This window comes from Sceloporus occidentalis, unplaced genomic scaffold, assembly GCF_023333645.1.
Source record: "Sceloporus occidentalis isolate IW3139 unplaced genomic scaffold, rSceOcc1.0.p SCAF_5, whole genome shotgun sequence".
NCBI lineage: Eukaryota > Metazoa > Chordata > Lepidosauria > Squamata > Phrynosomatidae > Sceloporus > Sceloporus occidentalis.
In genome coordinates, this window is record NW_028316985.1 from 155,634,311 (window position 1) to 155,769,036 (window position 134,726).

Consider the following 134,726-nt stretch of genomic DNA (forward strand, 5'->3'; position numbering starts at 1 on the left):
AATCCAAATTTATGTTCTAACTGCAGAAGGGAAAGAAATCGAAAGATTCTGTGCCTGAGCCCAAGAAGAAATTGACCACACAGCAAAACAGGAGATGTTGGTAATCATAGATGACTGAACACAAAATTAGGAAACAGAGCAAAACCATCATAGGAATTTGGCCCAGGATCAAGAAATGGAGCAGGAGAGTGACTGACTTTTGCAAAGCCACCTGTTTGTTATGAACACATTCTTCAGGCAACCAAAGATGCAACTGTATAGATGGACATCACCTGATGGCCAATATGGAAATCAGACAGTCTGCGTAATTTGAAACAGAAGATAGAAAAACCCAATCTCTTTGCAAAAACAAGACCAGAAGCAGATTGTGGCACAGATCAAGAAATACTAACATCAAAATACAACCTGAATAGCATCCCTTTAGAATGTAAAGATAATATATATAAAAAAGAGATTTGCACTATTAAGCCTAATTGACTGGGAGCCAGAAGAATTCTGGACTAAAGACAGACAAATATGCGAAAAGACAACTTCTCAAGCCAAAAAGAAAGAAAAGCTGATCTTTGTTTACACAATAAATAAATGTATTTTAAAAAGAGTTGTAATTAAATCTTAAACCTGTACAGGCTTGAAGTGTATATTCATTTTAAAGCTAGCTCTCCTCCATTTCCTGTCTCACATTGCCAAAATTGATGTGTGCATGCAAATAAAATCTTAGAAGCTCAAAGATGCTTTTAGCAGGTCCCTTATAAAAATGTACTTAACTTTAAGCCTGAGATCTTTAAACATCTTTTCTAATGACCTACATATTAGCTCATACACCCCAGAAGCTTTTATTATTATTACCTAGCTGAGTGGTGAAAATCACAAGAGACATGTGGCATTTTAAAGTGTAACATGGGCACGGCCGTCCCATCACTAAATTCTCTCATAGTTGCCTTGGAAAGCACCACAATCTCTCTTTCACCCACAGCAGCCAAGCTGGACCTTTCAGAGTCCCCTGTATATTAGCAGCACCTGGCTGAGGATCTAAAACAACCCAGCTTTGCCCAGCTGCAAGTGTGTATCTTTGCAGTATGTATTTGCAGGTAGGAGAGAGAAAGAAGAGAGCCCCTGCGGTGAAGAGGCCTTCTGGTTTTTGGATCCTGGCTCAGCCATGGAAACCCACTGGGTGACTTTGGGGCAAGTCACACTCTCAGCCTCAGAGGATGGTCATGACAAACCTCCTCTGAACAAACCTTGCCAGGAAAACCCCATGATAGGTTCCCCTCAGGGTATCTACAAGTCGGAAATGACTTGAAAGTGCACAGTAGCAATGACTCTGGAGGCTAGAGTTTGAATCTTGCCTCGGCCATGGAAACCCACTGGATGACCTTGGGGCAAGTCACACTCTCTCAGCCTCAGAGGATGGCCATGGCAAATCCTCTCTGAACAAGCCTTGCCAAGAAAACCCCATGCTAGGTTCCCCTTACTTAGGAAACAACTTGAAGGCACACACAACAATAAATGGCTCTAGACACCAGAGTTGGACTCCCAGCTTGGCCATGAATCCTTTGAGTGACCTTGGGCAAGTCACACTCTCTCAGCCTCCTCAGGGGAAGGCAGTGGCAAAACCTTTTTGAACAAAACTTGCCAAGAACAAAACCCCAGGATAGGTGCACCACCTTAGGCTTGCCATAAGTCAGAAAACGAAGGCACACAACACACACACATACACAAAGAGAGAAAGGTTTTCTCTCAGGTTATTTTCCCTCTGTGGTCCAAAACACACTGCAGAAATAATTCACTTTTAGACCGCTTTAACAGTTGTGGCTCAATGCTAGGTAAATCTGGGAACTGTCATTTTGTGAGACATTTAGCCGCCTTTCTGTCAGAGAGAGAGCAGTGGTGCGAGACAAACTAAAACAAAGGACAGTACTTGCCCATAGAGAATCATTGGGGAATACTTGCCCATAGAGAATCATTGGGGAATACTTGCCCATAGAGAATCATTGGGGAATACTTGCCCATAGAGAATGGGCAAGCATTCCCCATGATCCTCTATGGGCAAGTATTCCCCAATGGTTCTCTATGAGCAAGTGATCCCCATGATTCTCTATGGACAAGTGATCCCCATGATCCTTTATGGGCAAGCATTCCCCATGATCCTCTATGGGCAAGTATTCCCCAATGGTTCTTTATGGGCAAGTAATCCCCATGACTCTTTATATGGGCAAGGATTCTCCAAGGATTGTCTCTGGGGCAAGTATGGTTTTCCCTGTGGGCAAGTACTGTCCTGGTTTTAGTACGTCCCTTCTGGTGCCACAATCCCCAGGATTCCCTAGCACTGAGCCAAAGGCAGCCTCAGACTGGATGGTTTCTGCAGTGTGTTTCACCACATGCAACCAGGGTACTTAAACCGGATCCTTTCTACAGTGTGTGAATGATCCTTTCTGCGATGTGTGGTTTGGGCTGGTTGTGGTGGTGGCTGCCCACTCCCCCCCTCCACACACACACACCCATCTCCCTCTCCCTCCCTCTTGCTCTCTGTGGGAAATGAGCCTCTCTTTAGCAAAGGAGAGATGCTGAGAAGGACAGAGAGGAGGGAGGCAGCAGCAGCAGCAGCAAGAGCAGCAGCAGCGATGCCTTTCCCTCCCTCGCCTCCCCTTCTTTGAGAGGACCCTCCAGTGGGCACCTTCCCCTTTCCTCTGGGATTGGGGGGCACCAGATGCCATCCCCATCCCCACCCGCTGGCAAAGGCAGAGGAGCTGGCTCAGCCGCCATCCTTTCCTAGAGGAGGAGGAGGAGGAGGAGGAGGAGGGCAGCCAGCTCCTGGCCATTCAAGGGGTCAGTCTGAGGGGACTTCTCCACCAAGATGTCCAGCAAGGGCAGGAAAAGGAGCCAGGGGCAGCAAGGCAGAGTGACCTTCCCTCCTCAGCTCCAGAAGCAGAAGGGAGCCCAGCAAGAAGAGGAAGAAGGAGAGGAGGAAGAGGAGGAGGAGGAGGAGGAGGAGGAGGAGGAAGGTGATGGCCAAGGGCAGCCCCAGCCCCACTGGGGTTGGAGGGGGGTCAATGGCGGGCTGGAGCCCCCTCAGCCCCAGGCAGTGAGGACCCACCGGGAGCTGTCTGGCTGCTACCCGCCTTCGCCCATCTTAGGCACCATGTAAGTCTCTCCTGGAGGGATGGATGGGGGACCCTCCTGCCTTGGAGCTGGCCTTGAGGGGCTTCCTGGGCACCAAGGCTTTGGGGGGCTTCTCTGGAGGGAGTTTTGTGGGAAGGGAGCTGGGAAAGTTTTGGGGCTTCTTCCCCCCCCCCCCCTTGGAGTGTGGGGGATGCTTAGCTTTCCTTTGGGGGAAAGTGAGGACCTGCTTTTACATCCCTCTAAAAGGAGATGTGTGGAAGGCATCTCCTCAGGCTGCATCCACACTGCAGGAATGTCCCGCTTTGACACCTGGGTTTTTTACATGCTATGGAATTCTGGGAACTAGATTCGTTTGTTGTGGCACCACAAAAGGTTTGGGGATTCCAAAATGGACATTCCAGAATGGAGGACGATTCCTGGGGAAAGAAAGAAAAGTGGGCATCTGGTCACCCTGCTTGGCACAGTGTGATGGGAATATTTCTGGGAATTGTAGTTCAAACGACCCACAAACGACACTTCCCAGAATTCCATGGCACTGAGTCTGGACAGTGAAAGCAGTGTCAAACCCAGGGTGGCCAGATGGCATCACTGCAAAGGAGGACAAGGCAGCGGGACTGACTCAGTCATGCATGATGTGGTTCTTGGACCAAATCAAAGTATCAATTTAAAGATAGCTTTAAAATGCATGCTCCAGAGTCATGCTCAAAATGGAGGACGTTTTGGAATTCCTCCTGGACAGAAGGGTGAAATGGAGGACATGTTCTGGGGGGTGGGGTGGGTGGGCATCTGGTTACCCTGCTTGGTTCACTGCTATGGATTCTGGGAATTGTAGTTCAAATGACCGTTCCCAGGATTCCATAGCATTGAGCCAGGGGAGTTAAAGCGGTGTCAAACCGGAGTATTTCTGCAGTGCAGATGCAGTCTTACTAGCAGGGTGGAGATTCACACTGAGGTACACACACACACACACACACACACTAATAAGCAAGAGAGAGAATAGGTCAGTGGACTTTTTCTTTTTAAAGGAGCAGTCAGAAATCAAAAGTGTTACTTTTTAATTTCATAATTGGGTGTCATTGGTTCTAAAAGCCATAATCCCTAGTCAGTTTGCTGGAGTAGAAATTGGTAGGAATCAGTCAACAGAATTATTATTATTATTATTATTATTATTATTATTGTATTTGTATCTCGCTCTCCCCAATTAGGACCAAAAGTGGCGTACAATTTAAAAGCACAGTACAGTTAAAAATGTACAAAAGTGACCATTCAAGTAAAATTAAACTATTACAGCATTAAAACTGATCACTTGATAAATGAAAGAGAATAATTAAAAAAGACTTTGGCTATTAACTTGAACCATATGTGTGTGTGTGTGTGTGTGTGTGTGTGTGTATATATATATTGGTTCTCCCACTTTGCACAAACAGGGTGTGTCTGTACTAGCAGCACTTCTGTTCCACATTGGTTTTCTTCTGTATTTCCTGTAGATGTATGCTTTTCTTCTTGTACCAGAATTTCTGACTTCTTTTAATTATATTCATAATTGGCAGCCAGTTCAGCTCTCTTTCACCTCTCCCCCTCGGCCACCCCAGTTTGCTGCATTGTAAGTATGTTCATAAAGGGTGGATCACACAGTAGCTGGCCTTAGGGATTAGAAGGTGAAATTGGCAACATGTTCTGATGAATGGGTTCAGATGCACTGCAGGAAGATAAAAGGAGGAAAAAGTCTTGATCACGAAGGAGAAAATGTGGGGCAAACACCATTCATAAGGAGAGTGCAAGGTTTAAGGTGCTTCCAAATGGTCTTTCTCCATGGTAAGCTGGCAAAAGGAGCACCAAATAACTCTCTCAAAAGAAAGAATGTTGTTAAAAGTGAAGTTCCACCATCCCACCCTGAACACACCTGATCTTGTCTAATTTTCTAAGGTAAGGAGGGCCAGGCCTGGTTAGGATTGGTTTCTCAGTGGGAATATGATATCACAGGCTGCATCTACACTGCAGAAATAATCCACTTTGACACCACTTTAACTGCCATGGCTCAGTGCTATGGAATCGTGGGAATTATAGTTTGGTGAGACATTCAGCCTTCCCTGTCAAGGGTGCACTGGTGCGCCACCAAACTACTGGAAGTTAAAGTGGTGTCAAACGATTATTTCTGCAGTGCGGATGCTACTTTTGTTGGGTTAGGAAAGAAACCTCCCTAAAATACTGGGAGACTGAGATGACAGTACTGGGTGAGATGAAGTAAAGGTCTGATTCAGTGTAAGGCAGCTTCCTACATTCCTAGAATATACAGTTATAAAACAAATACTGTAAAAAGATGGACGTAACTGTGTTGGTTATTTTAGTGCTATGGACCTTCTGATTCATCTGGTCAAGCTCTACTAAGCAGGGATCCAGAGAAGGACTGCCATGTTCTTTGGACTAGCTCTGATTGATGGCTTGGCTCTCTCACTGACACCATTCTCTACCAGGGCTGCTGGACTAAAGGAAGGCATGTCTCTTATTAATGAATGACAACAAGGATATTTGGGAAATGGAACACTGAACAGGAACAAAGAGTTGCAGAGGTGTGATTTCCTATAAATAATAGTGAATAGTGAAAAATTGTTGGTCTGATCTGGAGGCAGTCTCATAAACACAGATGTAAGCAATGAGAAAAGTGAAGGGTGTAACTAAGGGAATTGTGAATGCAGAAAATGAGAGCTGAAATGAGGTGGTTGGAAGAGGTTGTTTGGTGTGGTAAAAACTGGATTTGTGTTTCACCAAAGTTGATGTGAAGCTGGAAAAATATTGAGGTCACAGCTGGCTGGCATGTAGTAAAAGCAGGTGGCAGGCTTAATTAGAGTCAGGGCTTACTGAAGCTTGGGACTCAATAATGGGAAAGACACAATGCCTTTCTTTTCACTGCTGTGTAACCACAACTAGATCCCATATATCTTGAATTTCATGTCAGAAGAAGCGACTTTTGGGGGAGTTGTAAGAAATTAGCTACTGGTAGTCTTTTCTTAATGGACAAGGTGGGAACTATGCATCTCTACTCCGAAGTAAGTTTTACTCTCAGGTAATTGGGTAAAGTTCTGCAGGCTAACTTTGTGGAACATTCCTTACTTTTTTTTAGTTTGTCTTCATTTTGCCAAGCAGAAATTACAAGGCAGTGTGTTTTTTTTTGTTTTTTTTAAAAAAAGCTTCATGTACCATTTTTAAAAACCCTACAATTTCCCCAGGGATAACAGGGAGAAGGATTCTCTAGCACCCCCTGCTGCATGTCCTTCATTGTTTCATAAAACATTTTCCCCAAATCAATCATTTATGCTTCTTTGCCTATTGAAAAAATTCAGAGGTCGGACTTAGACCTGGGAGCATTTTGGGTAATTTCTTTGTGGTGCCAGGAGCTCAGTTCCATAGCTGAGCTTTTTTTAAAAAAAACCTTAAGTGTGTTTCATGTTTTGTTTTATTTTTTATTCTTTTTTTAAAAAAATATTCTAATTAGAGGTTTTACTCATACTTGCATTAAATAAACATAAAATCATAATAAAAATGTGGCAAGTAAGAAGATTCTCCCTTTTTTCCCATTCAGTTTTGATACAGTTTATTGAAATGTGAGTCAGTGGCTCTGTCTAGCATGTTTTAATATCCTGCTGAATACATTTAATTGACATTGAAAACATTTATTTAATAGAAACAGATGAGTCAGGGGTGTTTCTTTCAGACCACCAGAATAGATGCTGAGAAGCTCCAGTTTCTGAGTCAGTTCAGGTCTTGAGAGTGAATACATTAAGGTTGTTCTTTTGCCAGCAAAAAAATAAATGGGTTAGTTTTCTTCCAGACCTATTTTGCGTTTTCATGTGGCCAGATGCATTTGTCAAAGTCAAGAATGTCAGTTTCACAAAGAAAAGGTGAAGAGACGGGATCTAAAAGTGGATTCTAATTTATAAGCTTAACTGTTGCCAATGGAACAGTGCTTCTTATTTTTATTTTTTTAAACTAGCAGTCTCTTCATAGCTTTTATCAGTCCTAAGAATAGGTAGAAAGGTAGCTAGATGTTTATGTTTTTAGATCTTTGTCATCTCCTACCCAAAAGATTGACAGGACTTACAATTATTTAGAGGCTTTTCATATGGCAAGTCCCTCTCCCTCCATCATGAAAATGACACTCCTTTGAATCACTGAGTACAATATTCAAGTCCATCATATTGTGCCATATTGAAGCACAGTATCAGTAGGCTTTCCCTTTTGCTATGAGGATGTATGTGATATTTATCACCTTTCCTCTACTACTTGCATGTATGAAGTGATCAGAATATTATTCTTAAATTATGCCAATACAAAATTACTTGTATTACTTTCAACATTTATTTCCTTCTTGCTTTCATCCATTTATTTCAAATGTATTTTAAAAACCTATGGAATGCCCATAGGTAGTATAGATAAGTGAGAGAAGGTTTTCTACATGCTCACAATCCTTTTCTACCTTGCTGCTGTTCTGTAAGAGAGGGGAAGTACCCACAATGTACCTAATTCCTTTTAATGCTTCTCCCTCCAGCATTATTTATCTATATCCTTCCTTTTTCTCAGCCCCAATATTCAAGATGGCTTACTAACATTAAAACAGATAGAAGTTAAAATGTGTATAACTTAAAACCATACAAAAGTTAAAGAATAATTAAACCATCAGTAGAACTGAACACTTTTAAAAAAGGTTATCCATACTAATACTGCATATTAGTAAAAGCCCTTTCCCCATTGGACTGCATGATAGGCTCAATTCCAGAAGGCGAGGCAAGTCCATTTTACTATCTATTATAGGAGTCTGATACTCCAGTGAGAAGAAAAGGCAATGCAATTGTGTGGGTAATTATTAGCCTATTAGCCTCCAACTCACACAAACATTTCTTGCTTTGTGTGCTGGTAACACTGGAACACAGCTAGCTTGTAAAAATTATATCAGTTATACCCACTGTAGCATCAGTGTTGACTGATCATTAACTTGGTGGCACACACAACCATCATTTACTGCCTGGTTGTCACCCAGGATGGTATTGTTGATCTCATTTCCATTTTTTTCTGATTTGGTACAGGTTTGCCTAAATTCTGATATACTAGGGATGTAGCTATTGTGGGGCGTGGCGGGTATAAAAATGAGGTTGTTGTCCCTCTGAATTAGAATACTCTTCCCCATCATTCACAGTCCCCAGGTTTCTAGCATTGCAGAGAGATTCCAGTTTATCACATGGGACAAATCCCGTACAGAAACTAAATTTAAAGGGAAAACAACCCACATTTACATGTTGTTTTTCAGATGACATTTGGGGTTAACCCAGACAGAAAGTTGAAAAAATCCACATTTGTGGTATGTTTTTCAGACAACGTTTGCGTGAAAGAGAAATAAAACGAAAATAACATGAATGCAGAGGCATCAAAACCAGCTCCTTTTTATTTTCACTAAATTCTGAAAGTACAAAGGAGCTTTCCGTTCTGATCATTTTCTTGTTATTTCTCTTTCATGCCAATATATCTGACAAACAACACCCGGATTTTAAAATCCCGTTTCTGCACGGGATTTTACCAATTCACCCTCCGTGTGACAAACTCCATTGACACTGAAAATTGTTCACACACCTAGAGCATTTATATTTGCTGTCTTCCAATTCCCTTGGTAACTTTGCCTGGCCCTTTTCTTTGGATGCCTAAACTGTATTTCTATATGTTCAACTGAAGTTCTAAGTTATTATAATGCTAGAAATTGGAAGACTGAAGGAAAATTTCATTGTGAGGGCAGAATTCTTATTTGCGAGAGCAGCGCTCTCATTTTGTACCCCCCACCCATAACTACACTGTTGTGGTCCAGGGATTCAATATGATTTTAAAGTTTTAAATTGTTTCAAAGTTTTATACTTTAAATTGCTTTGGGGCTATTTCTATTCTGAAAGATGATTTGGAAACAATTACATTTTTATTAAGGCTAGATACTAACGATATATTTAAAACATGTTGTCTCATATGGGAAGATACAGATTTTATTGGAAGACTTTTCCATTTGTCATAGTTGTATGTAGATCGGTATCATGCTTTCTTGAAGCTCTCAGGATCTGGGTGCAGTGATTCAGTCAACCAATTATAGGTTTCTAACACTGTACCTTTAATGTTTGCTTGGGAATTTTGTATTAATATTTCACACTTAGAGGATGGTGAACCGGTGTTTTTTATATCCGCTCAGGAGAGAAAGTGAGGCACTTAATGTATTCTCAGGGGATGGAAAATATTGATGTACAGTATGTGCGTGTGTACGGAGACATTGAGATTGGGATATGTGTGTGTTGTGTGTGTGTGTAGTTCAAGATGATGTAACACGGTGGGATAAAGAATGTGTTAGGCCATGTGGGGGGGACCCATGAGGCAGTAAAACAGAGTAAATATTCTGATAAATATGTGTAAGGTTGTAGTCTGAGTCAGAAAGACATCCAGCTTGTATACTCAGAAACTTGGCAATAGTAGTTGTACAGCTAAGCCTGGTGGTGCTTTTTATCAGGTCAAAGTATTTGTTCATATAGCCCAGTGTTGTCCATTCTGACTGGTAGCAACTCTCCATAGTCTCAGATGACAGCTACCTAATCATTTCAGCTAGAAATGCCAGGGATTAAATCTAGGATGTTCTGCATACTAAATATGCAGTGAGCTGTGGTCTGTCCTTACTTTATCTGGTCATTTTATAACCCTAGAACCCTGAATATCCTCTCCATGTAGTGTCTGCATGTTTTCTGTACACAGTGAAATACTGAATATTTGAATCCATTTATATCCTTTAATACAGTGGCACCTTTACTGATTTAACCACATTAATTATGGTCCATTTTAGAGACCAATAATACTATGTAGTTTTACAAGAACTGCACTGGCTTTCAAGCCCAATTTGACATGCTGGTTTTGACTAATAAAACTAAACTGATTGGGACAAGGTTATTTGAAAGATTACCTGCTGCCTGAAATCTAAGATCAACTAAAATCATCAGCTGAGGCCATGTTACGTATCACAGGACTTTCTCTGTAGCAGCACCATGACTTTTGAACTCCCTCCTATGGTTGGTCAGGCTGGCTCCATCCCTTCTGGGTTTCCAGCTAGCACTAAAGACATGTCGTTTTTGTTTTTGTTGTTGTTGTTGTTCTTGAAATTAGGCATGTCTGCTGTGGTTGCTTTTTAAAACTATTTGCTTAGTTTAGAATTATTCTTAAAGAGGAGTTTGGACTTTTTATTGAGTTTTTGATTGGTAGCTTAATGTTTTTAAAGTGTTTTTTTTAATTATGCAAGGCAAATGCAATGAATGAATGAATGAATGAATGGTAAATACTCATGTGAACCCAAAAACTGAAGTAGGAAGGTTGTTAGCCAAATCTCAGTTGTTTGACATACCATACATCAGAGCTCGGAAACATCAGTTTTAGGCTACCAATTCTAGTTAACATGGACACTGGGTGTTGTATTCCAAAAAGTAATTTTTCCAGGCTTTGCTTTGTATATGGGGTTGTGGGTTTAATTACTAGCATTTTCAATTAAAACGCTCTTACACAGCAGGTGATGGTACTCATGGTTATGGTACTTGCCTGAAGAGATTAGATTATTGAATTTCTCTACTTCCAGAGAGAAATTGGTTCTATACACTTTAGTGCAATGGTTCTCAAACTTTTTCAGGATACCGACCCCTTTCCTCTTGGATGACAATGCTAGTGCCCCCCACTCCATGCCTATTTCTTGGTATTAGGTCCACTGTTCTACTGGAGGGGAGGGGAGAAGTGAGAAAGTATCCTAAGCAAGAGAAGCGGCTGCTTTTCGGTAATTTTGCAAATAAAGTAAATGAAATTCTGCTTGCCATGCAACCCCACTGGGTAACCCTGGGCAGGTCACACTCTCCCAGTCACAGGGGAAGGCAATGGCAAACTCCCTCTGAAGAAAATTTTTCAAGAAAACTCCTTGGGGTCACTATGAGCCAAAACAACTTGAAAGCACACAACAATTGCTGCTAGCAAGCCCAAGTTCCAAAGGGAACCTGGAACCCCACAAGTTTGTATTTGGGGGAAGGAAGGTGAGGCTGGGGAGTGGCCTGGGAAAGAGGGAGGTCCCTGTAGAGAAGGAACAGAACACTATTGTCCAAATGCGGTGCCTGGACAAGAGGGCAAGCAGGCTGGCAAGCTCAGCAGGATTTCCACCTGAGGAAGGAAGGGCTGCCTGGATAGCCCATGCCAAGAAATGTCCCTGCAGCTGCCCTCCTCCTCCATCTCCTCCAGGTGTTCCATGTAAAAATTTGCTATCATGGAGCTCAGAGGGCTTCCCATGACTACCCCATCTCTTTGCTCATAGAATCCATTGTCCCACTGGAAGTAGCTTATGGTGAGGCAGTGTTCAAAGACTTCAGCCTGAGACTTTCACAGTTTTTCAGCAGCAATGGCAACTCTACTTGCAACTCCCATCCCCGCAATTCCCTGCCACCCCCTTTACCCTCCTTAGCACCCCTGCTGCTCTTTTTCCCCTCAGTGCCCCCGGGCTTTCCAACACCCCCAGGGAACACAACTGCTCACTTTGGGAACCACTGCTTTAGTGCATGGGGCAGATAAGCACAGCCACTTCATGAAGTGATGGCAGTTGTGCCGTACAATTTCATATTGGATGCAGTGATCATTGTGTGTTGGCTCCATGCCCATTCAGTGTTGTGGGATCTGCACTACACTCCAGCTCTCAGCTATGGGATCCAAATAGAATTACCAATTAGTTCAGTTGCTCTCCTGGGATCTGCATGCTTCCTGAGCTATGTTTATGTTGGGTCATTCTGCCACACTTTGCTGATGCTTTTAGAGATACTGAGGAACTAGTAAATAATAACTTATTCTCTGTGCTGGAGCAGCCAGAAGGGAGCATGTAAAACCTGTTTAAGAATTAACTATTAATGTGGTGATGTAGAATAGTATAGGTGCCAAAAGCCTGATGTGCAGCTAGAAATCCTCAATGAAAATTTGGTCCTCTTGCAATCATGCATCTGTCTCTAAACCCTAATATTCCATCTGTGGCATGATAATACTGATGTGCTTGACAAAAGTTGTTGTAAATCTTTCTGAGATAATTATGTGAAGTTTTTACATAGAGTTTGTTGCATAGATTCTAGAGAATTATATATATTAATTGTGCCAGGGGTGTATTTTTTTTAAACTGTGTGTTTAATAGAATCATAGAGCTCATTCACACTTACATTTTTGCACTGAAGATATTCCAATAATAACAACAACAACAACAACAACAACAACTTTATTATGGCCATTTGGCCAGCACAGATATTCCAATTGTGTCATCAATGCGACACCGAATAGAAGTTCCAACTATGTTTGCCACGATTGAAGCTGCCCGTGGCAATTTAACCCAATTCATGTTCACATTTCCCTTTGGATCGATTCAAAATGAATTCTCCATCTCAAATGTGCTCAACTGTTGCCAGTTTTTTTTAAATGTCAATCAAATGACGTGCATATTCGTCACTCTGTTTTGGTGACGCAATCCCCAGTTGCAGCCACACAAAAGCAACAGTGTGCAGAAACTGTCAGATTATTTAAAAAACAAATCCACGTGTCATCATGTTCCCAAAAGAACCCCATCCCTGACTTTGTTCAACATTAAACTGCATTCCCCTGTTGTATTCCCTGGGAAGCAGCCTGGGATCTTTAATTTTTAAAGGGCTGAGGGAAGCTGTCTGGGATCTTTAAACCCCATGCTAGAGTGGCTATAGGGTCACCATAACGTCTGCCCCTCCTGTGCATATAACTCCTCCCTCCTGAGTGTTCTAAATGGCATTGACAGCATGTTCCTGTTGGTGGCTCCCTAAACAAAAGATGCTTTTGAAACGAAGCGGTAAGTGCCTTGGATTCAAAAGCACTGGTTCAAATGGGTCTTGCACCAGCCACCCTGGAAATCAAATCGGAGACAATTGGAGCGAGTACGAATGACCCCCCCTTAAAACCAATTTCCAGACCAGTTTATATTGTACTGTGAATGAGGCCATAGAATTATAGAGTTGGAAGAGACCTCAAGGGCCACCAAGTCCAATCCCCTGCCATGCAGGAATACACAATCAAAGCATCCCCGACAGATGGCCATATAACATGTACATTTTACACATATTGATCACAGCAATCTGAATGGATCAGAATATGAATCTAATGTGAATTACGTAGAGGGGTCCTAAGAGTCCTGTGGGATGAATAGTGCCAGGATCTTATTAAGTCTGAATCTTTCTGTAAGGGACCTCTGCATGTTGGAGACTGCTTACTACAGTGTTTCCCCCTCTCTTTTTTTACAGGCTATCTCATTTTGGCAACCTTTGCTAAACAACAGCGTATGTGATGTTGGCAAGTGTGTTCCTGGTGCTCAGTTAAATGAGCCTAACGGGACGAGCTAAACCAATAAGGCAATGGTTTTCAACCTTCCTAATGCCACGACCTTTAATACAATTTCTCATGTTGTGGTGACCCCCAACCATAAAATTGCAGTGTCTCAGTTCCTAAGACCATAGTAAATAATGTGTTTTCCAATGGTCTTAGGCGACCCCTGTGAAAGGGTTGTTCGACCCCGAAAGGAGTCACGACCTACAGGTTGAGAACCACTGCAATAGGGCATTAGAGACCATGGGACTGTGATCATGTATGGTTTGAATTATTGGAATGTTCTCTGCCCTTCTGGGCACGACTATAAAGTATCATTCTATGAAACCTATGTGAATCTCCCCAAGAAAAAGTTAAGGAGATTCATATGAGCAGTCTTCATCATGTAGTACATTGCCTTTGCTATGCCTTGGGACCAATAACCATACCTTTGTTACAAAGTAAGTGCTTTCCTCTTGAATTGGTTTTAATTTTCAGCTTAAACACTCAGTAGTTTGCATCACTTACTGACAAAGTACGTGTGGCAAAAGGTACTACTAAATCCTGTACTAATTAACTTGTGATTAAAGCCCTGCTGATTATAATGTATGGTGATATCCTTGCATGTTTAGAAAAGTGATAGTGGCAGTGCTGGGCTGTAAATGAACTATTGCCAGACTGGAAACATTTTATAGAAAGTTGACTGGAAAAAATTACTTATTTGTTTTATTAGAATGCTAAACGGCAATGAGAATTCTACAGCATAGTCCTGTGCAGTAAGACTATAACCTGGCATCAGTCCCAGCGAGACCTCACTTGCCAGCATTATGATGGTTTTATTAATTTATTAATTTAAATAAAAGGTTTCTAGGCCATCTTTCAGCTGAACTAGAAAGTGGTTTCCCCAAAGGCTTCTTATGAGTGATTAATTATCCTGCAATGACAAGTCTTTTAACTTGTTTTCAGAATTACATGTATTTGCATCATCAGGGTATGAATCTGTCACTGGAACAAGTTTAAATAGTAATAAATGCCTGTGAATCTGGGGCTTTTCGGTATTCACCTGCCATCTCATGGTTATGCTGTTCACTGGGAAAGTAGGGAGATAATATAAGGTCTGATACTAGAGCTTGGAAGTTCTGCTTTTTTGGACTGCTGCTCCAAAAACTCTCCAGCAAGGTTGTGAGTTGTAATTAAAAAAAAAAAAAAAAAGGGGGGGGGAGTTTCCAAGATCTGAATGATACGTATTTCCTGTTTTGCCCATCATTGGTCCCCCCCATGTGTATGTTTGTAACAAATCAACAATATACAACAGAACTGAAGCAAAGACGTGTTGAGTCAGACTAATGGTAGATCATTCTTCTGACTTCATAAAAGGCAACTTTTTATGTTCTTAAAATTGTATCTAGCACTTTATCCTGCTTACTGGTGGCCAGATATCTGTGGGAAACCTGTGTGCCATGGATGAGCACAGTACAGTGGACCCTTGTTATACGCTGGGGTTTGGTTCCAAGATTCCTCCATGTATAACAAAAACCATGGATGCTCAAGTCCCGTTGAATATAATGACATAGCAAAATGGTGTCCCTTATAAAAAATGGAAAATCAAGGTTTGATATTTGAAATTTATACTTTTGTATAACCATGTATGCTTGAATCTCTGTATAAAAATCCATGTATAAGAAGGGCTGACTGTAGTACTCTCCTACTGTTGTTCTCCAGTGACCGGCATTCAAAAATATCCTGCCTATTATTTTGGAGGAAGCAGTCATTGATTTTCACTGCCAATACAGTAGCTGGTAGCACTGGAAGGCCAAAGATAGTTTATACCCCTATTAGTATTAAAGGGCTAGATAAATTGAGGAGCAGGTGGTATAAGTGGGGAATAAAGGATTTTGCTATATCTTTCATCTGATGAGCAAGAATAAACATTGTCTTAGGAAAGTCTTCAATAGAAAGACAGTTATCAGATAAACATATTCTCTGTAATTTATATCTGACCTTAGACCATTGGCTAATGCAATTGTAACCTGATTGAGGTCTTGCAAGTAAAGGTATTAGACAGTATCTTAGTGCCCACCACCAAGTTGTACATTCCACTGATAAAACACCAGCAGCAAGCAGCAAAACTGTTGATGATATGCAACTTGTCACACAGAGCAGTTATAGAAAAATTATTTGTTCTGGGGCTGGAGAGAAGACCAGAATCCAAACTAGAACACCAGACAATAGTTTTGGCCATACCTTGACCTGGAATACCCTGAGTGCAGCATAAATAAACTGTCCTCTTTTAGTGTAAAAGAAAGAGACTATAGCTTTAGCACTTTAGCAACATCTTTCAACCAACCTAAATGAAATCAGGGGTGGCCCAAGATATTGTTCTGCCTGAAGAAAAGGATATAATATACAGAAGTTGATTGGACTGACTGTTTAATAATACATCAATGGTGCTGACAGGATAACATCTCCACTGTAAGTGGCAAGCCAGTGTAGAAGCCCTGGGGCTCTTTCACACTATATGGTTATAGCATTATATTCATGGCTGAATCCTGAGATTTGCAGTTTATAGAGGGGCATTTAGAATTCTCTTCCAGAGAGCTCTAGTGCCTAACCAAGCTACAAATTCCATAGCATAAAGCTATAGTAGTTAGTGGAATCATAGAGCTATAATTGCGTAGTATGAAAGTGCCCTAGGGCACGCTCTGCAGCAGACACAGCTCTATCCTTCAAAAGCAGGTGTTGGCTCAGGAGAAACTACTGTTGCTGCTGCCCCCTATATCTGTTGCCAGGGGTGATTGCCTCACTCTTTATGTTAGGTTTGTCCTTGTTAGACACCTCTGAAAGATGTGCTATTCAGCCTACTACAGATGGGAACATTCAGGAAGTATTTTTCAGTGAAATCTGTCAAATAAGTGTATTAGATCCTTTCTTTTGACAGAGAGCTTTGGATACTCAAAACTTAATTATTTTAAAGCATATTTGCAAGAAATGTTCTTCCAACGTTTGTAATCTGCACTCTTTTTTCGTCTTTTAAAAAAATTGTTGAACAGAAATGTCATTGTGGTAAACCGTGCCAGCCATGATTCTCATAGCAGAATATCTTATGCTATACATGAATCTGTTAGTGTTTGCAACCATACCTTCGTTTGCTTATCTGTTGATTTTTGACTTGACAATATATGACAGCTTCAGAATTGTTTTTGTTGCAGATGCCCTAAGGTGATGGCTTTCCATGCTCTCACTTTAAAATGGCAAAGAAGAACTGGGAAAATAATTAATAAGCATTTAGCTCCCTAAAACAATGGGAACGGAGGACTGTATCCAATAAATAAATGCATCAAACATCATGGCACCATTTTAGTTCTCTTGATTATAGTAGGAAAGTGAAGTGTTCCCCTTTTGAAATAAATAGTGTTGGTTAGATGATGTCCCTTCCCTGCTGCACCCTAATCTGCCCATTCAACAAGGTCTTCAACCCTTTGCATAGCAGTTTCAGAGTAGGCGGGTGCTGTCATGGACAGAGGAAATGCGGAAGTCTCCCTTAATCAAAGTAAGCATGCTTAAGTATATTTAAAAGGATGGTGTCTTTTAAATTTTGAGTTTTGCATGCTCTTCCTTTTAAAAGCTTAATCCATTTCTTCTACTTCAACATGTAAGGTAGAAATGAAAGCCTGTGGCTTGCAAAAGTTTTCTGCAAGGTCTTATACATAGGTCATACTGTTCTCCTCTTCTGCACTAGACATGGACCCTTGGAGTAAACCCCATCATCATCATCATTTGACAGCCACAGGCTAGCAGAAAATGCTTTCAAATCTGTTAAAAACTGGAGTGGCTAAAGTAAAAGTAACTCATAATTAAGATTAACTGTTTAGTATATAGCCTCCTCACCAATATTTCCTTATGGATAAAATTTGGTTTTTATTCTATAATGTGGGTGGACAGTTGTATCCCCCAGATGTCTTTGATCTACAACTTTTGATCCACAGTTGCTCACCCCTGTATTTAGAAATTTTGGTTGAAAGGAAGATCCTGTTACATGAAAATATTTTAAACATGTGTGCATATGTGGTGTGTCTGTGTGCATCATGTTTCCAGTATTTCATGTTTGTTTCATAATAACTGATTAAATATATGCTAATACAACAAATAGGTGCAACAAATATTGGAAGCTAGACAACTTGCAGGCTTGGTATGCTGTGTATGCTTGATATGCCGTATAGTGTGTATGCTGATCTTCTGGAAAATGATACTACTTTTGATTAAAAATAGGATTTCTTTTGGTTCAAGATAATAAAGTAATTTTGTTAGTCTACTCTTTAAATGCTGTTGATGAAATAAATCTAGAGCTTATATTTTATTGAAAATGTAGTGGAAGATTTTTTTCAGAAAAGTTTATTAGAATCTGAACGTGCACTAAAACAAGAATGAAAGCACTGCTGCTTGCAGAAGGAGGCTGTTCAATTTTATTCATCCCCCCATTCTGTTAGAATGAGCCATCTATCTCATATTATTCTGGGGGGTCTTTCAGATCTCTGAAACAGACTTATGTAGGATGTAGGGAAGAAGAGGGAAGTAATGGAACTATTGCAGAAACTAAGACCCAAAGCATTCTTTACTTTAACTCATGTGGCGATGGTGTAAAAATCAGACAGACACTGAAATCTGTGGGCCTCAGGTTGGATCACACAAAGTACATAATTGCACCTATTCAAGAAGACACAGGAAAAGGAAAGAATTTCAGCAGTGATGTGGGAACATTCGGTGTTATAGGCAGATCATATGCCTGATTAATTTCCTGATATTTTAGGCAATGGCTTTATCCAGCTTTACTTCCTTTACTAGGCATCAGAGCATAAGCATTTTAAGTATATTCTCTGGGGATCCTTCAAGATAGGGCATATTGACAGCACTAAAGGGCTTGTGCATTAAACTGGCAAAGTGGGAAATGGAAGAAGTGACCTTTCACAAACTAAGCATATAGAAAACTGTAGTGGATATTGCTATGGTGGGTGTATAATCTGCCTGATTTTGTAACAGAATCATTATGGTGTTGATATATGGCAGGGGAAGAGCTTGGAAAATGCACTTCTTTGACTGCAGCTTCTAGAATTCCAAGTTGGTGTCTGTGCTGGCTGGAGATTCTGGAGTTATAATACCAAAGTAAAGGGGGATAGTAAACTTCTTGCCCTTCATATATTTTGAACTATAACACATTAGACATGCTTGTTTGTTATTCTGGGATCTGAAATCCAAAACGCTTGGAGTGCCAAAGGCTCTACAAGGTATGAAAGCACTGAAATCTCTTTCAGTGAAAATACTCTTTCAGTTGAAAATATTCCAGTTTGGTTGTTTCTCTTCATTAGGTCCATTGATGGAAGTCCTTCTTTGAGACGTATGACTGTGATGAGAGAAAAAGGGAGACGACAAGCAATTAGAGGCCCAGCCTTTATGTTTAACGAGAGGGGCACAAGCCTCACAGCAGAGGAAGAGCGCTTCCTGGATGCAGCAGAGTATGGGAACATCCCTGTGGTGCGCAAAATGTTGGAGGAGTCAAAAACATTGAATGTAAACTGTGTTGACTACATGGGTCAAAATGCCTTGCAGCTTGCAGTGGGCAATGAACATTTGGAAGTGACAGAACTTCTGTTAAAGAAGGAGAATTTGGCACGGATTGGAGATGCCCTGCTGCTTGCCATCAGCAAAGGGTATGTCCGAATAGTGGAAGCAATCTTGAATCACCCTGGATTTGCAGCAAGCAAGCGGCTGACTTTGAGCCCCTGCGAGCAGGAACTTCAGGATGATGATTTCTATTCTTATGATGAAGATGGCACCCGCTTCTCCCCAGACATCACCCCCATCATTTTAGCTGCTCATTGTCAAAAGTATGAGGTGGTGCATATGCTCTTAATGAAAGGTGCGAGGATAGAAAGACCTCATGATTATTTTTGCAAATGCAACGATTGCACTGAGAAACAAAAGGTTGATTCTTTTAGTCATTCCAGGTCAAGGATAAATGCATATAAGGGATTGGCAAGTCCTGCCTACCTGTCCTTATCTAGCGAAGATCCTGTTCTCACTGCTCTAGAACTTAGTAATGAGCTTGCTAAACTGGCTAATATTGAAAAAGAATTCAAGGTAAGATTTCTCTTTTCATACCTATTCTGTCTGTTGTATCTTTGGCTTTTGTGGATTCAGCCACAATAATTGCCCTGCACTTTTATCTGTTCTTGTTGATTTTGCTGCTGCGATGCCTGGATCTTATAACAAGTACTAATTTTAAAAAAATGAAAATACTTCAGTACTTAAAAAGTATGGGGTATAATCAGAAAAATGCATTATCTCCCTGGAATAGATAAAAACAGGCTCATTCACTCTATGAGAAAATAATGGTTTTTACTGAAGCGCATTCAATTGAAATAATGTTATCTGAGTCATTAGAAAAATCATTCAGTTTTTGAGCTCTAGGTCTTAAATGAACATTCTTGTTTCTATTCACACCTTCTGAATGCTGTTGTTTACAGGTTATGAAGGCTGCATGCATTTGTCCTTTTTGTATCAGAAGAACACTTTGCTCATTCATCTTCCAGAAATTTACTGGCAGCCAGCTGTTAAAATCTGCACTGATGTTCTCTTCCTTTGTGTTTCTTGATTATTGGCATTATAATGTTACAGAATGGTGGGGTTGCTTTTTTGTTTTGTTTTCCCCAGATTTTTCACTAGCCAGGCTCTGAAAAACTTTACTCAGTTCTGCCCATCTATGCTGTTTAAATTCTGTATAGTACCACGTAAAAGTTACAAAGACTAGACCTATCCTGGTAAGAATTTCTATATGAAAGAAACTGGGTCAGAGGAAACAGGTGTTAAACAAAATCAGTTCTACGATGGCACTTTTATCAAGCTGTAGCAAACATTTTAATGGGGTCTTTCTGGGTCAATGTTGGCTTCTGCTTCTTTAATTAAGTTTTCCCAAAATTATGGTGAAGAAGCAGAAACTACATTAATCCATGAAGCTTGTTCGAAGACTGAAGAGCAGCAAAGAAAGATTAATGTGTCGGTACATGTGGGAATGGGGACGGGGACGGGTTAATGGTGATGGTGCATGGCAGGGATGGGATCCATGTGACCCAACAGATGATGTTGGAGTGAATTTCTTGTCATTGGTTATGCTGACTTGGGTTGATGGGAGCAGCTGTCTTACAACATCTGGAGTACCTCATGTTTCCTTTCACAGATGCATATAGCAAAGGATTACTGTAGTACTTAGAGTCAATCAGTGGTGTTATGGAGGGAAAGGTCACAAGGTTGAAGAATTAAGACCATTTGATAGTAGGGATTATTATATTATCTGACATTCGCCCTCTAGTTCTCTGTTCCATTTGTGCAATTGTGAAATTGAAATAGTTCAAGATTTTCCATACCATGATTCAGTCATTAATCAGAATGGAGACTGCAATCAAGAAATCAGAAAAAGACTAGGACATCAAAGAGCAGCTGTAAAGGGACTAAATAAAATCCTGAAATGTAAAGATATATAATAGAATACTGAACTTACGGTTGTCCATGCTGTCATATTTCCCACTACAATGTATGGTTGTGAAAGCTGGACAGTGAAGAAAGCTGGTAGAAAGAAAATCAACTCATTTGAAATGTGGTGCTGGAGAGGAGTTTTACGGATCCCATGGACTGCTAAAAAGACCCAAAAAAGGGGTTGGGGTTTGGGATTGGGGTCGAAGAGCAAATCAAGCCCGAACTCTTCCTAGAAGCCAAATTTGTTAGTGCTGGGGAAAAACCGAGTCCACACGCAGAAGACTGCCAGCTAGGAAGACAAACACTACTGCTGAGTCTGGAAGTATCACATCTCCTGAGGTTCTTCCGAAGAGGCTTTTAATCTTAGTTGCAGCAAATATTTACAGTCACAGTACAGCAATATTTACACAAACCCGCATAATGTTCCACCATCAACCAACATCCACACCACAACATTGTGTACGGGAACAGGAACATTCACCCTTATATCCACAAACACAGCTAGGATTCTGATCCAAATCCCTGCTAGTGTTTGATCAGCTTTTTGTCATGTAGCCACAATGACAGTGCCGTTCGGAACTGCTACAACTCATCTCCATGCTTAAGTCGCATCAGCTTCCTCTGAGTCAGCATTTCCTCTTTAACCCATTGCATGCACCTGAGACACTTTACACAGCCTGAGGAAAAAATATATTGATGATGATGAAACAGAGCCTGTTGTACTTTGGCCATATCATGAGAAAACATGACTCAAGTCACTTGAAAAAACAATAATGCTTGCTAAGGTGGAAGGCAGTTTAAAAAAAAGAGGAAAAGTGCATTCCAGATGGATAGACTCGATCAAGTAGCCATTCCCTTGAGTATGCAGTGTTGTTGGTGACTTGGAGGTCTCTCATTCATGGGGCTGTCATAAGTTGAAGTTGACTTGAGAACAGTTAACAACAACAATATATTATTGTGTGCTATTCTTCTTGTAATGCAAAGTATTTGACAGTGGCTTAGTCTTGAACTGACAGTCAAAGTCCATTAATACAGGGGGCCCTGGTATTTGCTGGGGGTTTGTTCTAACACCTTTCAAGGTTATCAAAATCCATGGATGCTCAAGTCTCATATACAATGGTGTAGTAAAATGGTGTCCCTTATGTATAGTGGCAAAATCAAGGTTTGCTTTTTGGAATTAATTTTGTTTTCAAGCCTTGGCTAGTTGAATATATGGATACAGAATCCTGGATGCAGGATACAAACGATCTGCTCTTGATGGAGCAAAAAACTGGATTAACACAACTGCCTGTTTTTCTGGACTCACTTTGAGAGCATGGCTTTGAGCTGTCATGAAGAGGATTAGCACTTCAAAATTTGTAACCACTCCACTAGATGTAATGTAAAGTCTAAGTGTTGAATATTTTGGAAGTTGGTTCCCCTGTTAAAAACAGTTTTTTTCAGGTGAAAAAATGTCCACTTTGAGTGGAGCTGTGCATTAAAACAACCCCACAACCTTGCCCCCCTACCCTCCAATTTTAAATGAGAAAAGCAAAGTGAAAACCCACAGAGATATAACCACAAGTGACACATCGTCACATTTTGTCTGAAAATGCACAACTGCTGTCTGCTGCTGGAGCAAAAATTGTTCTTTGCTACAGTTCGACCCACCTGTTTTAATCTGGTGTCAAACTGAAGCCAACTTTGGTACCACTCAGACCTCCCCTTTTTTTGCTCCTATTTGTAGGACAATCCTTCAAATATAGAGGTCTCAACTTTTAGGCCCTTGAATGTTATCACCAGCACCTTGAACACAGACAGGCATATATTAGGAGCAATTTAGAACAAAGCCATGTGTTTCCTATTAGGGAGGTATGGACAACTGCAGTAGGATGCAATTCCACCTCCCATTCCTGTGGGCAATAGGTGGCTAAAATATGAGACAGGGAGTTTCTTCTGATTTTCATTCCCTGTATTTCCTGTTTGTTTTCAGTTGGATTTTTAGGGTAAGATGGGTTGTAAATAAAGTCTAAACTGCTATGTTCTGGGGTGTTTTGAGGGCTTTGGGGTGGTTTTAATGCCTTCTAAATGGGTGCTTTTGGACTTCAGAAGGGTTGTAAAACCTGAGTGGGGAGGGCTACATAAAGCCTCCTAGTTGCACTTGCCCTGTTCTTGCTTCAAGGTGTCCCTGCCAGCTATCTAGCTGCCCCATACACACCCTTCGTTGTTAACTGCCCTCAAGTCGGCTTCAACTCATGGTGACCCTGTGAATGAGACATCTCCATTCCTTCCTATCATCAGCCACTCTGCTTAGGTCCTGCAGGCTCAGACCTGTGGCTTCCCTGATTGAGTCTGCCCATCTGACATATGGTCTTCCTCTCTTTCTGCTTCCCTCTACCTTGCCTAGCATTGTAGTCTTCTCTTAGCAGTTATGTCTTCTCATGATGTGACCAAAGTATGACAGCCTCAGTTTTATCATCCTTGCTTCCAGAGAGAGTTCAGGTTTGATCTGTTCTAACAACATCCAGTTGTTTGTCTTTTTGGACATACATGGCATCATCAGCACTTTTCTCCAACGCCACATTTCAAATGAGTTTATTTTCTTTCTGTCATCTTTCTTCACTGTCCAGCTCTCTCATCTGTACATGGTTATTGGGAATACAGTGTATTGGATGATTTTAACTTTAGTGATCAGTTGTATATCTTTACACTTTAGGCTCTTGTCCAGTTCCTCCATTGCTTCCCATTCTTATTCGTCTTCTTATTTCTTCACTGCAGTCTCAATTTGAACAATGTTTGATACTAGGTACGGAAAGTTTTTAGCTGTTTCAATTTTCTCATTATCTAGGTTAAATTTATGTAGATCCTCTGTGGTCATTATAATTGTTTTCTTTATGTTCAGCAGTAATCCTGCTTTAGCACTTTCCTCTTGACCTTCCTGAGTAATTGTTCCAACTCTATGTTTCCCCCCCCCCCTGCTAGTAGTATTGTACACCATTCTGCAGTGTTAATTTCTTGGCCTTCTCCTGCAGCCCTTACTATAGAATGGCTTCAGGCCCAACCCATTTTTTCAGCTCCCTGAGTGCCCCCCCAAACCCTATCCCCTCGTTTTTACGAGTGAAACTTTTTCCTCTTGATGCTCAAAAAATGTTTCCTGGAGTGGTGGTTATACTTAAAACATTTTCAAATCCCTCAAAATACTTATAGTCTGAAAGTACAAATCAGAAGACTGGTTTTGGACCAAGAAGCAAAAGGTTCAGGCTGCTGTGGGATGTAAAATTGGCTGCCAGTGCTGTTGCAATTGTACGCCTCTGCATTTCAGCATCCAGGCACCAGTTCAGAATCTTCATGATCTCATTCAGATGAAGCAAGTCAGGTGAATGTCATCCAGTAGTGTCACTGGGGGGGAGGGGACATTTCAGAAGGGGGGTGACACCTTTCCAGGCCACCCAGACCCCACAAGGAGGCACCCCAGGTGCTGTGCCTGCTCTCTGGGGGTGCACAGGGTATTTCCAACCATGTGCCAGAAGTCCCATCCCCATAATTCCTGTCCCTCCATGAGTGACCACACCAGGTGACACCAACCCTAAGGATACCACTGATGTCATCTATATATTTGTGGTACCCAACTCTAAAACAACCCGTGAGGACATCATCTGGTGGCTTCTTATACATGTTAAATTGCATGAGAGATAGAATGGAACCCTTTGGTGCATCAAGCTTAAAAACCAAGGGCCTGATAGATATCCCCCAAGGCCACACTCTGTAGCTGGTTCTGCAGGTAGGAATGGAACCATGTAATACTACTAATTAGGGGTAGTGTGAAGAAAAGTGCAGTCAGTTGCCTTAGAGCCAGGAGAAGCGCTGAAATGTGAAATTGGTTGTGGCAGTCAGAGATCCTGTGTCATGCATCCATCAGCCAGATGATAGGCAAGTGAGTTGAAGAAAATGAATTAAAAGACCATGGTACAATTTACCCTTGGCTGTCATTTGGAACAATGTCTGGGAACACTGAACTGAGTCAGAGTGTGCAGTAAAAATGGACTTGGATTAAGTAGAAGCAAGGTGAGGAAGCTTGCCTGCTGACTCTCATACCCTAAGAAGAGAATCAAATATGAGAATATTAATTATTCATAGGTTTGTAGTAGAAATAACATATTTGGAACATTGAAACTTTGAACATGATTGCTAATGATACTAACCATTTTAATAGCAGAAGAAGAGTGAGAGCAGTATGCAATCAAGAGTTTTAACTGATGGTTTTGGTTTATTTGATGGCCCAGGCGGTTGCGTTCCTCATCAGGTCTGTGACCTAAAATATGGAGGATTCAAGACTCTAGTCAGGAACTTGTTTGGTCCTTGAGCCATGCAGTCACTCATCAGCATTTGAGCCAGAGCAAGCATAATATGTCTTTCAGTCAGTCCCTGCAAGTTTTGAATAGATGTATTGCAGTGTTCTTAACTAGCACTTGGCAACCATGAGGACATGCTCATTCTATTAAGGTTATTGCTACTCTGCAGAAATGTAAATTCCCTAATAACTTTAAAAGAACAGTGGCTGCTGTTCATTGGATTATCTCTTGTCAAGGAGATATAGCTGCCATTATGTGGGGTTTCTTTTATAAAAGCTTTAGCATGATTAGGTGGGAAAGAGTAATGCTGAGAGAAGCTTGAGTGATTAAACAGCAAAGAATCTTCTGGTGTCTCAAAGACTAAAACATTTATTGTGACACAGGTTTTAATGAAGTTTAGTCTACTTAATCAGATACATGATGTGCTATGTTAAGTTACAAGTGTATGCTTGTAACTTGCCATAACACTTCATACTTTTTATGAAAGTTTGTGTCATAATAAATTTACTAGCCTTTAAGATGCCACAAGGCTCTCTTCTAGTTAATCATTCAAGATTTTCTCAGCATCATCTAATTTTGGAAAGTGTACACACTTACACACACACACACACACAGAGAGAGAGAGAGAGCAAGTTGGATTTTAAATCCTGAGATCAGAGTCATAATCCTGTTACCATCATTTATATTCAACCTAACATTTGATGCATCTGATGAAGCAAGCTAAACTCCATAGAAGCTTGTACAGAGATAAATTTGATAGACTTTACCATACCACAAGACCTTAAAAGGCCTTTCTCCCCCATAACCTGCAACAGAATAACATTCCTATTTGTACTGGAAATGAAATGACTAAGAGGCGTTGCGACTGGGTTGTGCATTTTTCATGGCTAGTACCAATCCTATTCTTTGAAAACCCCTTTTCAGTACTGTACAAAGTATCTTGTTCAAAAAAAGCTTTCACATGTACAATGACTTTAAAGCAATAATAAAATCTACAAGCTGTGTTGGAAGGCTTTTGGTGGTTCCCTCTCTCCCAGACATTTCTGTGATAGGTAGAACACTCATTTCTTCTCCTATATTCATTTCTTTTTCTCTTTCAAGAATGAGTGCAGTTAAAATTTGCTTTTGCTGTCATTGTTGAACTATCCAATTTACCTCTTTTTTTCCCATGAAAAAATGGACTTTACTGGATAGACGCTGCTGTCAAAATATTAGTGAAATTAGAATTATTTAAAATATCAGTTCAGTATAAAGAGTGCCAATTATTTAAATGCAGAAAAATGGTCAGCAACCCTGTCTGGTACATGAACTGAGTATGTGAGCTGTTGCAGAACAGGAAAATACAATAACAGAAGTGATTCGTGGTCTCAGTTTGTGCAGCTTTGATATACCTGTAGACAATTTTGCAGAAACAGGCATAGCAAATAAAACCTGTGTGTGTTTGTGCAATGGGAGGGTAAAAAGAGTGTGTGTAGTTCACAATTGCAGAAAGAGGTCAAGGTCACATACTGAGGTGCTGTAACAAAAGTATTCTGTGAAGATAAGCAGAGAGGTGAACTGGAAAATAACATGAAAGATGTTGTTGTGCATGAGCAGGCAAGTACAAAGAATATAAAAGCTAGTATTGTGACTAAGGGCAACATTAACATGATTAGAAATTCAGTGTAGAGAACAGTTTGGTGATAAATGTGATTTGCTCTGATATTGTACAGCTGAGATATCTATCACTGGAAGGAAAGGATCTCTGGATACTTACATGACTATTAGCCTTCCCCATATTGATGGTTCCTGTTGTTTTTTAAATCAGGGTTGGGAGGGGGGGGGACAGGTTTTTTTTTTTTAAAAAAATCAGGTTTTTGATTTAATTTTTTTTGTTTAAACCTGTTTTTTTTGCATGAATGTTTTAATGGAAAAAATGAATCTTGCTTATTATATTAATACTGTGAATTTTTTTAACAACCACGTTTTAATGCTTTCTGACATTAACAATGCAAAATTAATAGGCTTTTATGTGATTTAAATCTTTCAATAAAACCTTCCAAATTACATTGACAAGCTGGTAGCCTTCATATAGGAGTATAAGACTACATGAATGTAGGACTAAATCAGAACATTAAGTAGCAAAATTCAGTTCAGCTATGGCTGATATCTTAAAGCAAGTGATCTGGGTTGAACTTACATTAATTGAAGGATTTGCAATGCATTTCTTGCACTATAAAATAAAGTGATTTAAAAGTAAAGTACCTGTCACTTGATCCTGGTCTAATAATGAACGACTGTCAATCAACTGGTAAAGTTAAAATGTTTAAATTCAAACAGTCACTGTAGTAAGTACAAAAAAAGTATTATTAATAATAAATTTTTGAAAAAGATTTTTTTAAAAGTCATTTGCATCTCCTACTGGATTTCCAAGGTCATTTATTAATTAAAATATTTATATTCCATCCAATATGGAAATAGCTCAGGGTGCAATACAGGCAGCAAAACATTTTAAAACAATAAAACAACGATCCCTAGGCTACAAAGTCTTTGGTTTTACCCACAGTGAGGAGGGAAGACCCTCCACCACATTTATGCATAATATATTTCTTCCATTGCTGAGGCACACGAATGACTCTGCCCAGCAAATCTAGGTGGTGCTGAAGCATGTGTGTGTGTTTGTGTGTGTACACAATGAGAGATAGAATGAGATATTTCTTTAAGCATTGAGCCAAGTCATTTAGGACTTTAAATAGCAGCAGCAGCATCTTGAATTCAGACCAGAATTATGTTCGGCAACAGCTTGATTTGCTTAGTCTGCTTTTGCCAGATTTGTGGAGATCTGGGTTGAACTAATACAGTATGGTGAGTTTCATTGCACTCCATTTGTATCTATGAAAAAGTAAATTAAATGGTAAATTACAGGTAAGTACAGGAAATATAAAATTGGAGCCATAAGAACTTTTAAATTTTATTTATTTATTTAGCTTAGCCACCTTGAGTTCCGTTATTGGGATCAAGGAGGGATATAAATAAATAAAATGAAACAACAACAACATCAACAACAGGTTTGCTCCAAATATTCAGAACTTTGCAAGGATACTCACCCAATATTTTTACCATTCAATTTATTTCATATTATCAGTTTGAAAATCGAATTGGCCCTCCATATGTATGGATTTTTTATCCATGGATTCAACTATCCACGGCTTGAAAATATTCTAAAAATATATACATCCCAGAAAGCAAATGTTGATTTTGTTATTGTACATAAAGGACGCTGTTTTACTCTGCCATTGTATTTAATGGGATGTGAGCATCCACGGATTTTGGTACACACAGGGAGAACTGGAACCAAACCCCAGCCAGATACCAAGGGGCCACTGTATTACTTTCAAGAGCTAAGGGAACAGGAAAACAAATTAAATTAGCTCCTTCATTTGTAGTTTTAATGATCATTGAACTGAAAATTAGGAAATAGATTATGGCTTAGACATATGGATAATGCAACAATAAAATGCTTTTCTGAAATAAGGAAATGAGAGTAAGTCAGTTGTGGCAAGTGGCAACATATCTTTTAACAGTACAGCTTTGAAATGTTGATAGGGATGAGATGTTTTCAGTACTATTCAACCTAGTTTAATCGAAATCTACCAGGTTCAGCAAGTACTGTTTAGGCATGAGAATAAAATGCTAAACAGTTCCTAAACAGAAGAGAATGTTTGAAAGACAACTGACAGTAACAACAGATGTATAGTGAACTATGGAAGGTAAGAGGAAGAGATGCCTGACAACTGTAGTAACAGGCAAGACAGATTCTTTGTAAACTTAGACAGGTTTACAAAGTGACTAGCTTTTATCCAACACAGAGAATGGTGTAGTTTGCCATGTTATGTACCACTCTACATCAGGGTTCAGATTTCTTAGCTAATACAGAAAGTTTACTTTGCTGGTGTTATTTGCCTTCAACTCTTTTCTGACTTCTGGCAACTCTAAGACAATCTTATTGTGGGGCTTTCTTGGAAAGATTTGTCCAGAGGTGTAAGTATAGTATCCATGTGATGTGTTACTAAATTCAGTACTTTATGCATTTAATTTCCATCTGATTTCACTGTCAATAGTACCATTTCTACTATATCTGGAATTCTGGCTAAGACATTGCGCATCTAATGAAGTGGACTGATCCAAATTGCCACCTTGCCACACCCTTCCTGTTCATTACAAAAAAAGCTGCTTTGCTATAAATGGGAGCTTTCTTTTTAGTGCACATAACAGGTGTCTCTTCCTCCACCCCAGATTTGGTTTGAGGCAACAGCAGCAGGAATTTTTAATTAATGGTACGATGTCACATCCATACTGGCCCTTGAAAACCCTTCAGAACCATGGGAAAAGAAGAGAAGATAGCAAACCAAGAACAAGATGAAAAATGTGAAAGAGACTAAAGAGTATTAGTACAATCACTGACACTGAGCTTTAAAAAAGCAGAAAATTTAGCTTTTATAGTCCAAATGATATATTGGAAACTGTGTTTGCATTGTGGCAAAAATTAAGTAGCTAAGATTACTAATTTTATGAATTAGAATATATTTTAATTCAAGCAATAACATTTTATTTATGTGTACTTTCATGGTTATTTTCAAAGGGCCAGCTTTGTTGGTCTGTTCCATCATTAAAAAATGGTGGTACCTTTAAGGCTAATTGATTTATTTTAGCATAACTTTCCTGGTTATTGTTGTGGATGTTAGGGTTCTCTTGCCTTCCATTCCTACCATGTTTATTGGTATTCATTGTCAGGCATTATCTGAATGCCATTAAAGTTGGAAAGCAAATTGCTGCACAGTCTAAGCTCACTGAGGGAATGTACATGTGCTAAATAAATGTGTATAATCCTAATACTAAATTGCTACAGCTATGCCTTTGAACTGTACTTTGATGTGAACAAAGGGCCATGCTCTTTACGTTTCACTTTTTAGAATGACTACCGCAAGCTGTCTATGCAATGCAAGGATTTTGTCGTTGGCGTCCTTGATCTGTGCCGAGACTCTGAAGAGGTAGAAGCCATTCTAAATGGAGATTTGGAAGCGGAACCAGTAGAAACTCAGAGACACAGAGCTTCACTGAGTCGTGTCAAACTAGCAATTAAGTATGAAGTCAAAAAGGCAAGTATCTGACTCTTTCAAAAGTATGATATTTGATGCATTGTGTCATAAACTGCCTGTGTTAATAACCTCAACTGCTACAGCAGGACTGTAGTGGAAGTACTTTATGGGGTTTATCTTCTCCAGGAATAATTCATTGTTGTCAAACGGATGCCAAAGTCTGACAACTGAGAAACTGGTCTTTTTAAATGAAAAGATAATAGGGACCACACTACATCATCAGTTAATACAACTGTGAAGGGAAGTGGCAGAACTCACATGCTGTGCATACAGAAGGACCCAGTTTCAATCCATGGTGTCTCCAGGTAGGACTGGAACAATTCCTGCCTGAAACCCTGGAGAACTAGTACCAATCAGTTATTCCACTGAGCTAGATGGACCAGTGGCTACAGATGCTCTAAGGCAACTTCAGATGGTGTGGGTTCCTTTCTCAGTTAATCACTTGAAAAACAAATTAAGGCAGCTTCTCTTCCTTGACACTGCCTTTGACATGAATAAGAAGACTGAACAAATCATTCTTCCGTAAATACTCCATGATGCTTTTGACAGTGCTACATCAGTCAGTCCTCCTGAGTGGAAACAATACAGCCAGAGTTATGCACTTGTATGACCCATTGAGTTCAGTCTGAGAAAGCAATGTATTTATGCAAGTTTTCTGTTTAATTCAGGGGTAGATGCTGTCTAACTCTCTAGGGATTCGAATCATAGAATTGGAAGAGACAACAGGGAACATTCAGTCCAGCTTCCTTGTGTGCAAGAAGACACAATCTGCAGTCATTCACACTTAGTTTTTTGTCCTGCAGAGATCCAGATCTCCATGGTGTTGCAATACAGGATCGATGTTTCCACTACATTTAATGTGACCAAATCTCTCTGAGGCATTTAAATCCTTAGTTTTTGTGGGTTTTTCAGGCTATGTGGCCATGTTCTAGAAGAGTTTATTCCTGATGTTTCAACTGAATCTGTGGCTGGCATCTTCAGAGAATGTTGGCATGGAAAAGCATTGGGTATACACACACACACACACACACACACTGTGACCCTGGGTAGGGAGGAGTGATTTCCATGTTAATCTATGTATTGTTCTGTTGTTGATGGCAGGGCCTCAGGGTGGGAGGATATGTAAAGAGTGTTAGTGTCTGTTTAATTGGTGATCATTGTCTGCTGGGAAAACCCCTGACCCTGGGTGGTTTCTCATTTGCGTTTGCTGACTCCTGATTTTGGTGTGTTTCAGGACTGGTAACCAAATTTTGTTCACTTTAAGGGTTTCTTCTTTCCTGTTGAAGTTATCTGGGTGTTTGTGGATTTCAATGGCTTCCCTATGCATTCTGACCTGATAGTTGTTGGCATGGTCCAGGATTTCAGTGCTTTCAAACAGCATTTTATGCCCAGGATGGTTTATAACGTGTTCTACTGCTGATTTTTCTTGCTGACTCAGTCTGCAGTGTCTCTAGTGTTCCTTGATTCATGTCTGTACACTGCGTTTGGTGGTCCCTATGTAAGCTTGTCCACAGCTACATGGTATGCGATCAACTCCTACAGCCGTGAGACGGTCCCTCTTGTCCTTAGCATAGCACAGCATTTGCTGAATTTTCTAGGTCGGTTTGTAAAATATTTGGAAGTTGTGCTTCCTCACCAGTTTCCTTATTCTGTCCTTGACTCCTTTGATATATGGTAAAAATACTTTCCCTTTGGGTGGCTCCACCACACTCTGACACACAGTATTCCACTGTTGAACAGCTCTTACTGTCAGAAATTTCTTCCTAATGATTAGATGGAATCTCTTTGCCTCTAGTTTAAATCCATTGCTCCATGTACAGTGCATCGGTGTGCTCAGTGACATGTTGGCAAAGTGCTGTTTCACTCAGTCCTTTTGAGTGGATCATGGATGCCCCCCATACATGCCCCTTTCCCTCCCTTCTCCCCATGCCCCCTGTTGGACTGTCTGGTTTGTGGATGTTGTAATTACATCCACTCACACCATGCTGTTTTTGTATGCCAATGTGATGGTGCATATTTTTTGTGTTAAATCAGAGTGTCCGATATTCTTTTTGCTCCGGTTTTTAGCCCTAGATGTTGCTTCATGGTGATTTCATCCCACTTTTGCCTTGTACATCATCTAAACTGTCTGGCTTCAAAGTGGTTTGAAGCCACTTTATTAGGCCAGTGCCGACAACTCCTGTGTCTACTCCAGATACATCCATACATCTGTTGAAGTAAATTCAGTCTACAAAAGTTTATGTTACGGCCTTATTTTTCTCAGTTAGTCTCAAAGGTGCTACAATATCTTTTTGCATATTGATTCAGGCTAACACAGCTATGTCTTTGAATTAATTTTTCCTTCTTTGTGTATTGTCAGTGAGGTTTAGAATAAACAGATGAGCATTTATGTTGGTAACAGTTATGTGCTATTACCGGGAGTCTGCTAGTTGTAGCCCTGTGACATCTGGGAACTCGCAGATTAAGAACTATTTTACTACTAGCTTGGAAAAATTACTTTTCAGAATTGCCTTCTCAGCATGACAATTCTGGCTGGAAATTCTGGGAATTCTCTGGCTATGATGTATTAAGATGTACTGAATACTTCTGGAGGGTTCTGTTGACAAAGTTCTTTAACAGAAGCCAATAACTAAAATTGGAGCAGTAGTCTAACAACAACAGTGCTCATGCTAGTATTTTCTGAATGTTATTGTTATGGAAGATCATCTTGGATCAGCATTTTTGATAAAACACTTCAGTGGTTTATGACTACAGAAGGACAAACAGTGGCATTTTCATTTATTTACATATGAATGGATCTAGATTCATGGCCATGTCATCAGACAGCAAGCTTTTTCACAGCTTCCTTTGCAGATTACATTGTGTTATAGTCAGCTACCAGTTCAAGTGGACCTACTGAACTGCACTGCTGTGCCTTAATTAACAGTGTTCAGTATGGAGTCAGGTTGTTCAGGCTCATCACTATTTAACGCATACTCCATTCTGTTTAAAGTTTGTCAGTATATTTAAAATTAGAGTTTGAAAAAATGACCATTGTAGCTGGGGGACTCTGGCAATTTTAGTCCAAAATAACTTCACCAAGCTCTTGTTTGTAAGCTTATATATGTATTTTATGACAATGTTGTGTTTTATATTAGGTGCCTTGATACAGTGTTTCTGATTCCTGCACTGCACATAATTTAGAACATCATCCCATGCTACTTCTGTTCCAATCTATAACGTCAAGGGGTAAATTTAATTTATGGGATGAGGCATGCTCTATGTAGCGGGTATGCTTGGCTTCCTAGTAGTGTTGTGGCATTTCCCAGGGACATGCCTTTGTGACCCTAATTGTGCAGAAGGGGATCAAATGAACAGTATAGGAGGCTGCTGTGCAGATGGCCCATACCATGCCATGGAATCAGTGTGAAGAACAGCCGTAGGTAATTTGGAAAGACAGAGATGCTTTTTCCCCCTTCTGCAATACAAAAACAAAACCTGCTTCTCTAGCCGTGTGAGCTTTTTGAACGCGACTCAACTAATTAGGTCCTGCTGGGTTTTTAAAACTGTTTTATCTTCAAGGGCCTGCTGTTTTTGTAACCTTTTAGGACTTTGGAATTTATTAGCACTGGGCACTACATATTGTTATGCTGCAATAATGCATGCTAGAGTCTCTCTTAAAACACATTGTATGACAAATAAAGTGTTCCAGTGTTATACTGTTAAGAATCAGCTGCCTCTATATCAGTGGGTTCTGTGAAAGTGTAGGTATCTTAAGTCTGGAAAGCTTTTAGCACTAACACTTTGCTTTAGGGCTGGGGAGCCTGTGACCTTGGAGATGTTGATGAATTCCTACTCCTTTCATCCTTTACCATTGTTCAGGCTGCTCAAGACTGATAGGAATTGGAATCCAGCAACATTGGAGGCCACTGGTTCTCCATCTTTCCTTAGCTTCATCATTTCAAAACACTATTGCTTGCAATACCAAATTTTAGTGTTTCATTGCTTCTTGCCCAGAGTTGTCAACAAAACTACAGAAACTCGCTCAATGAAATGTTTTCTCTTGTCTTTCTTTTCCAAGCAGATAACCCAGCCAGAAATTAGGTTTTCAGTTGTAAGTACTTGAGGATTTGATTTATTTGTATGTGTCAGAAAGAAAATACAGATAATACTCAAGTAATATGCTAATATCCTTCTTACAGTATTTATAACATGCCAGGATCTTTCATGTTTAGGATTTAAATAACTTAAAATTGTGTCATTTATTTCCCTTTGGCCATAAAAATAAATAAAATGAAATTACTTTATTGCCTGAGTTTTAAGATTGTGAGACTGAAGGAAAGAGGAATACTTTGGACAGGAAATGTGGTTGTTTATTATTAATCTATATAATGTTGAGGTCTGCTACACTTTGAAAGAGTCTATAGAAAACCCAATTTCATCATTGAATGGATCTTCTTTCTGTTCACATGCTGAATTAAATGCAAGTTGGTTTAAGCCTCAGGGCAGATGTGACTAGCATGCTGAATGATAAGAAACAGTAGTTAAAGCCATCTTTTGTGAGAGGTTGTTCAACAGATTTTCTGAAGGTGAAACTGAGAATAGATGGTGGGTATGGGAGATATTGGGCTTGTCAGTACTGGTGAAAACTGACATACTCACCTCTGAATTCTGGTGCTTCCTGGAAACCCTGGAGTGTTCTGAGGGTCTTTTGGCATGTACACAGCTGGATTGGGTTGGATTTCACCTACTCCATCCCCCTACCCTGGGCTAAGCAAGGCAGTGAAAGAGGATGGCCTGTTGAAGTTGCTGCCATCTCCTTGCAGGCAGGAGCTTTGTGTAAAGGCTGCCCAGCACGGCACCAGTGGTGTCACTAAGGTTGGTGTCACCTGGTGCGGTATCTCATGGTGTCACCCTCGATTGACCTCCTCCTATACCACGTCATGCAGAAGCCTTGATAAAAAATTTTGTACTAGTGTTACTCATAAATAGTAATTCCCATATATCCCTGAATGTACAGTAATGATAATAGCTGTGTCAAAAAGAACTAGCAAAATTAAGTTTATACTTTTAAATTACAATATCATATGCACAGCCTAAATTATTTAAATATGCATAGTTTCATGTAGCTAAGGTGAACATTGGTAAAATGTGATGTTTTTAAAGAAAATTTTAAAAGAATAAAAACTTTTGAAACTTTTGAAATTTTAATTTAAAAAAAACGTGGAGCCTCTCCTTTTTCTTCTCACTGAGTCTCAGCCCACTTACGCCATCTCTTACAGCATTTTAGACAGAAACAGGTGAATGCCACAGCCTGTTCCTGCCAAAATGCAGATATTTGAGAAGCAGTGGTGTCACACACCCCTTTAGGGTGTCACCTGGTACAGTCTGCACCCCTCGAGTGATGCCACTGCATGGAGCTGCTTTTTCTCAGAACAGAAACAGGCACCTGGACTCCTTGTTGATCACATTCTTGGGCAGCTGTTTCTGTCCTCAATAGAAGCAGTGGTATGCCAAGCAGGCTTTACAAGGAGCTCCTGCTCATGGAGAAGTAGTGGCACCAGCTCTGAAAACAAGGGACAGGCCAGCAGAGCTGATGCTGTGTCAACATAGCTTGCTCATATGCACAACGAGGTGTCATACTGGTTTCAGTTTGGTATGTGTGGTCACCATTGTGGTTGGTCCACAGCCAGTTTGGGGCATAATGGTCTAGACTGGTCTTGGATTAAGCTATCAGTTTAGAAGCACCCATTGAGGATAAAAAAGGCCCAGCCCACAGTAACTGAAGCTGGTGGTGCTACTTAGAGATACTGTAATGTTTTTAAAAGTACTGATTTGGTGCATCAGTGAGATGAAAGAAAATACAGCTACAATTATTAGTAGCAGCTCTAACATGTTTCAGATGTTCATTTAATTGATCTTGAAAGATAGCTTGAATATTCATTCATTGGCTGATCACCCTTGTCTTTTTTATAATCTCTCACACCAATTTGGCTGTGTTTCACAGCTGTTGAAATTATTTTGAGGGTAAAGTTAGACCCATCTAGAGAAGACTCATTGAGTCAATGGAACTTAACAAATGTATTGATTTATTATGTCTCCATTAGTTTAGTGGTCTGAACGATCCTTTTCACACTATACAATTACAGCCGCGTGACTGATGTTTACTCACATTAATAGCAGATTCAGCAGGACATAGATTTATCTTGGGCCCTTTCACATTACACAGTTGTAGTGCAATCATTCCACTTTAACTGTCATAGTTGCACCCTATGGAATCCTGGAATTTGCAGTTTAGGAAAAAATGTTTAGAATTCTATACCAAACAGCTCCAGTGCCTCACTGAACTACAAACCCCAGAATTCCATGGGATGTAGCCAGGGCAGTTAAAGAGCCTTGTTGCATGAAAAAAGAAAGCCAAAACAGAACCAGAGAGAAACAGCTTTCTCCTTGCCTCTCCAAATGCTGTCGTAGCACTTCCACTCTCCTTCCCAAGGTTGTAAAAGTGTGCCTTTTGGCAAACAAATATTTCCAACACGACAAAAGATATGCTTTTATGATTTTCTCCACTGGGAAGAGAATGGAAGTCCTTCAGTGGCATGCGGAGAGGCACTGAGAAAACTGCTTCTCTTTGGTTCCATTTTGGCTTTCTTTTCTCATGTGATAAGGCCCAAAATGGAATTATAGTGCTATAATTGTGTAGTGTGAAAGGGTCCTGAATCTAGGCTCTTGAAGAAAACTGAAAACACAAACTCCTAGTTTCTCTCACAGTGTCTTTTAAACCTTTATTCCCCCCCGCCTGCCATTTTAAGTTTATCTATGGCCTGTTACAGACAGCCAAAATAACCTTAGGGCTGGAGCGTGGCTTTGGTGCGACTTCTGGACTCTTAGGACGCATGCATCATTGAAATACCATACCTCCACTGTGACTCGAAGCAGCTTTATTTTGGCTAGCAGTTAAGTGTGGTGGAATGTTGTGCATTCTGTTGCATTTTGTTCTTGATAGGTTTTCAGGTTTTCCCAATTCACCCTTCCCCATGCAACTTTATTACCTTCTCTAGCAAATTTTCCTTCGAGATATGAAAAGTACTAAATAGGCAATAGAGCATCATACTCAAAACGAACAAAAAAGAGGGCCATGAATCTGAGGTGATTAGCCTTTACAGTGAGCTATGATTTGTGTTTTAAGAGCCTGTAAATGGAAATCAGCCTATACTGATCCTCAATCTTAAATGCACATTTAGCTGACAAGTAATTATTATGACTTTTTAATATTACCTTCTAGCTTTTTTCAAGCCCAAAGTGAATTAATAAGTGATTTGGTAAAGTAACACACACACTAGCATATTTAGATAAATTATTTTAGCATGGAATAATTAAAAGGTGAAGAACACATTCTTTTTTTTAAAAAAATCAGAATAACAAATTAAAACCTTTCTGGCTGAACACTGAAAATTTCCTATCTCTGTTGTCTACTGCAGGATGTATTCTTTTTTTTTTTCAAGGTGGTTTAACAAATGTCTGCAAAATTCCATTTTAGTTAGTGACAATAGAAAGTACATTATTCTACATGGATTTAAATACATGATGATGAGTCTAAGCTTAAATGAGTATTTATGTTTGTACTGGAATAATACTTTGAATAAGTAGCTTCAAATGGATAAGTCACTGTAAGACTTCCTTTTGTGTTGAAGGGTCATTCTTCTGTTAAATTTTCTAATAATAGTCTCACATGCCCTGTGTGTACATGAAAAAATGGAATTCTTACTAAAATAAATTTACTTTCACACCTAGTATTTATTGCATTTATTGTTTTCTTACATGTAAGTATAGTGTTTCCTTAGGACTTGTCTGCACTGGTGAAAACAAACACAAAGCAGTATGATTCAGAGATCAAAAAAGCCAATTAAATTCTAGGCTGTATCACTGCACATACCATTTTTATTTTCATGTTTATCTTGTGATCTGCTAAGACCCCAGACCCTTTTCACATGTTGTGTTTTCAGGTAAGTGTTAACCATCCAGTATTTGGGCATTTCATTTTTACTACTTAGGTGTGGTGCCTTACCTTTATCTCTATTGAAATTCATTGTGCTAGTTTTGGTCCAGGTCTCTAGCCTGTCAAGGTTATTTTGAATTCTAATCCTGTCCTCTGGATCCCTGTTTGGTGTTATCAGAAAATTTTATATTCATGCCTTCTATTCCATCATCTAAATAATTTATAAAGATGTTGAACAACACCAGGCCCAGGATAGAACCCTGAGGCACCTCCCAAACACCAGACCTTTCTGCAGGAGCAGTTTTCTCCAGGAGACCTCTGTGTGTATGGCAAAAAGTAGGTGAGGGAGGAAATGGAGTATCTTGGAAGGGGGATTCATTAGCCTGTGGGCAAGAGGGAATACTGGTCAGGAGTTTCCCACTCTGCAAGATTTTGTTGCAGGTGAGGAAACCATTTGCTTGTGAGGAAACCATTTGCTTCAGTTCTTTATTGTACACAGGGCTACCAACCTTGGAGTTTGGTGCCTTTATGTACAGTACTGGAGTTTAAATATAAAAGCAGAAATTGCATCTGTGAAAGATGTTTAAAATAAAATCCTCATTTGCACAAAAAAGAGCAACTGTTAATATTTTTAGTTTCTGAAGTTTCATATCTCCAATTTCCTTTGAGCCTGTGGAGGTGTTACTGTGATGTTAGCAACTCTGTAACATGTCAAATAAACAAACCTAATAATAGCATAACATTGTATGGTGGTAACAATCAGTACATTCAGAAGCCTTCAGAAGCTTAAAATAGCCCATTTCTGGAAACATGTAATTTAATATTAGTTTTGAGAGAAATTCATTAGTTTTGAGAACAGTGGCAACATGGAAATAGGTTGCTACAATATAATTGTAGAAGCTGATCGTGAAGTTATAAAACATTTAGTGGAGGTATATTGGCAATTTCAAAATCAAATGGAATATTTTTGATATCTTTAATGAAGCCCAGCAAGACGTCCAATGTGATTTAATATATATCAAGTCTATAAATATAGATATTGCTATTCACAAGTCTAATTTATGTAATTTACCAGTTGACGTGTACCCAGTGCTGCCCAAATGTGTACCTAATTTCCTTAAAGAGACCCATGGAGTTTGCTGTTTCTCTATTCTCTACCTCCCCCCATTCCAACTTTCTTTTTAAAAAAATCCCAGGCCTCATAGCAGCAGAAAATCATCTCCTGTTTCCAGTCCCCTGTCTTTTTGAATCAACTCTGTATCGCTTCCTAGGCCTGAAACAACTGAGACAAACATGAAAAAAAAAAATCCCCTTCTACTTATCCCAAGGGTGTTGGGAGGCATTTGTCGCAAAAAACCCAGCAATTTTTGGCAAGGATGCAACTCTTTAAGCTCCCCTAGAAGGGCAGTGAGACCCCAACAGTTACCCTCCCTTGATCTACACAGTCTGTCAGTGATGCTCCAGCATCATTTTCAGCACTATCTGGCAATATGACAGATTGAATCTGGGATCTTACACATATATGGCATGATTTTTTTCACTGAGCTGTGGCCCTTTGAAGGTATTCTGCAGCAGACAGAAGGGTTATTCTACACATAGAGAAAGGCTGGGCAACCATTGGTCTTCGAAATGTTTTAGATTGCAGCTTCTCCAGTCTCGTAACATTGGGCATGATGGGTAAAGTAGGTGGGAAATTGAAGGGCTAAATACTCCCATCCCTGAACTAGAGTTTTGTTCCAAAAAAGTAGAACTAAATCCAAAGTTTTTATTATTTTTATTCAACACCCATGTAAACATTGCTACAAGAAGCTTGAGAATGGCTATTTAATCTGTTTAGATCTGTGTGAACAAACTGTTAAACACCTTCCATCATCGTTTTTGCATTCTAATTAATTCAGTCAGTAGTGAGTAAAGGGGTTTCCAAAGTAAAATCACTAGTGCCTGATGAAGTTGCTACCTAAGGAAATCCTCTCCATGTAAATCCACTTGCTTCTTTCTCTGCTTCGTTTTGCAAGCCCTGGCTTCCTATCAAAAAAACTCTCCATTTAAAACCATCTCTCCAGTCCCTTTTGCAAGACCCTGCTTCCTATGGAAAAAATCTCTCCGTTTAAAACCACTTGCTTCTGTCTCCTATTCATTATGCAGTACCTTGCTTCCTATGGAAGTAGATTAATTACATGTGTTAAGACGTCTGTTTAACTTCATTTTCTTGTTTTCCCCACAGTTTGTGGCCCATCCAAACTGTCAGCAACAGCTGTTGACTATCTGGTATGAAAATCTCTCAGGATTACGGGAACAGGCCATCGCAATCAAGTGTCTTGTTGTGCTGGTGGTTGCACTCGGCCTTCCATTTCTTGCCATTGGGTACTGGATTGCACCATGCAGCAGGGTACAACGTTTTTGAACTGTTCTCTTTGTGGTGGGGAGATGTAAATAAATTACACTTGGAAAACCTTTTGTTAGTCTAAGTGCCTCTTTTTAGAGGAGAGGCACAATAATGTTGATTCTTTGCTCAAAACAAATTACAGTTGCCCCTCTGTTTTCATGGGTTGGAATCTCTGTCCCTTGCCTGTTTGTGGGTGGCAAACAGAGAGGGACAAAATGGGGCACACCCCCGCAGATACCTGCAGGTGGGTGTCACCATTCAAGCCAATGGGAGAAAGAGAGACAAAAGCACTATACAGAAGCAGAGTCAGGATTGTATCACACCACCTCTTTTCTCGCCACAATTGTATTAATGAAGGGAAGTGTATACATACTGGTTTGGGAGCATTCCCCATTGCATGTCCTTTCATTAGCATGACTGGGCTGTTTCTGGGCCCTTGTGCTCTCTTCTGCTCTCAGACTTAAACCTGCCTCCTACAGAATGCCTTTCATTTTTGTGTGTATAATGGATTTTAAATGCGGTTCTGGAGTTACATGAATGTGACCAAAAAAGAAAAAAAAGAAAAAAAGAGTAAAAACAAAACATGGCTCTTCTAGAATAGCGAAGGGAAGAAGGGATGGAGGAGAGGAGGAGACACTGACTCCATGGGACCCCACAGTCCCTGAACTCCCATGGGATGACTTACCGCACCTAAGGATTAGCGCTGTTTTATTTATAGTATTTGCAATATTTTGATACTACACTTCATCAAAACATTATTACAGTGTGAATTTAAAAAGAACAAAGATATACAACAGCCATGTTTAGGAGTGATCCTACTACAGTATATGGCTACTAGTACATAAGGTGGAGAAGTATTCTAATGTGGCATTAGTTGTATGTGTTTTTACCTTCTGGAATATTTCTTGAACATGGGAAGCTTCATTATAAACAAATAATGTTTTTCTTTGTTTTGTCAGCTTGGAAAAGTTCTCCGAAGCCCATTCATGAAATTTGTGGCACATGCAGCATCTTTCATCATTTTCTTGGGGTTGCTGGTATTCAATGCGTCAGACAGATTTGAAGGCATCTCTGTATTACCAAATGAGACGGTTATTGATTACCCTAAACAGATCTTCAGGGTTAAGACTACACAGTTCACTTGGACGGAGATGCTGATAATGGTATGGGTGCTTGGTATGTATGTCGCCTCACTTTGGCATTGTCTAATTTATTTTTACTTAACTTATAGATAGAACATGAGTTGTGGATAAAAACTGGTTTCTACCACAGCTGCTGCATATTTTTCTAGTTGTATATCTAAGCAGAGATTGGACAGACATAACTAAAAATCAACAGCCTTATGGTTCAGAAAACAGACAGTAAAATATAAATTTTAGGAGAGGAAGGGTACATGTATGCCTCGTGCATTGAATATAAATTACAACATTGGCATTGAACACCCAGGGCATCTGGGAAAACACTTTCCTTAACCCCCACTTTCATCATAACTTAAAAAGAGGCAAAGGAAACATATAGGGAACAAGGTTGGCTAATTAAATGTTCCTTTGTTTATTTACTTTGGCTGGTTTATTTTCCAGCATTTACTTGAACAAGCTCTGGTGATCCCACAGCTTCTTTTCACCAAAACCTGGGAGTATATTTAGCCCTTTAAAATCCCTTTGGTTTTTCTTCTTCTCTAGCTGTATCTGCATTGCAGAAATAATCCAGTTTGACATCACTTTTATTTGCAATGGCTCAATGCTATGGAATTTTGGTAATTGTAGTTTTGTGAGACATTTAGCCTTCTCTGTCAGAGAGCTCTGGTGCCACAACAAACTACAATTCCCAGAGTCCCATAGCTTTGAGACATGGCAAGTGGAGCCAAAGTGGATTATTTCTGCATTGTCGATGCAGCCTCTTATGATCATAGTGTTTTATGCTTTCTGCCTCACTTTCCTGTAAGAAAGAGAGGAGGTGTGTATGTTCATCAGCTACTATTTCATGGTGGTGAGATCAGTCTTGCTGAATAGTGTTTGCTGTCCACATGTTTAATGTGGAGTAAGGCAGAGCCCAGAAAAGTTCCTTTTTTAAACTACAGGTTCAATAAACTCCCAGCCAATATGGCCACAGGCTGTCCTGTTCTCCTGGAATCTTTTTCTGTTGAAAAACGTCCTAGCTTCATGAATATATCTGAGACTGAATACATAGTGGAGCATAAATGGTGGCCCACTGCAGCATTGTCTGTGAGTATTGGCAGCTATTCAACTTTGCCAGCATGCCTGTGCCTAATTTTTTTCTGTGATTTATGGTTTCTGCTGGCACGCACACGCACACATGCATGCATGTCACTGTGCTGCTGCAGTCTTCAGTATTTTGTATTAACTCACATTGTTTTTCATACTGGGAGAAAGACAGGATATTAAATAAATACATAAATCAATTCTGCACATGTATGTGCAAATTATCGTTAAGAATCAGATTCTGATTCAGTCAGTTATTTTTCAGAGGATCTTTTACAAATCATAAGGCACTCCTTTCATTTTCTTTGTGTGAAATATGGAAAAGCTCTTAGGATTGTGTACTCACTCTTCTGGCTAGTTCTCACTGTATGTAGAAAATAATATTGCCTTCAAGCAATCCTATGTTTATCTAAAGGTTATATCCTCCTTGCTTTGTGATTTAGTGTTTGCTTTATAATCCCTCTCTGTATATTTGGCTCTGAACTTTTAGCAGAGTGATTCCAAGGAGATTTCAGTCCAGCACCTCATTTTTCCAGGGTAGAATGGTATGGTTGCAACCTCCCTATTTTGAGTAGTTATAATAGCAGAGTATAATGGTTGTGCTAAGCTTTTCTGTTTTTTTAAATCATAATTGTTAGCAGCTATTTGCAAGGTGACCTAAAATATGCATGTCCTTCATATGTGGTAACTTCCTGGTTGGGACTATTGTGAGGTCCATAAAATTTTCCTCACAAAATTTGCTTTCATGCATACAGTATTTTGTATTATGTGACATACTGCAGTCTGACAGAGATCTCAATTATTCTTGCTTATACAGTACTTTAGTTACCTGTCTGACAATTGGGCACATACAGACAGGCCAAAATAAAGCTGCTTCAGGTCACTTTTTGAGGTATGCTGTATAAACGACACACACATCTTAAGAGGTCAGAAGCTGCACCAAAGCTGTGGCTTCTGACCTCTTAGGATGCATGCATCATTTAAACAGCATATCTCCAAAGTGACCTGAAGCAGTTTTATTTTGACCTGTCTGTACGGGCTCTTACTCCTGTGTAAATGCTTATTATACTGTATTCCCAACAGTAGTGTTGTGGTATCTTAAAGACTAACCAGTTTTATTTGGCATAAGGTATTGTGGACTGTTACCTGCTTCATCAGATGCTCAGTCAATATTCCCACTTCATTCATATGAAGAAGGGGGCTGTAGCTGATGAAAGTTTACACCTAGTAAAACCTGTTAATTTTCAAGGTGTCACAAGAGTCTTTCTTGTGACATCTTTTTGCTGCAACAGTCTAACATGGCTACCACCTTGGAAATTACTTCTGTCTTAATAATATTTTTACTGTGTTTTTATTGTACTTCTTTTTTCCAGGTATGATGTGGTCTGAGTGCAAGGAGCTCTGGCTAGAAGGACCTCGGGAATATATTTTGCAGCTGTGGAATGTTCTCGATTTTGGGATGTTATCTATTTTCATTGCAGCTTTCACAGCCAGGCTATTAGCATTCCTGCAGGCTACAAAAGCACAGCAGTATGTGGACAACAACATTCAAGAATCAAGCCTCTCTGTAGTCACACTTCCACCAGACATAGAATATTTTACTTACGGTAAGTTCAAAGAAGCTGCATTGTTTCTTTTTTTTTAATTGTTTACTCTTCTTGTGCCTGAAGTTTTGGCACAGTGTTGTTTTTCATTACACCATTGTAATGTACAGAAGGCAGTGTGATCTTTAAATATGTGAAAAAATACTGAAAGCAATGCATTTTTATACCAAGTATTAATTGGTGTAACTGGAGTCTGCAAAGGAGACAACTAACAGTTAGTTCAGTGGTGTGTAGAAAACATTGCTCAGAATATAGGTGAAGATGAGTTACTAAAAAAAGCCAACCTATTTAGTTACCTAATTATTTGTCTTCATAAAGATATATACACATCTAACTGCCATTTTGTTTTTTTAAAGCACAGTGAAAAATGGGCTTTTAAAAAAGGAGTTTCTCATTAATGTCATTTCTTCCAGCTCGAGATAAATGGCTTCCATCTGATCCACAGATCATATCAGAAGGCCTTTATGCAATAGCTGTTGTGCTTAGCTTCTCTCGAATTGCTTATATCCTGCCTGCAAATGAGAGTTTTGGTCCACTGCAGATTTCACTTGGAAGGACTGTGAAAGACATTTTCAAGTTTATGGTCCTTTTTATTATGGTGTTTCTTGCATTTATGATTGGGATGTTCATACTCTACTCCTACTATCTTGGAGCCAAAGTAAATGCTGCTTTTACTACGTAAGTAACAAGTTATGTTTATGCAATAAGAAGAGCATAACCCTGAACTCCATTATTTGATGCAGTCAGCTGGAGGTTTGCAGCAAACATTGGTTTACACCTGCTTGCACATCTTGGTGAGAGATCACTTAGTTCTTTGGGACTGATTTAGACCATAGTGCATTACACATTTACATTAGGAAAAAAACAAAAAACAAAACAAAAACGGGCTGGTGCCCATGGAGATTACAGTTCACCTGTTGTCTCTTTCAGTGGCAACTATCAACTAACTCTACTGTAAAGGTAGTTGTATCAGATCAGCCTTTTCTAAACTTTTGTTCTCCACATTTTGAACATGTAAGAACTAAGTTGGACAGTAGCCATGCTGGCTAAAGATGGTGAGAATTGAGGTGCCAGTATTTCTGGAGAGCACCAGGTTGGGGAAGGCTTCTTAAGTGAGATGTGAGTACATAAAACCTTAGGCATCAGTTTTGCTTTGTAATGGCTGCTTCACACACACAGCATATCATTAGCTGATATGGTATGTATTGAGTGATGAACGTGTATCATTTGATAACACATTTGTTCACACTACAGGGATCTTTTTTTGGGTCCAGAAAGTTTGCAGACTCTTAGGAGATTATTGCTAACTGTATTAGCTGCGCTGCCGGGATAGACCTGGGATGTAACTTTAAGGAGGATTATATAACATTCACCCATCGCCGGGCAGTTTGCAGCCCGGGCTTCTCTTGCATATTTTCCTGTTCTTGAAAAGATTCAGGACAAGTCTGGAGAAGCCCAGGTTACATACATCCCAGATCTATTCCGGCAGCGAAGCTAATCCAATAATTTCCTTAATGTCACTTCTGAATTACAGATTAGCTTGCTTTTATCTACTATTTAGCATTGGATTTGTGGTCATCTACATGTTCCATTGCTTCAACATGTAAGGATACATGCTGTTTCCATACAATACTTGGATGATGTCCTTAGGATGATGTTCACATAATTTAGTCTTCATAGGTGATGCTACTTTCTATTCCTCCTTTTTAAAAGTTCTATGCTTCTATGGCAGCTTGTTAGTAAGCATCACATTTGTTTCCTGTTTTTATTATTATTTGTTTGGGATTTTTATAAACTGTTTAGGACAGAAAATGACTCTTGTGAGAAATGTGATTCAGTATACAAAATTAGCAATGCAAACAACATAAATATATCGGCCCATCATTTTTTTTAATAACAGAGGCCAACAGGATTTATACTGTTCCACAGCTGTACAAAGAACAATAAAGTCAACCTTTTTTTTAAATGTATAGACCCATAGAAAATAACATCGATGTTAGGACTTTATGACAAGACCTCCATTCTCGCCATGACTGCATTAATGAAAGGAAGTGCATACATACCAGTTTGGGAGCACTCCCTATCACATCTCTGTTTGATAGTGTGACTGGGCCATTGCTAGCCCCTCATTCTTTCTTCCACCCTTGTCCTTAACACTGCCTTCCTACGTGCCTTTCATTTGTATGTGTATGTGAGGTTTTTTAAATGCAGTTTCAGAGTTATAGTGATGCAGTTTAACAAAGAGAAAAGCAAAAAAAAAAAAAAGAAAAAAGAAAAAAGAAAAAAGAAAAAAAAAGTAAACAACAACAACAGGCAGTTCTGGAATAGCAAAAGGAAAGGGCAGGGAAGGGAGGACACTGACTCACATGGCTGCCCAATCCTGGAGCTACCACAGGAGTAATCTGCCAAACTTGAGGAGTAGTGTTATACCAGTGTGACTGGGAATTTATTGATGGGTTTTCCCCATCAGTGGCAAAGGTGAAAGCTAGTCACTCTTGGAGGACAGGGCAGTGATAAGAAGGAGACAGTGTTGTGTGATAGGTATCGCCAAAGGCACTATGCCTCAACTTTATGATGCTTTAAAAACGGACTCCTCTTAGACTCCTCTTCCATCAAGTTAGCTGCAACAAAGCTAAATCTGCAAGGAAAGATTTTTATAAACAGTAAGCCAGTATTACAACCTGGGATATAAACAGTGGAAGAGAGCAATACAAGGGTTTAGTATCCATAACTCCAAGAATGAAGAAGCAATCCATAGTGCTTGTTGGTTGCGTTCTCTTTTCGTTTAACCTGAGGAGAGTACATCTGCATTCTCTTTGTTCTTGTCTTCCTTCTTTCTCACTTTTCCCTTCTTTTCTTTGTGTTCTGATTTTATTTTCATTTCCAAGCCATTTGGGCTCCCATTTTGATTTCCATCTTCTTGAATCATCTCCATTTTGGCTTGATGAGTTGTATTCATAATGAAGAACTTATGCAAATATCATCAACAACAGCAATGACAATAGTATGACTAGCTTTTCTTTGAGATGACAATGTCATCTAGTGTGTTCCAGTCCCTTACTATTTTTCAAGCACACTGGCAGAGTTATGCACAATTTAAGCCCATCAAAATTAATGGACTCTTGAGCCCTCGTCATTCTGAATTGGATCTAAGCTCTGCCTTTCATGGATTGAAGAGCTCTTCTCTTTGCAAGACTTCTAATCCAGCAAAACATTTTTGGTGGTAGAATATGGAAGAGGCACATCATTGTGGATTCACCCCTCCTCTTGCAGTTTTCTAATCTCCCTACCAAAGCTAGATCTTCTTCAGAGGATTGGAAGACCGTTTGAAACATCATAGGAGATCATTCTAGGAGGCCATAAAAGAAGATGGGAATCAGCAAAAATCCCTTCCCTCTGCTTTCCCTTGGCTGGAGCATTATAAATGGAAATTTGGTCAGAGTGTGAACCCTGTATGGCTTCTGTATGGTCCCATAGCCATTCAGTTGGGGCTGTACATGCTCATTTCTTGTAAAGTAATAGCTGTGTTTCTTATAAAGCAATAGCAGGAAAATTGCTAGAAGAAAGAAAACATCCATACATTCTAGTAAATAGCTCTTGAGATGTTGCCTTTTTTCTCAGTAAATTTAAGCTACAAGTGGCATATAAGGACACAAGAATGGCAATATATATATAACTTTCTCAAATGTAATTCTGTTAATGCAGTTTGCTATATACAAACATAATTGACAATATGCAAAAAGGCACAGGGGAATAAATCTCTCTGTGAAAACATGTTATGTCGTGCTCATCTTGTTTTGATTTTCAAATAATCTAATTACCATAGAAAACATTTGTATTTGAATTCATTAATGCTTTATTCTTCTATGCAGAGTTGAAGAAAGTTTTAAGACCTTATTTTGGTCAATATTTGGTTTATCGGAGGTCACATCAGTTGTCCTCAAATATGATCATAAATTCATCGAGAATATTGGCTATGTGTTGTATGGAATATACAATGTAACAATGGTTGTGGTTTTACTCAACATGTTGATTGCCATGATCAACAGTTCATACCAAGAAATTGAGGTAGGTCTCAATATGTTCAACTTTATTTTGGCCCTTTAAAAAGTTCTACTTTCTTTATGGTTGTACATCTTATCATAAAATAATAGGTTGGATCATTGAAGAAATTCAGAGACAAATTAGACAAACCTCTGTCTGATTTCATCTTCTGAACTGTGTTTGAACCTGAATATATATTATTTGCTGTGGTTGTGACAATCTATTTGTACAAACTATTGCAAAATTGTATAAACTAAATTTAAGACACCACAACTTGATTAATAATTATGGCTCTTTTCAGTCTTTGTAATTACTCTGTTAATCAAAATTGTCATAGCATATAGCACTTTATTATATAGTACTCATAAACTCAGCACAATAATTGTCACATTTAAAGTTTAAAAATATATTCTAATTTTTGTTTTCCTTTTTTATTCTTGCTGTGTGAATTTTGTAGCTTTAAATATTTAATTCTTTTTATCAATTGCACTTAGTGTGATATAAAATAAAAGTCCCATTAAAACCTTCATATCATAAAACTATAAGCCCAAAAAGATAATCATAAATAAAATCCAGGTGGTAGAGTTAAAATACAGTTAAAACTAGCAACCAGTGAAGTTGATCCAGGATTGGAGTAATATGGTGTTCATATGTACTCCTGGCAAACACTGAGTTACCACATTTTGCAGTAGCTGACATTTTGGAGTACTTTGATGGGATTATTAAACTATGTCTGTTCTGCAACCATTTAATATATGGCAATCTAATTCTTGCTGTTTTGTAGACATAGTTAAAAATGATTTATGGCTCAGACACTCTCTACGTGACCTAGCTGGAGAAAAGTGGAGTGCATAGGACAACGCAGGCAATCAATCTGGACAGATTATACATGCATGCTAATTGCTTTATAGATATTAAAGGAGTGTTCCATTAAGATGCTGTGGCAGAGCTGATGTGCTTTTTGCAGAAAGAACTAAATTTTGCTGTGTTGATCTAGACTGGAGTGGGCTGTTGAAGCTGTCCGGATGTTGGAAATGGAATGCAAGTCCATTAGCCCTAGACAGTGTTGCTAATACTGAGGGATGCAGGGAGTTATAGCTGAAGGGCTTCAGTTTTCCACTCCAGTCTAGGTCAGTGGTGAGGGGCTAGATTGGGTTACCCCCTCTCTGTTCCTCTCTCCTTGTTTTTACTCCTTTTACTTTTCCCCACACCCTAGTCTCCCCAACCACCCAATCAGCATTGCACCCTCTTTGTTTTTATTTCAGTGAATAGAGCATGTGCATTCGCTCTCCCCACAATCATTCACTCTCGCATTTGTGCAGAGATCTGCAATGGGGGATTGGAGGAGACAGTTTGTGAGCTACACTGGGAAAATTGGCTGGTTAGGCCTGATGTCACCTTGCTATGTTTGCTAGTATATGATATTAATGGGTTGCTGTGGGGGTTGTTGCGAGCCAGGAAACTATGAGGTGAGGTCAATCTTTTGGTCAATGTAAACAACTCCATAGTCATAAAGTCAGAATGGGAAGACATATTGGGAACTGTGTGTATAGCACTGGAGTGAGTGCAGGAGCACACCAGAGTTTAGAAAGGTGTTTGTTGCTGAAGTAAGGCTCAGTTGGAGATTTTGGAATTGGAGGTTTTCTTATTCTTCTGCTCAGGAAAATTCAATAATTAAACTGGTTGGGCAGTGAGAAAAATCCCTGAAATTAGCAACACGGTTTGTGACTGACCAAAGCAGCTTTACAAGTTGGCTGCATGAGCTTTCCTAGTCTAAACAGCAAGGCAATAAAATATAAAAAAATAAAAATAAAAGAATTTTAATCATCTCTCAGTATACAAATAAGTAGAGAGATCTTGTGGCCCCTTTGAGACTAACTGAAAGAAAGAAGCTGGCAGCAGGAGCTTTCATAGACTAAAGTCTACTTCCTCAGGTGCATTTGGATATCCATCATCATCATCATCATCATGTAGAGAGATATTGTAGCACCTTGGAGACTATCTGAAAAAATGAAGTTGGCAGCATGAGCTTTCATATGTTGTAACAGAAATTTCAGGAAACTTAAATTTCTAGGACTGACAGAGCAAGGATTGGCAAGAGGACCTAGTAATTGAAAATCCATAAGTTTATTTCCAATTGTCGACAAAGGAAAACAATGAACTCAGTGGAATTCAAGTTCCAAAAGCTGAGAACCCCGAACAAGACAAAATGGCTCTTTTTATATTATTCAAGACAAAGAAGCTTCTTCAATACACCTGATTGGCTAATTACAATTTAAACATACAGAATTCTTACAATCAGAACAGAAATACATGCATACATTAAAACTGCATCATCACTCCTTACCCCCTCCTGTAGGAATTCAGTGGCTTTCCTCCTAACCTTGCTTCTGAATGTCCTTATCTCAGTAGTTTATGTTATGTCTTTTTACTGGTGCCAGCTTCCATCCAGGTCAAGACGCACTCCTTATTCCTTTGCTCTAGTTTTCTAAACTCCAAGCCTTTATTTCAAAAACCATCTCTCTGGCTGACAAAGGTGACTCCATCTTTCTATAGTTTTTTTATTTCAACAAGGAATATTTCCACCACAATGTGAGTAGACTAGGCCACAGCCACAGTGGCAGACAGAGTTGTGCTGTCAACTGCTGATTGCACAGGAACTGTGCTGAGACTGAGCTGTACAAAAGCCTGCACCCACTGTCCATCTGGGTCCCTGTTCAGGCACCCATCCCTCCAGGACTAGAGGGTCCTTTTCTGCACTCTTATTTACACTTCCAGAAACGCTAGAGACTTACTTTTTAAAAATGAAAATTTGGACTATAAGTCAGCCAATAGCCCTAACAGGTTCCAGGTAGAATGCCTAGAATCTGGATTTAATCTGACCAGGATGGATTGGTCACATAGGAATCCTGCTATATATGGGACTTGGATAAGACGCACCGTTCCTCTAGAAGAAAAGATACTGAAGAAGGAAAACTATAACTCAGTCATACATGAGGATGATTGAAAATGAAAGGTGGGAGGGATAAGAGGAGCTATCATCTCATCACTTTATCTTTTGTACTCGGGAGCGAGGTTCACCCCTGCATTATGGTCTGCCAGTGTCTAATAGACAGAAACAGTGGCATTAATTTCAGTGCCTTGATGCAATCTCTGTATTAAAAAATAATACTCAGATCAACCATCTGATCTTTTCACTTTTTAAAAAAATAACTAATAAATGTGCAAAACTGAATAGATGTCATGAAATATAATTTTGTCTGAACTGAGTAAGTAATTGTGAACTGAGCCCTAACAATTGGGAAATTTGTTGCACTGATATAGACTCTTCAACCCTATGTACCAGTAATTAATTCTGTGATTGTTCTAAATAATCATACCATATTCCATAGATACACTAGTCTTTGGTATGTCACCAGGGCTCTGCGCCCTCATTACATTAATATGAAAAACAATGAGGTACTAAAAACAAGAACAAAGTATTTTGTCAGCCCCTTAAAGTCTAGTTTTTCTAGATACCTGATATAATTTTATTTAATAATTTATGTCTTGTATAAAATGATTTCTTAGCAGAATGTAGACAATAAAACAACATTAGTCAATTTAAAACAATCTAGGCAAGTTAATTTTCTCTCTTTTTTCACAGATACATTTTACGATACCATAATTTATTCTTGTATGTTATCTGTGATATCTGGAGGATCAAATTGACATAACTGATGCCTTAAATCAGGGTTGGGGACTTCAGAACTGAATCTAGCTTTTGTGGCCCTCTTCAGATGCTATCCCTTTCCATGTTACCATTGTTTGATGGTTTCTCAGCTTTTGTACATGGTTTTCTGTCCTGTCCCACCTCCCCTGCATTTCTAAAAGGATAGAATAATTCTCGCCGGATTTCATTAATGTCAGTAAGCGCTTTGACCTAAAATATACTGGGTTTTTTTTTTAATCACAAATATTTTTTTACCTTTGGCTTTTAACACTGCTAGAATGGATGCAAGATTCTGGGAGTTATAAAAAAATAATAACTTTTCCAAGTTCTGCTCCCTGAGCACTATCTTCCTAAGTTCCTACTTAGATTGATGTTTGGTAAGAGTGACAAAAAGTAGAGTTTGAGAGTGTTGTAATAACTAAACTGCATGGCAAAACTGTGTTATCAAGATTACAAAAATTAATTGTTGAGAATGCCATATAATCATTTCCCCCCTTCTTACCTTATACATCTTGAACCTAAATTTAGATACATATTAGGAACGCTAGTATTTGTACTAAAGTATCCAAGACTGCACTTAACATCAGTACAGTAGGAGTGGCAGATAATCAAAATGGGCTAGTGCCTAGAACTTTAACATATATATATATATATATATATATATATATATTCAAATTACCACATTTCATCTACTAGAAAGCTTTTTATTCTGGATTTGACAGGCCTGCAAACCATGGCATTAAAGAATCGAATCAGTTAATTCTGTATGTTTACATTCAAAGCACAGTCTAATAAAAAATAGCATTTTTTGCATGTAAAGAAGCTGCGGGAATGTTTGATCCTTACAAACACTTCAGAGCTTTCATTGGTAAGACTCAGAACATTAAAAATGTTATATATGCACAAGGGAAATATACTGGGAGATTCTGAAAAGTTTTAACAAAGATTAAGTCTACTCTGAAATATTCCCTACTGAATTTAATGGCATTTGCTCCCAGGTAAATTAATATATGAGGCTTCTATCCCCACTTTATCCTTACAACAAACCTGTGAGGTAGGTTAAGAGGGCAGAGAGATTGACTGTTCTATAGCTTTCTATTTGAGATTCATGAATGATGGGGAATTTGAACCTGAGGGTCCCCAGGCCTAATTAACAGTCTTACAGCTAAGTACTGTGCTCATAAATTTCAAACAGTGAAGTTTTCTAGTGCTGAACTTGATACTATCCCCAGTTTAGGTTCCTCTGATTTCTGTGAATATGGGAACATACTGAAATGTGAAATATTGACCATGCTACATTTTTGAGATAGCAGGAACTTTCAGAAGCAGTTTGTATAATTGCATGGATGCAGGTTGTTCAAAGGAAAGGTGTAACATACCCCTCTGGAACTGCTAAATTCATAGGTGTGCATTAAGAAATCATGGGATGCCAGCCATAAACTGCTTTCTCCTATTGGAAATACAAAACAAAAAACAGATTTAAAAAGAGTAATTGAAAAGCAGAAAAGTAATACGAGGACAGTAGAAAAAAAAACAGTTTACAATCCTATACAGACTGATTTCTAAACTCTGGGAGTTGAAATCCTCAAGCCATTATTTTCATTTTAGAAGTGTCCATGGATATTTTAACAGTGCTAAGACTGTTGAAGACAGCAAATAGTAGAATGCAGATTGTAAAAAAAGACTTCAACATTTCATTTAAAAATAATTATGACTGGACTTATGTGAATCATGGTGGGGAGTGAATTCTACAAATATGGAGCCTCTGTGGATCATGCTGTTATTTGAAAGTAAATACCATTATTTTCAGTGCATCTCTGTAAAGATCTTTATATCTTGGCTGACAGATTTATGACATGTTGGCAGAAAACAAATATTTAATACCAAGAGTATTCCCCATGTTTTGGTTATAGAAAAGACAAGCAGTACATAGTCTGGATCTCTGAAAGAAGAATGGACCTTTCTCTGTTTCTTACCCAGGATGATAGTGATGTGGAATGGAAATTTGCTCGCTCTAAGCTCTGGTTGTCATACTTCGATGATGGAAAAACCTTGCCACCTCCATTTAGTCTTGTACCAAGTCCCAAGTCTTTTATTTATTTCTTCATGAGAATCATTAAATTATTTACATGCAGGAGGAAAAGGCTCCAAAAAGATATGGAAATGGGAATAAGCAATTCAAAATCCAGGGTAAGTAAAAAAGAGACTCTATATGTTTCATTAAAATTTCCCTTTTCAATCTTAGATTATTATTACTATTATTATTATTGAAAGTGAAGTAATTGTTTGTATTCATGAAATATGTGTTGTTCATCAGGTTGTGTGATAATATAGTGCTGGAATATTAAGATAACCAAAACATTTACATCTATCAAATTTCATTTAGGTCAGTAGTTCCCAAACTTTGGTCTTCCAAGTGTTTTGGACTTCAATTCCCATAAGCCCCAACAAGTTTAGCTGACAGTCAGGAATTTTGGGAGATGAAGTCCAAAACACCTGGAAGACCACAGTTTGGGAACCACTGATTTTAGGTGGATGAATGATGTGTAGAAACCCGAAATATACACATAATTCTATTTTCCAATAAACTCTAAATTGGAAGGGGGAACTTCCAGCCCATGGATCTAATCCCACTGGAAGAGGGCCAGAATCTGGTTTGCAGAGGTTCCCACATCCCTTCTCAGGCCTACAGGGACTGTGGCAAGAGGACCCTCTATAATTCCTTAAACTGCATTCTGCATATAAAGAGGGTAAGGAGTTGCATGTTCCCATCCAACCCACTTCCTATCATCATAACTGTCCATGAAATGGAATGTGTGCAGCAGAGAGCCAGATTTGTAAATTGCATGGGAAATCTACACATGTGGCTTCTTGATTAGAGTGGCCACTTTTACATTAACAAAAGAAAGGCAAATCAGGACACTGATTTGCATTGGTACAGATGAAAAATTGGAAATGTTTTTTTTAATAATTTAAGTAATATTTTTATAATTTAAACAGGATTATAATGCATCTCATCCAAATAGGTAATACTGTAGCCAGGTGAACTCTGTGTCTGCAGAATCTGCTGTCCAGGTGCTAACTGTTGATGGGAAATTTCAGGGTTTCGGAGCTCTCTCTTTATGGTATCTTTAAAGCAGCTTGGACTGGTCAGCCTTTCAAACAGAGGACACTTTCAATAGAAGACTGTCCTATGGCAGCCCTACAAAGAGAGGTCTCTCCTCTATAACAGAGGACCTGCGGTCACGTTTTCCCTGATGTAGCCCCTTTATGTCGGGAGGAGAATCAGGATGATGGAGGTGAAGCTAGCACATTTATTTCTGTTTTCTCTCACATGATTCTAATTATGTGAGAGATTAATATATGACCAGGGCTTTTCTCAGGCAGTGTTATGACTTTATTATATGAAGTAGGCAGGGCTGGCCTTACCATTTGCCAAAGTGAGGCATATGTCCCAGGTGGCAGAGACTAGTGATAAATAGGGGCAATCCCTAGACATTCCTCCTGGATTCCTTGACCATTCCTCTCTTGTGAAGTACGCAGCTAACAGGTGAGTATGAACCAACTGCCAGTTCTAGAATGAAGAGGAAACTCTCTTTTTTGTCACTTGTGTCAAGAGCAAAATGTCATGGGTTGACCCTGCAGGTAGGTTGGACAGGCTTCTCTACTGCTGGTGTACTTCATTGTGGGTGAAGCTATGGACAGGCTGCCATAATATTACTTCAGCCAACTATTTTTGGAAAAAGAAAGACATAAAACATTGCTATAGTAGTAAGCCCAATTGGGGGGGGGGGGATATCCCCACTAAGTTCAAATATATATATATTTGAGATGTATGCTCTAATAAAACCAATTTTCCAGTCTCTGTAAATATGTTGCACTGTTAAAAATCTTCCTTAAAATTAAGACAATGAACAAATAATTGTACAGATGGCACTTAAAAAAAAAACCTGGTGAGTCCATATGGTAGATGGAGGAGGCAAAACTCATATGTGAATTAGCATTAGATGCTCAGGTATGCTTGGGCCTTTTCTATCATTTCCCTCTAGAATGAATATATGCAGAGGATGTTGACAACTATGGTTGTGTGCCTTCAAGTCATTTCTGACCTACGGCGACACTAAGGAAAACCTATCATAGGGTTTTCTTGGCAAGATTTATGCAGAGGGGATTTGCCATTGCCATCTCCTGAAGCTAAGAGAGTGTGACTTGCCCAGAGTCACCCAGTGGTTTTCCATGGTCAAGCAGGGATTTGAGCCCTGTTCTTGAGAGTCATAGTCCAGTGCTCAAACCATTACACCATGTTGGCTCTTGGGTTGGCAGTACATTCCCCGATGTTCACATGTTGAACATGTGTACAATCTCATTTTATATGTTCAGCTGAATATTCAAAGTTGGGAGTGATGGCTTTGAATACTACTCCATGTATTTGATATATGGGTGAGCAACTTTCATGCCTGCTAATTAAGTAGTAAATGTTTGAACACACAGCTCATAAAAATGATGAAAAATTGAAACCAACAGTAAGACGTAACAACACAAAAGGCATCAGCTGCATAGGTTGGTCTTTATTCTAAACACATTTTTGCATATATTTTTCAAGGGAAAATGTTCCTCGTTTACTTCTTAGCAATGTTTGGCCTTTTTGCTGGAAAAAGAGAAATATTAAACCATCATGTGAGTGAGAATAAAAACGTGTGTGCGTGTGTGTTTGTGTGTATTACAGGCCTACATACACACATATATCTGTTCCCTTTTTGTATAAGAAAAGGGCTGAGGAATGTGTCACAAGTTCTCTTATTATGTTATATTTGTCTTTAGTCTTTTATATTGTGTCTGTTTTCATCCTTTGTTGCAGTGTCATCTTTGCCCTTTGTGAGCTCCTCACATCTGTTGACCTCTTTCCATATTAAGGAGTTGAATATATACATTAATACCAAGGAGCTTTTCTGCTTTTGTGGAGGAGTGACAGCAACAAGCTCTTCTGACAATCTAGTTTCACTTTTTTGCAATATTCATTTATTTCAATACTGTATTATAAATACTACTTACTTCCACAGTCCTTTAGCCTGTCACAAATTCTGCATATGGGAATTGTTGGACAGTGCAAGCTAGTCTTCAATTTGCTGAAATGTTAACTGATTATGCTTCATAATTCTGGTTCAGGAATAGCTAAAACATACATATTCTTTCCCTCCTTCAAATTGAGAGTGAAGTATATTCATAAGTAGTTGTAAAATCAAAGCTGAACTTGTTTCTTCCAGAATTTTATACTGAAAACATACATTCAAGTGATGGCAGATTATAGTTGCAAATTCCATGGAAGATATTCTAATTTAGATTTATTCTTTCTTAGCTAAACCTCTTTTCTCAATCCAACTCAAGAGTTTTTGAATCACACAGCTTTAATAGCATTCTCAATCAGCCAACACGCTATCAGGTAAGTAGTTACCTGAGCAGCTCATGCATTTCTGATTATATGAATACACTCTGAGTTTTCATGCTATTACTATATAGGGCTGTCACAGTATGCAAAAAGAAGTTTTTGTGACATCTGTTAATTTTTGAGTATAGGGGTTGCAGGAAGGAAAAGCTATTCCTGTGTTAATTTTCCCTATTTGTTTGTGATTGTTCCTTTTGTGCAAATTTCTAAACTACAGTTGTCCCTCCATATTTGCAAGGGTTAGGGGAACAAGACCCCCGTGAATATGGAAAAACTGCAAATAACAAAAACACTGTTTTTATCTGAGAGGACACCTCTCTAGGAATCTCTAGGTCCTTCAGTGCAACTCTGTGGTCAATGTCCAACATACACTGACCATAGAATGGCACTGGAGCAGCTACAAATGGTCTTTCAGTGCAACTTTTAGTTAAAGTTGACCACAGAGTTGCACTGGAGGACCTAGACAGTCTTAGAGAGAACATATTAATTAAATCCGTGAATAATCAAATCCGCAAATATCAAAGCCATAAATATGGAGGGATGACTGTAGTTTCAATTCGGGACAGTTTCAAGATTATGTTTCATTCGTTTATGAATGTTTAATCAATTCATTAAATGATTTAATCTGGTTCATAAGTAGGTTTGTTTAGGATCACGTTTTATAAATTTTTAGAACTACAGAAATACCAAATGCATCATGGAATGAATTCAACAACAAAACCTTATGTGCTTTTGACCTTCTTTAGAAACAGTACAATACTATAACTTTAAAGAATCGTTGGTTCTAGCAACAAAATGAAACATTTTTGTTGCTGTTGTTGTTTTGTAGTTTTTGTTTAAAACACCAGTTAGTGCTGAACTACTGAAAAATATTCAGACAAAAGGTCAGAATATGATACAGTAGATCTCAAGAAAGTCAGCGAGAAAAAGATGAAGCATGAATAATGTAAATACCAATCTGCATAAATAAACACAAGCACATTATTCTGATACAGGGATATAAAAAATGTTCCCATGCCTTCTGTCTCCCTCTCATTCTCTCTTCTCCATTTTACTCTTGCTGCAAGACTGACCTTGAGACATATTATATATGAGAGAGAGGAGCAAAATAATTGTACCTGTTCGTGAACCTGCAGATTAGGAAATAACTGAAGACTATTCTTTCTTGTCACTGAGTTTACCTGTTTAAGCCATGGTTTCTGTTGACCCCCAACAGAAGTTTTAGCTTAGAAAATAAGGAAAAAAATACAAGTGAAAAGCAAAACCAACATTTAAGAAACAGCTGTTTTAGAAGCAGTAGATCACATCATAAAAACACCACGAAATGAAATACTGCTACTCTCCTTTGGCTCGGATTTCTTCTACTAGTCTTTGTCTGGGGTTCTTCTTAACGTAGATATAAAACCCAAATTTGACACTGTTTTCATAATTAAGAGGGATCCTGATTTGCTTTAACTTTGGTTGAGGTTGGCGCTGAAATAACACAAAACCTTAGGGCTGGTGGTGCATGGGAATCTCTTTAGAGGGGAAGGACTGAGGAGAAGAAGTGAGCAATCCCCACCTATATAACAAGGTTTAAAATATTGGGAGTGTTATATATGAACTGTGGTTCTATATGCCCTATCCTTGTGCTTCACACAATTTGTTATATGAGTTAGTTCACACACACTCCTGTGCCATTGCTGAACCTCATCATCTGGCTTTTTCAGAGTTATTGTTCTGTTGCAGTTCCATAACTCTTGCCTTGCCTTGCAAAGCCCTGCCAGGCCAGGTCAAAACTGGGTGCGTTTTCACCAACACACACTGTCTTTCTCTGTGATCATGCTGATATCTTTGTTTTTACCCTTTAGTGTTTCATTTTTCTCTTGACAGAGGGGTCTTTTGTAATTAGAGGGAATGATTTTATTTGAAGTAGGAACTTCTCTCACTTTTTATAAATAACAAAGTGGAATTCTTTAAAAAAAACACTTTGCTGACATCTTGTGGTGAAGGGGGCTTATCTTGCTAACCCTCATTTCTTATTGCACATATGAAAGTCTTGAGGGAATGCTTAGACAAGCATTCTGCTTCCATTTCCTGCAATGGTCAGCCATGTGGCCATGGAAAGTCTATATGCAGGACTTGAACACACAAACACCCTCTGATTCACCTTTTGCAGAAACTGGAATTCTGAGCAGAGGTAGGAAGTGTTACTTCTGGGGACTAGAAAACTGAGAATTCACCAAGCAGTCTGGCTTTGGGTGGGGAATTCTTGGTGTTTTAGTTGCCATGATGACTAAAGCCATTTATTACCTTCTTCTCCAAGAATTTGTCTCATGCAATTTAAGAAGGCAATAAATAAATATGGTGAGGAAATATTTATGTTGACATGAATGGTTGCTTCCAAGGGAATCATTGCTGGAAGGTACATTTTGATTATCTTTACACTGAAGTAGTTGCTGCCACATGTTAAGAGATTGTACCCATGGGTTGTCAGAGCGATCAACTAATGAGCCAGTGTTTTTGTATCCAACAGCAAATTATGAAGAGACTTATAAAACGTTATGTTCTGAAAGCACAAGTGGACAAAGAAAATGATGAAGTCAATGAGGGTAAGAACTGCTGTAGATTTAGCAATTTATTGGTACAACAGATTCTAAATGCTACCATAGTACGAGTACATTAATACAAAGGGATATTGTAGCACTAAGTATTGATGAAGGGGAGGGCTCCATCTTGTCATTTGACATGGCAGATTATGGCCCTCTTACACAGTTCAAGTCCAGTGGGCACAACCAAAAAATGTGGTTTATTGAGATTGCAAATAGAGAGTCGTATCTAGTTGTAAAACAGTATCAATTTATTTGATTGCAAATCTTTTCAGAAAGTTGAAACCATTATGGTACACACCTGTATAGGTAGATACACAACCACCAAACAGTGTGCAAACACAAATCAAGGAACATGAGAGACACTGCAGACTGGGTCATCCAGAAAAATCAACTGTAGCAGAACATGTTACAAACCATCTTGAGCATAAAATCACTTAGTTAGGCATGTCTATGCGTATGTATAAAATCCTATGAACTACATTAAAATTATGAAGGATAATAGTTGCTTGTGAATGCTGACAACTATCTGTATAGAGCTAAACATAGATCTGCTATATTTTTTAATTAGAGACAAAACCATTTTCAGTAACCTTTAGAAACATCAATATGAATTGAAATCACTTATAAAACTAGCTGATAGTAAGAAATGTAATGACCTAAATATACCAAGGTGACTTGCTATAAGGTATGGAAAATTTGTGCAAATAAAGGAAATAAAGTGATCAATTATTTTTCTCTTTTTCTCATTTATTTTTAATTAAATTTTAAAATCCATTCAAGGTAACATTTCATAACACCGGCATAGTACAATAAAAGAACAAGAACAAAACAAAAGAAAACTTAAGGATGTAGCATTGGTATATGCTGTTGCTAAGCCTAGAAAACTATAAACATTTTATATTTCATTTTTTTAAAAAGGTTTGTTTTGGCACACATTTTGTGAAATCCACAAAAAGTCCTTTCTAAATATGAAACTTGTCAAAAATTGGCCAATTACATTAGTTTCAATCAATTCTGAAATGCCTCATTAGCCATTGCTATATATGAAAACTGACCAGAAGGTGAGACGCTTGAATTTTGATCTTCTTTTATTTGTGTAACCCTGCATTTCTTCATCTTTTCCATGTCACACAGGAGATTATCGCACTGCGTTCTGAGAACGTTCCTATCATCACGTGATGAGAACATTCCTAAAACAGATATTACTGCATTAGTAAACTAGAACATGATCAGAACGTGATCAGAACTGCATTTTACCGCACAGCGAAACCGTTCTCAGAACGGTTTGCTGTATTACGTTTTGTGGGCTGTGTTCTGATGACGTCGCCACTCAGAGGTTGGACGGCTCGGGAGAGGCGCTGCTCCCAGGAAAGAGGAAAAAGGGAGGCTTGGCTTACTGAAATCCCTCACCTCCCTTCCCCATAGGAATCAATCCAAAAACGGAGGTTAAAAAAGAGCAGAGAGCCCTATGGGTCTTCATCTGAGGAGGCAGAGGTTGCTTGGCTATGGGGATGTCCTGCCATCTCTCCCTCTCCCCTCTTTCCCCATAGGAATCAATCCAAAAACGGAGCTTAAAGAGCAGTGAGCCCTATGGGTCTTCATCTGAGGAGGCAGAGGTTGCTTGGCTATGGGGATGTCCTGCCATCTCTCCCTCTCCCCTCTTTCCCCATAGGAATCAATCCAAAAACGGAGCTTAAAGAGCAGTGAGCCCTATGGGTCTTCATCTGAGGAGGCAGAGCTTGCTTGGCTATGGGGATGTCCTGCCATCTCTCCCTCTCCCCTCTTTCCCCATAGAAATCAATCCAAAAACGGAGCTTAAAGAGCAGAGAGCCCTATGGGTCTTCATCTGAGGAGGCAGAGCTTGCTTGGCTATGGGGATGTCCTGCCATCTCTCCCTCTCCCCTCTTTCCCCATAGAAATCAATCCAAAAACGGAGCTTAAAGAGCAGTGAGCCCTATGGGTCTTCATCTGAGGAGGCAGAGCTTGCTTGGCTATGGGGATGTCCTGCCATCTCTCCCTCTCCCCTCTTTCCCCATAGAAATCAATCCAAAAACGGAGCTTAAAGAGCAGAGAGCCCTATGGGTCTTCATCTGAGGAGGCAGAGCTTGCTTGGCTATGGGGATGTCCTGCCATCTCTCCCTCTCCCCTCTTTCCCCATAGAAATCAATCCAAAAACGGAGCTTAAAGAGCAGAGAGCCCTATGGGTCTTCATCTGAGGAGGCAGAGCTTGCTTGGCTATGGGGATGTCCTGCCATCTCTCCCTCTCCCCTCTTTCCCCATAGAAATCAATCCAAAAACGGAGCTTAAAGAGCAGTGAGCCCTATGGGTCTTCATCTGAGGAGGCAGAGGTTGCTTGGCTATGGGGATGTCCTGCCATCTCTCCCTCTCCCCTCTTTCCCCATAGAAATCAATCCAAAAACGGAGCTTAAAGAGCAGTGAGCCCTATGGGTCTTCATCTGAGGAGGCAGAGCTTGCTTGGCTATGGGGATGTCCTGCCATCTCTCCCTCTCCCCTCTTTCCCCATAGAAATCAATCCAAAAACGGAGCTTAAAGAGCAGAGAGCCCTATGGGTCTTCATCTGAGGAGGCAGAGCTTGCTTGGCTATGGGGATGTCCTGCCATCTTTCCCTCTCCCCTCTTTCCCCATAGAAATCAATCCAAAAACGGAGCTTAAAGAGCAGTGAGCCCTATGGGTCTTCATCTGAGGAGGCAGAGCTTGCTTGGCTATGGGGATGTCCTGCCATCTTTCCCTCTCCCCTCTTTCCCCATAGAAATCAATCCAAAAACGGAGCTTAAAGAGCAGAGAGCCCTATGGGTCTTCATCTGAGGAGGCAGAGCTTGCTTGGCTATGGGGATGTCCTGCCATCTCTCCCTCTCCCCTCTTTCCCCATAGAAATCAATCCAAAAACGGAGCTTAAAGAGCAGTGAGCCCTATGGGTCTTCATCTGAGGAGGCAGAGCTTGCGTGGCTATGGGGATGTCCTGCCATCTCTCCCTCTCCCCTCTTTCCCCATAGAAATCAATCCAAAAACGGAGCTTAAAGAGCAGAGAGCCCTATGGGTCTTCATCTGAGGAGGCAGAGCTTGCTTGGCTATGGGGATGTCCTGCCATCTCTCCCTCTCCCCTCTTTCCCCATAGAAATCAATCCAAAAACGGAGCTTAAAGAGCAGTGAGCCCTATGGGTCTTCATCTGAGGAGGCAGAGGTTGCTTGGCTATGGGGATGTCCTGCCATCTTTCCCTCTCCCCTCTTTCCCCATAGAAATCAATCCAAAAACGGAGCTTAAAGAGCAGAGAGCCCTATGGGTCTTCATCTGAGGAGGCAGAGCTTGCTTGGCTATGGGGATGTCCTGCCATCTCTCCCTCTCCCCTCTTTCCCCATAGAAATCAATCCAAAAACGGAGCTTAAAGAGCAGAGAGCCCTATGGGTCTTCATCTGGGGAGGCAGAGGTTGCTTGGCTATGGGGATGTCCTGCCATCTCTCCCTCTCCCCTCTTTCCCCATAGAAATCAATCCAAAAACGGAGTTTAAAATCTCTCCCAGATGCAGACCCAAAGGGCTTGCCTCTGCTCCTTTTAAACTCAGTTTTTGGATTGATTTCTATGGGGAAGGGAGGTGGGGGATTTCAGTAAGCCTAGGGACTCTGGCTGGGAGAGTGCTTCTCAGCCTCACTGAGAAGTCTTCCCTCCGAAGATTCTCTTGGGAGGAAAGGAAGGCAAGCATCCCCCCCTCCCCTCTTGTCTTCCCTCCGAAGGGAGTCTGAGGATTCTCTTGGGAGGGAAGGAAGGCAAGCCCCTATAAAACGCTGGGGCTTCATATGCTGGCATATGTTTGAAGAAAATAGGATAAAACTTATGTAACTTGATGGGCCAGGGGCAGAGTCCCCTCCTTGGCAGCCTGGGCTTTAAGGGAGCTCCACGGAGGTCCCTTCAAGCGGAGGGAAAGGGAGGGGACTGGACCAAGGGGAGAGCCCCTGCAGCCATTGCAGCTCTTTAAACCGGTTAGAAAAGAAGAGTCCTCTGCTGTCATCCCATTTCCTCCTGTGTGTGTGCATGTAATGTGTGCCTTCAGGTTCTGAGCTTCCCTCCCCGCTTTAACTCTTGTCTGGCTCTTTGCTATGGAATTCTGGGAGTTGTTTGCTTGCTTTTCTGTGGTGCTCCAAACAGAGGAGCTTTTGTGGGTTCCCTTCTGGAGGGAAGGAGGAGAAGGTCCTGGGCATCCCTGCCTCCTGCATTGTGACAGCACAGGAGCCCCACTGGACATGACACTAGAGGCCCCCGCAGAAGCAGCCAGACCCTCTCCCTCTTGCTCTCTGTTCTGGCCCCCCTGTTTCCCTCTCTCTTTCTCTCTCTTTCCCTTCTTTCCTCTTCTCTCACTTGTCCCAACTTTCCTCCCTTCCCTCCCTCCTTCTTTCCCCCCTCACACACACACACCTTCCCTCACTGCAGTCGCTCGCCTGCCTGCCTCCCTCCCTGCCTGTCATTCTTTCAGCCAATCAGGAGACGGAGGAATGAGAGAACGGATTTGAGAACAGATAAGAATATCGCACACACTTCTGTTGGAACGTTCTCATCACGTTTCAGCTCTCTGGGAACACATTCATATCTGTACCCTCCTGGAACACATTTGGAACACATTTAAGCGTTCTGAGAACCCGATTGGAACACATACGTGCGGTATACTCAAATGCGTTCCGTTCTCATCACGGCATGAGAACGTTCTCAGAACCCAGTGCGATAATCTCCACAGTCTCAGTACTGCTGTCAGGATTAGCCAGTGGTTCTGAAGTGGTATCACAGTACTGAAAATGCTAAAAATATTAGTGTCACCATCCACATTAAACATATTGGTATTTAAAATGCATTTCATTTAGCACTTTTTCAACTGAAATGTAAGGACACTGACCTAGTAGTAAGACTCCCTATATTCAGTAGGACTTGCTGTTCAGTAAACATACATAGAATTCCACTGCATATAGGATTAACCTATTCAATTGCTTATATAAAATCAGCATTGGGAAAAAAATCTATATAAAATGCTGGATTTCAAAATCATCAGGGTTGAGCTTTGATTTGTATATGTTAACATAGGGGAAAAATTCTGATAATTAGCAGATAGGTTAGAATCATAAAATCAGAAAATGTAAATGATTAGTTATTACAGCCAGGTATTCCATTAAAATTTCCCTATTTTAGATTGATCTCACCAAATCTAAGCACAATTTCCAGTGACTTTAATAGGAGTGCTAAGCATATACAGTACTTCAAATATTCTGTCAGTAACTTTATTTTTGTTACTTACACAGGTGAATTAAAGGAAATAAAACAAGATATTTCCAGTCTCCGCTATGAACTCCTGGAAGACAAGTCTCAGGCAACAGAGGAGCTGGCAATTCTTATACATAAACTCAGTGAGAAACTCAATCCAAATATTTCACGATGTGAATGAGTTCAAATGACACATTTTGATTTAATCCCTGGATTTTGACCACAGCACAAGTATTGGCAATAATATTTCTGAGTGACTTATACTTGAAAAATAAATCATAGATTTTTAGCACTAAATAACTTTATGTACAGCTTTGTTTGAAATACAGTCTTAGCCAATTTTATGAATTTACATGCAAAAAATGCTCTGTTTATTTAATGTATGAAGGAAACATATTTTGCATTTATTTAATATGGTACAACTGTATCTAAACAGTCTTACTTTACTAATAGTTTTCTGAATAAAATGAATATTCTTTGCACTGAACAAAGAAAAATCATTGTAGACCAGGGATGGAGAATGTATGGCTCTCCAGATGTTTTTTGACTGAAGTAAACTTAATCTTCACCATTGACTGTGGACGTTATCAGACAAGGGAAATTGGAAGTATAATCCAATGGCAATCCGAATGCAATCATGGCATTTAACGTTATTGCGTGATAGACTACCACACGCAAATTCGGGCAATGGCATGTTATTTTCTGGCAATGGGAAGCCAGTTTGAATGCAATTCGCATTCACATAAATTCGCTGAAGTAGCGAATTCACATGAATATGTTCTGGCCCCACTTTCTTTTCATTAGAAATTAAGATAAATTCTTCACGTGATGAAGTCCTATGCTGGCTAGAGCTGATGGAAGTTGTATGCTAAAAACTTCTGGTGGGTCATAGTTGCCCACCCTCCTGTAGAGTAAGGCTGGAATCCTAAACCCGCTTGCTAAAGAGTAAAAATGTTTAGGATTGTATTGTGTATCTATCCTCCATCATGTTGGTGTGAACACAGTTCTTTGGAATGTATTAAATAAAGTTCAGCCAACTCCTTGAAAGAGTACTTGAAACGTTCCAGCCAAAGTTAAACAAGTTTAATTCCTTCTGATTTTAAAGACATGGCCTTTCCCAATAGGCTGGATTTAGATAGTTATACTTAGAGCAGATATTTTAAAATCAATACAAGAAATGAGTTGTGATTAATTTAAATGTCCTTGATTTCAAGACGTCTGCTGTAAGTATGACCCAGTCTGGATCCAATACACGGAAGCCCACAGCTTAATATTATGCATGTTAATTTAGAAGCAATCCCCTCACCCCCCCACCCCCCACCCCCTTTTAATTAATCCTCTCATTCCTTAACATGGTTTATAAAACTGAGATCTTTAAAGTGCTTAACTTTCACTGGATCACATCCCCTTATTTATCAGCTTTCTTACTGAACAACAACAACAAAAAAAGCCATGGCATGGGCAACTGAATGTTTAACAGTGAAAATAAAATGTGACTATAATATTAATAATGCTTTTACAGTTACCTGCATATATTATAGTTTGCATCATATTTACTTTTAGAATAGAGAGTAATTTGTTTTTTTTAAACTTCTAACTAATGTGAACTGTTGAAACATACATTTTCATGTGGTGAAGATAATTTTTTAAAATTTAAGATACTATGCAGGGCTAATATTTTGTTACATTGTTCTAAATAATGCCTCTGATGCTTTTCTGTTAAATAAAATATTCCTACTTTATCGAGTCTTATTTTTGCTTCAACTCCTCTGTCAGTGGCTTTGCGGTAGGTGAATAGGATATTGCAGAGACTCTGTCAGGTACACACAGAACAAATGTATACACATCAACTTGAGTTTAGTGGGGCTTACAGCCAGGTGAAGAGATACATTATTGTAGAGTTAATCAGTTGAAAGTAGTACGTTTATAATTCAGACCAGTTTTTAAGAAGTTTAAAGGCATAGGTGGGGGAAATTTTGCTCTCCAAATATTTTAATTGGTAGATCCAACAATCCAGCATAGCCAGTGATAAGGAGTTCTGGGAGTGGAAAACATAACTGGTTACACAGATCTTCCCTGGTTGATGAGAACTCCTCCTTTTTAATATGTTATTGACGGAATGTTTTTATTTATCATGTTTCAAAATTGTTCTCCAGATATTTTGTATTATTTTTATATTGCACTAGAGATCTATTTTAATGTAAACCACTTAGAGATTTTATTATAAATACTACTAATTAATAAATAGTAGAAGTTATCAGTGGGCCCAAAGATTTCCCACCTCTGTGTTAAGGGATCTTGTTGCTAGACCCTGATATGATAAACCAAGGACTATTTATACATTTTTGTCACATTTTCAAAATCCAATCATAATCTCTTTTATTCTTTTTCAATGTCATACTGATCCCATTTTAAAAGTACATCTCCCAAATCTGATCCTCCAATACAGATTTTTAATTCCTATCTTGTATGCTAAAACAAATGATCTCCTACTGGAGGCATGAAGTAAACATTTTGTTAATAAAATTAAGTCACTAAAAGGGAGTATCAAGAAGCATTATTACATTTGCTAAAAGCCTGTATAAATTATTATGACTAGTGTCTTCATAGATGTTTAGTGGTAATATACATTGCTGGGTGCAACCTGTTAGCCTACCCAATTGTGAGTGATCCATTGAGTCCCATGTTCTTGGGATCTTATGGACAGCTCATTCGATCTCATTTTTTGCATTTTTCTGCTTCATTATCCCCCTCTTGTACCACCTCACTTGATGTTCTGCAGAACTCAAAGGCTTGCATACTTTTGTGGCATTCTGGTTGCTCTTAATAAAGGTATTACACAAGCATGAACTCTGTTTTTATTCATGGACTAGCACAGCTACCTCTGTGTTGCATTTAAAGTGAAGATAAGGAATATGAAGACCTCGTCTTCCCAATTAAATCCCTAAAGAGAAAGAAAGAGAAAGAAAGAAAGAAAAGAGGAGGAAAATCCAGTATAAAAAGTCAGCAAGCACCACAGTTTTCACATGAAGACCTCTAAAGTGCTCATTTTCAATGAAATTGTAAAACTACAAAATGTTAATTGGAAATTATTGGAATGTCACTTGGAGTTTCAGAAACGTTGGTAGTGGGCAGCCGATCCAGGGTTGCTATTTATTTATTATTTTATTTATATCCCACCTTTCTTCTGGCATTAATTCCTGGATATTAATAAACAAATACGATATAATCATAAAAACTAATTAGTTAACTAATTAATACTTGGCATCTCCCTGGCAATTTATGGCAATTTTATTTAACTCTCTCTTTCTAATCTTTTTTGCAGCCATGGCAAAAAGAGCCACGCTATATGTGACACAGTCGTTGGTGTTACTCAAAAGGAATTGGACCAAATCAGCAGTAGAGCTCCCACTTTTGTTAGTCAGCAAGGGTGTTAAAAATTTCTTTCTAGGGTAGCTGTACAATGGACAAATTAACAAGTAATGAACAATATCCTCCACCTGAGGCTGACTGCAGATGCATAGTCTTCTCAAAAGGCACTTTGTTGTAGCGTCCATCTAGAACCGCAGTAGGCATTAATTGAAGTCGTAGCTCAGTGAAGGCAATTCTCAAAGTAGGCGACTTGAGTTTAGTCAGATATCTGGCTCTAAAATGTTCAAAAAGGAGAACCAAAAGGAAAATTGTGACTGACTGCGGATCTTTTCTTGAATCAGTCCAAAAGATGAATTCCCTTAATTGCCTCTTATCCATGCCAATAACAGCATTCATCTCAGAAAAGTTATATTTTTGTAAAAAGAATTTGAAAACTTGATTTCCAGAACTGGTTGTCGCACATTTCCAAGTAACACAAAGCTGGGAGACAATTAGGGTCACACTCTCTCAGCCTCAGAGGCAGGGCATGGCCAACTCTGCACCTCTCCCATGGTGATGCTAAGGTCATGCAATAATAATAATAATAATAATAATAATAATAATAGGCAAGGAGAGTGCAGAATATCCATGAGAGAGAGTGTGACTTACCCAATGTCATCCTGTGGAGTTACATGGCTGAGCTAGGATTAGCACTCTAGCCTACCAGTTCACCATAGAAATTCACTGGCTGACCTTGTGCAAGTTGCATGCTCTTAGCTTCAACTCTAACTCCTAGGTATTCCTTCATGGTAGAAGGGGGGTGTTGGATGACCCCTGGGAATCCCTTCAAATGCTAGGTTTTATCCATGGCAGAATTCCTGCCATTGCACCCCACCCTGCCCCTTCTTGAGAATTCCTGCTTGGCAGAAGAGCATTGGCATTTGGCACCCCACCCCTCCCTTTCTCATTTGTGAGGGTCACACTGTCTGAGCTTCAGGGGCAGCCCATGGCAAAACCCCTCTTTCTGCCAAGAAAACCCTCGGTTTGTCCCATCTTCCAGTGCCATCCTGATGTTGTTCAGGGGTCAGACTACATGTCCTCTAGGATCCCATGTATTCCTATATATTACTTAATAGCAGAAGGGGGTTGGACTGGATGGTCCTTGAGGGTCCCCCCAACTCTACCATTTCTTGTTGGGGCTTCAATTAAAGTTTATTTGTTGAGATTGTTTTCCCCCCTTTTGTGTGTCTGCCTTCAGGTTTTTTCAAACAGAGGAATGTTCTTTAAACATCTGCCAAACTTCCTTTTGTCACCCCCACTTCCTCCTTCTCTTCTGTGAGAATTTGAATGGCAGAGCATGATGTAAAGGGGAGAAGATCTGAAAGTATCCACCACCCCCTACAAACAAAATGCTCCCTCCTTTTGTTCTCTTTTGTTTTTCAAAGCAAAGCTATGGGCAAAGATGGAGGGACATCACCCTAACAAAAAGCCTCTGGTAAAACCCAGTATGAATGGTAGCTTTTCTTACACAAAATATGCAAATCCTGGCCATCTAATTGTCAGCTGAAAGGTCCGGTCTCTTCACTTCATTTGGAAATGATTAAAAACAAAAATTCTTATTCATAGAATCATAGAATCGTAGAGTTGGAAGAGACCACTAGGGCCATCCAGTCCAACCCCCTGCCATGCAGGAAATCCAAATTAAAGCATCCCTGACAGATGGCCATCCAGCCTCTGTTTAAAGACCTCCAAGGAAGGAGACTCTATCACCTTCCGAGGAAGTGCGTTCCACTGCCGAACAGCCCTTACTGTCAGGAAGTTCCTCCTAATGTTCAGGTGGAATCTCTTTTCCTGTAGCTTGCATCCATTGTTCCGGGTCCTGTTCTCTGGAGCAGCAGAAAACAAGCTTGCTCCCTCTTCAATATGACATCCTTTCAAATATTTAAACAGGGCTATCATATCACCTCTTAACCTTCTTTTCTCCAGGCTAAACATCCCCAGCTCCCTAAGTCGTTCCTCATAGGGCATGGTTTCCAGACCCTTCACCATTTTTGTCGCCCTCCTTTGGACACGCTACAGTTTCTCAATGTCCTTTCTGAATTGTGGTGCCCAGAACTGGACACAATATTCTAGGTGGGGCCTGACCAGAGCAGAATACAGTGGCACTATTACTTCTCTTGATCTAGACACTATACTTCTATTGATGCAGCCTAAAATAGCATTGGCCTTTTTAGCTGCCGCATCACACTGTTCACTCATGTTCAACCTGTGGTCTACTTGGACTCCTAGATCCCTTTCACATGTAGTTTCATTCAGCCAGGTGTCACCCATCCTATATCTGTGCATTTTATTTTTCCGCCCTAAGTGCAATACCTTACATTTTTCTGTGTTGAATTTCATTTTGTTAGCTTTGGCCCAGCTTTCTAGTCTATTCAGGTCATTTTGAATCTTGATCCTGTCCTCTGGGGTATTAGCTATTCCCCCTAATTTGGTGTCATCTGCAAATTTGATAAGTATGCTCCCAATTCTGTCATCCAGGTCATTGATAAAGATGTTGAATAGCACTGGGCCCAGGACAGAGCCCTGTGGGACCCCACTGGTCACTTCTCTCCAGGATGAAAAGGAGCCATTGTTGAGCACCCTTTGGGTTCGGCCGGTCAACCAATTACAGAAGGGTGCTCAACAATGGTTCCTTTTCATCTTGGAGAGAAGTGACCAGTGGGGTCCCACAGGGCTCTGTCCTGGGCCCAGTGCTATTCAACATCTTTATCAATGACCTGGATGACAGAATTGGGAGCATACTTATCAAATTTGCAGATGACACCAAATTAGGGGGAATAGCTAATACCTAATATTCATTGAGAAGTGCTCAGAATTTCTTCTCTTTAAAATGCTTTCGAAATTTTCGAATAACAGATATTTCTACTAATTTTCGAATTGTGAAGAATGTTCTTTACATCACTAGTTTCACGGCTGAATTAGTATTTGAACCCTGGGCTCTCAGTTCCCAATGTGACAGTCCAGCCACTGCATCATGTAGGCTTTCCCTTACATTTGTGAACTCTCTGCTGGATTTTTTTTTAATGCCTACCTTTCTTTCTAATCTGTCTAATTAGCTACATGGGAAATAATAATGGGGCAAATCCTTTGCTCTGACAATATACAGATCACTTAGTAAACACACATTATTTTCCCAAAAGAAAATAGAGAAAGCTGGTTATAAGTGGGGACACTCATTCTCTCCTACACTTCTGTACTAGAATTTCAAAGACAGACTAATGTGCAATAACCTGAACATATAGCAAGATTTGAGACTGAATGGAGAAAAATGTGTTTTTGCCATAAGTGTTTATTTATACACACACACATACATACATGTAAAATAAAAACACACTTATGGTGCAGCAAAAAAACATACACACACACATACACTAGCCCTTCACTTCAAATGGCTCCTGGGTGACTTGTTAAAGCTCAGTCACAAGCAAGCAAGCAAATTGGTGCGTGGGTATTTTCACCCCATTCTTCTCCCCACCGTTGTGTGTCATGTTTTAGAATTTATTCTAAAACATGACACACAACGGTGGGGAGAAGAATGGGGTGAAAATACCCACGCACCAATTTGCACACTTTACGGATTAATTCACGTAACACCCAGCCTGAATAGAAAAAGATCAGCAAGGAGCCAAATTGAGCTAGTCTCCTCCTGCCAGTGCCAAGGAAATAAATGGTCCTGCTGGGTCTTGCTGCAGTTTAATGGAAAGTCTGCTGGCAGGCAGGTGTACTACATGAGGAATATAATAGGCTAGGTGGGATATATTAAGATGTATGCTTTCATGCTGTTTTCGACTTATGGTGAACCCTAAGGCAAACCTATCCTGGAGGTTTTTTTTCAGCAATGTTTGTTCAGAAGAGGTTTGTTATTGCCTTACGCTGAGGCTGAGAGTATGTGACTTGCCCAAGGTCACCCAGTGGGTTTCATGGCAGAGTGGGAATCAAATCCATGCTGGCTCAGGGCGAAAAATTACAGTGGTTTGATATCACTTTAAATTCAGTGGCTCCATCCTATGGCATTTTGAGATCTATAGTTTGGGAGGAGGGACTTGGGCTTCTCTCGGCAGTACTTGCCCCCGGACTACAAATCCAAGATGTCATTGAAAATGGTGTTACATTGTAATAATTATGCAGTGTAAATACATAATAATAATAATATATTTGTTTATACGCCGCTCTTCAGCCAAAAGGCTATCAGATCGGCTTGCAAATTGTGAGTTAGATATTTCCCTGCCCTCAGGTTTACAATCTAAATAAAACATCCAGTGGTCACATTGGTTCTGCAGTATGATCCACTTAAGGGGTGAAATTCAATGACATACAAGCCCTTCCACACTGCAGAAACAAAGAAATTTGACATTACTTTGTTTCCCATGGCTCCATCCTGTGGAATGCTGGGATATGTAGTTTGATGAGGTACTCAGCCTGGTCTGTCAGAGAGCTCTGGTACCTCCCCAAACTCCAGATCCCAGGATTCTGTAGGACAGAGTCATGGCAATTAAAGTGGTGTCAAACTGCTTTATTTCTGCAGTATGGATAAACCCATACCCCTGCTAAGTCTGGAATACCAATACGCAAAGGGATCTTGTAGCACCTTCTAAAGCTTAGGCTACCAACGTCTTTCTCTCATTGAGTATCAAAGGTACTATAAGAAGATCTCTTTGCATATTTACTCAGGAGTAACTCACACTGAACTCAATGGGAAATACTTTTAAGTAAATGTGAGCAGGCATGGTGACCAGATGTCATAACCACCAATGGGGGCAAGGCACTGCAAAACGTAGGACAGTAAAAAAATGCAGGACATTATTATTATTATTATTATTATTATTATTATTATTATTTGTATCCCGCTCTTTTCCTAGAACTGGGACTCAGAGCAGCTTCACAACATTAAAAATCAGTACAATTAAAACATAGAACAAAATTCCATTACAAAGGAATTACATTATTACAATATTTATTAAAAGAGTTATTAAAAGAATAAAACTCATTAAGACCTTAAATGTCCTACATTTTGGGCTGAATTTTGTCCTGCAGTTGTCCTACAGGTTGGTCTCGAATTTGTCCTACATTTTGTCCCTGGTAATAGTGGACAATTATGGCAACCCTGACCCATACGTTGGAGGACTTGAAAGCACAACTAACTGGACTGTTGCAGAAAGCTTGTGTGTTTGGTCATTACACCAGTGTGCCACAAATCGTCTTACATCAGTTTCAGTGTGCAAACCTTGTACACTTGCACAAGGATGACCAGACATCCTGCTTTTCCAGGACATGGCCTACTTTCCACCTTCTGTGGAAAAGGTCCTCTGTTTTGACCATGACTAAGGCTGCATTCACACTGCAGAAACAATCTGGTTTGACACCACTTTTAACTGTTGTGGCTCAATGCTAGGGACTTCTGGGGACTGTAGTTTTGTAGACATTTAGCCTTCTCTCTCTCTCTCTCTCTCTCTGGTTGCCACAGTAAACTACAATTCCCAGAATCCCATAGCAATGAGCCAGGGCAGTTAAAGCGGTGTCAAACTGGATTATTTCTGCATTGTGGTCTGGACCTGACTGAAAGGTTGAGACTGGATGGAAGCATGATGTGTTGTTGTTGTTGTGTGCCTTCAAAGTACAGTACATGGGGTTTTTTGGGGGGCAAGATTGGTTCAGAGGAGGCTGGCCACTGAGGAGGCTGAGAGAGTGTGACTTGCTCAAGGTCCCCCAGGGGTTTCAGCCTCCTTCCTCAGAGACTTCACTCTCAATTAGGAGAGTGGCCCTAGTTGCACTGCCTCCTTTGGAGGCTTTATCTCCCTCCTCAACCTCCCAGTTCAGGACTCTTAGTAGGGAGAGGGGGCGGAAATCATTCCTCTAGATTGACGTCTCCTCGTCCAATCACAGGGCACGTTCAAAGGAGAGCCCGCCCCTCCGCTCCGCTCCGCGCCCAATAGGAATCCAGAGGCGGCCTCGTCACCATGGTAACGCAGGAGCTGGCGGTGAAGACGATGAAGAAGAACTAGGCCTCTGTTCTGTTTGTTTCGGTCGGAGGACACTTTTAGGGACTTTGGGCTCCTGAGGGGAAATTTGCCCTTGTGACGCTTCGCCATCATGGACCTAAGCCTGAACAGAGTGGATTATCTCCAGGTGAGAAGGGAGGGAGGGAGGGCGGTGTGGGTCATTCACAGCTCTTCCACACGCAGAAATAAAGCAGTTTCATACCACTTTAACTGCAAGGACTGTATTCTACACAGTCCTGGGATCTGTAGTTTGGAAACGGCTTTATTCCTCTCCAGGAACGGGCTCATCGTGTGCTTTGCTTCTTTTGCCACAGACGCAACTGGCTGGAATGGGGAAAGCGCTTGGCCTTTTGAAGAGCAGCCTGACTTGCAGCAAAGCAGAGCAGCTTTTCCAAGGGAGGAGGAGAGAGCGGAGCCTCCAGGCCCTGCCTGGTTCCCCCCATGGGAAATGCTTGGCTTTAGTCCTGAGGGAGCGACACGTCCCTCCTCCTCTTGCTTTGAAACAATAGAACTAAATGCATCACATCAACGGAGATGAAGGGTTCTCCACCTGTTGCATAGGATGCATCTACACTGTAGAAGGAGTGCAGCTTGACACCATTTTAAGTGCTGTGGAATCCTGGGATTGGTAGCTTAACAGGGCCTTTCATTGGCACCCCACGAAGCTACACATTTTGTTGGATGAAGCCAGGGCAGTTAAAGTGGTGTCAAACTGCCTTACTTCTACAGTTTAGCTGCAGCCCTAGAAACCAGATCTTGAACTTCTGGGGTGAAGAAGTGCCAGTGTTGCTGCAAAGTTCACAAACCTTTTGAGGGAGCCAGCTGTTTCTCCATATCCTTGGCTTTACCTTGCAGTCTCTGTGTGGAGGTAAAGGCAAGTATTTTGCATAAGCCAACTGTTGCTTTTGTGTGTGTGTGGGTTTGTGGTATTTCGTTAAAGAACCCTTCCCAAAACCTAGGTAAACTCACTGTGAATTACTGGCAGGATATAGAAAAGGATATAGATGCTGTAAGTATTAGCAGTTCTCTGTCTGGAAGCAACTGTAGGTTCATGTTGCACTCTAGCAAATGTGTTCTTATGGCTGGTGATGGTTTTTGGAAGCAGTTTTATTTTAAGCAGTTTAAGCAGCTGGAAGTATTACACCTGGGTCCTATTCAAGTTTAAATCAGAAGTTAGGCACCAATGATATCAGTGATACATACTCTCACGTTAAGGCTAGACAAAATAGCAGCCCCAACTCCAAGTACTGGGACTTTAACTTTCTATCTTTTATTTCAGCGCGATTCCAGTTCTCTTTAAAGCTGGCTGTGAAGAAGGAGAGTAAAGCTGGCCAATTCAGTATGCTAGCTCTGTATGCGCTTTGCTTTAATAAAATATACTCAGTTCTTTGATGGAACAGTTGAGAGACTCATCAGTATGGAGTTAAATACCAACATCCTCTTATAGATGGCCTTCTTATATAAGAGGTTTGCTATCTCAGTTGTGTGAGCCGTTCTTATTCCCCTAAGCATCCTTACAATGAGCCTGTTTTTACTTTGTCTATTGTCAGTGTTGACATTCTCCTTCCTATGCATGGAAACCTTGTTCATTTCTGTCCAGACGTCTCCTTTTTCTTACAGATGTTCAGAGGTCAGTTCTCTCCACTGTCTTGTTTATCATACCAGCTTTTCTTCTTGGGAGATGGAACAGAAATTATTTGTCCCTCTGTGTGTGTGTTGTGGGCCCTCAAGTCATTTTCTGCCTCATGGTGACCCCAAAGTGAACTTATCATGAGGTTTCCTTGGCAAGATTTGGTCAGAGGAGGTTTGCCATTGCCTTCCCCTGAGGCTGTTGCTCAGTGGGTTTCATGGATGAGCAAGAGTTGAATTCTGGTCTCCAGAGTCATAGTCCACTGCTCAAACCACTAAGTCATGCTGCCTGCCTTTAGAAGTCTGTCTACACTATTGATTTTTGCCCTGCTCATTCTTAGGCAGTTGCTGTTTGTTAAGAGTGGATCATATGCACCTTGATTAAATCTTACATCCGTTTGATTGAATTCTTTATTTGTTGGTGCTCAGCATACCTGCGGTGTTATCTAGTCACTTGGACTGTAAAAAAAATTCCTTATTCCTTTATGTGGAGGGTATATATACTTATTGGCTTAGGTAAACACTTCATGCCTCTGATAAAATAAGCTCTAATTCATGCTACAATTAGTTTCCTGATCTTGAATTTGCCAAAAAAGCTAGATTGAGATCCTGTACTGGGAGATGTAGCTACAGAGATGTAACTATATTATCTCCTGATGCTACTGCCTGAAATCCTACTTTTGCAACCTTGCAGCCTCTCTGCCACCGGCCGCAGCCATTTTCGAAGTGCCGGCAAGCAAGGCAAGCAAAGTAATGACATGTGCAGTTAGTGCTGAGAGGCTGTGGGAGTCGTCACCCAAAATATCTGATAGTGAAAATTTCCCCACTCCTGACTTAGGTTATTGAACCTATTTCTACCTCTGTTAGGCACTAACCCTTTATATGGTCCCATTCACATCAGATATAAAACATATGAGATGGTCATTTTTTGCATTTCTGTCACAGTTGTCATTCTCCTTTCCCTCTCTCCCTTCCATCGGTGTGTGTGTGTGTGTGTGTGTGTGTGTGTGTGTCCACAGAGGTCTCACTCAGTGCATCTGAGGAAGCAGACTGGACTTAACAAAAAACTAATGCTAGAAATTTCTTTTTTCAGTCTCAAAGGTGCTATAGATTCCTTTATATCTTTCTATGCTGAAACCAACCAACACAGTTATGTCTCTGAATAAAAGTGCAATCATAAATGCTTATTTATCTTGTATGTATATGAATTTTATGTAGAGATGTCATAGTTCTCTACCTTCATAGTTTTTTAATCCTACTGTTTCAAAGCTCTTCTCACCCTCAGTGCCATAATACTGCATGTGACAACTGAAGATAATGTTTCATACTTCTGATTACTTTTCTGTAGAAGTACTGCATAAGTATAGCCTTTGGGAAAATGTTTATATGACAGAATTTTCATAATGCTTGAGTGTTTATATTTTCAAATAAACAAATGTTTAAAAATAGTTATCAATGCTTATGACAATCTATTTTGAAATGTATGACTTGAAATGTTAATAATAAAGTGAATCTTTTCTCAATTAGGTTGGTGTGACTTCTCAGAAGACCATGAAGTTGCTCCCAGCTTCAGGACGCAAGGCATCACAGAAGGTACAAAAGCACTTCATTTAAAATGTTTATATCTGATGATAGCTGCACAGTGCTTGTTATCAACTTTGGTTGATACGCTGGCTGCGTCCTTGCCTGGACCAAAGGGACCTTGAAGCAGTGGTACATGCACTGGTAACCTCTCGTCTTGTTTTCTGTAATGCGCTCTACATAGGGCTACCCTTGTGCCAAGTTCGGAAGCTTTAATTGGTTCAAAATATGGCAGCTAGATTGGTCACTGGTGCTTCCAGATTTGACCATATGACACCCGTATTAAAATCACTTCATTGGCTGCCAATTAGCTTCCGGGCGCAGTACAAGGTGTTGGTTATTACCTTTAAAGCCCTACATGGCTTGGGCCCGAGTTACTTGTGGGAACGCCTCTCCCTACACAATGCGTCCTGCACTCTCAGAATATCGGGGAAGAATTTATTGGAAATTCAAACAACTAGACTTGCCATGACTTCCCAAAGAACTTTCGCTGCCGCAGCCCTAAAACTGTGGAACGGTCTGCCGGATGAAATCCGTCTCATTACTACTTTGGATGCTTTCAAGAAGGCACTCAAGACAGAGCTCTTCCGGCAGGCCTACCCATCTGAACTTGTTTAGGATATTTACCATCAATCCTCGAGGATGATTCTCTGTAAAAACCGCTGTGGAATGACAAGCCATCTTTAAAGGATATCATTACTGCTGACATGATGTATTTATTGAACTGTTTTATTGAACTGTTGTATTTTATTGATTGTATTGAATGTTCTTTACTGAGTTGTAACCCCACTTCGATCCATAGGGAGAGGCGGGGCATTATAAATAAAAAAAATTATTATTTATTATTATTATTATACAGAACAGACTCTGACAATAGATAGTAGAGGTATGCAATAGAAGTATTATTTTAAATGTTCTAAGAAATTACTTATATATGTTTTGATCCTCTAAAATATAGATAAACAATGGGCTTATGTTTTAGCCTAGAGTGTTTATTTTCATACCCTCATAATCAATCATAAACTGTTGTGGCTTGAGGATCTTTTTTTCTGTTAACATTATCATTCTGACATTTAAATAATGCACTGCAGTGCTAGAAACAATGGGTCAATTTGGTGCTGTACTGTTTTGTAACAAATAGACTTGGTCATGTTGCAAAATATAGAGTTCACCATAGACATTTGAGAATGGTTATTGCCTGAACAACAAGAGAACTACTCCATTCTACCATAGTTTTGTTAGTAATTGCAGTTAATGAACTAGAACAGTCCAACTCAAAGTGGTGGTCCATAGACCAGTGCTGGTCCCTGAGACAGTCCCAGGATAGTTTCCAGGAAAGAAAGAAACATTTTAAACGAATGGGTACAAGTATATTTGTTCCCTGGCATGCTAGGAGAAAACTGCTGGTCCTTCACATCAGATAGCTTAAGAAGCGCTGAACTAGAGTTTTAACAGAGGAGACAATGGTAAAGGAAATATTTTTATAATATCGCAATAACAACATGACCTGAGAATTAATGACAGATTGTACAGAAAAGAAATGTCAAACTGCATCCAAAGGTAAATCTTTGTTTCTGGTTAACAGGTAGGTTGGTGTAATGTTGACAGATGTGAAGAATAATGGATGAGAAAAAAGAAAAATGAAATTGAATCTTGGGTGTATTGAATTTAGAAAGTGAGATAGTCAAGCTAGAATATCAGGCAGATATTCAGAATACTTGAACTTAATAGGAAAGGAATAAGTCTAAACAAAAGAGATTTAACTGGATTGCAACCTTGTTAGGTATACAGAAAGTTATTTCCTTTGAACTTTCCTTTTTGAACTTTTAAATATAGAAATACAGTAACTTTTTACTTAATTTATTTTTAAGGTTGTCATTGGAGATCTTGATGGTGTTATTACTTGTTTTGGTATCAGAAAAGGAGAATCTGTGGTAAGTGATATTTTTATTAGTTTACATAGTTCCTGCTATATAGTTTTTCATGTACAGTGCGCCCTTCCCTTATGTGGAGATCTGTTCCGGACATCCCCACATAAGGTAAAAACACGTATGCTCGAGCACCATTAGAAGTAATGGGGCTTGTGCCCCATTACCTCTTCTGGGGTGCGAGAGGAGTTTTTCCGGGGCAAAACTGTATATAACATGGGCACACTGTATTCTTAGCTAACTGAAGCTTAATTTTTTAAAAAAGAGGGACTTATTAATGTTATTTATGGTATATGGGGACTTGAAGGAAAGTAAAATGTTTTGGTTCTTCATTTGTTTTTTAATTTAGACATTTTTAACACAAACAATGCAATGTAGAGGCATGTGTGTGGACTGTGCACACATATACATTGTCCTAATATAGAGTTGTGTCCAGCAGTGTTAGAAACAAGGATACATGGCTTTGCAATGTTTACTGTAGATAGTATTGTGGTGTGCACTATGTAGGGCCTCTTTTTAAGACAACACAAAAGCTTCAGCTGGTGCAGAGTGCTGTTGTACATTATACTTGAAAAGCACAAGCACCTTCAACTTGTAGTTCAGCAGTTGTACAAATCATGTGTGAACTTCCAAACACAGTTCAAAGTAAATTGTTGGGGAACCAGAGTAAGCTCAGCTTGTTTCATCTTTTGTGATGGGCCCTGTATCTGCATGGTTGTGTTGGCTATGGAAGGGGGATTTTAGGCTTGCAATTTTAATTTCATTAAGGTACACCCACCATTATTAATGCTAAGGTATTTGAAGCATCAAATATCCAAAATATATTTTATGTGTTTAAAATAATGTTAAACAGTGTGATGATATTAAGCACTAATCCTTTTCCTTTTTTTGAATAGCCGGTATTCAAGACCTTGCCAGGGGAAAAGATTGCAAGGCTAGAACTGGGAGGTGCACTTAATACACTCCAGGAGAAGATTTTTGTTGCTGCAGGATCCGAGGTTAGAGGATTCACAAAGAAAGGGAAACAGTTCCTTTCATTTAATACAAACCTCACTGAGAACATCAAAGCTATGTATGTATATCAGAAATCCCATTAATAGTACTTAGGGGTTAAATTTTTATCTTAGTTGGTGAATTAAAGAGTTATATTTTACTTTCCTTTTAAATAATTTTATACAGTATTGGTTCGCTTTGGATCTTAGTTTAAACCATGTATTTTTGTACATTTTTATTACAACTGTATTTTTCTCCTCAGTAGGGTATATATAGATAGATAAATAGAAACACTGATTTTAATGGAAGTTGTTGAAAAAATGAATGTGGAAATTAGCTGAGTCATTCAAGTCTAATCAGTTTAATTGCAAGATAATGTTGAAAAAAGAGTGGCATTTCAGCTGAGCCACAATTAAATTAAATCATTATTAGATTGAATCAAATCAAATCTTCTGGTTTTTCCCCAGGTACTCGCAGTATCTTATGTGTGTATTGTTTTAATCTGCTGTAATTGATGTTTTATGTATTGGTCTTATTAAGGGCAGATGTACTATAAAATTCTGTTTGCTTTATTTTATCATGAATGCTGGAACATAAGATTGCTTCCTATAAGTGACTATGATAGTAACTGCATTAAGCCTTATGAAATATAAATAACATTCTCAGCATCATTTTACATAAGATCACCATCATTTTCACGTTACTTTAGGACCATTTTTATGGCTTTCCCTGACAGAACTCTGAACTGGTGTAATAACAAGCATGGTTTGATGCGATTTGCTTTGCCAAGTCCTTTTATAATGTTCAAATTCCCTGTGGTCTTTATTTGTCTTGTAACATTTCCATTTGCAGTTCATGAAATATTTTGGTATGAAAATTAAACTTCTGTAGTTCCTCTTCCACTGGTTTCTAATCTCACTCAGTGACTACTACTTATTAAAGCTGTTTAGGAGAAAAACAATTAACACACAGAGTATCCCAAGAATTTAAGAACAGAATTTCTAGGATCTATATAATAGAAAGGTTTCAAGAGCAATAAAATCCCATTTCATAAACATGTGATTTTAATTATAATTAAACAATATTATTTATCTGTTGTATAGTTGTCCTAATAGAGCTTTGAATATCTGGAAGATAATTACTGTGTTGAATGTTTAGCTAAAGCCCTGACCAATGTCACACAGTAGCAATGAATAAGAAAAGTATCAAAAACTAATGATACTCCAGAAGGAGGAGTAAAACTGAATCAATTTTGACAGCAAGTATTTTGAAGCTATTTAATTTAGATCAACCACATTTTTTTCTTTTGAATTAATTGGTTAGGAGGTCCAAGCTATATTGTGTATAGAAATGTACAGAATGGTACCCAGTGGCCATTTTAAAACTGAGAGGGAAATAGTTTCTAGTGGAGACATTTGGGAGGGAAGAAGTTGCAAGAACTGTGCTAAACCCTTTTGACCACCATTTTCTATTGCTAATCAGCACACAATGCCTATTTTGAAACTCTGAAGGGTGCAGGGAAATTCTGCTTAGGGGAAAATCTGTAGTGATCCAAGGATGAAGTGCTCTTCCATTGCTTTTTTACTCCTGACTACCTCACTAGATTTGTGTAGTTTGGACTTAAGTGTGTGAAGAGCGTATGTACAATTGAAAAATGTTAATGTTCAGTGACAATGATAGTAACCCATTATTGATTGTAATCAATCAATATTTTATTGATTGTGTAATCATTTGGATCATTTTAGGCATATTTCTGGATCAGATCTTTTTCTTGGTGCAAGCTATATCTATAACCATTACTGTGACTGTAAGGACCAACACTACTACTTATCAGGAGATAAAATCAATGATGTTATCTGTCTTCCAGTAGAGAAACTTTCTTGCATTACTCCCATATTGGCATGTCAAGACAGAGTTCTTAGAGTTTTGCAGGTAAAACTTATTTGTTTATTGCTATTATTCATAGAACTCTTGCGTTTTCCTTCATGAAATGGACAGTTTAATAAACTTACATATTGAGTTAAAAACGCAATATTTACCCTTTGCATGCCATATTGTTCTTAAATGTCATCTTCCTTTGTCCTTATCGTTATCTGTCCTTTTTGCATTGGTGTAAATGTGCCCGACTGCAGATTAAGATTGTGGCTCTGGGATGGACTGCATGTATTATGTCCCAGTTTTATACTGTACTAAAAGGAGGAACAAAATACTACATTTTAGAAAGTGTTGCTTTTATAAATCCTTCTCTTTCTTTTTATTTAAAATAAGAGGGGGAAAAAACTAGTCAAACATTACAGTTAACAGTGTTTCCACTTCTTTTTCCTGAGGGGTCAGATTTGCTGTATGAAATGGAAGTTCCTGGTCCACCTGCTGTTTTGGCTTTGAAGGATGGAAATGGAGGTAAGCAGAGTTTACTGATTTTTAGTAACTGATTTTAATAAAGCACACAAGCCTGTATACAGTTATATCTGTGCTAGTCCAAAGCCCAAAGTCTGCCATGTTACTAGTTGTATATTTTCAGAGTTAGCTCAAGGATTGTAACTACTGTAATATAGTTTTTATTGGGCAAGTGGTTGTATATCTGGTTGTGCACAGTGTAACTGATTTTCAATTGATTGTGCAAATTAGTTGACTAAGATGTTATATGGCCAGTTATTCACCCTCTTATGGACTCTCTTGCACAGCTATTTGTACAAAGAGAGGGATTTTCAGTCCCCTAATGTGAAATTGGATTTGGGTGGATTTTTAATTGTCAAATGTTTTTTTTTCCTAATTAATCATTTTTAATATTGTTATTGGCACATTTCTGTAGTGTCAGGAGACTTCTTACCCATCTTTATTTTTAGGAGACTTTTTCATTAAAGTAAATAACTGACAGTTCTGAATCATATAATACAGAATTCTATAAGTTCTATAGAATCCTAACAAATTACTGTTCATAATAATTTTAATTGTTATTATTAGGTGACTCTGGCGAAGAGGTTCTATTTGGAACATCTGATGGTAAAATTGGTCTGGTACAGATCACTGGTGTTTCCCCAGTAGAAAAATGGAAAATTGGTAATGAGAAAAAAAGAGGAGGTAAGTTTCTTAACATTTTTCTGCAGATCATGTCATGCTACAGCTGCTGCGGTATGAAAGAAATAGACAACTCCCTTTATCATTGTAATCTAAGATATAACTCTTAAGAAATAACAGGCTCATGGTTTACTCTTAAAAACAATGGAATTTACCATCAGTTTGCTTCTGGCATTCAATTGCAATACATTCACCATGTTGGCTGGAAATGGTCTCTGTCATTATACTTTTAAAAAATGGTTTTGGGAAGCTCTAGATGAAAAACATAATTTTCCTTCCATTTCCTGCATGCCTTTCAAAGTATATATTTTAGTCCTTCCTCCTTCAATCCCTATGGTATCCTATGAAATCTGCTCTGAAGAGTTATCCTGTCTTCTAGAGCAGATTGTGGATATAGCTGGCTATCATAAAGCAGATTAATCCATTCCACTGACAGTTCCCATTCCATTTTGAAATGGATACTGTCGGATTCCATCCCATGGGCTTAACACAGATCAATGCTGATTTAAGTGTAGGGAACCTCTGTTAGCCTAAACATTGAAATTCAGAGCTGTCTAGAATGGTCCTCCCTTTGTGGGCCAAAGACAAAGTAGTGGGGCTAAAAATAAAAAGGTAAATGTATTCCCCATTGACAAAGTTGCCAAGTCGTGTCTGACCATAGGGGGTGGTGCACATCTCCGTTACTAAGCCAAAGAGCCAGCATTGTCAGAGACTAGTCTGCGATCATGTGACCAGCATGATTGCACAGAATGCTGTTTACTTTCCCACTGGAGTAGTACCTATTTCTCTACTTGCATTTTCATGCTTTCAAACTGCTAGGTTGGCAGGAGCTGGGACTAGTGATGGAAGCTCACCCCATCATGTGGCACCCAGGCCTCGAATTGCCAACCTGCTGATCTTGCAGTTAACAGAGTCAGCATCTTAACTACCTGAGCCACCACATGCCTAAAAATACCTGCATATTTTAGTGTAAAGCTGTAACTTCCAATAACTAATGCTTAAGAGTAGGATTTCAACCTTTGGAAAGGGAAAAAAATTTTTATGAACACTGAGATGCCACAAAACAATGGTGTTCTGGGGAATTGGTCTTGGCCCAGAGAGTTGGGTTGGGACACCATGTGGAGTAGAGATCCCCCGCCCCAGTTTAAGACATCTGTTTTGTTAGTTTTTTTCTGTTAAATGCAGGTAACATACAAGAATCTGCATGAAGCCAAGTTGTACCTAGTTAAAAAGAGGCAAATTTATATCCCTGTGATTTCATAGCTGTAAAAAAATGCGACTGGATAGAAATAATGGAACATCAACAATTTAAAAAATTCAGATGACAGCATACTACTAACAGAAAATAGCAAAGACTTGGAATGATTACTAAAGAAAGTCAAGGAAGAAAGTGCAAAGGCAGGTTTACAATTTAACATTAAGAAAACAAAGATAATGACCACAGATTATTTATATAACTTTAAAGTAGACAATGAAGACATTGAAATAGTTCAAGACTTTTCATAGCTTGGCTCAGTCATGAATCAGAATGGAAACTGCAGTCAAGAAATCAGAAGACCATTTAGGACCTGGAAGGGTAGCTGTGAAGGAGCCAGACAAAATCCTGATATGTAAAGATGTAGCACTGAATTCTAAAATTAGGATTGTCCATTCCCATCATACTTCCCATTTCTGTGTATGATTGTGAAATCTTGACAGTAAGGAAAGCTGACAGGAAGGAAATAAACTCATTTAAAATATGGTGCTGGAGAAGAGTTCTACAGATACCGTTGACTGATAAAAAAAAAAAGAAATAAATGGGTCTTAGAACAAATTAAGCCTGAAGTCAAGATGACTAAGGGCCGAAACAGATGGCTCCACGCCGTCTCTTTGAGCGCCGGATTAGGGCCATGGAAACCACAAAGACTACAGCCCTCAGATTATCGCATACTGACTGGGATTTCTGGGAGTTGTAATCCAAAAAAGTAACCCTTTCAAGCTTGGTTCTCACCAGAGAATAAACAAGAAATAAACCAGAATCCAAATGGATAATCCGCAACCAAAACCAACACACTAGAGGATGATACATACAATGCCATGTGAATGTAATTCCTGTTAATAAAGTAATGCCCTAGATTCATGTTACTTCAGTATAGAAATAGGTGGGTGAAACTAACACATTTCCCCACAGCATCTGTATGTGTGTGTTCATGTATATAGGTCTTAAATTTCTTCTGTGACTTCAGATTTCAAACTAATTGTTGGGTATGGCCAGTTTACATTTCATATGGAAGAAAAATTTTGTCATGTATACTGTCTTGTTTGCTATGAAAGGGACATGTGACAGAGGATGTTTGTCTGTGCATAAAATAACTAACCCACAATATGTTATTATAATATTCAGTATGCCATTGTTTTTGTAAAGTACTGGTAGCTGATCTGTTGCCTTTTCTGGAGTGAGAAAGTTGTTCTTTTCCAGATCAGGTGATGATCAGTGATATTGGTGTGGCATACATTGCTATAAAAATTTAAAAGATGAAAGTGTATTCTAGTTTGAATTGGATACATGTTTCATTTTATGTTTTCCAGGTGTCTTATGTTTGGACAGCTTTGACATTTTGGGAGATGGAGTTAAGGAATTGCTTATTGGTCGAGACGATGGAATGCTAGAAGTCTATAACTTTGAAAATTCGAGGAGCCCTGTTCTCAAATATGAATATGTAAGTTTATTGTGGAAACTTATTGCCTTATGTAAGAATGTATTAAAATACATTTTTAAATAAAAAATGCTCTGTATTAATTTTTTTCTACATATTTGCTCCACCATAATTTGTAAGAGCTTATGCCAGTGTTTGGATACAGGTTTGGTCACAGCTGCCTAAGGATGATTCCAGTACGTATTATATATATTTGTACCATACTCATCCACTTTAATTATATTCTATCTTTACCTCCAGATTCAGGATTTAAGCACTAGATGTTGTCCAGCATTGATGTGCTAAAGTTAATAGAAACATAGCCCGAAAAACCCACAAAAAACCATTAATAGAAACATTTCACTTAAATGTCAGAGATTCAGATTATGACCCAACAAAAACTGAGTCTTGTATGTCTAGAGTGAAATCAGTTTAAAGTCCCCTCATACTTACCAGTGTGATTGTGTGGGTATAAGTTTGCCAATAATGTTAGCATAGCTGCAGAATTCCTCCTGAGAATGTTCAAGGATCATATGTGGTGTACATATGTTCTGCATGTGCAATATGATGTATTGACATGTAAGAGTCGTCCATTTTAGGTTGTTTTATTCAGTGTCTTACAAGATGATCTAAGAATACGACTCAATGATTTGAATGTTGGTTTTCCATTCCTTATATCCTTTGCCTTTTCTACCTCTCCATTTATAATTCTGTTTTATTATTAAGCACTTGTCTTCCATGTGTTATCTCCATAGCCAGTGCCATGGCACTGTTGAAAATCATGTTTTAAAGCTGTGCATGTTTTCCTTCACAATAGCTACAGCTTTTAAAATATTGAAATAGGGAAATCTAGGGGAGAAAAACTGTACTTCATTTTTGTCTGCGTTTTATTTTTAGGCCTTTTCAGAAAGTGTCACATCTGTCCAAGGTGGCTGTGTGGGGAAAGAAGGCTATGATGAGATAATAACATCAACATATTCAGGTTTCTTTTAAAAATTGTTTCAAAAAACATGGATGTATATCTATCATACATTTAAGAGAAAAAATAATTGCAATATTTTTTATTTGAGTTAATGGAGTTAATGAGTTAATGGAGTGAAACTTATTTTTTCATTATACAGGTTTATGAAAGAGTGGCACAATTTTTACCTAGTTACTTTGGCCCGGTACATACCTTCTTGAAGGTCCAGGCTGGCAGTGGCGGTTTTTCCTCCAGAGGGAAGCCGCAACTGCCAAACCACGCAGCTTCCCGCTGGCGGAAAAAGAACCTGCAAAAAGCAGGTTCTTTTTAAACCGGAGTGGCGGCATAACAAGTGCGCCACTGGTGCACTGGTTACGTAAGTGCCGCGTGGCACTGTGCAGTCACTGCACGGTGCTTACATAACAATGGCAGCGCCTGTGTATACAGGGCACCGCCATTGTTATGTTGTTTTTTTTTTTTCTTGGCTCACCTGAATTGTACATTAATATATATATACAGTATATATTTTAAATAAACCATGCAGTTCTTGTACTGGGAGTTATGTTGCCATGATGTATTAGGATTAGGGAGCATGTACATGGTGCGCGTTCCCTAACCCTAATGCCGGCACTGGTACGCCGCTTGTTGGTGGTTTGTACCGCGCCTTTAATACTCTTTCAGATTCTTTTAAAGGATACTGAATTGCTGAAAGACATCCTGTGCATTTTGTGGCAGAGTAACAATTTGAACCTGGCTTTCTTATGAATTCAAAGATATAGCCATGTTAGTCTGTAGAATCAGTATGTGGAGAGATCTTGTAGTATCTTTGAGACTATCTGAAAGAAAGAAATGGGCAGCATAAGCTTTTGTAGACTTCAGTCGTAGACTTTAGACTCTACTTCCTCTGAGGAAGTAGACTGAAGTCTAGGACTGAAGTCTATGAAAGTTCATGCTGCCCATTTATTTCTTTCAGTTAGTCTCAAAGGTACTTCTTATGAATTGTTCACCCTTTCCAAAATTATCTGTTCTTGAGGATATGGCACTATTGCCATGATCACAAATATGCCCCAGCCCACCTTAACAGCCGCAAGCCACATCAAGCAAAGGAGATCTTTTCAGCTGTTTATGTTAAGTCCAGGAACATATGCTCCATGGACATGGGTTGTCTTACAGTAAATACCTAATGGGCAAAGCAGACCTGCACAATATTCCAGCTTCGGGGCGGTGTGGGGCATGGCATTTAGATGCCACATGTCCCGATGCCACCCCCAAGCCAGCTTCCGCTGTCTGCCTGACCACACAATGGGCAGCATTGCAGTGCTCCGGCAGCTCGGTGTTTATATGCCACATGCTACAGCAAAAAACCCCAACTTTTTGTTGGCTCAAAAAAGAGTGTCTTTCTGCCGCTTTTTTCTTAAGCTGGCAAATAGCCAGATCAGGACTGTGGCGTGTGGTTGCCGCATCCTCGATCCGTCGTTCAAAGAGGCAGCATCAAGCCACCCTTCAGAACCATCTGTTTCTGGTGTATATTTTTTAGCCTGTTTATTTTATAATTGTGTTAAGTCTGGAATAATTTAAAACTGAGTTTATTGTTTTACTTGTGTTCCACTTTGATACTGTTTTATTTGTATGCCTGTGATAAATGTGTTCTCCAGCTCAAATTCCCTGATGTCATTAGTTTATACTAGAAATGCTGGATTCTGAAGTGGAGCAAGCAGAAGATGCTTTGCTATGCTAACTAGAGCTGCATCTGAAGGAGGCATTGAGTCAAGCATGGTAGCTCAGTAGATTAGGTCGCAGTCTTAGACCTAAGATTTCTGGTTGGAACACTGTCACTTGCTATCAATTTGAGAATATCCATTTTCATAATTATTTATATGTATTTCATAATTATGTGTATATTTCAGGGTGGGTGTCAGGATTAACTACAGAGCCGATTCATCGAGAGTGTGGATCAGGGGATGGATTAAAGCTATCTCATGACATGCAGAACAAGGTTTTATCCTTAAGGTAACAGAACTGTTCTATTAAAATGTAATCAGAATATGATCTTTAACATCTATGGAATTTTTTCTGATTACCTGAAAGTGGGAAAAACAAAATCCAAACTTTCAAAACACAAAGTTGTTCACTAGGAAAACTTAAAGCTTACTCAACATTCTTTTTTGTGTGTGTGCAATAGGAATGAATTGGAACAGTTACAGAACAAGGTGCTTCGAGAACGTGAAAAATACCAGCAATCTTCTCTTTCCAGCACTGCTGTGTCAGCAGTCCCAACATTTAGTGTAAATGATAAATTTACTCTAAATAGAGATGATGCCAGCTACAGCCTTGTTTTAGAGGTCCAGGCAGCAATTGATACTATCTTGTTACAGGTAAGACATTGTTTAAAGCTGCTTTTTGAACTTGGGACACCTGGAAATTTTTATTTTTACCTCTTTCTTTAATTTGTGAAGTTATATTTACCTTACAATTATATAATTGCACAAAGTAGAAAATCATCAGAAATTTTTATCTATGTGGACTACCATACTGCCTGAGAACTCACATGAACACTGGTGCCACATGATGCACTTGTTTAAATCTTTCCATCCCTGTGTCTTGAATGTGGGAGGGAGGTGGGCAGTTACAGTTTGTGTATGAAATTCCTGGCTCCCAGTCAATATTGGATGTGGCTCTTTGGGACAAAAAATAGCTCACTCTTGAACTAACAGATATGCAAATAGGGAAAGAAATGTGAAGAAAAGCAGAAAGCAAGCATTGCAGCATACATATTATTGGCAATGATCGAATATATGTTTTTATCACAAGGTTTCTAAGGCAACATAAGTGACCTAAAGAGAGAGAATGACTTTGTAATTACCACAAGTTCATCCTCCCCCTTTTTTTTAAATTGTCTCCATAGTGTGATGTTCCAATAGACCTAAAGGATGTGGATAAAAATTCAGCTGTCGTTAGTGTTGTTGACTGTGATTCAGAGGTATGTACAATTCTAGATCTTATCTAGACACTATGCTGAAGATGTAATTAATTCTCTGGAATATATCCCAGTAAGGTTTTATTGGATAATTTTATAAACTACTTGATTTCAAAATATTGGTTTTGAATAAGAATTTTATCAAAGGTTGAGCAGCCATAAATTCTGTAATCTGCTTTAGTGGTATCCGCTCTGAGGATTTTGAAGGAAGAAGAAGATATAAATCTAGTCAATACTAAATTAAATGTACCTGAATTGATGCATGTGTGCTTAGAAGAACAGCCTTAAAAACTTGTTGAGTTTTAATTATGATTATTTTCTGGGGTGGGTGCTGGGCTATTTGTTAAATTGCCATAAGAAAAATTATTTTTCTGAGAACAAGATAAAAAGAATGACAGTATCTTATGAATGTGCACATTATTGGTATAAATATGGGATTTCACTTTGAGGTATATACCTAATTTAGGTCCAGAACACTGCAGAAATAATCCACTTTAAGACTGCTTTAACTACCCTGGCTCGGTGCTAGGGAATCCTGTGAGTTGTAGTTTATTGTGGCACCAGAACTCTCTGACAGAAAAGGCTAAATGTCTCCACAAAACTACAGTTCCCAGAATTCCCTAACATTGAGCCAGGTTAGTTAGAGCGGTCTCAGACTGGATTATTTTTGTGGTGTGTTTTGGATCTTAGAGAACAAACTATCCTTTCCAGTATCTCAGGTACATTTCTTAACTTTTTTGAAGGACAATAGCTGAGAAGATAAGAAATACACTATTACTAACAAATGGGTGCCTCCTGTTCTAGTAGTTTCCAGATGAGTAACTTACGTTGATGTTGAATCATAAACAAGAGGTATTATGACACCTTAAAAAAATAAAGAATGACATATTTATTATGGCATAACCTTTATAAACTAAAGCCCATGCAATAACCTGGTTAGTATAAGACTAATTTAGTTGGACATGTTTGCAGCTGGCTCAACAGAAGCAAATTCCCCATCCTGTTCCCCCAAAGGAAAGCCATCCGGCATTCCAAAAATGGTACGTAGAGGTTCGGGGGCTTTCAGTGTGAAGTGGAATACTCCCAAATCAGGCAAAAGAACTTTCTGTGAATCATTCGTGGGAGGTGTCTTGCCTGCTTTACAGGAACTGCCCCACTCCACATCACACCCCATTTAGCAGAGTCCTTCAACCCCATGTGTACCATTTTAAGGGCCTGTTGTTGTTTCTTAGGTAGAAGGGGAATCACTAGGCCAACCATGGCTGGTTTTGAATAAAATTGATATGATCTAGATGGGTTTGGTTATGAACAAAGTCATATCTGAATGAAGAATTCCTGTTTTACAAGCTTACTGTTTCCAATGTTCAATTTTCCACAGCCCAATGGCAACTTCCTCCTTGCCACATATCGGTGTCATGCAAATACTACAAGGCTTGAACTCAAGGTAAAATACAGTATAATTTAAACATGTCAGTTGAACTCATTGTTACTTAAATAACAGTGAACGTCCTCATTATCTGTTCTTGAACTGTAATTTAAATTACAAACATATTACGTGATTAAATATGTCTTGAAAATGATTTTTTATTTTTCTGCTAATGAGTTGATTATATTTTAGAACATTTTATGTTTGAATATTGATCTAAATTTAAAGAAACTTCATCTTTATTATTTATTTCAATGAACAGATTCTATCAATTGAAGGTCGGTATGGGACATTGCAAGCGTATGTAACGCCAAGAGTTCAACCAAAAACCTGTCAAGTTCGACAATATCAAATTAAGCCACTTTCACTTCATCAAAGGACACATTGTATTGATCGTGACAGGTATTTCTGAGCCCAATTGTATGGTTTTAATTTATATTTAACTTGTTTTTACAAGAGATTTATGGAAGTTTAGTGTTGAATAAAACCTGGTTTAGCCAGAACTTTACTTTATAGCATTTGTCATGAAAACCTATGGGGTTGGATTCAGAGCATCTTCATCCAACAATGCTACTAGAGAAAGGTGCTTCCTCTGATAATGGGAGCTATTTTCATCAAAGTCTCCTGTGGATCACTCTATGGAAATTTGTGTTGATGTTGATGGAAACTATGTTTGTGTAGTGTACTTTTGTAAAAATATATCTGCTTCCAAAAACTTTTTAAAGGCTGAAAAATATATAAAAATGGGAAACGATGGTTGCTGAATTAGTATTCTTGTAGATTTCATAGATATCTTTCCTTCTCTACCCTTTTGTGTAAAAACAGTAACATGGGCAAGTACTGTTCAGCTGTTTTATTGTCGTATGTGAGAACATATTGTTAACAACTATGATTTCAAATCTTTTCTCAAAGACAGATCAGGTTTCACTTACTTTCTTGGAATTGGTTCCACATAAGTGTGTAGGAGCAAGACGCTAACCTAACCTTGAATTATGTAACAGGCTTTATGTTGCTGAGTCAAACCTTTGAATATGATCTGCCATTACTAAGTCTTGCTTAACAGAAGAATAGAAATTAGTAAAATAAGAATGGAGATTTATTGGCTCTCTTTGAATCCTGTGCTAAGAGAAAGGCAGGATAATAAAAAAAATTGCAATTGTGTCTTCATGGATCAAACTGTCTTCTAATGACTAACAGTTCTGAGCTTTCTATAGTTTATCAGTAAACACAAATTTTTGTTTTTAGCTTTAGCTACTGTGGGAATAAGTTGGTTACTCTGTCATAACAAATATTCTTTGTTGTTGTGCAGACCCATGAATACACTAACCCTTAAAGGCCAGTTCAGCTTTGCTGAAGTTCACTCCTGGGTTGTGTTTTGCTTGCCTGAAGTTCCTGAAAAGACACCAGTGGGAGAGAGTGTCAGCTTCTACTTTCAGAACACATTTTTGGATACACAGCTTGAATGTACTTACCGGTAAAAATGAAGTACAGTTATTGAAGCACACTGTTTTGTTTAAAAGGTAGCAAACAAGATGCTGAACTGTAGATATCAATCGTGCATAGGAAAGGTAATGCATGTTGAGGAGTCTGCATTTAAAATGTTCACTGCTTTTCCTTTTACTTAAGTCAGTATGGTTTATCTCTGCAGTTTTTTCTTCTTTTCTGTACCCTTTAATCCTAAAAAATATTTTGTTGGGGAAAAGCCAACTGATTTTAACAGAACTTGTTTCAAAATAATCAGACTAGGATTAGAGTGTTCCAAATTTTAATAAGATTTAGAAAGAGTTTCTAAGGTCTAAAATGCACTGCAGAAATAATCGTTTGAGACCACTTTAATTACCCTGGCTCAGTGCTAGGGAATGCTGGGAACTGTAGTATTATTGCGGCACCAGAGCTCTGTCAGAAAGGCTCAATGTCTCACAAAGCTAGTTCTCAGAATTCCCTAGCATTGAGCCAGGGCAGTTAAAGCAGTCTTAAACTGGATTGTTTCTGCAATGTGTTTTAGACCTTAGTTAGCACTGCAGTATATGCAGACTCCAAGGAATAATTTGGAAAGTTTATCCCCCCCCCCCCCCCCTTGTAGTTTAGAAATAGTATTTTCACATTTAGTCCTCTAAATATATTTCTGGAAATATATTTTTGTATGAGGAGGAGATAGGGAGATATAGGCCCAAAACAGATGGGCCAAAAGTGCCAGTTCCGGACTGTGTTGGGGGCGTGGTGTTTACACGCCACACAACCCTAACACAGCTAGCAGCCATGCCACACCACGCCTGCCTCTTTGCAGAAGAACTGGGCCAAAAAGGAGTGGTAAAATATAACTCCTTTTTGGCACCCGGTTGAGGACCATGGTGGTGGCCCCAATCAGGGTGGGGCACATGAGGCTGCTGCGGTCCTGGGGAAAACAGCAGCAGTGCAGTCTTGGCGCAGACCTTTGGGGCTGTCTGCTTCATCCCATAGTTGCATACTGTTTAGGTTACTGATGTTAAAATTGAAATCCTATACAAGTAAAAGTTGTTCACGTTATTCTTTTACATTTCCAAAATCCTTCATACAGAAAAGGGGAAGGATACTTCAAATCTGACAATATATCAACAATATCTATTCTAAAAGATGTGCTGTCTAAAGAAGCCACTAAAAGGAAAATTAATCTCAATATATCATGTGGTAAGGATTTTGTTTTTTCTTTTCATTTGGGATACCATTTTATTTAAAAAAAATCATTCAAACTATTTAGTTACTTTCTTGTGATTGTCTTCTAGATATAAATGAGATATCTGTGAACCACACCTTGAAGTTAATTCATCCAAAATTAGAATACCAGCTGATGTTGGCTAAAAAAGTGGAACTAATAGATGCTTTAAAAGTAAGTCTTTGGCAGGCTGCAAAGTTACATGCATTATTGGGGGGGGGGGACTGTTGGTGACAGATTTGCTTGTTTCATGTGTCTTCTGCTTTTGGATGTGTTGGGGTTTTTGTCATCTTCATTAACTTTTTTTCTTTTGCTTTTCTGAAATATAATAATAGATACCCAGATGGAAAATATGCAAGACTAATAGGTTAAAAATCATATTCCAATACCAAATACAGCTACAATTCATAAGGAAGAGTCCATAATTAAGTGGTAGACCATATGTTGTACATGCAAAAAGTCCCAAGAATACTCCTTATCATCTCCAATTAAGATTCACATAGGTGGGGTACAGGCCTAAGCGGTGAGGCTTCCCACCGGCAGAAAAAGAACCCACAAAAAGCAGGTTCTTTCTATGCGACAATGGCGGTGTAACAAGTGCACCACAGTGTGCCACTGGTGCACTCGTTACGCAGGTGCCGTGCGGATGCCACGCGGCACGTGTGTACAGGGCGCCGTCATTTTGACACCCTCGTCACGTGCTAGGGTTGTGGGGCGTCTGGAAACAGCACCCCGAGGCAACCTTAGCACGTCATCAGGATGTGCCAAAGGGCCTGTCTGTTCAGGGCCACAGTAAACATTGGGAAGAATTTCTGCCACAAACTATAAAGAGGCACTGCTTGTCAGACTAGATAATGTTGAGTCTGATGGGTAAATAGCCTGAACTAGTAAGAAAGTTACTTATTTTGTTTATTGCACCTGTGTTCTGTAAATTGTACCTAACATCAGAATAGTCATGGATGGATGGATGCAAAAGTATTCTGGAATGCTTTTTACTACAAACCTTCCAAAATCTAATCTCAAGGTAGGCAAAGAACAGCTCTCCAGACATTAGATTACAACTCCCATCTACAGTAGCCAGAATAGTGAATGGCAAGGTGTGCTGAAAGCAGCACTCAAATAACATTTGAAGAACTGAACCATGCCCACCCCCTCTAAACTATAAATTAAAATTTAAAAAAAATTGCAATCTTAGAATGTGCCTGTGCCTTAAAATTAATATACTGTGTATGAAAAGCAAAGGAGCCAGCGTGGCATAGTGGTTTGAGCATCGGACTACAACTTTGGAAACCAGGGTTCAAATCCCCACTTAGCCATGGAAACCCACAGGGTGACCTTGGGCGTGTCACACATTATAGCCTGAGAAAACCCCATGATAGGTTCGCCTTAGGTCATCATTAGGGTCTCCATAAGTGGGAAACATCTTGAAGGCACACATCAACAACAACATGAGAAATAAATAAATATGAAAAACCAAATATGATCCTGGTGGAATATTAGGTGGAGCTTTATATGAACTTGTCACTTTGGCTCCAGTAGTGCTCCCAAATTCTTGAACTGAGCATGCCACCAAGCCAGATTGTTCCTTGATTCATAGCATATGCTTGTCTGCCTAGATCACTATTTTATACTTGTTCCCCCCAAATAACTGATCTGGTTGATGAATATTTAGGATTTCCTTGGAAGCATGTTAATAATAATAATAAAATTGAACAGATAGCAACTTCGATATGTGTCCTGTGGGAAACAGTTTACAGTATGGTTATGGAAAAGGTGTTAAGAGATTGCTGTTCCATTTGTGGCCAGAAACTATGAACACCACTTTAGTTAAAAGGCCATGGAAATCATATCTATTTTCTTCCTGCTTCCTATTGAATCCATAAATCTTAAGCTTGATCACCTTTTAATAGCCTTAACATTTTATTATCTTTCATTTAAGGAGTTACAGGTGCATGAAGGCAATACAGACTTCCTGATTCCAGAGTACCGCAGCATTTTGGAGGAGGCTGACCAGCTTCTCCAAGAGCACAAGAAACAACCTACATCACTTGAAAGACTTTATGGTTAGTTCATTAACACAGTTGTCTCACTTTTCTCTCTAGAATTGCTTTTGCTTGGTTTGAGTAGTGATGCATTTTCATTATAGAAATGTTTCAGTGCCTTTTAAACTGTGCTTCTATCTACCCTTGAAGGGAGAGATTCCAGTTTTTAAGGCAGTACTTTAGAACATGCAGTAGCTGTGAGGCGTGCACATGACCTCCCTCAAATGCAGTAGTACTCCATTTCAAATGAAGGAGGAGATGAGGGTTGTGCATTTTGTCATACATGGATCTGTATCTTGGGTTAGTGAATGAAGTCTAGATATATCAGACAAGAATCCTGCTGAGAGCCAGTGGAATGGAAAACTGTAGTCTGTGTTATTCCACAGTATGTGGAGAAGAGGGAAGTGACCAGCAAGTGGAGGGGAGAACAGGGGGAACTGTGCCCCAGCGCAGCCCTGTGAAATGTTTCATACCAGGGAACTGCTTGTTCTTACACAGCCCCATTACAAGTACCTCTGTTAGCAGAACCAGCAGCTCTGCTAGTGCAGTGTCCCAATAAGAGTCTGGCTTTTGTGTGCATCCAGGCTGCAGATTAGAGCTAATGATGAAGTGCAGCTCTTCGACAAGACTCTAAATTTCCTGTGGCCTTCTTATTGCTATCCTCAGTACTACTCTGTGTGTAGTTTCAGAAGAAGAAAGTACATATTGAAGGGCAGAAATTATACATCTGGCACTCACTGAAACTAAAACAAATGCAAATATAAGGTGTCATGTGAGAACATCCTGCCTGCAGAACACTTTCCACTGAAATAAATGACAAACTTGCCATTGAATTTGGTGGGTTTTTAAATACTGTTTTGCATTTCAGATTTCTTAGAAAAGATGCTTAATTTTTCTAGACATTTTGCCACATGTTGCGTACAAAGCAACATAATTGCAGAGAAATATCTCATTTTGCACCTTTAATTTTGTACATTTTTTTTCTGATTGTTGTTTTGAAAAACCCATCTTATGCAAATAATACTAAATCTCCTTCTAAAAACATTTTCAGGTATGATTACCGATCTGTTCATCGATAAATTTAAATTCAAAGGTACTAATGTGAAAACCAAAGTTCCTCTTCTCCTGGAAATTTTGGGAAGCTACGATCAAAGCACACTGCTTGCCTTTTTTGATAGTGCTTCATGAACTGGAAGGACAGAAACAACTATGAAATCTCTCTAAAGTGAATGTAGAAGATGAAGATAGCAACACGAAATCTTTGTTTACAGGATTTAAAATGTAATACCTTTTTTATTTGTACTGAATGAAGTATATCTAAGGAAGGTCTCTATTTACATTTATAAGGCATTGTTTTTTTAAGGAAAACCCCAACCACTGACTGATGCCAGTTATCACATCCCATACATGAAATTGTATATGGGATTTGTAGCTTAATGATGATTGGTAGGACTAGCAGACTGTTCGTGAAATCTATCATATATATTCTTAATATATTTTATACCACATTATTTAGAGAAGAAAGTGGATAACATTCCCAGTTCATTAGCTTTTAAAGAATCTGATTTTGGATTCTGATTTATCCTTGGAAGCTGGAAGATTTTGAGTCTGCGGGTTACATACAGTACTTTCCGTATAAGACAAAGCTGTATTTTGAATCTCACTATATTTACTGGCCACAAAGGCATGGCATATTCTGTGCACCATTCTTGCCCAGTACAGGACACTGAGGAAATGCATAGTTCTGAAAATCACAGAATAGAAGGACATACTGTAAAAATCCACACACACTCCCTATCTATTGAAACACTATTAGTGCCCATCAGCTATGAGCTGGTGTGGCAGCAGAGCCCCACATTAGCCAGTCACTGAAAAAGGCAGTCTGTTCTTGGTAATGTAGCAAGTCCCCTCCCAGATCCAAGATACAGTCTGTCAGGTGCTGTCTATATATAGCTATCTTATTGGTTAAAGATAATTACATATGCAAATAGGAAAGAAGTAATTTATTAGAAATATGACTGGTTTTGTGCTTATTCAGAATCCATTTGATAAATAAAATTTTGAAATAGTGTGTGATATGAACCTTTCTGACCTTCTCTGTACAGTGAATGAACATCAGAATAAATTTTTATAGTTTTTTGTGGGTTTTTTGGGCCATGTGGCCATGTTCTAGCACAGTTTCTTCCTGATGTTTCGCCAGCATCTGTGGCTGGCATCTTCAGAGAATGCTTGCCTGGAAAAGTTGGGTATATATATACTGTGTGAGCCCGGGAATGCAGGAGTGATTTGCATGTGTATTGTTCTGTTGTATTGTTCACAAACCCTCCTCATTGAAGTGCTGGAGAAGAGTGCAAATGGGCCCTAGAACAAATCAAACCAGAAATCTCACTGGAAGCCAAGATGACAAAACAGACTGTTGTACTTTGGCCACATCATGAGAAGGCACCACTCATTAGAAAAGACAACAATGCCAGGAAAGGTGAAGGGAAGCAGTAGGAGAGGGGCCACATGCCAGATGAATGGACTTTGCCAGGGAGGTCACAGGTATGAATGTGGACCTGAGCAGAACACTGAGACGAAGTGGTCTGGTGTTCTAAGTCACTGGGAGGCCAGGGTTCGAATGGTAGCTCGGCCATAAAACCCACTGGGCAAGTCACACTCTCTCAGCCAAGGGATGAAGAAACTGCCAAGAAACAAGGTTTGCTCATTATAGGGTCACCATACAAACAAAAGATGGAGGTGGTCTTCCTTTAGCTTGGCCATGAAACCTTAACTGAATTATTCTGGGCAAGTCACACTCTCTCAGCCTCAGGAGGGCAATGGCAAACCCCTCTAGAGCAAACCCTCTTCAAGGCCTTAAATCGGGAAGGCCTTGAAGAGGCACACAAGAGGGAGAAAGCACAGCAGTGGAGGACAGAGAAAGGTCTAGCCATTTGTATGCCGCTCTGATAGCCTTTTGGGTATAAATAAATAAATAACTATTATTAAATGTTATAGTCAACAACAACTCCCAGGAGGCTTCTCTTCCCTCACTAGGCCTCACTCCAACTGCTGCCATGGCAACGAGTACAGAAGCCCCGCCCCCGCCTCAAAGGGCGGCCGCCGCCCAGTGGAGCTTTTCGGCCTTCGCGGGCTCCCGTGGCCGTGACGTCAGCAACGCCTCCCTTCCCATTGGCCGATTCAATCGTCGCGGGCTACTTGAACGGCGGGGCCCAGAAAGAGAAAAAGCGAAGGGGACGCGCTGCGGAAGGAAGGGTCCCTCCTCGGCTCCCGATCCCGGCAGCAGCGCCATCATGATGACGGACTCCTCCGCCGCTGCCGCCGCCGCCTCCACCGATCTGGAGAACCAGGAGAACATCCCTCCGGGGCCGAAGGGGACCGCAGCCGCTGCAGCCCAGCTCCCTGGCGGCTATGGCCACCGTCTGGCCCTGGGGCTCCTGCAGGCCAACCAGCGCGCCTCCGCCTCCTCCTCCTCAGCCCAGCCCCAGGTAGGGAGGGAGGGAGGGAGACCCCACCCGCCATTTTAGGAAAGCGTGGCGGGGCTTGTGGAATGGCCTCCCAGCCCGCCCAGAGAAATAACCCGGTTTGGCTCCGCTTTAACTCTGTGTCTGGCTCTTTGCTATGCAATTCTGGGAGTTGGAGTTTGCTGTGGGCCCAGAGCGGAGCAGAGCTCCCAGAATTCCATAGCAAAGAGCCACACAAAAGAGTTAAAGCGGAGCCAAACCGGGTTACGTCTCCAGTGTGGATACAGCCCCTGTTGCCTTATCTTCGCCAGCTCTTTGCCTCTGGAGGGTGAACCTGGAAGGGAGCTTTTTCCTTTCCTTGAGGGCCCTTGAAAAGGGAGGGAGCGAGGGAGGGCCAGGGGACATGAAGGAGGGCCAAGGGCGGTAGGGCTTGGGCGCCAACTCTGCCCCAGAGAGGCCTGCATCTGAGGAAGTGGACTGAAGCCTAGGAAAGCTCATGCTGCCAACTTCTTTCTTTCACAGGGTCACCCGGTTATTTGCAAGTGGACTTCATTCGCTTGGCCATTAAGCTTTTAACTGGGAGGCCTGGGCAAGCCCCATGCCCCCAGCCTCAAGGGAAGGCAATGGCAAGCCTTGCCAAGAAGAAACCCCATTCGCCTTAATGTGGAAATGACTCCAAGGGACACAAAGGATGGCTTGGCTATGAAACCGTAACTGAGGAGTGACTTTGGGCAAGGAGCACTCTCTCGGCCTCAGGGGAAAGCAATGGCAAGCCTTTTCTGAGCAAGCTTAGCCAAGAAAACCCCATGACAGACTCACCTTTGGGCCACCACAGGTTGGGAACTACTTGAAGGCAGGCAGCAAGAGAGATCTTGTAGCCCCTTTGAGACTAACTGAAAGACGTTGGCAGCCTGGGCTTTCGGAGACTAAACTCTGCTTCTAAAAAGCATCTGAGGAAGGTAGACTGAAGTCTAGGAAAACTCATGCTGCCAACGTCTTTCTTTAAGTGAGTCCCAAAGGTGCTACAAGATCTCTCTACATATTGAATAACACAGCTATGCCTTTGATTCTACCAAAACAATCTGGAAGAAGGCAATGGCCAACCCCCTCTGGAGAAATCTTGCCAAGTAAACCCCACGATGGGGCCACCTTTTGTCACCTTAAGTCGGAAACAACTTGAAGACACCCAACAGACAATAGTGCAAGTGATCTTCCTTAGCTTGGCCGTTAAACTTTTTGTTTGTTGGGTGCCTTCAAGTTGTTTCTGACTTACGGCAACCTAAGGTGACCCCATCATGGTATTCTCTGGGCAAGATTTGTTCAGAGGAAGCTTGCCATTGCCTTCCCCTGAGGCTGAGAGAGTGTCACTTGCCCAAGGCCACCCAGTGGGTTTCATGGCAGAGCTGAGGAAGACCACCTGCAATTCAGAGCTGCTTATCTTACCGCTGCACCATCCCATTCATGGCTCAGAGATGCAGAGTGGTTTTGGTGGTTTTCTTCCTACCCTCCTTGTAGGAAGAAAACCTACAACTACCTTGTAAAGTAGCATGTAGGGAGGTCTTGTAGCACCTTTGAGACTAATTGAAAGAAAGAAGTTGGCAGCATGAGCTTTCGTAGGCCTAAGTCTGCTTCCTATGTCTATGAAAACTCAAGCTGCCATCTTTTCTTTCTTTCAGTTAGCCTAAAAGGTGGTACAAGATCTCTCTACATACTGATTCTATAGGCTAACATGGCTGTATCTTTGAATTCTTGTAAAGTAGCTTTAAGTCAGGTTGACTGGCCTGGACCCGCAGAGACTGACCTGGCTCACACCAGCCTGCTCTTGAATGTTTGGTTACTAATAGTGAACTCTCTTCCTAGGTCCCACTCTCCCAAATACCTTGGAGTACAAATGATGAGAACTGTCTCGGTGTCCCGTTGGGCAAAATGGGGAACAAGCAGCCCGCCTTCACAATTCACGTGGATGAGCCTGATGCCACCAGGCAGAAGAAACGGATCTCCAAAAAGGCCTTGCCTAGTGAAGAGGCCCTGGGCCTGAGGACAGCTGTTGCTTCAGTAGGAACCAGGAAGCCTCTGACACCTATAGACAATCCAATGGATCTCAGTTCTGGTAGAGGCTATATTCTTTCATTTCCGCATAAGCTTTGAATAGTAGTATTTGCTGATCACATGAACATCATGTTTACAGTTGGCCCTCCATGTCCACAGATTTTTTTATCCATGGATTCAACCATCCATGGCTTGAAAATATTCCAAAAGGATATAAATTCCAAAAAGCAAACCTTGAATTTGCTAATTTATATAAGGAACACCATTTCACTATGCCATTGTATATAATGAGGCTTGAAATCCACGGATTTTGGTATCCATGGAGGATCTAGGAACGAAACCCCAGCAGATACCAAAGGCCCATTGTATGTGTAATTGGAGTCTTTGATGTGTTTAGGAATTTCCTGTTTATATGTGATGCTGTTGAGTCTTGACAGTTCTAATGAATCCAAATATAATAGATTTCAGTAATAGGAGAGGTTCATACACCTTGTAACTAAAAACCAAGTTAGCATCTGATGGTTTCTGACTTTGAAAAACAAAAACTTTCTAGTTGCTTCTACAGTGGGCCCTTGGTATATCTGCTGGGGTTTGGTTCCAGAATCCCTCATGAACACCAAAATCCACAGATGATCAAGTCTTGTCAAATAAAATGTTGTAGTAAAATAGCATCCTTTATATAAAATGGCAAAATCAAGGTATGTTTTTTGAAGTTTTATATATTTTAACAATATTTTCAAGCCGTGGATGGCTGAATCCATGAATATGGAGGACTATAGAAGCCAACAGCTTTGTTGCAACAGCAGCTGTCTATGCAAGGCTGTACCAGGCCAGCCACAGTTATGTTTCAGGAGCTTATTCTGGAACCAAATTATTCTCATGTCATTTAAAGATTTAAACTTAGACCAGTATGTTTATCCCTTTGAAAGCCAATTCAGTTGTGGAACTAGAGCAGCATCCCCCATATGTCTTGAATGGGGCGGGAGAGTACACCTTAAGTTGCCTTCCCCCAAAATACACCTTTTATCAAGCACTATTCTCTCATCCTGTTCCATGTTGCTGAACACAGAAGTCCTAAGGGTTGCAGTAGATTAACAGTAAATGTGCTGTCCCTTAATTTGGTATCCGCTATTCTTGCCTGTTGCAATATCACACCAAGCCTGGCCATCGCAATCTTAAAGTGAGAGCGCATTCAGACATTTCTCTGGAAAGAACTTTGGTTCTCATAAACCTGTCTAGTTTGTGAGGGAGGTGAATTTAAGGTCATACAGGCAGTAAATCCTTGCAGCTGTAATTCTCTGGATTTGTGGTCATTTCAGGAATCGCATAATGTAAAACAATACTGTAATTATGACTGGAAGATGCACACCATGTAGAGTTTGAGCACAAATTTGCCTTGCTGCTTAAACAGGAGTTACAGTTTGTCACTAAAAACTTGTTCAAGTCTATACCAAAAATTGTATTATGGTATAAGGACAATTTTGGTCTAGAAAGAACTAAGTCTCTGCTTCATAGCAACCACTACCCGCCTTACAGATATGTTTCACAGAACTTTTTCTCAACCTTTTGATTTATGTATATTTTGGATTTTAGGGTCACCAAGTATTATGGATATGTCAATAGTCCAAGAGACAGAACACAGAATTAATGTTAATCATGTACCAGATTACATTGAAGACATCTATAAATATCTTAGGGAAATGGAGGTAAGAACAATTCATATACATGGGGGTGTAGTATTCTACGTCATCAATTCCCGTCCCCTCTAACATTGTGCCATGGACTGACATGGGATTCTTCTAGTTTCACAGACATGTGAAGTTGGTATGTTTAATCATCTTTCTGGAGTTGCAGCATCATACCTGATTCCTACCTTGTGTACGATCCATGCCTTGGGCTTATTGCATGAAGTCCATAGAATGTTGTTAGGACACAGAATGAAAACAGACAGGCTTGTGTCTTCTAGATGCTCATAGTTGTAACATTAATGGACTCGGTGGAGGCAGTTGTGTTTCAGTTGCATAGACAGGACAAATTCTTACAAGCTTATGTCATTATGTCATCATCTCCCCTTGATGATGTATACTGTTCAATCCAGCTATTTGTTATGGTTTTAATGTTTTGTATGATAATTGGTTTTAGATGTTGTATAGTTTTTAATTGGTATGGGTGGTTGGTTTGCACATAGTTGGGGATATATGTTGTTTATAATTGTTGTTTGTTGTATTTTTTTTGGTTGGAAACCGCTATGATCTACACAGGAATAGCGGTATATTATTATTATTATTATTATTATTATTATTATTATTATTATTATTGCATAGTGGGTCCCAAGCTTTGATGATTGGACCTCAGCTTCCATAATTCGGAATTCTGACACATGTAAGCCCTGTTACTACTTCCATCTGTTCTAAGTTGCCTTGTATCCAGCTTTGGAATTGGCCCTGGGAGAGCAGCAAGTGAAGTATGGTACTAGGATAAGAGATGCAGTATGTGGCTGCTCCATAGATGGGACAAAAGGTGGACAGCTATGGCTGAGTAACTTATGCAGCTACTGGTAACAGCCTTGGCCTACCCTTAGAAGGCATAACTTGAAGCTTGAGAAGAAAACCAAAGTAAAGCTAGGGCATCTTAGTTACTCTATGAATAATATGCCTCTACTACCATAGAAAATCCTTGTAAATTTGCATCCTAACAAAATTAGGTCTCTACCAGCTAGTGAGCAGTTAGGTTTCTTTTAGATCATGTTTGCTATATGTCTAAACAAGAGGCTGACTTCTGCACTATGTGCAAATGAGCCTGAATTGGATGGCATATATTCAAAACCTAGAGTAAGGTATTGGACAAATCAGTGAAGATTTGATTATTTCCTTTCCTTTCCCCCATTGGGCATCCAGTAGTCTCCCAGTGCAAATGTTATTGGCTCCAATTAACATAGCACTTCTAAGTGGCAAATTATCTTTTTTCTTATAGGTGAAGTGCAAGCCCAAAGTGGGTTACATGAAGAAGCAGCCAGATATTACAAATAACATGCGAGCTATTCTTGTGGACTGGCTAGTGGAGGTTGGTGAAGAATACAAGCTACAAAATGAAACACTGCACTTGGCTGTCAACTACATTGACAGGTTTCTCTCTTCAATGTCAGTGCTAAGAGGGAAACTTCAACTTGTGGGGACTGCAGCCATGTTGCTGGCTTCGTAAGTCAACTAAATGTGTTTTGATATTCGTTTACTCATACATAAAGTTCTGTCTCAAGAAAAATTAAGCTTTCTCACTCAGGTTTTATAAGCCAGGGAGAACTATCTATGGCTAAGTACAAGACTGGCACTATTACTAGAGACAGATGCCTGGTCAAGCTCTTATTTGCAAGTGTTCCTGGAATTTAAACATTGCCTATTTTAATGTGTAACCAGTGTGTAATTGTTACTATAAAATCTGTGCTAATTTCTTTAAAAAAAGCTGTTGTAAATCATGCAACTATGTGACCCTTCTGATATTGTTGGGATAGCTATTCCCTATCTATGATTTAACACTTTTCTGATGTTTAAAACAAATTGGGGCACCCAGTACAGAACAGGAACTGACCTTTCCTTGTCTGCTTTCAAGGTTTTTTTCAAGTTGGCATTTGTATTAAAGTGCACCGATACTGACATAACAAATATATAAACACAGGAGGAGGGTGCTAACAGCATTGGCTACTCAGAACAAGGATGATGCACTATAAAATAATGCTTTCCTTTGTACTGTAGAAAATTTGAAGAAATCTACCCTCCTGAAGTTGCAGAATTTGTTTATATCACAGATGACACTTACACAAAGAAGCAAGTCCTCAGGATGGAGCACTTAGTTCTGAAAGTCCTGTCATTTGACCTGGCAGCTCCTACAATAAATCAGTTCCTCACTCAGTACTTCCTACATGAGCCATCTAGTTCCCAAGTGGAAAACCTGGCAATGGTAAGTTTTGTGAATTACTTAGAAAAGCAAACTGTAAATCTGAGGTGGTTTTGAAAGTGTTTCTGTTTAGTTAACCAAACACTTGTGAGGCTCTCACAATATCTTGTAAGATACAAACTTGTTTTGGAGATACAGCATTTAACAGTTGTCTGTCATTGTATGTGTGGGCTTGATAGCTTATCTCTATAGCTTCCATAAGGTAAAAACACAGCAGAACAGGCTATTAACTAGCATGTTAAATAAAATTTGCTAATACAGTTGACCCTCTGTTTTTGCGGGGGATCTCTTCCAGACCTCCCCCCCCCCAAAGAGATTCACAAGTATTCAAGCCCCATAGGCTTGAATGGGGCATGCCCCATTGAGAATAACAGAGGTCGCCCCTCTGTGAGTAATCACGAATGCTGATCCCAAGTCCACGAGAAAGGAGGGGCGACTCTACTCATTTTGAACTTCCACCATTTTCCAAATCTGAAATGATCTTGAGAAAAGGCTTGACTTTGTGTGGTTTGATTGGGACAATGTACAACAATATATTAGTATCACTAATGGATGTTAATAAGCCTTTTCCTCCCTTCTACAGTACTTGGGAGAACTGAGTTTAATTGATGCTGACACATACTTGAAATATTTACCATCATTAATTGCTGCTGCAGCATTTCACATAGCAAACTATACCCTTTCTGGGAAAACTTGGGTAAGTATAAAAACATTTAAGCCTCCTACACACACGTATATTAAGAGAGAACTTTCTAGACATCTATTTCAGCTTGCTACTACATAGAGATTATCTTTGTACGCCTTCCACAGATTACCCAGGCTTTCTGAGGTAAGGCAAGAACAACAGGAAACGGGGCTTTTTTGAACCAGGTCAGCTCTTGGAAAAGTTATACTTGAACTACAATGCAAATCACTTAGCCAGCATGGGTGATGGCAATGGTGATTGCAGGACTCTAGGAGTCCTAGTCCAATAAAACCTTCCTGGGCAAGGTGCCTGGGTAATGAAGATCTTCTAGGAAGGCTTGACCTGACTACTTCATTGATCTCCCCCCGCTCAGGCCTTTTAACCTTATGTGACTTCTCTGAATCTTATTTTGCTCTTTTAGTTTTATCTCTTGAGAAATGACCTGAAAAGGACTGTCAGAAGTCAGTAGGTAAATTCAGTTGACTTTGACCTAGATAAGCCTTGTGCTTGAGGCATGTATGAACATAGAGAAAATGCATTTAACTCATTTACTTTGAATTCAATTATGTCTACCATTCATAGTCTTTTTTTGTTGGAAGACATTAACCAATGAACAGCCAAGTAATAATAATAAAGTCCTGTTAATGTTAATCAGAAGAAAATTCCAGTAAAATGTATGTATGTACATTCCCAGTGTTGCTTAGTTTCATACTCTACCTATAAGCTGACACCTGGATGGTATTTCCTCTATGCACCAGCGCTTCCTATAGAACCTACTTCTCTGTCCCAGTATTATCAACTGCTTCCTAGTTGTAAAAGTCTGAAGCCTTTAACCCTGACTATACGCCACAAATTCTATGCTTAGCCAAGATGAAAGATTACCTTTACAAACACCCTTAGATCAGGCTTATTACGCTCTTCAAGCATACAAAATTCATACTGCACACAAAGGTAGCCTCAGACTCCTGTTTCTCTTAATCAACTAATCTTACCTCTTAGCAATGTTTATAGGGATGGTTCTGAACAAGGAGAGAATAACAGTCTAATGTGCCTTGCTGCTAAAGCTTTCCCTATACTTTATGAAAGGAAGACATGGCTTGTATAATACAGTGTCAAAATCCAGGTTAGTCACATAGGAGTTCTGAAGCTTAGAAATGATTTCTCTGTGTTGACATAAGAAGCTGAGTAAATGTCTGATGTTTCTCATAGACGGATGCTCTTGCTAAAGTGACAGGATACACAATTGAGAATCTTAAGCCTTGCCTCATGGACCTTCACAAAACCTACTATAGAGCTGCACAGCATACTCAACAGTCTATACGGGAGAAATACAAGGCTATAAAGTAAGTACTACACTCTGACTGGAGCTGTTCTTTAATTGTTATGTAGTTATAGGACTGCAGAACTTCCTTGAAATAATTCCTACATAGATAAAATTGACAACTGAACATGATTATCATGCCAGAGAGCATAAATAATAGTTAATGTAAATGCTTTTTTCCCCCCAGGTACAATGCAGTATCGCTTATTGACCCTCCAGAGAGACTAAACCTATAACAGTCAAATAAGACTTGACATCTCAAAGGTGTATATTGCCCCAAACAGCAAATGTACAGTTTTAAAATTGTATTTAGACTTTGATCACTCTGGTATATTACCATAGAAAATTATGGATTTTTTTTTTTACTTTTATAATGTTTTAATGTAAACTTTTGTACATGCAATCTTGTTCTAAGTGCTTAGATGGAGCTTCTTTAACGTTTTGATGAAACAGACTGAAACCATGCTGGTACACCACTTGGGTGTCACTGTTCTACTTTTTTAAGAGACGAGCCATGTCAGTGGAGATGCTGACTCTAAATGACAAATCAAGATAGCGCAGAGGAGTTGATCGACACATACAAGATAAGAGTTTTCAGTTCCTCTGCAGACTCCATATATAATTAAGTTGCAGCCACATTTTAGAAAAGTCAACCAGTGCCTAGTAATCTCAGATTTTAAAAATGATGCTACTGTAACACTTCCTGCTTTCAAGCAGTATTACCTGGCTGCTAGATATTTGTACAAGCTGCCAAAGATAGTATCCCTTAGTGTGTGCTATTAAAGTGGCTTCTTAACACATTGCATTAATAGCTTTTGCTCAAACTCATAGTAGCTCGGTTTGGGTGGAACAGGTAGTCTTCCTTTCATACAGGACATAGGTAGCTATTACTTTTCTGAAAATAATTCCTGTGTTATACTCACTGACTGAATTCATAAAGTGGGACTAAGTTTATTCTGTTGCTTTTGAGCAAAGTTCCTGACCTACAAATGTATTCAATTAGAAAGATAATGCATTGCTCCTAGCTGGTACATGAAGTTAACTTCAGCAAAATTGCTGCTTTCAGAGCATATTGCCTTCATTTACCTGAAGATGGGCATAGTCCTTACTATGGGCAGCTTGTGTAATTGGCAAAAGGCATGGCACGGATAATTATTTTCAGCAGCTGAGACAGGATGGAAGTAGTGGGTGTCTTGTGCAAATTAAATTCTATCTCAAGGACTTCTAAATTGTAAGAGTGGTGAACTTTTTTAGTCATACTCAAATAGAATTGGATTCCTGTAACCAAGAGTAGCACTGCTTGATATGAATGACAAACCAATGCATGGAAAGACCTAAGTGTTAACCATCTTGAAGCTGGTCAATAAAATCCTTGAAAAAGGACTTGGTCTCAGTAATTTGATTGCATATACCAAATACACTCAGAGAGCAATGGTGTCAGTAGCTTTCAGCTGTTGTAGAGGGGGACAGAAGGCACTTGGCTAGAAGACAGCTAACACTGCCCTTCCACATCTCCAGCAAAACTGCAACTACATATTGCCTGGATGCCCTCTTGCTGAACAATAAACAGCCATCACACAGCATATGCAAACTGCCAGGGGAGTACTAAATGTGTGTTTTACAGTGTCCAAAAATGAGATGCGTATAGAACTCTGGACTAAGTGCACACATGTCACCAACAACTTCCAGCTGCTAATTCCTGACTGTTGGCCATGCTGAATGAGGCTTATGGGAAGTACAGTCTAAGACAAGTTGAAGGTATCAAACTGCACATATGTGGCATGAATTAATACTGCTATTAACTCTTGTCTCTACTGCTTAGTCACGGCCCATGCTGAGTCTAAAGCAACTGCCTTCACAGAAACCTTGACTTTTTCCTATCTGGTTGTATTATACTCTGGAACTGAAAGTGATTTAATTGACATTGCTGTCATGTGATATACACAAGACCCCAAACTCTGTGAAGGTACAAAATATTTTCCTTTCACTCCCTACTGATGCTGATAGGCTCAAAGCCAGGAACATACACATGATCCTGCATGAATGCCTGAACAGATATATACAGGAAAGTTGCACAGATTTTACTGGATTAACAAGTCATTTATACTGGTTTCCCTACTGCCTTCACTTTACTTCATCTACACAATGCAGGGCCAAAGCCCCAGTTCAACTGCAGACTGTCTTCACAAGGGAAGGCCAGTTCCTCACTGAATAAGCACCCTTGGTTGCATTAAAAAAACTGGAAAGTTCTGAGCACCACAACTCAAAAAGGATGTTGACAAGCTGGAGTATGTACAGAGAAGGGTGATCAAAATGGTGGAGGGTCTGGAAACCATGCCCCATGAAGAGAGACTTAGGGAGATGGGTATGTTTAGCCTGGAGAAGAGATGGTTAAGAGGTGATATGATCGCCCTGTTAAAGGGGTGCCATATTGAGGATGGAGCAACCTTGTTTTCTGCTGCTCCACAAAATAGGACACGGAACAATGGATGCAAGCTACAGGAAAAGAAATTCCACCTCAAAATTAGGAGGAACTTAGTAACAGTAAGAGCTGTTTGACAAACACATTCCCTCAAGAGTGTGGTGGAGTCTCTTTTGGGCTGGATGGTCATCTGTCAGGAGTGCTTTGATTGTGAGTTCCTGCATGGACTGGATGGCCCAACTATGATTCTATGAAAATCCAGAATGCCAGGCAGCTGTATACATGTGATCAATGTTAGGCTCCTTGTTTTCAACCTTGGAGTAACTTAGGGCACAGCGGGGTGTGTATATAGACATCTACCTTGCATTGTTCCAGGCAAAACGGTGAATTTGGAACAGCTTCAGAGCCAGAATGCTCTGGAAGCAGCCAAGAGTATTCTGGTCAGTGTAAACCTGACCTGACCCTTATGGTAGGCTTCTGTCCTAACTAATTATGTATTTATAACATGATCACAGAAACAGAGACCAATAAAAAAGGGTTTATTACAAAAAGACTTATGCATAAATTGTTATATCCCTCATGAGGCATAAACACACCAATACAATTCTTTTCAGCAACATAAACTAAGCTATTTTAAAGGAATACTGGCTTTGGGCACAAAAAGTCAAATGTACAAAATATCCATTTATTTAGCAACTCTTTTTTTCCCTCTCTTTTTCAAACCTGTTTTTTTACTTATTGTGTCCTGTTTGAGAGAAGTCTCTGTTCTGTGGGGAGAAAAAGGAATTTAAGCATACATATAAAAAAAATTCTAGCATTCTGTTGCTAGTGGCTAATCAATGTCTTAATTTCTTGCATATAATTTTCAGTTAAGCCAAGCATATCTGTCTTTAATAGAGGTATGTACATGGACCCATACAGTGTTACAATCTTTAGTGCACTTGAGAGCAAAACCACTGATCACTGAATGTGTGCACAACAGTAAAGCCTTATGCTTCTCTCTGTGTCATTTCCTACTGCTTTATGCACTACCACCCTATCCCATCTTAAAGATAGCCTGAAGTCCTTAAAAACTTGCTGATGGGAATAATGCCAAGGCCCTGAGGATACTAAATTTTCTGAGATCAATGGCCTACTGCAGCTGCAGAGTATGGATCTAACGTTGCAGAAAACATGCTGCTCTATTAATCATGCTGTAGGAGCTGACATCCTGGTTCCAGATTCATTTTTAAGTTACATTAAACAGCACTCTAGTTTCTGCCATCAGTCAGACAACCCAGCTCTATTGGGAGACTGCCAGCCACCTCCCAGGACTAACATGACATCAGGAATGATGCCAACTTAGCCCTCCAATGAGTTGGAGTGATTTCATTGTTACTCCCTGCCAGTAAGAATATTTGGAATACAGGGAGAAAGAATGGTCTGTTTGTTGGCCAAAGGAGCAAGAGCCATTCAAACAAGACTACTAGCGAGAGAATACAAGCCTGGTCAAAACCATCTTTCCTGCTAAATACAATAGTGGAAGATTACCTGTTCTTGCGTGTCACTTCTGGTTCTAGAATCACAACATCTTCCTCTTCACTGTCAGATAAAACAATTGCCTCATCTGGAAGTTACAAAAACAACACAATCACTACATTCACATTCCAAGGATTGGTTTGTTCAGGACAGTACCCATAGGGTCTTTTCTAAGATAATCCTTACACAATTCTTCCTCCACACATGGAAATTATCCACACCAGCACACTAAATCTCTGGTTAGGTATGGAATCTGGAAAAACCACATGACTTTACAGTTACATGCCTTCAAGTTAACTCCTACTGTAGCATTTTCTTAGCAAGGTTTACTCAGGTTTACCACTGCCTTACTCTAAGTGACTAAGAGAGAGTCAGTGTGGTGTAGTGGTTTGAGTACTGGACTATGACTTGAGACAACGGTTGAAATCCCTACTCATAGAAACTCACTGGGTGAATCCCACTCTCAGCCTCAGAGGGAGGAAAAGGCAAATCTGAATAAATCTTGCCAAGAAAACTAGCTGTTAGGGATGCCATACATTGAAAATGACTTAAAGGGACACAACAGCAACAGATCAACCAACAGGATTCCATGGCTGAGCAGGTACCACATTCTAGTATTCAGGAGTTCTAGCCCAATACTATATCATGCTGGCTCCCCATTCTACAGCACTCATACCAAAAGCATAGCTTACATATGCTATTTCAAACTACACGATAACTGAAACAGGCTCATTGTTTCCCCAGTTTAGTAACAGCATATTGTCAAATGTAGGCCTGGACCTGTGTAATACCTTGGGTTTCAAAAGGACAGAGCACTTTATTTTTAGGTATTTGGATTTTGTTTTTATAATTACCTAATATTTTTGTACAAGTCCCATAACATGTCTAGTAGCCATGGCTATGTTGCTGGAAGATTCTGAGAGCTGTAGTCCAAAAAAATTTTTTTTCCAAAATTTGGCTATTACTGTTCTATTTTTTTAACAGGAATCCAATGTAGAACACAGACAAAACATCTATTCCTGGCAAGTTAGAAAATGTTTAAACTAAAAAGGATTCCCATCCGGCTGTAAAAACTTTCTAAATTATCTCCCTGCTGCACATTCAACTGACTAGTATTGCAGTCATCCAGTCATATTTCTGAAAGCCAGTATGGCATAGTGGTTTGAGCACTAGACTATGGAGGCCAGGGTTCAATTCCCAGGTTGGCCATGAAACCCACTAAGTAACCTTGGGCAAGTCACATGCTCTCAGCCTCAGGGGAAGGCATTGGCAAACCAGCTCTGAACAAATGTTACCAAGAAAACCCCATGATAGGTTAGCCTTAGGGTCACCATAAGTTGGAAACATGTAACACAGCATGCGTTCATATTTCTGTATACTAAGGTATGCATTCTGTATACTCAGGAAGGGTATGCATTGTAGATACAGAACTACTGAAATGGGCTTTCAATGGGCCCGAACAGATAGGCCATAATAAAGCTGCTTCAGGTCACTTTGAAGGTATGCTGTTTCAATGAAACACGCATCGTAAGAAGCCAGAAGCTGCACCAAAGCTTCACTCCAGTCCTTAGGACTGAAGCGTGACTTTAGCACAGCTTCAGGCCTTTTAGGACACATGCATCATTTAAATAGTATACCTCCAAAGTGATTCGAAGCAGCTTTATTTTGCCCTGCCTGTTCAGGCCCAATGTCACCTTATTCCATTTTAGCCAAAACAATTTTAAAATGCATATTAATTTAAAAAATCATACCAACCTTTCCGATTCCTGGCCCCGACACCAGCATCTCCTGTTTCCATATTCTGGTCTTCTACTGTTATAGGTTCATCCAGAGCAATTTCATCTTCGTCCTCTTCTCTTTCAGATCCCTCAAAATCTCCCCATGAATTCTCAAGTCCTTCTGCAATCTGGGCTGTGCCAGCAGTCCACAAAACTGGCTTGGCCAAACTAGGTTCATTAAGAAAAACCCTGAAATTATCAAAAATTGATTTGATGGGTTTTCTGGCTCAGAAATGCCCTTGACCTTGTGCTGTGTTTTGCTCAAGACTTCAGAGAAACAAAGCCTGTCCTCTCCTGAATGCTGTTCACAGTATAGTTATAGGATGGAGAAATGCTCTTATAGAAATTGAAAACCCATATTTAAAGAACGTAGCATAATTTATCCACTCTGGGATATCCTTCAACATAATTAATGTTTAGCAGCCATCATTAATTTATTACATATACTGTACAAATATACCTTTTGTCAAAGTTTTGCTAAAGAGGGACAGAAATCTTTCGCAGCAAGAGATATGTCATATTTTCTACTTGGAAACATGATTTCCCAGTAGTGAGGTGTACTGCTATTGTGGTAACCAAAAGAATAAGTTAGCATCGTATCTGGGTTAATAGCAATAGCAGCTTCATTTATATACCGCTTCATACTGAACTAAGTCTCTAAGCGGTTTACAACTGTAAGCTAATTGCCCCCAACAAGCTGGGTACTCATTTTAGCGACCTCAGAAGGATGCAAGCCTGAGTCGAGCTTGAACCGTGGTTGGTATTGAACTCGCAACCTTATGGTTGTCAGTGAGTGGCTGCAGTCCAGGTATTTAATCACTGCACTGCACAACAAAATTAGTGATGAAAAAAGACTAGGTTTCTATGTGAATTCCTAAGTCAGTGTATTTTTTCCATGTCCCCAGTGGACATATGCTTTCCACACTGGCGAATGTTTGCCTGGTACTAGTCTCCTTGCTAGTCCAATTTTATGGTCTAATGTTCTTCTGTGCATCTTTTTATGTTTACTTATTATAAGCTGCCCAGAGAACTTTATGCTACAGAGCAGCATGCAGAAATCATTCCCCCCCCCCTCAAAAAAAAAAAAAAAGGTTTCTTAAAATTGCTGTTCCTTGCTGGATGCATACCCATCTGCCATCAAAAGCCAAGTCTAGGGCATTCTTCAAACCCCTCCATTCCCAGTTCCCCCATATTTCTTCTCCATTCTATTGTGTGATGATCAGACATTGAGCAGAGTATGTGAAGCAATGTGCAAGGTATAAAATTTAAGCTGCAGCTTATTTTTTTTTTATGTTTTGAACTGACCATGAAGTATCTTGGATTTCTGCTCCCTATCACAGCTCTATAGCACTATAATCTTACCATTTTTGGACATTAATTTGTATGAATGTGTGCAGGCACACACAAGAAATATTCTGAGCCACTGAAAGGGAAAGTCATGTTTTGTTGCATACCAGACTTTCTGACACAACTAAGGAAAGGGATCCTTGTGGGCAGCACTCATAAAGGATTTGAGTGCTGCCCACAAGCCCAATAAAGGTCACTCATATAATCACTAACATATATATATATATTGGGAGAGAGAGAGAGAGAGAGAGAGAGATTTAAAAGATACACTTCGGAAGGAGGGAGTGCGTTGGCAATTATTTCTTCAGCTTGCTCTTGTACTTCTTTAGTGTCAATCGGGGCTTGTTCTATCTTAAACGCAGTTATTCTTTGGTTAGGAACCGATTCGGCAAATCCACATTTTCCTCCTTCTTTCCTATTAAGAAGGAAAAAGCCAACATCAACTGAAATGTTCTACAAAATAAAATGTATTTTGATTCTTTATAAATTATTCTCATTGTTTTATAAGTGCCTTTTGGAAAAGATTTCTTCCTGTCCTAGAACTCCCTCACAAAGTTAGAGACCAATTAACACCAGTGAGATAAGAAAGCAAGTACAAATACATCAACACAAAAATAGAAGAAATCAATTACATGTCCTTCCTGAATAAAAAATAATTTCCAGAATCCATCAAAAAGAGGAAGAAAACTGGGCTTGACATATCACCTTGGAAACAGAATTACACAGCTCTGGTACCATGAATTAAAAGACTCTGTCCTAGGTATAAGCCAGTCAGACCATTGCTAAGATGGTTCAGAGAGCAGGCCCTCCAATGCTCATATCAGAGGCACAGGCTATGATTCATATGGGCACAGACTATCATTTAACCCAGTGGTCCTTAACTTGTGGTCCATTGACTCATAGGGGGCTGCCATGTTCTCGGGGGTGGGGGGGATGAAGGCTTGACAGTTGCTCAGCCCACTTCCTGCCTGCAGCAGAGCTGCACATGATAGGAGCCAAAGCAAAGGCAAGTTGGCTAGCTGAGCCTGTGTGTTGCCTGTCATGCGCCTGCTTCAGATCAAGAGGGGGGCAGGCTGAGCAGCTAAGCGATAGCAGAAATGACAGCCAGCCAGCGCACTTCTCTCCCCCCTCCTCCTTTCCAGGGGAAAAATTGGACTCTTAAAAAACCAAGAACTTGAGATGATACAATAGGAGGCAGGCACCAACCTTTTCTTCCAAACTCTTTCCCAACAGTGACATCACCAACAAAAATTGTTCGACTATCCACCCTTAGGCTGAGGGAACTAAACCTCCCTCACAACTCCTCTATCTGCCACCGCCACCACTTCAACTGCTCCTATACCCCCAAATTAGTTCCTAAACTTTAACTTCCTTTTGCACACAAAAAGGAGGAGAGATGATACCACTACATCACCATGCATGGGGTCAGGCATACCATCCTTTTGTAGTGTGCATGCTTCCTGAAGCAACATGTTGGTGTTTGCAAAGCGTTAACATGCACATTCCTGCACTGAAGGATTATCACAGGGAAAGAGTGGAAAGGGGTGGGTGGGGAACAAGGCAAAAACCTTGGCTTAGTAACAGAGATGAACACTGCCCCCAACAGTCGGACTAGACTAGATCCAACTAGACAATCTTGTCAAGAGAAAACCTTTAACTTTTAAAGGCCAGCTAGAGTGGGAAGGGGGGAAGGAAGTAGGGAAGGAGATGTTTACAGAAGCAGCAACATCCAGCATCCCTTTGCCTTCTTCCCTGCTTCCCCCTAACCAACTACTCTCATGTTAGCTGGCCTTGCTTTAATGTTGTCACTGGGGGCCTGAGAGGGCAGGGGGCAGATGCACCCAGTGAGCAGTGAAGGAATACAAAGTCTACCAGAGAAGTGTGTGGACTAAATGAGACAAACAAAGCAAGCCAGCCAGAGAGAGGGAAAGTGAGTGGACAGAACAGGCAGATCAGCAGTGGGCAAAAGCTGCCTCAGTTGCAGACTGCATACACCATTGGACTGGAGTGGGGCTGTTGGTGGGAAAGAAGACAGAAAGAAGAAGCAGAGTGAAGAGAAAGACAACACTGCAGGAGATTTTTGCAGCAGTTTTGTCCTAGGAGGTGGACACGGAGGTGAAAGACTTGGAAACCAGCAGTGGAGACAGTGACAAACTTGCCAATAATCAAATTCGTGGAAGTAAAACCCGCAGAGGTTGAAGACCAATTTTACACAAATGCCTTTACCATGTAGCCTTTTCAAAACTCACCTAACTTTCTGGTCATTGTCCAAGGCCTTTTGAATGAGCTCTGTGATTTCTGCTACTTTAACCCCTGTGATTTTGCTACATCTCAGAACCTGCAATAAACCAACAAAAATATGACACAGGGAAACACAAATTTTAAAAAAATCTTAATCACAGGTTATGTTTAGTCCATATCAGAGATCACCCAGTTCTTAAATCCTGGGGAAAGAAGACAGGGAATCCACATAAGGCTCAGAATCCAGATACTGAGAGACCAGTTCACAAGAAAAGATCACAGTATAAACTAAATCATGAAGCGCTTGTATCTATGCCATTTAAAAGCTTATGGGAACTGCTCACCTGTTGAATAGTTAAAACTTACATTTTTTAAAATTCTGGTGCTTTAGTAGAATGGCATGTTTTTTACAATCTGCAATTTTCACACTGTCACCAACTATTTGTGTCCCAGTAGAAGGCTAGTCCAGGTTAAGTAAAAAATTGTTTCATGTAAAATCTTTGCAGATCTTATTCAAATGTATGCCAATTCTTCTATTTTACTCTGCTTTTGCCATATTTATGCTGTACACAAAGCAATGGATCCAGACTTTCTCTTGTGCAAACAGAATGGCTTTTCTGTTCACACAGGGATTCAAAATCTGGTAGAGGCTTCCCACTGGAAGGAGGCATGACTGCTGTTTCTTTTCTGTCCACTCTTTCCTCTAAACACCTCTTCCTATCCCATTCCAGATGAGTGTGGGAAGTGGAGCTGTTGGGGAAAGGAAGGATTTGAGAAAAAACAACAATAACTTTACCACCTCTTAATCCAGGGCTAGCAGAACTCTCCTGGCAACTCATTATTTAACTCACTAGTTTTAAATTTCCTATCCAGTTCAATCTAAACAACCTTTTATGATTCTTTATATCATATGATAACAAAGGGCTCAACCAATTATTGGGAGACTGACTATTCATACAGGGTATGATTGACATATAACTTTCAGAAATCTTATTACCTGGTCTTTTAGCAGCATAATCCCACCACTAGACTGAATTGTACAAATTTCACGGTGCTTATTCATGGCAATCACAAGGAGGCCATCCATAACTCGCTCCTCCTGCACACTAGGATCCACTAACAAGTAGGTCCTGAAATAATTTTAAACAACAAACATTAAGATCTGTACATAAACTGAGAGAAAAAAATGAAAACTCAATGGCTGAGACAATATTTATTTATTTTTATTTTTATAAATGATTAGAAAGATAAAATATTAGGCATATAATTAATGTCATTAATGCAAGTTTTATTTCTATGTACTTTACAAGCACATGTAGATGAGTATTACCACATAAACCAGCCATGTTACCATGTACAATACTGATTTTTCACATTTTAATTATTTTTCAGACAAGTGTCTCCCCAAAAGATTCACATTATCAAAAAGAGGGGGAAAGGGAATGGGGAGAAGCATACCATCATATATTTTAAAAACCTCTCAATTACTGATATTTACACATTAGATGGCTAGGTAGAAATAAAAAGATGGAAACAATACACAGAAGAACTACATTAAAAAGATGACAAATTCATTCAAAGATGTTGAAGCTCAAATTTTAGAAAGTGAAGCTGCATGCAGGGTACTTGGGAGAAATAAATCACCAGGCACAGATGGCATACCAATAGAGCTGCTTCAATCTACAGGGACAGAATCTGCTCTACTTCTAACTAAAAGATGTCAACAAATATGGGAAACAAAAGAATGGTCCACAGACTGGAAACACTAAATACACATTCTGGTCCCCAAGAAAGGGAACAGCAGGGATTGCAGTAATTACCATTACACTTATTTCTCATGCAAGATTTTCTATTTCTTAGCTCTTTCAATCAGAATGGAAATCAGTCAAGAAATCAGAAGACTATGAGTTGGAAGGGCAGCTATGAAGGAACTAAACAAGATCCTAGAAGTGTCTTTTTTTTCACAATACATCAAACGTTAGGATGGTCCATGCCATTGTATTTCACATTTCTATGTATGGTTGAGAAAGCTGGACAATGAAGAAAGCTGATATGAAGGAAATAAAGTAATATGAACTGTGGTTGTGAAAAAGCTCTGATGATACTATGGACTGCTAAAAAGCTAAATAAATGGATCATGGAGCATAGAATCACAGAGTTGGAGCAGACCACCAAGGGAGTGTGTTAGTTAATTAGCTCTTACTGTCACAATGTTCTTCCTATTGTTTAGGTGGAATTTCTTTTCCTATCGTTTGTATCCATTGCTCCATGTCCTAGTTTCTGGAGCAGCAGAATACAAACTTGCCTCATCCTCAACATGACATCCCTTCAAATATCTAAACAGGGCTATTATATCACCTCTTAACCTTCTCTTCTCCAGGCTAAGCATCCCCAGCTCCCTAAGTCCCTTCTTACAGGGCATGGTTTCCAGACCTTCAGCAAATCAAGCCTGAACTCTCCCTAGAAGCCAAGATGACTAAATTGACACTTGAGAAGAGATGACTCACTTGAAAATACATAATGGCTGATAAGGTAGAAGGCAGTAGGAAAAGAAGACAACTACATTTCATATAGATAGACTCAATCAAGGAAGCTATGGCCCCGAGTCTGCATGACCTGTTGTTCATAAGGTCAGCAAAAGTCAGTCGACTTGATGGCAGTTAACAGCAACAACTGCCATTGGTTTATGTGTGTCTGAATCTAGTAATGTTGACAAAATGCTTTTAGCCAATGGACTAATGTTAACTTACCCTTGCTGGAAAAAAGCAAAGCTTACGCAGATAGGCATGTGGTGGATACTCAGTGGGACAGGATCACGTTCCTCAGGTGTGTACTGAAGAATGCAATATACAACAATATTTTACTTAGCCATTTACATATATAAAGACAAAGCAAAAAATACATAACTATTCCATGCGCTAGATAAAACCTTTTGCATGATAAAGCGCTTGTTTCAATAGAGTCTTAAGTCAACACTGAGAACTCTTCATGTCTTAATAAAGTTACAAGTTTCCAACTCTCACCCCTATATTTTAGGTAAGAGTTCAAATTTGCTATTACAAATCCAAAATGGCTAGGATACATATTTTATATACTGGTGAGATGCTGGTAGGATTTGTAGCCTACCAGCCAATTTTTGATAGACCACCTATGGTACATTGGGATTACCGCTAAGAAGGATGGACCTTGATCCAACTGATCTTAAGCAAGAATGTGTACTCAAGATTACTTAATACAAATAAGAAATATTTTAATTGTTAAGATGTTCCAAGCATGTTGTCTTAGTTTGTTAATTTTAAAAAAATCTGCATTCTAGTTTTTAAAAAGCAGACCATGCAAAACTGAAATTAATACACAACTGCCATTTGCAAAAATAATGAAAAGTAAAATACCAGTGTTACTTCTTCTCCTTGCACAGAAACATCTGGCCTCCGAAAGTGGCACAGTGCCACAATTGCTGCTATACTTGCAGCATCAATAATGTTTCCATTATGATTCAGCACATGCAGATCCACACGAATTTGCCACACCTTAGAAGAAAAAAAAGGCAATTTAATTCTCTCTCCTCAAGCAATAGCAAGAGTGATGTTACTGATCAGCAAATATCAGTCCAAAGGCTCTACCCTAAATTGGTCATGCATTTACCGATTATCTTCTTGTTAAAAACTATAGAAAACATGATTCCTGAGCAAGAAGTCAAAATTCATGTGAGTCCAATGGTGTATCTACATGTGAGCATACACCCAATCAAGTCTCAGTGGCTTCCCACAAAGTAGAAAGGGGAAAAAAAAGGAGGAAAGGAATATTCAACATTGCTTTTTCAGTTGCACACACTGAAAAATGTTGAGTTCAAGTCACAGCAAAGTAATATCTATAATAATTTTCTTTATCTTTATTTATAGTCTTTAAAAAAAAACTAAAATACCTTTGCCAAATACGATACGTCTTCTTAAGAAATTTAATAATGGTTATAAAGTTGTGTGAGTGTCTAATTTATCTTAATGTACTGCACCTTAAAAAATTAATTAGATTCATGATAAAATTGTTGGTAAATCATTACCATCTGTTATTTCAGAAATATCTGATATGTACTGGCCATTGTACAAACACAGAAACTTAAATCTTTGCCTGAGATTTCATAATCCTAAATATTTCCAAGTATATTCAGAATTCACAAGTTTCAATGGGTTTTAAGTTAATTTAAATCCCACTGATATCAAAGGTCTGCTCTATAATTAAACCTCAGCTCAGAATAAGGAAAGGACTTATGGGTTTGATGGCTTTAGATGTATCTTGTAATATTTTTCAGTTTTCAATTACTATGTTTACTTTACTGAAGAAAAGTGTGAAGAGGAAAGAAAAAAAGAGACCTATTTAATGAATGGGAATTATATAAGTGTCATCTCAGAATTCCACAACTGATTTAAGTGGGAACTAACAATATGATTTAGGCCACAGAATTTAATTTATAGCATCATTAGTGTTTATATTTCAAAATTAATGCAATTACACACCTTTTCACCAGCAACAACACAGAGAGATTCAGTATCTATACACTTGGAGTTCCTTAGGCATCTTTCTAATAGCCGATTCAGTTTTACAAGTAACTCAGATTGTCTAGAATTAAACAATAAACCATTAGTTACTAATAGTTGTGAAAGACAACCAAAACATATTAAAGGTAGCACTCCTTGTTGACGCTAGGGTAGAGCAGGGTCACATACCTTCCAGGCTCAAAAGCAGGTGATGCCATAGGAGAGAGTTCAAGATTAAAGAAAAGTATTCCCTCTGTTGCACGATTCGGCTTTGGGGTGACAAGCTCACATGACACTTGTGCAAGAACTCTACAAAGAGAAGCCACCACATACACACACTTTTAGAATAAAATTTCAACTAATTATTGGTTATTTAAATTTTTTAAATAAGAAGGAATTCTAAAATTCACATCTCTTACACAAGGCTGACATTTACTTGATACAGTTAATTAACATGCAAGTAGCACTGCCACATGAGAAGACAGGAAATGATATCACACATACGAACTCCCCAAGTAGCACTAGAAAATGAAGGTGTGGAACACAACATGTTGCCTTACACTGAGTCAGACAGATGACCCATCCATCTCAGTATTATTTACACTCCAGGTTTCAGGCAGGGTTTTTTGCCAGCAGTACCTTAAAAAAATGCTGAAACCTTCATCTTGTGAAGCATGTACTCTATTACTGAGCGATGGCCCTTTCAAACCTGTTTTACTCATACTCCTTTCATCTGTTCCTTTCCTTTTCATGTTATAAGGAACAGGACAGTAACTTGGTCACTCAGGATTTGTCTCAGTTGAGGACTGAGCAAATGAAGACATCAGTTGAAGGTAGATCGATGAATGTTCAACAAGGTAGAACTCAATTAGTGATGGCTGTATCCCCTATTCTGAGGTACCTAGTTTTTCCAAGTTCCACAATACAGCAGCCATAGTCGACACCGAAGGAAATGCGGAGATTTCTGTAGTCATAACACTGTCGTCCATCCAGACGCTGTAAAATCAAAACAGGGCAGAGTCACAGATGTGAAATGCAGGGCTATGCAGGCGATCAACAAAAATACAGACACAGCTGTGTCCAAGGTGAAAAATCACATCACAAAGATTAGATTGACTTGCTTTTACAGTCCTCAGCATTAAGTTTGCCAGCAGTGGACACAGAAGTTTAATGAAAATCCCTCTCCTTAATCCTGCATCTGCATGGCTGCAACTTTCGTGGGCTGGCTTTTGCCTACGCAGCAGCCTTTAATAACACTGAAATCCTGGCTGGTAGGAAAACGCTTATTGGTGAGGCTGCAGAATGATACACTGGGTGCCTTTCACACTGCACAACCAGTGTACTTTGATGCTACTTTAACTGCCATGATGGGATCATATGGAATTCTGGGATCTGTACTTTGATGAGGCACTAGAGCTCTCTTGGAGTACCGATCCCTAAACTGCAAATCCATAGATAGAGTAGGTACTGTACTTTAGCTCTTATTTCCCATGTTGATGAAATGTATTGATAATGGATCCTCATGAGAGTGAGGATGGCAGATAAAGGAATATCAAAGTGCTAAAATGTTTAATATAAAGGAGACCAGATTCTCCATCCAGAGAAGTTATCAGAAAGGTAGCAGGCACTCACCAAACCTAATCATTTCCCCAGCTTCTAGCCACAGCAGATTTTGTTCTTAGGTTTCTATAACACAATACAGTATGGTACTTATTTCCCTGAAATTGTTCTTTGCCACCCTTTCGCACACTTTTAACTATTCTTTTCTGGAATCACTTTTAGTGTTTTGGGCTGGAGAGAGAACTGTAGAATGGACCAGTAAAAAGTAGGGAATTGTGAGCGGTGATGGCGATTTTGTTGTTGTTGTTTTGTGCCTTCAAGTGGTTTCTGACTTATGGGGACCCTATCAGGGGGGTTTCTTGGCAAGGTTTGTTCTGAGGAGGTTTGCCATTGCCTTCCATTGAGGCCGAGAGAGCGTGACTTGCCCAGGGTCACCCAGTGGCTTTCACAGCTGAGCTGGGAATCAAACCCTGGTCTCCAGAGTCATAGTCCTGTGGGTCAATTGATTGAAAAACGCTGTAATCTTCCATTGGGAGCAAGCCACATAAGGACATGATGGCTTCTGAGGCTGCTGTGGGGCCAAGGTGGTGGAGAGATTTGAGCAATGGGCTATGACTCAGGAGACCAGGGCTTGATTCCCAGCTCGGCCATGGAAACCCACTGGGAGACATTGGGCAAGTCACACTCTCTCAGCCTCAGGGGAAGAAGGCAAGGGCAAACCTCCTCTGAACAAACCTTGCCAAGGAAACCCCATGATAAGATTTGTGTCTGGGTTACCATAAGTTGGAAATGACTAGAAAGCACACAACCACCACCACCACCGCCACCACAACAACAAGAACAGGATAGTGATCTCCAAACTGTACCTTTTAAGAGCTTTTGGACTCCATCTCCCAGAAGCCTCAGCCGTGTTGGCCAACAGCCTGGGATTCTGGGAGATGAAGTCCAAAATCCCCTGAAGGGCACAGTTTGGGGACTACACTGGGATAGAATATGATCCTGTGCTCCATCCCAAAAGAGCCATATAGGCCATGCTTATATAAGCTCCTGACACTACCAAGATCATAGCCACTCACCTTCCTCTCCTCGATGGCCCCCAGCAGGAACCGCCTCTCGCAGTTGGACAACGGCGTCTCCTTCATGGCTCCCCTTCCTAAGCCCTGCAGCCTCTACGGCTCTGCTCTGATGACGTCACAAACACGCGACGGAGACGGCGAGGAGCGGGCGCCATTGTAAAAGCGTCACCCAAACCCCTTGCGCTTCCTTAGCAACGGCGTCGTCAAGGGGAGGACAGCGGCCTCTAGGGGAAAAGAGGGGCATTGCAGAAATAACCCCGTTTTGTGGTCCAAAACATATCTCACTCAAACCACACTGGTTCTCTCTCAAAACAAACTACAGCTCCCAGGATTCCATAGCGCTGAGCCAGTTTGAGATCGCTTTGACTGCCCTGGCTCAGGGCTAGGGAATGCTGGGGATTGTAGTTTTATTGTGGCACTCTGTGACAGAGAAAGCTCAATATCTCACAAAACTACACTTCCCAGAATTCCCCAGCATCAAACCAGGGCAGTTAAAGCGGTTTCAAACCGGATTATTTCTGTTTTGGGTGTCTCAGGTCCAAAACACACACTACAGAAACAATCCAGTTTGAGGCAGCTTTTGACTGCCCTGGCTCAATGCTGGGGGATTCTGGGAAGTGTAGTTTTGTGGGACATTTAGCCTTCTTATCTGTGAGGGAACTCTGGTGCCACAATAAACTACAACTCCCAGGATTCCCTAGCACTGAGCCAGGGCAGTTAAAGCACTCTCAAACTGGATTATTCCTGCAGTGTGTTTTGGATGGCTCATATTTCCAATGGTCTTAGGAACCGATTTTATGGCTGGGGGTCACCACAACATGAGGAACTGTATTAATAATAATAATAATAATAATAATAATACATTTTATTTATATTTCCCGCCTCTCCCAACAGATCGAGGTGGGATTACAACCATAAAAACAACAACAGCACAACAACAGCATATACATTATATACAGTGAAGCAATAACATCCATCACTCGGAAGTTACAAGAACAATAAAACCATCATTTAAAATACTCAAAGGACCGCAGCATTAGGAAGGTTGAGGACCACTGGTCCAAAGATATGATATACTAAGGAAGAACAGATCAGCCTCTTCATAGACTCCATCAGTAGTAGCCCAACAGAGGAGCCAAGTTTCGATTACTGAGATCATATCATATAAGGTTGTCCACTGGTTAGATGCTAGAGAGTTGCCATCTCCAAAACAATCCTATTCTTCAGAAGTTCTTCCTTAAGTTTACTAGGGATTTGATGAATGGGGAAAAGGAAATAGACTGAAGTCTACGAAGCGTACGAAAGCTTATGCTGCCAACTTCTTTCCTTTAGTTAGTCTGAAGGGTGCTACAAGATCTCTCTACATACTGATCCTACAGACTAACACGGCTGTATATCGGTGAACAAGAGAGCACTTTTTCTGTAGTGATACTTTGCCTTCACATTTCATCCTCTGTTGTTTGTGCGGATGCCAATCTTATTACATTTAAGATTTGTTGATGTTGTTATTGTGTGCCTTCGTGTCATTTCTGACTTATGGCAACCCAAAGCTGACCTTATGATGGTTTTTTCTAGGCAAGTGTCTTCAGAGGGGGTTAGTCATTCCCTTGCTCTGGGAATATGAGAGGATATGACTTGCCCAAGGTTACCTAGTGGGTTTCCATGGCTGAGCTGGGGTTTGAACTAAACTAAAATTATATTATTGCGTTTGCATAATTAACAGGAATGTTGATTTTGTTATTGCTACTGTATTGTATCTTTTCTAATTTTATGTTTTCCATTTCTCTTATATTGATGTTTGTAGGTTTTATCATCTTAATTGTACAGTATTATTGTAATGCTGGAAGTTAAGTTGTAAATGTTTTATAAAACTAAAAGGTGGGGCAAAAAGTGTCCTAAATAAACACTACCAGGGAAGCCTCAGGAAAGTCAGTGTCATTCAACAGCTGCCAGGTCTACATTAGACAAATCTGTTTACATATTCTGAAAAGCCACACTAAACCCATCAAAGTCTGTATTTCAAGGCATTTAACTGCATCTTTAATATGGTAATCCAGGGGTGTCAACTTGCATTTATCACCAAGTTTATTACTTGTTTCCATCCTGTTCCTATTAGAAATCAGAGGGGGAAAACATCTCACAGTATTTAGTAGTAACTGGATGGTGCCCTAACTCTGATTTACATTTTAATGAATTTCTGTCTACTTTCCAAATCTTAGTGATCACAATTTGCACAGCAGTCACTCATCACACATACCTTATGAATGGAACAGATAAACATTAATCTTTCTTCCCACTTGTTTATTTAGTTGTTTATTTACAGCACATGGCTACATAGACTTTTGGCTGTCACTGGAGAGAGATCCCACAGACAATATCAGTGTGGTCAAGATGGCAAAAGTTATAAATGAGGAAGGATGCACTGGCTAGGAGCAAAGGTTGGTTTTGCCTGAGACTATTGTGAAGGCCATGATTCTGATCTCTCTTCTCCTTTCCCTGCTGAGTAAAATCCCTTTGGAGCAATTGAAGTAAACTGAAGACAAAGGAGATGAGGATGGAGAACATGGGATATTTTTAAAGTATATGAAAAAAGTGGGATGACAGATATTTAAATAGGAGTGTTCTTAACAGTTTGGGACATTTGGAGGATACGTTAAATTATATGTCTGGTGACACATGTCAAAAGTGACCCCAAAACTCACAGAGCTCCAAAACACACTGCAGACATAATCCAGTTTGAGACTGCCCTGGCTCAATAGGGAATTCTGGGAACTGTAGTGTTGTGAGACATTTAGCCTTCTCTGTCAGAGAGCTCTGGTGCCACAATAAACTACAATTCCCAGCATTCCCTAGCATTGAACCAGGGCAGTTAAAAACGATCTCAAACTGGATTATTTCTGTGGTGTGTTTTGGACCTTAGTTACGGATATGAATGTACAGAGACTATCTGAAACAGTATTCTGAATTAATCACTTTAAACATACACAATAAGACTGGGATGTTCTGGATGGATTAAATACATTATTTAAGACAGGTAACATTTGTATGTAAGGCTGTTGCAATGGAACCAATGCTGGAACAGTGAGAGGAAATGCCAGAAGAGTCATCTGCAGTTTCACTGAATACGTAATAACATGCAATCTCCTGTTAGATAAGCAACTGCACATAAAAATAGTGCAGGCTTGCTGTATCCCAAGTATGTGTGTGTCTCTCTTAGAGAGAGAGAAATTAAAAGCAATTAACGTCTTATTAAAGTACTTGTTACAAGTAATTAATGTCTTAATCCAATGAGTAAGTGTAATGATATTACAATGTGATGGGAATTTTAGAAGGGAAAACTTTATGCCTTTGACACACCTGTAACTTTTAGTTACTTTTATAATTATGAAGTTGTGGCCTCATTAAAAGATAGAGGCGGAATACCATGTGGTTCCAGTGCTGGCCGGTGCTTGTTACTTTCAAAAATTGTAACAGTAACTAACTTATTTGGGAGGCCTTGGAACTATAATTGTAACTGGTTAAAAGAACTTTTCAAGCTTTACATTTCTAACTACCCACTTGTATTCATTTATACTTGTACAATATTTATAGTAAACTTGGCTGTCAATATGGACAAGGATACTAGATTCATGCCTCTTGTCTCTTCTATGATGGTGACGAGTGTTACCAGAGTAATTTGATGCTGGCAGAGATATGCACAATTTAAAATGGAACAATTTTACTCTCTGCACTCACTTCTGTAATTTTTTGCAAAATCACACTTGAAATCCTATTATTGCATTCATGTGGGACTCCTTCTTTGATGTACTGTGGTGTTTAAGAAGTAATTTCAAAACATTGAAATGCCTGCTGCGACCAGAACTCTTAGGGACATTTACCTTAATAAGTGTCAACATAAAATTGATTATTGTTAAATGTTAGTAGCTGTGAAGTGTAATATGAAAGCATGAAATTTTAAAAATCTTTCTTGATGTATTTCTAGGGACACATTTAGTAGTGCGGAATCTCAACAAGAGTGAGTGTTTACCATCTGCTATAGCATGTAAGTACTCATTTATTTCTTTGCAGAAGGAAATGTTTCACTGTAAGGCCACCTGCTCCACAGGGCTGACCCAAGGCATTTTGCTGTCTGAGGTGAAGCACAGGATTGTGTCCCTTCCTCCCATCCTGTGTACAAAAGTGTCCTGCAACAGTGGTGATGAGAAAGGATAGGGATTTGTCTGTATTTGGGGGAAAGTCCAAATGGACTCCCCATCTGTTCTGCCTGGCACCCGTCCCAGCGCCACCCTGCATCTGGTTTTCTCCACTGCAGTTTGTTTACACTGTGGATGTTGGGGTAGTCTGCTGGCACCATCTGCTCCCATTACTGTTCCCTTTCCTCCATCAGCTCCTGAGTCAGAAGTCAAGGCAGATCACTGCCTGGCAGACGCTGCATCTACTAATGTTTGGGCCAGTTCCTTGCCCAGAATGATGGTTATAAAGCTTTTTCCAGCATGAAATTCATCAATGTGCCCTGGCACTGGGAACTGACAGAGAAAAGGTAGCAGCAGCAGGAGCTGATGGAATAAAATGGTGATCTGTTGTACTTGACCTTCCCACTTGAATCTGGTATGAATCCATTGTTCAGACTACAGAAAACACAGACGTTTCCAGAAAATTCCAGACCAAATTGTGAGTTTTTAAAATTCAGTTTAAGACATTATATTCTGAGTTTGCTGCCGACAGACCCATGCATTGTATGTCCTGGGCATGCCAATTTGGGGGAAATGCTGTGCATTGTGGTTTTTTCTTTGTGTAGACAAACCCTTACACTACACCTGAAACCGGCTTGGGAGCACAGGATAGGCAGGACGGTACACACAGATTTGTTCACCATCTTGCTCTCATTTTTGTGTCCTCAGCATCTGCTGTGTGAAGTGGCTGCCTCACTCTGCTTAATCATAGGATCTGCTCTGTTGTTCCCACATATAGCAAATACATTATCAAAATCAAATCTGAACACTGAGGAGGGCTATGAAATCATTTCAAACTGAGAACACAACAGAGTGACTTTGTACAATACATAAGAAGTTATGTGTGGATGAGTCAAGTCATTTAAGCTTCTGTAGACAAAAATTACTGCGAAATGATTGGCATGGACCCAGATTGCTCATCCATGAAAAAACTAATGGTTTCAAAACTAAATTGAACAGTGAAAAGGGGTGGGGGGAGTCTAATTCTCAATGAGCTGACACAAAAGCATTAGCAAGCGCACTTATTAGGTCTAATAAAAAAATGCTATTTGCCATTTCTGCCATTCTTCTTAACTGCCACTTGCTCCATTCCAGTTAATTGCTTACAATTCCACTCCAACTAAGCATGCACAGTACAGTACTGGCAAAACATGATGCATGGAAAGCAGGTATTTCATTCAGTCCTTAAAGAAAATGCTACCTAAAGAGAAAATCTTTTCAGCAGTATCATTTGTGTTGTTATAAATAACACACACCTGCATTTGTTTGACTGATTTAATATATTTCTTATTAGCTATAGAAAAAAAATAATGATCTTCACTGAGGCTTCATTCCTGTGCCCTGTTAGATATTTTTAAGTACCATATCTTTTAATGGAACTTGAATTTGTAGCAGAATGCAGAATTTCAATTGAAATTTACAAAGATAGCACACTTCAACATTCTCTTGCAGTCTGTGATGCCACAACTGCTGTTAGCATCTCCTCACAATCACATTCCATTTTCTTTTTTATTTTAAGCTTGTCATAGAGTGTCTTTTTGTGTCTTCTGCAGCCACACCGCATCTTGTTTACCCAAAATATTGTTGGTGCTGAAATAGGTTCCAGTGTGTGAAGTCATCTACTTCTCTTTCTCGAACAGCTTTAAATGAAAGGCTTCCACAATTTCAAATATGCGCTGTGTGACTAATCCAGAGTAAATTAATTGAGGTAATAAGCAGTATCTCTGTAGTTAGAGACAACAGCATATGGTAGCATTCACCAGCCTGGGATTCTCTGGTAGTATTAGATTAAAGTTCCTACCAAACTCTCCAAACAGGACTAACCATTCCGGGGCGGTGGGGGGGATAATGAGGTTTATAGTCCAACACATTGGGAGGCTACCAGGTCCTATAAACACCTAGTTTAGGCATAATGATTTTTATAAGGCCATTGTATTTTGGTCATTAAGAAATAATGATTTTTTTTCTATGTGCCTTCAAGTTAGCTCTGATGTACAGTGTTTTAATGGCAAGAATATTCAAAGACGTTTTCCCATTGCCTTCTTCTAGGACCAAGAGAGTGTGACTTGCCCAAGGTCACCCAGTGGGTTTCCAGGTTGTTGTTATGTGCCTTCAAGTCATTTCTGACATGTCAACCCTAAGGTGAATGTATGGGCTTTCTTGGCACAATTTATTCACAGGAGGTTTGCATTTGCCTTTCTCTGAGGCTGAGAGAATGTGACCCATCCAAAGTCACCCAGTAGGTTGGGGGTTTGAACCCTGATCTCCAGAGTCATATTCCAATGTACACCACACAGGACTGCATGGGATTCACAATGCTGTAAAGCAAAACAAAATGAAACAAAGCACATATCAGTAAAGCTAGCAATTTCTTTGCATCATTTCATGTGACACACTTATAGCACTGCACTATGATTCCATTTTAACTGCCATGGCTGTATCTGTGGAATCCTGAATTTATAGTTTGGGGAGACCGTAGAGCTTTCTGTTGAGAAGTGTAAATAGTCCTCCCTGAACTGCAAATCCCAGGAGTCCATAGGATGGAACCATGGTGTTTACAATGGAATCATAGTACTGTAATTGTGTAGAGTGAAAGGCCCTTTGTCTGAATTCTGCAGTCTGTTTCAACTCCTAGAGGAATGTATCCCGTTGTAGACTACATGAATGGAAAAAATGTTGAATAGAATGTTTAATGTAAAATTTCATGTGCAACAATGGTTTCAGTTTTACATCAGACAATGATGTAGGACTACTCATTTAACAGTTCAGTCCTTTTCCTGTCTATTGAGGCAGAACTTGGAAAATTAAGACTTATGAATATAATGGAATTCCGGAGTCATCCAAAAATGAGCAGTAAGTAGATAATGTACTGGGTTTCAAATCTCATCCTACTACTATTCAGTAATTGATGGCTCCAGTCAGCATATCATTATATTAATTTTTCTTAACATTAACTTCTAAATTCTGCAGTTAGCTTCACTGAGTACTTGCATCTAAGACTCCATGTTTGCATAAAATTGCTGCTCAGTGAATATGTTCAATTTATAGAAAAATATTTTGTGGTAACAATGAATGATTCGTTATACTTACTCATCACCTAACTTAAAGACATCGTTGTTAAAGTCAGCCTTGTCATTGGACAACTAGAACCACAGAGGGCTTTCTCATGATCTGCTACAAGTAAACCAAAAAAGGTAGGGAAAGTCTTTGTTATGGTTACTTACTGTGTGTGCGCGTGTGTGCGCACACTCAGTCAGCCCTCCACATCTGCAGCTTTGACTTTTGTGGATTTCATTATTCATGAATTTCAGTAATATGTTCTCTCTAGAATTCAAAGCCTTGTTAGTCTGGAAGTTCAGTGCGCAAAGGGATCTTGTAGCATCTTTGAGACTAACTGAAAGAAAGAAGCTGGTAGCATGAGAAATCATTGACTAGACCTCTTCAGATGCATGTTTGGAGCGGAGAGTCCAGAGACAAATTTATATAAGTCAGTTGTGTGTGAGAATGTCAATTCAAATTCAAAACCTTGTAGGTATGAAGATGAGGTGACAAATTCATTTTTAACTATGGTTGTTGGGAAACAAAGGCAGGAGTTGCATAAAGCCAAGGAGAGTGGATAACCATATGAGTGAGTATTGGAATGTAGCATGGGAAACAGAGGGGTCAAGGGGATGGGGATGAGACAGTGATGAAATGTGTCTAGTGTGACAAGAAACCATTATCTCTGTTCAAACATTGTTGATGAACTGTAGTCTGTGGATACATTAAAATTCTGCTATCTCTCTTTCCTATCTTTGTATTTCTTTTGTTCAAGGACCATGGTTCTGAGGTCTGAGATGGAATGCCCAGGGAGATTGAAGCGTTCTGCAACCCACTGAGCTGAAGGAGATGAAGGGATTGTGCTCTTCTGGCTTTGCCATCTATAGGCTCCCTCCTCAGGAGGAAATCTGGTGGCAGTAAAGGAGAAGGGATAAGCATACCCCTCTTGGTTTAGCCACCTGTGGGCTTAATTCTCAAGACAAAGCCTGGTGGTAGCAAAGGATAAGCAGTACATGCACACCTCCTGGCTCAACCCTCCTTGCTTCACCCCTGCCAGGGCTCCCCTCAGGAAGAAGCCATGGCCGTGGCAAAGACAAAGGGGTGAGTGTGCCCCTCCTGGCTTTGCCCCTGCCGGGCTCCCTCCTTAGGAACAAGCCTGGCAGCGGTGAAGGAGAAAGGGTGAATGCACCCCTTCCATCTCCCTTGCTGCCTCACTTGCTTGGCAGTCCCCTGGCATTTCTGGGTGTTTGGTCAGCTGAGCAGTGAGTGGGAGAAGCAGGGGAGGCCCACACTGGATGTCACCAAACCTGCAGGCCACTCCCTCCAGCATGATTTTTTGGAGGGTGGAGGTTGACCACAGAGGTGCACTGGATGACCTAGATATTCCTAGACAGGTGTTCTCTCAGGCGAAAAAAAATAATGATTTTTTATTTACAGTTTTCCCATTTTCACGGCGTCCTGTGCTCCTAAACCCAGTGAAAGTGGAGAGCCACCTGTAATAGCGCCTTCAAGTTCTCTTTGTATAAGGCTTTATCTCTTTTAAAATCAAATCTATATGTTTATATTCTCTTTTGTACTTATTGGTTTTAAAAATCAGAATTATCAATCACTTTTTAAAATGGTGGGAGAAAAAAAGACACCTTAAATGGCTTCTGTTTATTTTTTGTGCTGAATAGTTTTTAGATTCAGGCAGAAAGGATGATCTGATTACATAGAATTACTGCAAGCTACTGTACTATTGATTTATAAAATGAATAAATTAGGTTAGGATTGAAATAACATTTCCAGCCCAATGGCAATGTCTTATGAAAACCCCTCATTAAAGGCAGCACAAACACAACACTGTACCACCACCACATATGAAGTAAGATGAAGGCCAAAATGACTTGGGTTGTTTTCAGTACACTATTCAGAAAATGGCACAAGTGATGTTTTGCTATGGAGTTTATCAAATGGGAAGAATTTCTCTTAAATTCGAATGAAAAGAAAGTGGGGCCAGAACGCATTCACTTAAAGTCGCTAGTTTAGCGCAATTACTTAAATGTGCATTGCGTCCGAACTGGCTTCTCATTGCCCGAAAATAGCATGCCATTGCCCAAATTTGCATGTGGCAGTCTATCACGCAATAACGTGAAACCACATGATTGCATTTGGACTGACTTTCCATTGCCCGAATTTGCGTGTAGTGGGTTATCACGCAATAATGTTAAACCCCATGATTGCGTTCAGATTGACATTGGATTATACTTCCAATTTCCCTTGTCTGATAAACTCCTATGTGTGGACCAAACCAAACTCAGTTCTTTTATAATGGATATTGATTTAAAGTAATTTTCTCTAAAATAAAAGAGAATTG

General features: G+C 39.7%; 4 protein-coding genes across 6 annotated transcripts; 3 read left to right on the forward strand and 1 right to left on the reverse strand.

Annotated features, from left to right (window-relative positions):
• The first annotated feature begins 2,787 nt into the window (after window positions 1-2,787).
• TRPC3 (transient receptor potential cation channel subfamily C member 3) lies at window positions 2,788-67,502 on the forward strand. 2 transcript variants are annotated; one of them, XM_089525860.1, is made up of 12 exons: window positions 2,788-3,141; window positions 18,885-19,656; window positions 30,332-30,517; window positions 40,720-40,884; window positions 41,841-42,057; window positions 44,477-44,710; window positions 45,121-45,385; window positions 48,580-48,775; window positions 54,444-54,653; window positions 57,820-57,903; window positions 60,422-60,497; window positions 65,799-67,502. In XM_089525860.1, the coding sequence occupies exons 1-12, from the start codon at window positions 2,855-2,857 to the stop codon at window positions 65,939-65,941; spliced, it is 2,835 nt and encodes a 944-aa protein (XP_089381986.1). In that variant the 5' UTR covers window positions 2,788-2,854; the 3' UTR covers window positions 65,942-67,502. The 2 variants fall into 2 exon arrangements, with proteins under 2 accessions (XP_089381986.1, XP_089381987.1); XM_089525861.1 differs by lacking the exon at window positions 57,820-57,903 and having other exon boundaries at window positions 3,077-3,141.
• Window positions 67,503-75,162: 7,660 nt separating this feature from the next.
• On the forward strand, window positions 75,163-99,217 carry BBS7 (Bardet-Biedl syndrome 7). The gene is made up of 19 exons (XM_089525862.1): window positions 75,163-75,297; window positions 78,327-78,392; window positions 80,252-80,314; window positions 81,205-81,380; window positions 83,047-83,233; window positions 83,629-83,701; window positions 84,266-84,382; window positions 86,948-87,078; window positions 87,952-88,036; window positions 89,923-90,025; window positions 90,198-90,390; window positions 90,921-90,995; window positions 92,371-92,436; window positions 92,681-92,820; window positions 93,728-93,892; window positions 94,976-95,085; window positions 95,181-95,284; window positions 97,050-97,173; window positions 98,204-99,217. Exons 1-19 carry the CDS (start codon window positions 75,262-75,264, stop codon window positions 98,338-98,340), a joined length of 2,151 nt encoding a protein of 716 aa, XP_089381988.1. The 5' UTR covers window positions 75,163-75,261; the 3' UTR covers window positions 98,341-99,217.
• Window positions 99,218-99,676: 459 nt separating this feature from the next.
• CCNA2 (cyclin A2) lies at window positions 99,677-110,005 on the forward strand. Its single transcript, XM_089527057.1, has 9 exons — window positions 99,677-99,696; window positions 100,189-100,640; window positions 102,477-102,726; window positions 104,259-104,371; window positions 105,639-105,862; window positions 106,415-106,619; window positions 107,200-107,313; window positions 108,511-108,644; window positions 108,810-110,005. Exons 2-9 carry the CDS (start codon window positions 100,209-100,211, stop codon window positions 108,856-108,858), a joined length of 1,521 nt encoding a protein of 506 aa, XP_089383183.1. The 5' UTR covers window positions 99,677-99,696; window positions 100,189-100,208; the 3' UTR covers window positions 108,859-110,005.
• A 1,561-nt stretch (window positions 110,006-111,566) lies between these two features.
• On the reverse strand, window positions 111,567-125,290 carry EXOSC9 (exosome component 9). Of its 2 annotated transcripts, XM_089525863.1 has the most exons (12): window positions 125,100-125,290; window positions 123,365-123,459; window positions 122,653-122,772; window positions 122,443-122,545; window positions 121,321-121,458; window positions 120,679-120,761; window positions 118,926-119,058; window positions 117,937-118,025; window positions 115,956-116,102; window positions 114,318-114,508; window positions 112,575-112,650; window positions 111,567-111,811 (listed from the first exon to the last, which is right to left on the reverse strand). In XM_089525863.1, the coding sequence occupies exons 1-12, from the start codon at window positions 125,163-125,165 to the stop codon at window positions 111,730-111,732; spliced, it is 1,323 nt and encodes a 440-aa protein (XP_089381989.1). In that variant the 5' UTR covers window positions 125,166-125,290; the 3' UTR covers window positions 111,567-111,729. The 2 variants fall into 2 exon arrangements, with proteins under 2 accessions (XP_089381989.1, XP_089381990.1); XM_089525864.1 differs by lacking the exons at window positions 123,365-123,459; window positions 125,100-125,290 and adding an exon at window positions 123,103-123,349.
• Window positions 125,291-134,726: the final 9,436 nt, after the last annotated feature.

Excerpts from the sequence above, each read along its gene's own strand:
- TRPC3 (XM_089525860.1), top strand. The coding sequence starts at position 2,855 with ATGTCCAGCAAGGGCAGGAAAAGGAGCCAGGGGCAGCAAGGCAGAGTG. Across the intron at positions 45,386-48,579 it reads GTAAATGCTGCTTTTACTAC|AGTTGAAGAAAGTTTTAAGA; the intron begins GTAAGTAACAAG and ends TCTTCTATGCAG. Across the intron at positions 48,776-54,443 it reads GTTCATACCAAGAAATTGAG|GATGATAGTGATGTGGAATG; the intron begins GTAGGTCTCAAT and ends TTTCTTACCCAG.
- BBS7 (XM_089525862.1), top strand. The coding sequence starts at position 75,262 with ATGGACCTAAGCCTGAACAGAGTGGATTATCTCCAG. Across the intron at positions 75,298-78,326 it reads ACAGAGTGGATTATCTCCAG|GTTGGTGTGACTTCTCAGAA; the intron begins GTGAGAAGGGAG and ends TTTCTCAATTAG. Across the intron at positions 81,381-83,046 it reads ACTGAGAACATCAAAGCTAT|GCATATTTCTGGATCAGATC; the intron begins GTATGTATATCA and ends GGATCATTTTAG.
- CCNA2 (XM_089527057.1), top strand. The coding sequence starts at position 100,209 with ATGGCAACGAGTACAGAAGCCCCGCCCCCGCCTCAAAGGGCGGCCGCC. Across the intron at positions 107,314-108,510 it reads CCCTTTCTGGGAAAACTTGG|ACGGATGCTCTTGCTAAAGT; the intron begins GTAAGTATAAAA and ends TGTTTCTCATAG. Across the intron at positions 108,645-108,809 it reads GAGAAATACAAGGCTATAAA|GTACAATGCAGTATCGCTTA; the intron begins GTAAGTACTACA and ends TTTTCCCCCCAG.
- EXOSC9 (XM_089525863.1), bottom strand. The coding sequence starts at position 125,165 with ATGAAGGAGACGCCGTTGTCCAACTGCGAGAGGCGGTTCCTGCTGGGG. Across the intron at positions 123,460-125,099 it reads GGGCCATCGAGGAGAGGAAG|CGTCTGGATGGACGACAGTG; the intron begins GTGAGTGGCTAT and ends TTGATTTTACAG. Across the intron at positions 111,812-112,574 it reads GAAGTGACACGCAAGAACAG|AACAGAGACTTCTCTCAAAC; the intron begins GTAATCTTCCAC and ends TTCTCCCCACAG.